This window comes from Perca fluviatilis, chromosome 4, assembly GCF_010015445.1.
Source record: "Perca fluviatilis chromosome 4, GENO_Pfluv_1.0, whole genome shotgun sequence".
In the NCBI taxonomy this organism is placed as follows: domain Eukaryota; kingdom Metazoa; phylum Chordata; class Actinopteri; order Perciformes; family Percidae; genus Perca; species Perca fluviatilis.
Window position 1 is genome coordinate 5,920,551 of NC_053115.1, and position 144,179 is coordinate 6,064,729.

The following is a 144,179-nucleotide window of genomic DNA, read 5'->3' on the forward strand; positions in this document are numbered from 1 at the left end:
GGTATGACACGCAGCAAAGGGCAGCAGGTCGGATTTGAACCTGCGCCACTGCAGGACTCTGCCAACATGTTGGGTGAGGCCGCCCCTGAAGCTGCAGTTTTATGTAGTTGAGAAAACAGGTAGCACCAAAACCAGAGGACAGTTCCAACACATGTAAACTACTGTAAATGATTCAAACTCTGAAATGGGCTTTTTCCACAGCCATTTTGACTTTTAGCAGAAAAAAGCACAGGTCTAACAATGACATTAACAACTCTGCTCTCTAACTGTCCTATTTTAGTGAGCCAGCATACAGCACCTGTTGATATATAACGCACAGAATAAACAAGATGCACTGTCAAAGAAAGACCACCACGCATAAAAATGTTAACATTTATTGCTGTTTCTGAATACCGCACTGAAAGCAAAAGCATTCAGAGTATACACAGAAATTATACAATTATATATGGTTTCACAAAGGCAGTGAACACATACTGTATTACAATCTACAAAAATCTACTTTACAGAAATTTAAAATTCTAAATATCAAAAAGTACAGCTGCAGAAACAGGTGTAGAACTGGAACCAGAAACTGCTCTGGATATCGGTCGGTAAAACAACATGGTGACATCACGATACAAAGAAAGCAGAAGTCATCTTTGTACTTACAGCTGGTTTTACAACTGGCAGACAAAACAAAAACATACTCCAAAATAACTAACTGAATTGAAATGATCATATAAATTATGGTGGTTTTATGAATCCAAAATATATAATTTTACAGAAGACACCTCAACAAGGTAGAATGTCATTGTACTGTTAGTGGGATTGGTAGTGTATCATTGCAAAAATATGGTTAAAATAATATAAGGACACAATGGAAGAAAAAAAAAGAAAAATGTCTACCATCTCATAAGGATGGAGAAATACATTTTAAAACAATGCATGTTCTCAACAGCCTGGTGGAACTTGGTGGAGTAACAATATAGTGGTGGTGGGCTGTTCCCTTCAGGTCATTGCTTGACTAATAGAATATGTTTTACATAAATGGTGGTGGTAGCTCATATCCTGAAAAACAACGTCATAAGTAAACAGGGGCTGGTATGGCTCTGTTCTGACCCTGGTGGTGTGGTACACTGGGCTTTAAGGGTACAAAACAGACTACCAATCCCGTCACAATGTCCACGAGGCTGGAGTGAGTGGTATAAGAAAAGAACCAGACCACCCCAGCATCCAACATGCCCGTTGAACACCAAAGAAGAAGAAAAATAAAAGAATCCAGCTAAGAAACTCAAGGCTGCTGAAACCAACCTCTTTCATGGGAAAATTAAAAACAAGAGGATAAGAAGCTCAATAAAATATTCCAGTTTAAAAAAGAAAAGAAGAAGAAAAAAAAAGAAATCGTCAAATGAAAATGTATAAGCCCACATCAATGCCAGGTAGCCATTTTGGAGGAGTGTCCAAAAGCGGGACGAGGGTTCGTCTTGTGTACGAGGTGCAGTTCTCTTCATTCCCAGTGACAGTCAAGCTGGATTCAAGGATAAGCTGGTTTATGGTCACACATGGCTGCAGGGGGGCCTTCAATCTAGTCCTGCTCCATGGGCTCCTCGGTGGACCCAGTGTTCAAGATGGCGCTTTCCATGTCGCCCTCTGTAGGAGGTTCGGTTGTACTGCTGGAGGGAGCGAGCGCTACGTCTTCTCTGGCCGCGTCAGCACTCTCCTCTATGCTACAGCTGCTACCGCTGCTACTGCTACTGCTGCTGACTGGGTCACTGTTGCTCTCCTCGCTGTCCCTGCTGGTCTCGGGGCTCTCCAGGACGCCTGCGGGCGCCTGCTGCTCCGATTGATCCATGTCACTGCCCTCCTCCTGGGAGCCGCAGGGCACCTCCCGCTCAGCCTGCTCGGCCTCTGGACCTGAGCCCGTGCACACCTCGGCCTGCGTGCTGCTCGTGGGTTCTGTGGTGAAAAAGAAAAAAAGAACACAAGAGTATGTTTTAGCCCTGTTCAGACTCAAATGACCCAAATCTTTCCAGACAATTGAAGACAGGTGAATGACTGCTTTCGCTTGTTTTCCTGTCAGGCAGACTTCAAGAAGGACCACTCGCACTACTTCATTTGTCATTCAGAACAGAACTTGTCACATTCACTCATAAGCTTACAAAATGGATTCAATCTTTCCTTCAATTATTGCAGAAGTTAGATTAAATTTACATTACAGACTTATTTTAAGTCAAGAAGATCACATGGATAATATAAGACTGATAAGTACTAGGCCCGTTATAAAAAAACAACAACTTGTGGCCGGGTTGACTCAACGGGTAGAGCAGGTGCACATATATTTAGGGGTTAATGCCTCGACGCAAAGGTCCAGGGTTCGACTCCGACCTGAGACGATTTCCTGCATGTCTCCCCCCTCTCCATTAAAAGGCGGAAAAGCCCAAAATAATTATTTTCAAAAAAAAAAAAAAATTCTTGTACAAGCTGATTCACAATGTCGCCTGCAACTGGTCAACCGTATTAATGGGAATGCAAATGGAGGTGCCAACCACCTCCAGCTGGCATAGATTATGAGAAAGACTTTGGGCATTATGAACAACTTTCCTGATCATCACAAAGTGGTGAACTCGCTCCATCCTTGTGAACGACTGAGCCTTTTGGGGATGATACCCAATCATGACGTTTCCAATTAACCTGTTCACCTGTGGAATGTTCCAAACAGGTGTTTTTTTTTTTAGCATTCCTCACATTTCCCCAGTCTTTTGTTGTCCCTGTCCCAGCTTTTTTTGGAACGTGTTGCAGGCGTCAAATTCAAAATGAGTAAATATTTGCAAAAAACGATAAAGTTCATTAAATATTTTGTCTTTGTAGTGTATTCAATTGAATATAGGTTGAAAAGGATTTGCAAATAATTGTATTCTGTTTTTATTTACATTTTACACGACGTCCCAACTTCATGTTATTTAGCCTACCCACATCAATAAAAATGGGGTGGACAAAATAATAGAAACAACTGTCAGTAAAACACACCTATGTCGCCAAATAAATTCTAAATTCATTTTCCCTCAGTAATGCAAAACGCATCACATACAAACCAATTAACACACACGGCACGTAAAAAAAAAAACAACAACCCTACCTTGGTCCTCAGCAGCAGCAGCACTGCTGGAGGCTTCGTTCTCCTTGCTGTACCCGACCTTCTCCTCTTCCTCTTCCTCCTGGACCATGGCTTCTGCCTCTTTTGAGAGGCAGGTGGCATGTAAAGGCCTCATAGTGTCCGCCTCCTGCTCTTCCTCTTCATCCTCCTCATCATCTTCTTCGTCCTCGTCCTTGCTGAACTTAAGTCGCTTCACTTCCTGCTGCTCGGCTTCCATGTCCTCTTCTGCGTCTTCTGGGTGTTTGTTCTTCACTGAGCTCCCCAGAGAAGCTCCCGACGCTGAAACCTCACTGTTAAAACAGAATAAATCAGAGGAGATACAAATGCGATTCCAGTGGGTTTATGTTGAACACAAAGAACAAGATCTTCTGGTGCGTTAAAAGCTTCCGACGTACCTGGAGTCCTTGTCGTCTTCTTGCTCTGTGTTGAGGTCTTTGTCGTCTGTGCTGTCTGGCAGGCCGTTGGCTGCTGGGGAGTTGGCCAGAGACACCTTCGGTCGGTTCAGCGGCCGGGGAGTACCAGGACCGTTCACTTTCCTAATGAAAAGCCATCAATAAAAAAGAGAAAAAGCACGTCTGTTATTATCTGTTGAAATTCAATGTATGTCAATTTTTAGGATCAAGGACTAAATCTGGCCCCAAAACAACCTCTCTGTAAAAGCAGATGTGTTCCCAGGAAGCATCACTCCATTCATTCTGTTGACAGCACTGCATCCATTTTTCCTGTACAAGCAAGTTAAGAAAAACAAAACTCTTAAATGTGTTGGAAAATATAATACCCAAAACTTCATATTAAAGTTGGTTTTACGTTTATTCTAAAAAAGTATTTCATTTGGAACAATACACTTACTCTGAGGTTGGGTGAACACAGCTGACCACCATTACATTCTAGAGGAAGACAAGAATTCCCAAATGAGTGACAACAGCTTGACAATAGGTTAACAACTTGAGAGAAAAAAAACAAGAAAGAAAATAAAGAAATAACCACGCTGCTTGGCACATACCTTCTCCACCCCCCGAAGAAACTTATCTGTTCCTGTGTAGTTCCTCTTGGGTTCTGTGAGCAGCTCGCACAAGCGCTGGATCGTAAATGGAATTCTAAAATTGAATGTGGGAAAAAAAGCAACAGACTCAAAATACAGATCATAGAAAACTTATCATTTAGGTGGTTTTCTATAATAATTCAGTTTAATAATTTTATTTATACAATCTGGTACTAAGGGATAGTGGGAAAAATATCAAGTATATTACTGTAGTATGATTACATGAGAGTGGTCAAATAATTGCGTTTGGGATACTTTAATCAAGACAATCGATTATCAATTTTGTTGCCGGGCAATTTTCTGTCAATTGCCTAATTGACTAATCATTTTGGCTCTATTACTTGAATACAGTACATTACTGCCAATCCAACCTTTTAAAAACTTTTCCAACATTTAGGATCCTTTACACTTCCTTTTACCAATTAGTGCATGAAGTAGAAGTTGTCACGGGTCCGCTCGGTTCCTAGTAACGGAGACGGGACCCCGGAATGGGTCTGGGTAAAGTTCTGTTCAATTGCTGTTGGTCTCTGGTCTGTGTATCAACACGTCTAATTCCGAAATGGATCAGAGCACACTCACAATCAGGTCTTATCTTGTGTTACGGCATGATCATTGCAATAGAAAAATGGGTTAGTAAATAGTTGACCGTAAGCTTAGGTACACTGAGCTTTATGTCACTTATGAATCATTATTTTGCATCATCACTGACAGGTGCAGAGTCAACACATTGCATTGTTATTAGCAGTTCCAGTGTGGGAGCTTTGGAGAAAGCTTTGTAGGGCATACATTTGTCAAATTAGGCCACATCCACACTAGAGTCCGGATCGGGCCGAATTTTTCTGTCCGAGGCCGGCCCGCGTCCGATGGAGCCGTGACCGAACCCGGCCCGAGCCCGACAGGTATTAAGAAATTTGTGTCCGAGCCCGACACGATAAAATCTCATTTTTTTTGACACATGTAGGCTACGTTTGTTTGTGTGGAAAGCCCGCTTTTGTTAAGCAACTGTAGGAAGGCATTCGGAAATGTCAACAGATGAGCACATCAGTGCACACGGGGCAACAAGCGCACGTTAATCAGCTGTTAAAATGTTCAAAAGGTTAACCTTTCCTGATCGCTTCGTTTCCGACCGTGATCAGAAAACCAGGGGAGACTGGTTACCTCCAGGGCCGACGTTATAACACGAATAACCACCAACTCTGCTCGGGTTGCATCTACAACACATCTGCTTCCTCTTTCTCTCTCTCTCTTCTGCCCACTTACCACACACACACACACACAGCTCTCTTAGGAGCCGCTGCACCATTTTACAACAAATGCCTTATCGTGCTGATGTGACCGAGCCCGACCCCGACCATAATTTCTAAATACCTGTCCGAACCCGGCCCGTTGGGACCCGTCGGCCTCGGGTCGGGTATCCATGCCTTAATCCACACTACTAGGTTTTCATTTTAAAACAAACGGATTTTCGTACAACGGGTTGTTGCACCTTTTTGGAACTAATCTCCATTCTTAGTAACACGCCTGAAGACTATTCAGGTACACGGGCACGTGTGTGCTGGTGTAAGCATGGTGTAGGGCTGATAACACTGCTAGACACTGAATTATCACAAATCGCTCAAGTAATAACTGGCCTCCTGTTGCTCAAGAGCTGCTAGCATCGACAACAAGGTCAGAAACTGCTGTAATTCATTATCCTGTTGAACAAGCACCGGTAGTCGAGGCCAGTGACGTTTGTTTTCTTTCAGAAAAGGGTCACGTGATAGGGGCATGACCAATCAGGAAAGGACATGTCATGACTGATAAGACCCAATCAGGAAGCAAACGTGGGTGTCTGTGTCATTGTTTCTAAAGGTCTCCGTCCAGACTAAAATGCCACTTGAGTTTTCAAACAAAAACGGGGTCAAATGTCTCCGTGTTTGGGACTTGGAAACCCCATTGTAGTGTGGACGCCAGGCGTAAACATAGCAAAAGACATGCGTTTGAAAACTAATACTTATAATGCATTAGTGTTAGGGATGTAGCCTAAGAATTCAGACACTTAAATAAAATGGGGTCAATAAAAGTTTGCTACATAGTAAATTGGGAGTGATTGCGGGTACATCCCTGGTCTTTATCGCACATAAAATACTAAAATGACTCTAGCAAAACTAAATATACACATATATGAAAGATGTACTCAATGGAGCCAGACCTTGACATAACATTTTGGACATAATGAAGAGCCACAGAGGGGGACTGTGCAAAAATGACAAAACGAGCAATACTAGGGCGTGTTACAGTTGTAACACAGGATGAAGAATTCCGTAAAAAAATGCGTTGTAGACTAGAGATATCTGTGTAACAAAAAGGGTGAGCTAGAACAGGGGTCCCCAGCCACCGAGCTGTGTAGCATTTGTTACCAGGCCGCAAGGCAACAATATGAGTTGGCAAAAAAAATAAAACCTGATAAACATTATTGGCTACAATATATAACGTAATAACATTAAGCTTGTCTTGGCCAGTCTGTGACGCACCTTTCCCAAACCCTATCACGTCTACAACACGCGCGAGGTCCACCCGCTCAACTACTACGTGCATGTTGCATGTAGCTAGCTTAGTGAGTATGTTTGACATGACTTCTCTGCCAGCATTCCGGATGAAAGTCAAGGATGAATATCCTCAAATAGCATAGAAAGCGTGGGGAATAACCTTGACAAAAGGAACACGCTTCAGGTGTTGCTGTCCCATTGCCCCTAGATGGAACCATCTTGTTGCAGGGAAACAAGCCCAGGGCTCCCACTGATTTTAGTCATTTTGGTAAGTTGCAATGTTTTTATATGTTCACCTGAGGAGAACATATGTTGAATATCCAAACATTACTTAAATGTGATACTATTAGGGCTGCCAATTGTTTAAAATATTTAAACCACAATTAAACGCATGATTGTCCATAGATAACTCCCCATTAATCACAAATGAATCACACGTTTGTTCAAAATGTACTTCAAAAAGGGATATTTTTCAAGTTTTGAATGCTCTGATCAACATTTGAGCAGACAAATAGGCTTGCTTTATGCAAATGTTTATTAATGCGACAATCCAAAACAATGACAAATACTGTCTAGAATATTCTCCAGAATAACCTCAAAGATACAATTATGCTAAAAAAAAAAAAAAAAAATGCTGAAAGCATAATATGGTAAACTCAAGCCCATCAAGCCACAACCATTGGCATATTGACCTGAATGTAACATTACTTGGTAATAACACAATGTAGTGTCCCACTTCACACTTTTACTTCTTATTTTTTTGTACTTCTTACATTTCTGTGGCCTGCCTTTGGCGAGGTGGGAAGAGGGCTCTCTGCGTCAGCCGTAGGCTTGGCCAGCAAGTGGGATTTTAGACTCGACGTACTCCGGTGGTAACTCAATTCACATCAACAGTACATGCAAATAACTTTAGTCTTGTCGAGAGAACCATCTGGAAGGGCTTTGAAACCGAACTCGCCATTCAAAAGACCCTTTTCTTTATCCATTTCTGCTTAAGGAGGTTTCTGCTCGCCATCCACAACGTTACTGCATCGCTTCCCAATTTCCCAAACTATGCAGCGCCCCAAAGCCCAAATCACAGAAAACGTGTTTATCACATCTCTCAAAATAAATAAATAAAGCGTGCCGTTAAAAGGAATCTGCCTAAACTCGTTATGAATGCGTTAATTGTGACAGCACATATACATATTACACATATATATACACACATATACACATATATATATATATATATATATATATATATATATATATATCCCCTTACATACTCACCTCCACTATACTCTACATACATACTCTCCTAACCTCTCACATACTATCTCTATATATACTCTATATCTTTTCTCCTCTCTAATATATATAATTATAATATATATATATACTCTCTATACTTCTTTACATATCTATTCCCTACACATATAACTCTCATACATATATATATATACTCTCTATATATATATATATCTCTCTCCTCTCTCTATATATATATACTCTATACTCTCTATATATATATATATACTTCATATAATATATTTTACCTCCTCTCTCCTCTATATAATCTCTATACTCTCCTCTATCTCCTCTCAATACATATATATATTTACTTTACCTCTCTCTTCTCTCCTTTTCCTCTCTCTCTCTCTCTCTCTCTCCTTCTCTCTCTCTCCTCTCTTCCCTCTCTTTTCCTCCCCCTCCTCTCCTCTTCTTCTCTTCTCTCTCTCTTTTTCCTCTTTTTTTTCTCTCCTCTCTATTCTCTCTTTTTCCTCTTTCTCTCTCCTCCTCTTCTCTTCTCTTTTCTCCTTCTCTCTTCTCTCTTTTTTCCTCCTCTCTCTTGTCTTTTCTCTCTCTCTCCTCTTTTTTTTTTTTTTCTTTTTTTTGTCTTTCTTTTTTCTCTTTCTTTGTTCTTTTTTTGTCTTCTTCTCTTTTTTTTTTGTGTGTTTTTTTGTCTGTCTGTGTGTGTCTGTCTGTGTTGTGTGTCTGTGTGTTGTGTGGTGGTTGGGGACCCTTAGCTAGGACACTTACCATGACTGTGTTGGTCATGGGGATGGTTATGCTCAATCAGGCTTCTCCATCCAGTCAGCCTGCCAATATTTCTGTCATACTGTCACCTACCCATTGTATCCATTCACAATCTTCAGAATTCTCTCCTTCATATCTTCAAATGGAATTGACTCCACGTTGGGATTAGCAGCACCTCTTTGCTCAGGTGCTGAGGCTCTGAAGTCATCCATCACCTTCTCCAATTTAAACAGGAAGTAGTTCTTAAACTGAGACCACTGAACCCTTGAGAAAAATGGTAAGCAGAATAAGACTCAACACATGTGGCATAACACACAAGAATAGAGGAAAAACTGGCAAAATTGGACAAAAGCATACTATGACTGGAAGTTGCCTAGGCTATGGTTACACTTTAAGAGAATTGCACAAACTAAAAAAAATGATTCTGTAAACTCTGTATAAACCTTATTCCTGGACCGACCGTCTACTGTACAAACGTTTTTAATACAGTTATAGTATAAATAATGTGTTATATAAGATTAATGTATTATTTATTTATTCATCAGACCTGCTATGTTCACTTACATGGTCTCTCCAGTCTTGGCAATATGACATAGAAACTGTTCCAGAAGAGGAGATGCCTCCGTCTTTGCTTGCTTATCAAAATCTGAGGAGAGAAAACAAACAGATGAAAAGTGTTGTGTTACTTTACTAGCCTGATCAGACATGGACAGGCTTTGATTTAACCTAGCCTAACGTTACAGTTTTGACATTCGGCTGCTATAAAGCTTGGGTGTTTTTGCAACCTGCATTTAGCCCACTAAATGAAGCTTGTTGGCTGGTCTCTGGCAACACTTTGGCTAAAGACTATCACACTGTCTAATTAACGTTAGCTATTTACATAACGTAGCGGGCTAGTGGATGCTATTTATTTATCTAGCTAGGTTGCTTGCTAGCTATAACTAGCTTAGCTAAGTGTAGCGCTATGGATAGCATGTTAAGTTAGCCGCAAAGCGTAGCCGGCAAACAGTAACGTTAACCAATAGCCGGTGACACTGGCCAGTTATCTAACGTTATCTCAGCCAAACACATCTGTCAGCAAGTTAAATCAAATTTTGAGGGCAAATACATATACGTTCGGAAGTATGTAGCTAACGTTATAAAAGAAAGCATCATATGTATTGAATTGGACAGACAGCTAACCATTTCCGTGTACTGTAGCGTTAGCTAGCTAGTCATGAGTAGCAGCTAGCTAGCGACATTAGCTTGTGAGCTACAATCCGTTTGTTTTTTAATAGTAGATCAATTGCGGAAGCCCGCGCATTACGCTTGGTCTCAATAAACACAAAACTATTGAAATAAACTGAAGTGACCTCTGAGCGCCTCTTGAAGCGAGTCAATTTCCATCACGACGTTGCCCTCTGTCAGTCTTGTGGATGTAAAAAGCAGAGTGGCGGCTACCGGCTAGCTGCTGCTACTGCTGCTAGCTACGATCTCACAGCAGGCAAAGAGGAGGGAGCATTTTAATATGGCGCCGTGAGGTCACTGCCTGTTCAGCAACAGACAAGGCACTGCACTGGGAAGAGCAACATAGCCTTTTGGAATAACTAGCCTGCCTATAAAATAATCATTGATTATAACACAAATATTTAGCAATACAGAATAATTAGCCTGCCTATAAAATAATTGATTATAACAAAATATAGCAATCCATTGATTAAGATGTATAATGAAATATGAATACAATTGGTGGTGTGTGTGTGTATGTATATATATATATATATATATATATACACACACACACACAAACACATATATATATATATATATACATATATATAATATATACACACAGTATTGTATTTCATTCTATATATCACACAGAGAGATGCATGTGAGTATTTGATCGATATACATGACAACTTCTGTATGCTCCCTCGTCCATCTGCCTACCGGATAATGTGAATTACACACACACACACACACACACACACACACACACACACACACACACACACACACACACACACACACACACACACACACACACACACACACACACACACACACACACACACACACACACACACACACACACACACACACACACACACACACACACAGCATTGTGGTTTTGTTAAACATGTTCAGACAATCAGAAATGTAATTTTTTTCCATTGAACGAAACACAATTTCCTCTTTAGAATGGGACATTTGTATAGTTATTGTCAACAGGTTTTGAAAACAATAGTTGTTTTCATAAAAAAAAACATTGTACTTATTTGATTAAAAAAATAAGTTAAAAACCTGTTGAATATTATTGAGCAACTGAACAGACGATTGTCCTTACAGAGTGACGTTACCAAGGCTCTTTATTATCTAAACAATAGTAAAGAAACAAAAGAAACAAGAGCGTGATTGTCAGATGTTGAATGGCTTTTTTTTATATTACGATCAATACACTTGTTATGTATTGTACTCTAAGTCTGCCTTAATGATTTTGCTAATTTTATTTCCTCAAACATTCAAATATCTTATAGAACTACCATGGGCCATGGGTGAAACACATACAGTGGTAAGCTCAGTTAAAGTCCAATATAAAACAACTATTGCTACCACATTAACTTTCAAAAAAAAAAATATATATATAAATGCAGATGCTTATGTCAAGACAGATCTTTTGTTTTGTAACTGAGACACAGTACATTGCATTGATTTATTTAGAAACACATGTTGACTGTACAGCCATGTTTAGTTTCCAGTTTGAATGATATATTTAGATCATTACATCACATTAAAAGTAATGCGGCTCAAACATACGATGTGTTCACAAAAGACCATACATCATATTATAAACTAAGATACCCTCTCAAAACACACACATACACACATCTATACCAATCATTTTCTTGTAACAGTAAATATGACAGACATGATTTTTTTTTTTTATGCTAGCACTTTTGGTTTTCACTCGGACAATGTAGCATCTAATGTGGACATGTTGCGTACCGACAACCATCCAGTCCTAATATCATTCTGAAAGTGCATTATAACATTCGTATATAACATATAAGTCCGTATCTCCTCTGTTGTGCTGTATTTAATACTGTCAGTGGCATTTGGCAACTGCAGAACAGACCAAGAACTTGCAACTCTTCTCATTCACACAAGCTCGCAGTTCAAGTTGTTTGCCGGGAAAACATTCACATAATTTTAGAGGAGCGGTTTAGAAATCTACTACTTCAAGTAGGAAAGCTTTCCAAAGTCCAAAGTCGGCTTTGTTTAGTTTACACCATGTTCATGAGGAAAAATAAAGAAGGTACATACACAAATATTCCAACGTTTTGCTGGAGATAAAGAGCTCATCCTTTCATAATTCTTGATTTAAAAAAAATTATTTGTGCAGTCTTTTTTTTTCACTGTAGCTTTTCAACATTGTCATACATTTCATCGCCGTACATAACTGGAATGTGAAAAGTTTAGGACGGCAATAAGGCAAACCTATTCTACAGCATCACTGGCCAGCACTGTATGCTTCTCTGTATACATAGGCTCATTACCCATACCGTGATTAGAGGATCGTAATGTTCATAAGACCCTTCCAGAAAGTGTTATGTGTAGAATACGCTGCAAACGGAGAGCCGACAGTTCAGTCTGGGACATGCCGGTATGACACATAATCCGCAGAAAGGTGGTTATTGGTGTTGTCAGATAAAACAGGGAGTCCATTTATCCATCAGTTATTTGTGCGGTCTGACATGCCGGACCACTTTGTCCTCAAACACCTTTCTCATGGTCTTTTCTATCTGCTTGAGGAAGACTTGAGGAACCCGTCCACACAGGGTGTTGACCGTGTCCAGGAACTTGGTCTGGATGGGGTAGAACAGCGACTGGAACATGTTGTCCTCAAAGGGAAACTGCAGGGACAGAGTCATTGTCCTGTGTCAGTTCTGATCCCAAAGCTATTTCAGTCCGATAGTTTTTTAATGGAACATATCAGACTAAATGGTATTTACAAATTCTGTCAGCAGGGGTGGGGTGGGGTGGGGTGGGGTGGTGTTCTGTGTTAATCATAAATTATGACCCAGCTTGTCTTTAAGAGGCTTATCTCAGTAGAGCAGGGGGTGAATGACTCTGCTGCCGGAGAAAATAAATTCTAAATTTAAAAAGTGACCCAGATTGTTTGATGCAAGCGAGAGAGAATTTATATCACAGAGTAAAGCTACTCCTTTTCGGAGCTGGAGTCATTAAAATAACAGTCCAACGTTTTGGGAAATATGCTTCTTTGCATTACAGAGTCAGATGAAAAGATGAATATTACCACCTTTTCAGCTGTTGGGAGGTGATAGAGCTAGGCTAGCAGTTTCCCCTGCTTCCAGTCTTTGTGCTAAGCTAGGCTAAACATGTAAGACTGTATTAGGAAGCACAGACTTGAAATTGATATAGACCTATTTACCCGACTCTGGTTAAATAGTAAGCAAGAGTTTATGATGCAGAGTGTATTTGCTCCTCTATATTTTGGGTGTATTCACATTGCTCATATATGGTTTGAACGAGCTTGAGAGGCTAGCTAGGACAATTAGCTGTATAGGTTAATGTTTGTAGATGATGTTTAGCTGCATCCATTAACTACATAATACTCATAATTCATCTAAATAGCTTGACCTTTGCTTTAAAGGTCCGATGACATGGTGCTTTTTGGATGCTTTTATATAGAACTTAGTGGTCCCCTAATACTGTATCTGAAGTCTCTTTTATATAGACCTTAGTGGTCCCCTAATACTGTATCTGAAGTCTCTTTTATATAGACCTTAGTGGTCCCCTAATACTGTATCTGAAGTCTCTTTTATATACGCTTGTATTTACAGTGCCTTCCCGACAAGTATTCGGCCCCTTTGAACTTTTCGACCCTTTTGCCGCCACATTTCAGGCCTCAAACATAAAGATATAAAACTGTAATTTTTTGTGAAGAATCAACAACAAGTGGGACACAATCATGAAGTGGAAAGAAATTTATTGGATATTTCAAACCTTTTAAACAAATAAAAACTGAAATATTGGGCGTGCAAAATTATTCAGCCCCCTTAAGTTAATACTTTGTAGCGCACCTTTTGCGCCGATTACAGCTGTAAGTCGCTTGGGGTATGTCTCTATCAGTTTTGCACATCGAGAGACTGACATTTTTGCCCATTCCTCCTTGCAAAACAGCTCGAGCTCAGTGAGGTTGGATGGAGAGCGTTTGTGAACAGCAGTTTTCAGTTCTTTCCACAGATTCTCGATTGGATTCAGGTCTGGACTTTGACTTGGCCATTCTAACACCTGGATATGTTTATTTGTGAACCATTCCATTGTAGATTTTGCTTTATGTTTTGGATCATTGTCTTGTTGGAAGACAAATCTCCGTCCCAGTCTCAGGTCTTTTGCAGACTCCATCAGGTTTTCTTCCAGAATGGTCCTGTATTTGGCTCCATCCATCTTCCCATCAATTTTAACCATCTTCCCTGTCCCTGCTGAAGAAAAGCAGGCCCAAACCATGATGCTGCCACCACCATGTTTGACAGTGGGGATGGTGTGTTCAGGGTGATGAGCTGTGTTGCTTTTACGCCAAACATAACGTTTTGCATTGTTGCCAAAAGTTTGATTTTGGTTTCATCTGACCACAGCACCTTCTTCCACATGTTTGGTGTGTCTCCCAGGTGGCTTTTGGCAAACTTTAAATGACACTTTTTATGGATATCTTTAAGAAATGGCTTTCTTCTTGCCACTCTTCCATAAAGGCCAGATTTGTGCAGTATACGACTGATTGTTGTCCTATGGACAGAGTCTCCCAGCTCAGCTGTAGATCTCTGCAGTTCATCCAGAGTGATCATGGGCCTCTTGGCTGCATCTCTGATCAGTCTTCTCATTGTATGAGCTGAAAGTTTAGAGGGACGGCCGGGTCTTCGAGATTTGTAGTGGTCTGATACTCCTTCCATTTCAATATTATCGCTTGCACAGTGCTCCTTGGGATGTTTAAAGCTTGGGAAATCTTTTGTATCCAATCCGGCTTTAAACTTCTCCACAACAGTATCTCGGACCTGCCTGGTGTGTTCCTTGTTCTTCATGATGCTCTCGCTTTTACACGGACCTCTGAGACTATCACAGAGCAGGTGCATTTATACGGAGACTTGATTACACACAGCTGGATTCTATTTATCATCATTAGTCATTTAGGTCAACATTGGATCATTCAGAGATCCTCACTGAACTTCTGGAGAGAGTTTGCTGCACTGAAAGTAAAGGGGCTGAATAATTTTGCACGCCCACTTTTTCAGTTTTTTATTTGTTAAAAAAGTTTGAAATAGCCAATGAATTTCGTTCCACTTCATAATTGGGACCCACTTGTTGTTGATTCTTCACAAAAAATTACAGTTTTATATCTTTATGTTTGAGGCCTGAAATGTGGCAAAAGGTCGAAACGTTCAAGGGGGCCGAATACTTTCGCAAGGCACTGTATATAGACCTTAGTGGTCCCCTAATACTGTATCTGAAGTCTCTTTTATATAGACCTTAGTGGTCCCCTAATACTGTATCTGAAGTCTCTTTCCCGAAATTCAGCCTTGGTGCAGAATTACAGCCACTAGAGCCAGTCCCACAATGAGCTTTCCTTAGTATGTGCCATTTCGGTGTCTGTAGCTATTGAGGAGGAGAGAGAGGGGGCAAGGTGGAGGGTGGGGGTGTGACCTTGACCAACTGCCACTTTGCTTGTTTGAAAGCCATGATGTCTCTCTCTCTCTCATGGGTGGGTCAAATTCTCTGGGGGGGCAAAGCAGAGAAAGGGGAGGTAACCTTGCTCCTTATGACCTTATAAGGAGAAGATTCCAGATCGGCCCATCTGAGCTTTCGATAGACTCGTTCGAGATGAGCCAGATCTGCGCAGAATCGATCACCTGCAATCGCCGCCCAATGCATGCCGGTTAGATTTGTGTCCGACTTGATCCCGACTCGCTCTGACGTCATGCACACGTGGGCAACGATAATCTCACGAGACCAAGGCGCAGGGCAGCGCAGTTGCTTTTCACCAACTGCAAGAGCCAGGCGGACGCAGGCGGACCCAGTGCATGCTGGGAAACGCCGGCCTCTCAGCTGATCGAACAGCTGATTGGTTCAGAATCGACTCAACATGATGACGTTATGTATAAACGTTTTATTGATTTTGAATCGGAGGGATTTTAACTGTGATTTGTCTGATTTAAAGGCTTATTCTGTACAGAACACATGTAGTGTGGCTGATAGTTATGTTTAGAAGTCAGAGAGACTAAATCTGTTCAGATTACGGATCATCTACAGTGTGTTGTTAATTAAAATCAGCAACAGATCGCATGTAGAGCATTTTGACAGCTACTCTGTCATAATAAAATCAACTGGAGACTGTGTAGGAGCAGATATATGGGTCTGATAACATTTTATTAAATCGGAATCGGACCACCAGTGTTTGTGTCACTTCCTGTTCAGCCTGAAGGCTGCTGGAATCAGCTGGAAAACTGTCCGACTTGAGAGCGGATTTTTGTCACCGCCCCCGGCTGCTGCCGCCTGCTCTCGTCCACTTTACAGGCGAGGCGCAGTTCATCTCGAATGAGCCTATTTTCTCAAAAGTCAGAGCAGGATACCCAGGGTTCGGTTTACACCTATCACCATTTCTAGCCACTGGGGGACCATAGGCAGGCTGGGGGAACGCATATTAATGTTAAAAAACCTCATAAAGTGACATTTTCATGCCATGGGACCTTTCATATATAGTTGTCTCGCACCCCCTCTTTATTCTGTTTAACTTAACTACTTTCTTGCAAGTATTTAAAAAACGGTTATAGTTCTAAACCATATCTAGGCACCAGTGTTTCATATGATTCTATACAGCAGATATTTTTGATGCGCCACAGCGGGAAAAGCCCAGGTGTAACTAATAACATTAATGAGGTATAATATTGAGACCCTGAAACTGACACACCTGAATGGAATGCAGCCATCATTAATGTAATTAGTTACACCTGTGTTTTTCTGCTGTAACATGCCCACTGTGAAATGCTCTATTTTAGCAGCTAGTCTTTTGGGATGATTAAATCTATTATTATCTCACTTACAGTACATTATTTTTTTTTTTTTTTTTTTTAAATACAAATAGTGTCATAAGTACACATGATTGAAAACTTCTCTACTGTTTCCCATCTAAGCTAATTATGGGTTAAGGACTTGTGGAAATGAACTGGGCATAGGGATCATCATTTTTTTTTTTTTTTTTAATAGCGCACACTAAAACTAATGAAACGGTCATAAATATTGTTACTGAGTGACCAACCGCCTTGCACTGTACGCGGTGCTTCAACAGAGGGCGCTATGCATCAATACCATTTTGTGTCAGCAAAACTTGAATATCCGACAGGGATACTTACTTCACGTATTGCATCATAGACTACTTTGAACGCAGGCTGCTTGTCATCATGATACACTCCACGGTTGCCGTGGAGGATGGACACACCCTCTTCTTCAGCCCCTTTACAGTTACTCCCGTACATACAGTGATCCGGCCTGTAGTTCCACTGGCAGGGAAAGATGAAGAGACACTCTGGAGGGGGGGGGGGGACAACACACAAGACGAGAACACATCATTGCTACGTATTACAACAAAAACGTAATACGATGCCAGGACCCAGAGAGGACAGTAACTCATGAAGGTTTCAAAGGCAGGTTTGTGACTGGTAGATTGCTGGTTTGATTTCCCTCGACAACTTAAGAAAATCTGGATGGAGAACTTGGTATAAAACGTACATATTCAGATGACTTTATTGTCCATTAGATTTGCATAACATGGAAATGTGTCTTTGGTACTGGCATAGCCTATAAGACAAAAGTAACAAACAGACAGACAGACCAGCCAGGAACTGTGGGGTCAGCACTCGCCATGCACACACCCTTCTGTCCTTCCTCTGGTTTATGCTTAAAAAAAAAATAAAAATAAAAACACATATAGCCTATATGGAAAACACCATTTTCTTCCATTTCACCTGGTTTATAAGTTGAGAGTAATCAAATATCCACATTAAATGTGACCACCATTATCACTGGACCACAGCAGACTGGTAGTATGACTGGAGGACTTTGGGAACAAATACAAATCGTATGTTTCTGGGAAAAAACAAACGAAAAAAAGTAAATATTCAAAAAGTAAATATTCATACAGACACATTTCATGTAGACACCAAACAGCCAGGAGTAGGAGTTGTGTTGTCCCACAATGGATGTATCTATCTACTGAACGTTTTTAGGTTTCTGTATTCAAAGATTGATGGGTCTTTTGGCTTCACCTGGCCAACTGGCCATACATACTTAATTAAAAAAAATTATTTGGTGATCAGACTGGAGATTTTTTTTTTTTAAATAAAAAGTATATTGCACCTAATGGTTTAAAAGGTGGATTTTTCCACAATTTTTATTTTTTTCTGGATGTCATGTAACTGACTGTGGCAAAGTCACTCTCCTCCAGAGAGCTTGTGTCCCACACACAAACAATTTAAAGAAAAAGGAATATAAAAGGATGCAAGATGAACTGATTGGGAACAGAGGTAGGGATGTGTCATCCTCCTCTGTACTGTCTGCAAGCATTATTGTTTCTTTGTTGTTTCTCTTTCCCATCTATTTATTTATTTATTTGCAACTAATCAAAGACAGCAAAACACCACAAAATCCTTTACACTGAGAGGCACGCTTGAGCAAAGCAATCAACCTCCAAATGCTCCAGTACAGCAGCTCAATGGCTGATGGTTGTAACAGCTGCAAAGAAGGAATGTGTATGCTGCAAGAATGACCATCGTACATAGGAAGTAGCACAGATGTTGATACATATTTGAACCCATTGAACCCATATCGATATATTATATACAGTTGGGTACACTGGCCTAAAGGATTATAAGGAACACCATATTTGTACCGTGTTTGACCCCCTTTCGCCTTCAGAACTGCCTTAATTCTTCGTGGCATTGATTCAACAAGGTGCTGGAAGTATTCTCTAGAAATGTTGGCCCATATTGAGAGGATAGCATCCTACAGTTGATGGAGATTTGGGGGATGCACATCCTGGGCACAAAGCTCCCGTTCCACCACATCCCAAAGATGTTCTCTTGGGTTGAGATCTGGTGACTGTGGGGGCCATTTTTAGTACAGTGAACTCATTGTCATGTTCAAGAAACCAATTTGAAATGACTCGAGCTTTGTGACATGGTGCATTATCCTGCTGGAAGTAGCCATCAGAGGATGGGTACATTGTGGTCATAAAGGGATGGACATGGTCAGAAACAATGCTCAGGTAGGCTGTGGCATTTAAACGATGCCCAATTGGTACCAAGGGGCCTAAAGTGTGCCAAGAAAACATCCCCCACACCATTACACCACCCATTCTCCTCTGACCTCTAGCATCAACAAGGTATTTTCGCCCCCCAGGACTGCAGCATACTGGATGCTTTTCCTTTTTCAGACCATTCTTTATAAACCCTAGAAATGGTTGTGCGTGAGAATCCCAGTAACTCAGCAGATTGTGAAATACTCAGACCAGCCTGTCTGGCACCAACAACCATGCCACACTCAAAGTTGCTTAGATCACCTTTCTTTCCCATTCTGACATTCAGTTTGGAGTTCAGGAGATTGTATAGACCAGGACCACACCCCTACATGCATTGATGCAGCTGCCATGTGATTGGTTGATTAGATAATTGCATTAACAAGAAATTTAACAGGAGTTCCTAATTATCCTTTAGGTCAGTGTACAGTTGTGTATATTTCATAAGCTCTGGTCTTTGTATGTGACTTATAGTACCAGGCAAAAGCTACATATACAGACAAAAAAAAAAAAACTAAATATACTAAACCAATACAAATAGATGTTTCTTCCCCATTTCTACTTAAACCACATGAATCCATACCGGAGGAGAGATCACAGTCTTTAGAAGGAAAATAAGTCACAACAATGCTTTTGGACTAATGTGAACATTCCTCTGGAGAAGGCAGAGAGCTCAAATCCGTTCCATGTTTAACAAACACTTCATTGGCTGTGTTTTCAGGCAAACACCAGCGTTGCCAGCTCTGCCTTAGCTCTGAGCACTTAATGCCCACATCTGGCTGCTGCAGCTGGAACTCTGCTGTAGCCTACAGCCTTGTGTGTTTACCGATTCAGATTCATAATCAACAGTTGAAATACGACACAAGTCATGCGAACATGTTGATCGCGTGAAACTGCTGTGTTGAAAGTGTGCAGACTAGTAATTTAAAGTGGATTTTTGATATTCTGGTTATGTCTTTTGTGGTTCTTCATTAGAGCATTTTAAAGCCTCTTTCTTGAGGGTACATAATGTGTTTTCAGTGTGATAATAATATGTTCTATGATCATTGTAGACACCACTACAAGTTAAAATTAAGACTTTTTAATACCATTTAGAATGACATTTAATATCAAATTCCTGGCCAGACTGGAAAGAGTATATAGGATATAATGGAATATCAGAAAGGATTTTAGGCTAAAACAAGAATTATCTACCAAGTACTTGAATTTAATACAATATTTTATTGTAGTACTCAATACATACATAGTTTGTGACAAAAGAATAAAGGAGTTATTTAATCTTATGAAAAGACAATACAAATGTAAGACCTTTGTGAACGAAATTTAAGACTTTCTAAATAAATGTAAGACTTTTAAGGCCTTATTTCTCAAATAATAAATTTAAGACATTTTTAAGACTTTAAGACACCGCGGGTAACCTGCACTAAAAAGGACCATACCTGGGTTGTAGTGGAAGATAATGTTTAGAAGGTCCTGGTCTCCCCAGGTGATGTGGTTCTTGTACTTCTGATAGAGTGGATGTAGGATATCCTCCCATGACAGGCCACTGGGGATCATACTGTTCTGAAATACCAAAAACAATGTTCACTCGCAAACAGCTCAAAACACATCATCAAAGGAGGAGCACATTTGCATTCCCACTTCCATTTGCAATCTGCTGGCAGCTCTAAGAGCTGGAGAGCTGCTAAATTGAGTTCTGAGGGCACAAGTGTGTGCCTCTAGCGCGATAATCAGAAAGCTTCAATTGCCGCCCACCCACAGCACTGTGACTGGAACTCAAAGAAAATAACCTTCAGAATGCAAAAGAGAAATCACAGCTCACTTAAGCTTTCTACTGATCAGAGTGCGCATGAATACGAAAATGTTTTGACCTCACTTTGAACATTGTGCTGCGGATCCTTGTGAGATTCATCAGCATGACACCAGAGTTGACCCCCGTTACTCCATAGAAAGGGTGGCGTGCAAAGCGGCTGTACCAGCCAATCTTTGGGACCTCGTGCTCTGGGGCCATTGCTGCCAGTTGAGTGCTGTTGAAGGACTTCAGGAGACTCCAGATATCATCCATGGGCCGCAGGAACAGCACATCGGTGTCTACGTAGAGTAACGAGTCCACGTCTTTCAGGATGACCTGGGAGGACACAATTGTAGTCGTCATTAGAAGATTTGAGACCACAATATTTCATCTAAAGAACTAGAAAGGGCATTATTACTAGGGGATGTCCAGGGATGTCTTCTCCTTATGATGTCATAAGGAGAAAGGTTTCCTCCCCTTTCCTCTCCTCCTCAATAGCCTCAGACACAGAAATGGCACATCCTAAGGAAAGCTCATTGTGGGACTGGCTCTAGTGGCTGTAATTCTGCACCAAGGCTGAATTTCGGGAAAGAGACTTCAGATACAGTATTAGGGGACCACTAAGACCTATATAAAAGCATCCAAAGAGCACCATGTCACGGGACCTTTAAATATTGAATATCTGCCGATACTCTGTTCTGATCCGATACTTGTAGCGCCCTGCCAAACAATTGTATTGCAGACATTGTGTGGATCTTGGACCGTTTTCACTTTCTAGTTAAAAGGACTTCCACACTGATGACATTTAGCCATATAAATGAGTATTGACGAGTTACTTGCGAGCTTAAGTTCCGCAGCAAATTATGCTCTGCTGACGTAAATGATCGGATTAAGGTGCTAGGGGTGACTGCCGATCCCCGATCAGTTAAAAAATACCCATAATGGCTCCGTTCCAATACTTGAGATCGGCACATCCCTAATTATTACACCATGTAGTACTAAATTAAGTTAAATAAATAAACCTGCTGTTGGTAAATAGTCTCAAATACGTTGCATGGAAAAATCTTACATGTCATAGTACACTGTCTACATGTTACAGTAGGTGCACCTCCTCTTTTGCACAAACAGCCGCTCACATATTAATAAAACATTATTATAAAAAAATGCAGAAAGCATCAAGAGGTTCAGCCTAGATCAGATCAACTAAATGTCTGAGTGGAAAAAAAAGTGGCATTCAACATCAAACAAACCCTGCAGTTTCAGTGTTTTAAAGGAACACGCCGACTTATTGGGACTTCAGCTTATTCACCGTATCCCCCAGAGTTCGATAAGTCCATACGTACCCTTCTCATCTGAGTGTGTGTAGTAACTCGTCGTGCACTGCAACTTCTGCTACTTGGGCGGAGTGATTTACTCGCAGCGCATGAGAAGCCCCGTGGTGAGGATGCTTTGCAGGTGTGCGCTAATCCCTCCGCCCAAGTAGCAGCGCTTCGACTTCTGAGAATATAGTTCCCAGTATGTATATGATTAAGATGGCTGTGTCTCATGTGACCTTGTTATTTGTACACGCTGTGACTCTACAAATCACAACATGTAAATAGGAAAATGTTGGCGTTATTTTGTCACTTATTGGGAGCAGTAAGCTAGTTTGGAGCCAGTTACCTCCAGGATCTGTGCTAAGCTAGGCTAGGCTAGCGGTGGGCGCGCCAGACAGAGTTACGACACGCACGGAGACGAGAACGGTATGTATGGACTTATCTAACTCTGGGGGATACGGTGAATGAGCTAAAGTCCCAATAAGTCGGCGTGTTCCTTTAACAAAACTAGATGCCAGGCTTGAACAGCTCTCTGAGACACAGAGGGCTAAATACTAACAATGACAATGCTAACATGCTGCTGTTTGGCGAGTGTAATGTGTACCATGTTTACCATCTTAGTTTAGCGTGTTAGCATGCTAACATATGCAGCATATTATCAGTTATCGTATTGCTAATGACCACAAAACACAGATACCATTGGTTATCGTCACATATTCCTTATTGGTGCATCTCTAATATTAATAAAACCAACAATAAACCAGCATCAAAAGCTTCGGCCCAGTTCTGATCAACTACACACACGCTTTGAGTGTGAAAAAGTGGGATTTAAGGGACTTTAAATATAGTTCAACATTCAACAATTCCCCCAGTTCAGAAAGAGTTGACAACATAGGATTTTGTCCACCCCTGTTGCCAGATAATAATGGTGTGATAAAAAAAAAACACATACAGTCAGTAATAAGACAGAGGTGATCTGTGAAAGAGAATCTTAGAATTCTCAGAAGAAAAATGCTGACTTCCACTGTCTGATAAGAACAATGCGACGAGTCACAGATGAGACAATTACTTCCTGTATCCACTGATGAATTGTGCTGTCAATGCATGGCAGACGGATTACAGGGCCAGTTTGGCTGAGATAAGATTTCACCAGCAGCCAGACTTCAGAGCTGAGAAACTTTGAGAGTTTAAACTATATTTCAGACAGCCAAAGTGACTTCCCAGTATATAGTAGATGGACAGAGTGAATTATGTATTACTATACTGTTTCGCACATGCTGTCAAGGAGTTTACTTGTACCTGTCGCAATATGCTATTTAGAATATGGCAGACAGAGGGTCAGAGTTTCAACAATGCTAACTGGGAGCGGAGCGAGTCGACTGGTAGTAAGAAACCACGGCGCCACGCGGTGTGTTCGACCATGGACTGGGCTGGCTCTGTCGGATTATGTTGCTGACAGCAGCGAGGAGCGAGTGCTGGTGTGAGTGACAAACCATCAATCACTACCAACAAGCCCAAACCGAGGTTTCAGCAGCCTCATTTTACATATGTATATTCACAGCTATGGAATAGAAGCCACAGTGGAGTGAGTAGGAGAACACAGATTTCTATGTCAATATGACACTTTCTTAAAAAGGCCCATGGCTTGAAAATTTCACTTTATGAGTTTTTTTTACATTAATATGAGTTCCCCCAGCCTGCCCATGGTCCCCCAGTGGCTAGAAATGGTGATAGGTGTAAACCGAGCCCTGGGTATCCTGCTCTGCCTTTGAGAAAATGAAAGCTCAGATGGGCCGATCTGTACTCTTCCCTTTATGACATCATAAGGGGAAAGGTTACCTCCCCTTTCTCTGCTTTGCCCGCCGCCCACAGCTGCCCAGAGAATTTGGCCCGCCCATGAGGAAATAGAGCTACGGTGGCCGCAAGCTGGTCAAGGCCACACCCCCACCCTCCACCTAGCCCCCCCCCCTCTCCTCCTCAATAGCATTTTAGAAATGGCACGTCCTAAGGAGAGCTCAATGTGGGACTGGCTCTAGTGGCTGTAATTCTGCACCAAGGCTGAATTTCACGAAAGAGACTTCAGATACAGTATTAGGGGACCACTAAGGTCTATATAAAAGAGACTTCAGATACAGTATTAGGGGACCACTAAGGCCTATATAAAAGAGACTTCAGATACAGTATTAGGGGACCACTAAGGTCTATATAAAAGAGACTTCAGATACAGTATTAGGGGACCACTAAGGCCTATATAAAAGAGACTTCAGATACAGTATTAGGGGACCACTAAGGTCTATATAAAAGAGACTTCAGATACAGTATTAGGGGACCACTAAGGCCTATATAAAAGAGACTTCAGATACAGTATTAGGGGACCACTAAGGTCTATATAAAAGAGACTTCAGATACAGTATTAGGGGACCACTAAGGTCTATATAAAAGAGACTTCAGATACAGTATTAGGGGACCACTAAGGTCTATATAAAAGAGACTTCAGATACAGTATTAGGGGACCACTAAGGTCTATATAAAAGAGACTTCAGATACAGTATTAGGGGACCACTAAGGTCTATATAAAAGAGACTTCAGATACAGTATTAGGGGACCACTAAGGTCTATATAAAAGAGACTTCAGATACAGTATTAGGGGGCCACTAAGGTCTATATAAAGCATCCAAAAAGCAGCATGTCATGGGACCTTTAATGGATTCTAAACCATAAAAAGAAAACGGGATGTCCGAAGTTTTCGCTTAAAGCTTGCATCCATGGTGACCTTTGAATGAATAAATCACATCAGTAAAGTTTATATTTATTTTTCAATAGAAAAAGATAGAGGAATATAAGAAACTGAAGAAAAAAAAAAGTGCATACTCAATCTTAAAGTGATGGTTCGGAGTAATTTCACCCTAGGGTCCTTTGCACCATGACCTCGAGACACCTTTTCTAGAAAAGCTTTTCATTGGGAGAGTTAAGGAGTATATAGCGTTATCCGCTGAATAGCTTAGCGCAGGGGCTAACGGACTATCGCGTTTATCCTCAGACTGAATGATACAACTTTACACCTAGTACAAATAGGTTATGTACTCATAAAACGATGGATTGGAAAGTTTGTAAGTACACCAGAAGTTTATGTAAATAACAAAAATATTTATTAATTTAGTTTATTTTTTTTAAAGTAAGTGCTGTAGTATAACTAGCAGGAGACACGTTATAATTGAGGTAAGTTTGGAGACATTACCTTATATAATCATTAAATTAATACATATTTTTGTTGCATCTCTTTTCGATGTTGTAATTTGTAGACGGCCCTAAGCACTCGTCTTACTGCAGCAGCAACAACAACAACAACAGCAGAGAGCAGAAGCCAACAGGCAAGTGTTATTTACATAAACTTCTGGTGTACTTACAAACTTTCCAATCCATCGTTTTATGAGAGCATAACCTATTTGTACTAGTGTAGAAGTTTGGTATCATTTCGGGCATTATTAGTGGGGTCATTTACGAGATACATCACTGGATCCATTAGCCTCTGCGCTAAGCTATTCAGCTGATAACGCTACTCTACGCTAACTCTCCCAATGTTCGACCCAGGTGAAAAAAGCTTCTGGGTGTATGTTTGGCTCGAGGTCATGGTGCAAAGGACCCTAGGGTGAAATTACTCCGAACCATCACTTTAATTCTATTCCTGAATACAGGCATGGCACCTGAGAACGTTAAGCCCTGCAATCAAAATTAGATGAGTTTCCCGTATCCTTCAGCCTTAGTTTCCAGTGCTGTAAATAAGATGTAGTTGTTTTACCCCTAAGAGGACCTGAGCAGAGCCGGAGTATAGTTCCAGGCAGCGTCTCTGTAGCAGGTCGAGAGCGGTGGAACCAAAGGTAGAACCCATGACAATGGCTACAACACCTAAAGTTATGGTTTGTTAAGTTCCCACAGTGGCAAAGGCCTACAGGAGAAGCCAAACTATTTTTTCACTGGGGGATCCACAACATATGTGCAGGTCTGACTCAAGTCTGAACCCTTGTGTTGTCTTCCCGTCAACCTTGAAACGAACACTTTTTTTCGACGTTTTAAATTGTTACATTTTTCTTCTACACATTTTCAGCGCTTATTTCTACATCCCATATTTTCGGATATAAAACAAAAATTTAAAACGTGTCAATGTGACCCAAAGTCAACACAAGGGTTAAGTTTACTCAAACCACCTCGAAGCCAGGCTGAGATCTTGGTGTAAAAGTGATGTGACAGGCCATTTTTTTTAACAATAAGTGGATATAGTTTTTTGCAGCAGTAACTGCCAAAGCATCCGCAGAAATATGCGATACTACAGAATCAGGACGGACCAATCCAACCCTTGCATTAGTCAAGACTATTGTAGAGGCAGAAAGACTACTCAGAAAGGTATTCCTGATAAAGTGAATAGTGAATGTTCATTGATTGCCTTGCAGCGAGTCTCACCTGCAACAGGTTCATTACATGGTAAGCAAGCTGGCTGTTATTTCAATGAACACCAGCAGAAAAAGACAATCAATAGCCTTCGCTTGATGAACGTGGTGGGTTATGTGATGCGTTAATGCTGCAGAAAAAGTGTGAACTCATCAATAATCACAAGTAATGAATTATAGCCATATTAGAGCCATATTCCGGTTATAAAATAAAAGGGTAGAGAAATGCTGTTTAAGTAGAAATTAAATGGATTAATGGCTTTTTCTTTTCTTAACAATGATTTATGACATTATCCATGGTGAGGATATGAAAGGAGATACGTGTTGCAGCCTTACGGGGAGGAAGAGTCTCTGAGCAGCACAGGGCTTGAAGAGTTTCTTCCACTCGTCAGCGTTCCCCACAGAGAAGGTGATTGGGTAGATTCTGTACTGGAACTTGGCGGAGACGGAGCGAGGCCACTGGTTCAGCTGGAAGTGAAGCAACACATCAATACATTACATTATACAGAGGGAGTGTCTAATGGACTTCGCAAAATGCTGAGTGATGAAAAGTGTGTGAGAAAACGCCCTTATAAACAAACAGTCATTCTGAAAGATGACCCCCTCTTTTTCGCAGACTTACCAGCTGTTGTTTGATTAAAAAGCTACAGTCTGAACGAGGGCAGGCACCCTGATGAACTCAACAGTGTATCGCTGAAGCTCGTGTTATCCGACCCGTTAGGGGCAGAGTCCCTCCGTAATCAGTTCAACTGTTTGGCCCTGAAAAGAGCGAGAGCGCCGCAAGCATTTTGGCAGCGTTTGCGCTGCGAGGACAAGAAATCTGAGGAGATTACGGACAACCCTTGTAAGTCCCTCAACACGCATACACCATGTCTCTTTACAGTGTGGTTGGACCTAAGCTCCTTGCTGTACATACACAGCATATGGGCTCTATTATCTAGGCCTTGGCTACCAATACTCCCTGTCTCCCACACAAGGGGATTTTCAACACATGGCAATGATCCCCCCTACACACGACGGCAAGCTCACAAGCTTAGGGTTTGGATTTAAAGCTGTTTAAGGTCCATTATTAGAAGTGATGTTTATAGACTGCAAGTTAGAATATCAGCAGAACTAATCAAAATCATGCCAGGCACCTCTGTAAAGGTGACTTTGAAGTGAAACATTGTAATGGAGAAAAGGCAGGGTGTCATGGTGATGAATGACTCCCAAGCAGAGATAAAAAGGCTTGTATGTCTGTACTATAGTGAGTCAGAGCTAAAACTGCTCTGATCTTGATATCATCTATTACAAAGAGAGGGGGAATGTTTAACATGCTCTGGATTTAATCAGAAGTCAGAGGACTCACTAAAAAAAAGTCTTATGTCATAAACGTTTATGACATGTTTACAATGTTTAGGACACGTTTATGACAGTGTCATGTCACTCTTACGTAGATACCTTCAAGTAAAGTGTAACCGAAAATGTTTCCAAACTTTTGACTGGTACTGTAGAAAAAATAAACCAAAATCAGTGTCGCTTATAGCTGAAAGTCTCTGTGGCACCACATTTGATTGTGTGCCTTTTTGTGAAAACCTGCACTGTATAGATTTGGGCATGAGGCCACTGGAGGCTTCTTACTCTTTCTTTAAACTGCGGGGCCAAAGGGTCTTCGGCAAAAATGTGAAACATGATCCTCTTGAGGCTGAACAGGAGGGCTGATTTGACCATGGCGAGGGTCTCGTCCAGACGATTCCCACAGGCCACCACAGCCAGGTGCATGACCTCCTCTGCCCGTTTGCGCCTGGTCACAGGTCTGGCCATGTTATTCCTCGGTTTGCTAAAACAGACATGCAAAAGACAGGTATGAAAAGTGTACTAAACTGCTAACAGTCTAGTACAAGATAAAAATGGGGCCCCATTCAACAAATGATGTACATGACGTGCAGTTTTTCTTCACCCAACAATGTTTTCAGATGTAAATGGGTCAAGGCCATGTGTGGGGAAAGTGGAGGAGGTTTGGATCTGCTGACAATCACTGAGTGCACAAGCCTTGCTTCCCTCACTTGTCGCCTGCAAATTTGCCTGTGTGCTGCTGAGTTGTACGGAACTTAGTCTTCCTCCACAGCGCCGCGGAGAAGGGTCTTGCTAGTCCACACAGCATTCCGGGATGGGAGAAAAACACGCTCTGGTTTATTGGCATTTCTTTAAACCAATCACAATCATCTTGGGCGGAGCTAAGCGCCGGATGGCGCAACGGTGCCTCTGCAAAATAGCCTCGGGAAGGAACTTGTTTTGGTGGAACATGTGTACGTCCAAAGGTTGTTTTAGTCGTGCAACAGAAAACTCCGACTGGACAGATAGTCTAGCTAGCTGTCTGGATTTACCCTGCAGAGATCTGAGGAGTTAACCACAGTCCTCAGAAAGTTTAAAATACCAACACAAAGACAGCGGAGGGTGACGAACATCCGGCCGAAATGAAAGACATCCGGTGGAACAATCCCGGAAATGAACCGTCGTCGATATAGACTACTGTACACTGAACTATACTTGAGTCAAAACATCCATTCAAAGTGAGAGTAAGGAAAGAAACTGTAATTTAAAATGCCCACATTAGGTTTGAACAACCCACATTTCTGATTTATTAAGGGCCAACAAATTCTGATAGTTTGTGGCAATATATAGACTACATGAACATTTTTATTCAAAAAAAAATTCCCTAAATTATATAGCAATTCAGCACTTATAATTGGAAAACCTATGAAACAGCACTTAAACACCCTTAATCCTCTCCGCTGTGTAACTAGGGCAGTTATTAACCTCTTGCTTCTTAAAATTCTCTTTTGCATCAACATTTATTTCACTGTCCATATACACTGCATTTAGCCGCTTCATTGCATACAGCTTGTATTAGAGATAACATTCAAAACGCCATTTCTTTTCTGGTTGCATGATTCCATCAAATGGAAATTGATGTGTTGTGCATTGCTTATACGCAGTTCTCTGTAATTCCGCCATGACATATTTCAATGACAACATAACAATTTTAGTTTTAGGTATTTGAACAAAGCTCAGCTGCACAACATGTGATTATAGACTCAGTGGTAGAACTAAAAAGGGTAGAAGAACAGGAGTAATTGTTATAACTATAATTCTTTCAGATCAAAATTGTGATTTAAAACCCACAATCTGCATTGTGTTTGTACATAATATTGCACAGAATAATCACAAATATATGTTGTTTTTACATAAATATAATCAAATTAAATTATGCAAAACCAACACCTTCAATCTTTAAGTAACCTTGGAGGGCTTTCTATAGACAAATTGACCAATTTAGCACACATTTACAGTAGTAAGGTAATACATTAGTAGTATACTTGACATTACAGCATTCTTAAATTCTGATGTAGCTGTATGAAGGGTTTATTATATTTAAAACTAAAGTATAAAAGTATGTGTAAACAATCTTCCCTTTTTGAAGATACATTATTTCTTTCAATACTGTAGACAAGCACATGTACATGGTATGATACCATGCAATACCATACCATACAATTTTCACACAGCCGGCCTATACTGTGAAAGCGTTTTTTCGCTGCAGCCCTACATATCACTGTTGGACAGTAATGGCATGTCACCTTATGGATCAGAAGCACAGAAATGTGTCTATTTCTTTATTTATATCTTAATGAGAATCAAGACAGAAGAAACAAGTGAAGGATTCAAGAAAAAGGTTGACGATCGCATTCATCCTCCTGTCAGCCAGACAAGATGAAGATTCAAGGATTTTTCTCAAAGACGTGTGTGCCTTCATGTATTGTTCAACGCCACCTCCACACACTCAGCAGTTTCTTTTCCTTCCGTAGCGTTGTGAGTTCCCACCGGACTTTGTTCCTCCACGCTCAAAAGCAAGGAGGTCCTTTATCTGATGGAAAAATGTGCTCTCTCTGCAGAGCTAGTGCTGCTGTGGTGTTAAAACATAATTAGCAGTGCAGAGCATCTCCCACTACGATATGGAAACATTTGTAATACTGGGGAGCCTGAAGCTAACGCCGACATCATCTAGCTTATAGGGCTGCACAATAGATTTTTTTTTTTTTTTTAAATCGCCATTGCAATATCAACTGGCGCAATAAACACATCGCGAAAGGCTGCGACAGATCGCTAAAGACACTCACGGATGTTTTGTGTTAGTTGAAAGGAAATATCAGTAGGAAACAGTTTAAAATGCAGTTTTAAAAGTAACGGCCATTCCTTTTTTTAGTGCTGCCTTTGATATTTAACTCAATGTTCAATTTGTTCAATAAAAGTCTTGAGAATGATTTCATTTTATATTTGTTTTAAATTCAACAAGCAATTGTTGCATTTTAGTAGAATACTGAAAGCAGCTGAAATGCAGAACTGCTTACACTTAAATATCTGTTTATTTATCGCAAGTAATATCGTTATGGCGATATTCAACAACGTTACCGCATATTGCATATTTTCCTCATATTGTGCAGCTCTACTAGCTTACGTGTCCTCCACATACACACGCTGCATGGGACTGGTTGTAATAACAACATGTTTAACATACTGTAGAAATGTGGCCGGGTTGGCTCAGTGGGTAGAGCAGGCGCACATATACTGAGAGGTTTATGCCTCGACGCAGTGGTCCAGGGTTTGAATCCGACCTGTGACGATTTCCTGTATGTCTTCCCCCCCCACCCCCCTCTCTCCCCCCTTTCTCACTTAGCTGTCCTATCAAATAAAGGTGGAAAAGCCCAAAAAATAATCTAGGAAAAAACAGTGGCACACAAAAAGAACAGAGAACCTTTTCTTTCAGCATGTAACGTTATTTGGGAGAACCAGTGGTTTTACGACTAAAGACTGCATTTTCCAAAAAGGCATGGATCGCCTCTGAGCCTGGGGGGGGGAGCAAAAAAAAAAGTCTGCCACAAAACGGATGTGAAGAGAGAAGAGTGAAATTTGACAGGTGGGTCGCAGAGCAGTCTCCAAGCGTGACACTTCGTTTTCTGCATGGCTGAGGGACAATGATGAACCCCAGATTAGGATGAATGAGAAGGTGCTGAGAAATCTGTCTGCCACGCTTTAAAGGCCAATGCTCTGTCAAGGTTGTTGAACACACATTCCTATTTCCCAGCAAAAAAAAAAAAACAAGCTATATCTCCTACACTGGTGTAATTACGCTGCACTTATTCATGCAAGATAAATGCCCTCGAAATGATTTCTGCATCAAATTTGATGGACAAAAGAAAAACACAAATTCCTTTGCTGCATAAAGCATGGGCTGCACACATGATGTTTCGTGTCATGGCACTGTTCCCCACATCTGGAAACAGTCTCAAAAAAAAAAAAAAAAACAGAAGAGGTACAAAACGACTGAATTCCTCACTGGCTGCAGAGTGAGCACATGAAGAGCCCTCTGCCTACAAAAGCACCAAAGCCAACCCTTTTAAAATCATGTAAGGAAAGAAAAAAGCACAGCACCTTTGAAGATAATGTCAAAGAAATGTACAGAAAGTACATGTACAGAGTGAAGCGCCAGAGTCCAAACTACACCACAGCACACCTTGAAGGCTTTTCATTAAATCAGCATAAAACGAGGTCATTTGGTGGACTCGTGCCCAACATGGTCACTTTGGTTTGAACCACTAGGTGTCAAGACCATTGAACTGATGTTCATCAGTTGTTGTTCAACATGTTCCCATCATACCTTTCCTCTAAAGGGAGAGGAAAGGGGAAAAGGGGATAGTACAGATTTCAGCTCTTCAAAACAGGCACAAAATGTAACCATGTGTCACTGAAACCTACGGATGCTTCTTCAGACCAATTAAAGGTGCTGTAGGTAGGACTGTGAAGTTCCAGGACTTAGCCAAAAAATTTGAATATCGACAACTTCTCAGTCCCTCCCCCCCTTTCCGTTAAAGCCCACAACGGGGTCCTAAGCCCCTCCCCCCCACAAGGTAGAATGAATGCATGTGCATGAGCAGTGAGACACACCCCCCCTGGTCCTGATTGGTGCATCTGAACAGGGAGCGGTGGATTTTTGCAAATCTCACTACAGGCTGTAGGTGGAGCCAGAGGAGCTGGATGTTTTTTAATGACCTGCATCATGTAGTTCTACTGGAACATAGGTTGAGTTTCAGCAAATATGACCTTTTATAAATCTTACCTACTGCACCTTTAACTGGATTCATGGCCCGCACTTTATTCAACAGGTTGCCAAGATGTGGCAAAGCAGAGAAAAATGTAGAAACTTTAGCAAATCTGTGGTGCTTGTTGTTGATGTAGCCACAGCCAGCTGATTCAAACTTTCATGGGACTCAGATTATCGGTTTTCATTCCCTTCGCCTTAAGAAATGGTTTACAGATTTCAGCTCTTCAAAACACAAAATGTGGAACCATGCCAATATCTAATTTTAAATTGTGCAGCTCTCTTTAGGTTTTTAAGAAAATGGTTTTTAATGCTATTTTTGAGGGTCACAAATGTGGTTAATTTTCTTGTTTCTTTACATTGTTTTTATTTCCTTTTCCTTTGAGGTGGGTAGATTTAAATCGATAAGAACATAGGATAGGCATATATAAGCTTTTGCTTCAGCCTAATCATTTTAGTCACTGTTTGAGTTTAAACTACGATATGTATATAATTATTGTTTTTATGATGACTGAATAAAACTACTACTACTACTACTACTACTACTACCGTGCACTGGGGCATCAGGATATGTCCGATACATATTTCCCAGTGAAAACTTGGTATTCTCTTTGGCATGATTGGTAAACTTTGACTTTCAAATTCTGCCACTTAGTACAGAAAACTACTTCGCACATCTACAACGTGAGACAGGTGGTCGGAGGGGGACAAGCAGGTTACAAGTTGCAAAGAAAACTCCCGCACGCTGTGTAACTTGCAAAAAAATAAATAATTAAAGTTTAATAGTAGGCAACATTTCAGTACTAGACCATCTTCAGGCATTTCAACTTTACATCTCTTTTGCACGTTAGACAACGTGTGGGAGTTTTCTTTGCAAATCCTTCTACTTAGAAATGGTCTATCTTTCTAGTCTCTCCTTCCACACCCTCTATGACTCATTCACTAGTACATTAAAAGTGAGTTAGCCAAACAGGCAGACTTAACTGCCCCCTGATGAGGCTCACACAAGCACCCCCCCCCCCCACCACCACCACATCGGGCTACACAGGCAAGCGGGGAGATTTCAAAACACTCCTCCGAGCAGAGAGAGTGTTCAGTCATGCAAGATGACATTTTTATAGCTGTGCATAATGCCACGGCAAGAGAGTGACTTCTTTACTGAGCGGAGCACTGCTGACCAAGATTTGAAGTGACAGGGCAAGGGATTTGTTTCAACACAAAGTATCAACACCCATCTAATCCTGTAGACGCAGGCCTTAATTCAATGGAACAAAGCAGATAGAAGGGTTACGTCTGTATTATTCTGCATTCGAACCATATACTGAAGGTAATAAAAGAGATCACAGTGAAGGAATGTGTACTTTATTTACAGGTGAACGCTCTGTTGCGACTACAATATGCCACAAGTTGGGATGTCTAGGGATGCAACCAACCCTTGTTTTTTGATCAATTAATGTGCTGATATCTTTGATCAATCGATTAATCGTTCGGTGTATTAAATGTTCATAAGTAGCGAATAAAAATCCCATCGGAATTCGAGGGGACATCTTGATGGTTTTGTCAAAGCACCAGTCAAAACACAAAGAACGTTCTATTTAAAAACCATATGAAAACCGAGAAAAGTAGCAAAATATTAATAATATTTTTTAAATCTTTAACCGGGAAATGTTTTGTGTTTTTACTTGATAAATGACAATGAATTAACTTTGTCATTTCACTAATGATTTAATCAAAAAACACACACACACACACACACACACACACACACACACACACACACACACACACACACACACACACACACACACACTCTGGGGGGACTGATGGAGCTCTGTTCTCTATTTTTGGTCACAGGAAGTAGTGTGATGTGTCAAAAGGAAATGATATGATTAGAAAAAACAGGGATGTTTGTCTATTAAGCATGCTGCACAGGAAATCTGTCCGCCTCTCACATTTACAGATGACGACAGTGTCGAGCAGCAAAAAAGTCAAAGATACACACCTATAATACAACATGTTTGTAGCTAAAGTCAATGGGAATTCTAGACAACCCTAAAATCAATGTTCTTCAGCCCTCAATGTACACTCATTATTCCTATGGTCCACATTAACATAGCCTTAGTACTGACTATTTTGTCAAGGCTTGATTGTGATACTAGAAAAATACACCCTATTGTTCAAATCCCTCTTGCTTTTATAAGCCCACCAAAACATCCATCCGATTAGCTCATGCAATTAAATAGAAGAAAGTTTTTCAGAGGCTTGAGCCAGAAGCTCAGTGTGTTGCCCCTAATCGCTGCAGCCAGTCTTAGCGCTTTCCAAACCTGGTAGTGTTTTTTTTCTTTTTTTTTTTTTTTTAACAGCCACCGGTGACCCCTTCCACCCCATCTCCCTTATCAGTGCTGAGCACACATGGAGGAGTGGGGTTTCTGGGAGGACGTAAAAAAAGGTCCTTTCTCAATGTAACACCTTGACGGCCTTTATCTACCGAACAGTGTCCCGAACCTGCAGTCTTGGCTTTGGAGTAGAATACATATTATTGCCTGCCGGTGGGGGCGGGTATCTCCACGACCACGCCGTGGCTATTATGGCATTGCTGGCATTCGGCCCAGGAGGAAACGAAGGGGATGTGTGAGGCTGAAATTAGAAAGCTGGAAGACATAATAAAATGCCTTCCCATCCTTGAACAGCAAATGACAATCTCTGCCTTTTGTCTAAATTTGAAAGGCTGCAAAAGAGATGGTGACTTAATCAGAGCATCTGTGACAGGGTGCAGCTTCTCCTGAACCATCCAGATGAGGAAATATCACCGGGCAAGCTTTTTACTCCCGCGTAAGATTGGTTTTTGGTAGACTTTGACAACAAGAGAGCGGTCAACAGGATGGGTATCCATTTTCTGTAGGCTTATTTCCAGTAATATCTCATTCACCATTGTTGCAGTGCAACAGACCACCATCCCGTGCTCATTTGTATTCCTTATTAATTGCAATGTATGTCTTTCAAGGTGACCTATACCCATTTGCAGAGGACTGAATTAAAAGGCCTAAAAAAAAAAAACAAGGGTCAAATGATCAAGATTTAGTGGTCAGGTAATTATTGGCTGATGTCCTCTCTGCAAATACTACCAATATTTCCACTTAAATCACTATTAGTCATGCTCTCTACTCACATTTCAGCCAGACATTTGGGCAGCCCCCGGATTACAACAGCGTGATTCACAGTCATATAAAAGAGGAAAGAAGTAAAGGACATCAAATGCAGCCAAGCAGCAGATTATGACCACATGCATGTTGGAAGTGTCCCATGACAGATCAAGCTATTGTGAAGCCAGCGTCCTTGAACACAACGTAGGCTGTTTGGATGGAGGGGAGCACGTCTGCTTCTAAAGCAGGATTAAACGCTGACACGCTCACTTCTTTTTGACCTTCCTAACGACAGGGAAGATGAGACTCAGCAACACCAACTAGTTCGTTACGCTTTGGCGTGTGCACAAATGGATACACGCGTGGAGGAAAACAGCTCATCAAGGCTGCAAATCGAAAGAGGAGAAAGAAGACGAACTCCCCCTCACCTCTTTGCATTCGCGCTGGCCGCCCTATTGATCGCCTTGCCCTCTTTCCGTCTCCTGAGAGGCTCCTCCGCACGCACGCCGTCTCGAGCGGACGATTTCTTGGCCAACTTCGCCGCAACATCGCGTCCGAGCTCAGGGGGCGACCGGGAAGAGTTGCTGCCCTCCTCTGCAACTTCGTTCAGCAGCGGATCGTCCGCGGCGTTGCCCCCCAAAAAGTACAAAAGTAGGAAAACTCCGAAACACACGGCGATCACAACTACTTTGCAGTGGATCCGCATGGTGAGAGCGACTCGTTGCGGGTGGGAAAGGCAGACGGTGCTCCGCTCATGTCTGCGGCTGAGGGAGAGCAGCCCGAGTTGACATTTTGTCACAGCTCCCCGCTCGCATTTTTCTGATGATGATGATGGAGAGAGCGGAGAGGAGCTTCTCAACGACCATAGGGGATTACACTGCGGAGGCGTGGCTACTCCGGCATTACCGTAAGCATGGTAGTATCACCGCACTATTCGTAATCAGGATCAGATTTTCTTTTTTTGCCAAGTACATTTTCACTTGAAAAGAATGTAGGCTAAGGGCCAAGTGACCACGTTGCTCTATGATATCTTTCTGCAGATCCTACATGAAACTGGAGGGGATAAACACTCCGCTTTGAAGGCATCATAATAGCCTCCTTTCTTGTCTTTTCAAAGGGAATTTTGGAGCTGTTTCTCCAAGTTTTTCAAAATAAAGTGTTGCCCCCTGTAGTTTGCAATTATAAATCTTTTATACTGTGACTTCACACCCCCTGACCCATTGGAGTCACAGGCCTGCGTCTGGTAGGCCTGTTCCATGAACTACATGCATTCAAAAATAAAGTAGAAGTATGCAGAGATTATCAGCAACATATGTGCTTAAAGTATCAAAAGTAAAAGTGGTCATTATGCGGCAGAATGGCCCGTGTCAGTGTGATCTGGAATATTACTGAGGCATTATTGGATAGCGTTTCAATGTTGTAATGAGTGGAGGACCTCCACTCATTACAACACTGGAGGTGGAGCACCTACTTGCACTGTTATCGTCTATAACATTACAGCTTCATATTTTATAAACTCACAGTAGGTTTTGTGTGTACATTTTAATAGGCCTATATCAATCAAATCAGAGAGTAACTATTGACTGTAGTTGTCAAATAAATGTAACAACAGTAAACACTACAATATTTGCCTCTGGAATGTAGTAGGCCTATAAAGTGGGAAAATGGAAACGCTCAACTGAAGTAAGCTACAAGCACTCAGGCTACAGTAGGCTTTTCAAGTAGACCTACATTAAACACAGTTACATTCCACTACCACTGCAATATGTGTTTTTTGTTGTTTATTTGTTTTCTTTTTCAGTATTTTATAATCATGATTTAACTCTTGATAGAAAACCTAACTGGTAGGGCGGGTTAAGCTTTTGTCCTTAATGGCATTGTTTCCCCCTTACATTAGCCTGCTTTTCCTTTTATACTTTAAGTAAAAATACTTTAAATAAAACCAGTACTTTTACACTTTTACTTGAGTCAAAAGCTTGAGTTGATACTTCAACTTCAACAGAAGGTTTTTAAACCCTAGTATCTATACTTCTACTTGAGTAATGAATGTGAATACTTTTGACACCTCTCTTCTTATCTGTCTTGTGAAAAAAAAAAATAATTGTGATTTTTGTCAGAACATTTGTATTGCCTGTTTACACTGTGTACTACGGTAAAACATGGGCGCTACATCCAAGAGCTGCCAGTGAAGCTTGTTGGGGTAACTGTTTCTGGTGAGTGTGCGTTCTTGTAACCCGTGTCTTAAAGCGACTGTCACTGAAGCGATATAAACTGTCCATTGCCACCGCATGCATTGAAATAATAAGTAATGGAAGGTAGTGGTCGCGTAATCTTATCAACTTGCACTGCTGCTATATGCTATGTTAGCCAAAACACGAGGAGACCAATCATGTGTTAGCTTAGTTTACAGGCTAGTAATGTTAGCCATACAACGGAACTTCATTTAACAAAAACAGCGAAGTCAGTGTGACATACATTTCATCAATAGATATGGTCACTTCATAGATCACCACTTTATGTCTTATGTCACTTTTGGTTGTTAGAGTATAATGTTTAATTAGGAGTGCATAACGTTAGGCCAATACAAACTCTCCAACTTTAACGTTAAAGTAAACGTTAGCTCAATAGGATTTGGCAAATATCGTTTAAACATGCCTCTAGGTAGATTATATTTATGCCGAACATAATTACTGAACATTATACTTTTTTAAATGGGTTAAGCAATGTTTTGAAAGATACACTGGTTCGTCAACAAGCAAGATCTTTTAAAATGTCTCGATTTTTCGAATACAGTTTGGTATGAAGATGTTAATAAACACAAGAGAAGACGGAAGGAAGGGGTTACTCGCCAATATAAAGTCAAAGTAAACACACACATTTTGTAACTTGCTGCGGTCGGAAACGAGTCGTTACGTTTTACACAAGCCGTGTTTACAGTGTTCACTCTCAGTGTGGCACATGTGGCTGGGCTGCTGCCTGTGGAGACGTGATCAACCACAAGGTGGCATGCTATAGTCAGCCGGGCCGTTATTCAGTCAAACGGCCCGGCAGACTGCTATGGAATGCAATCCTATACATTACACGTGTCGAACTCAAGGCCCGCGGGCCAAATGCGGCCCGTTGCAGATTTAGAACCGGCCCGTATTTGGGTTCACAATACATTTTGGCCCTCCTAGTTGTGCGCCAAACCAAAAACACAAGAAAGTGTTTTTTTAAACTGCAATTACCTGACATTCAAAGTAGGCAGATTTGCCGACTCTGAGAATCAGAAATTCCCCCAAAAGCAGAGAGAGAGAGAGAGAGAGAGAGAGAGAGAGAGAGAGAGTTTTCATATTCAGGCTGTGAAACAGGTTGTTAAAAAAAAAAAATCATTGTTTTGCTTGATTTGCTAAATTATATGAGTAAGGAACTATTTTGATGACTTTTGTAGGGCTTCGTGTCAACACAAATGCGACAAAAAGCGTACAAAAATGTCGGGAAAAGCAACAAATTTACAAAAAGGTGACAAATGTCTGAGAAAGCCACAAAAAATGAGGAAAAAAGCTACCAAAATGTAAAAAAAAAAAGAAAAAGCACGTCAATAAACTCTCCATGTCTGGCCCTTGGTGTGATTCTCTTTTTCCAGTGTGGCCCTTAGTGAAAATGAGTTTGACATGAGATTCCTCCTGTCATTGATGCTACAGGTCTGTGTGTATTACACCGGCATCCATAATGATAACTCCGGCGTTTGACCTGAGCCAAGATGCAGAGTACCTGATCCTCAGCATCCGTGTGCCCTACACCAGAACATCCGAATTTGACCTTTACATTGATGGGTCAGATTTCAAGTTCTATGCCAAGCCCTACTTTCTCAGGTGAGTTAGCATCTCTGTTGAAACCTAGCTTGGATGAAAGAGGGGGGGTGATGAAAGCAGTTAATTCACAGACTTATCAGGTACCACCATCTATCTTAGACTTGGATTTGCTGTCATTTATCTTCTGACCATGGTATTGGTCTCAATAGCAATAGAAAATTGACAGGATCTAGCAAATAGGGTGTTCCAATTCAAGTTTATTTCAAGTGCAATATCACCATAAGACATGGTCTCAAAACACTGTAAAAAGTTGGGATTAAAATACAAAAAATACATTTAAAATCATTGCATGTGTGTATATATATATATATATATATATATATATATATATATATATATATATATATATATATATATATATTTCTCTCTCACACACACACACACACACACACACACACACACACACACACACACACACACACACACAGTACAGGCCAAAAGTTTGGACACACCTCATTCAATGTGTTTCCTTTATATTTTCATGACTATTTACATTGTAGATTCTCACTGAGGGCATCAAAACTATGAATGAACACAAATGGAATTATGTGCCTAACAAAAAGTGTGAAATAACTGAGAAACCTGTCGTATATTTTAGATTCTTCAAAGTAGCCACCCTTTGCTTTTTATTAATAAGGGAAAAAATTCCACTAATTAACCCTGACAAAGCACACCTGTGAAGTGAAAACCATTTCAGGTGACTACCTCATGAAGCTCATTGAGAGAACACCAAGGGTTTGCAGAGTTATCAAAAAAGCAAAGGGTGGCTACTTTGAAGAATCTAAAATATAAGACATGTTTTCAGTTATTTCACACTTTTTTGTTAAGTACATAATTCCGTATGTGTTCATTCATAGTTTTGATGCCTTCAGTGAGAATCTACAATGTAAACAGTCATGAAAATAAAGAAACACATTGAATGAGAAGGTGTGTCCAAACTTTTGGCCTGTACTGTACATATATGCATAAAAGTGAAATAAAAAGTGGTACAAGGGTAGAAACACAAGATAGAGGAAGTCATAATAATGGTCCATAATGTTTGGAAAAAATAAATGTTTTGATTTAAAAGTGGCGATAGAGCTGCCTTTGTTATTAGTGACTGTAACCGTCTGGGTCTATGTGTTATTTTCAGATTATCTCTTCCTGGAAGAATAGTGGAGGATGGCAGAGAAAAGGCCAAATTTGACATTGATAAAGGTAGGTCACATTATTAAATAGGGCTGAACAATATAGGAATATAATCTAATTGGTTTTTTTTAGACCAATAAGGCAATTGTGATTTAGTACTCTGTTTTTAAAAGTTTCTTATCTTCCTCTATATTCTTCCTTATCTGTAGTATTATTATTATTATTGAAAATTAAATAAAAATCTCCTGTCAGTAACAGTATTGTACAGTCCTTCCAGAAAAACGCGTAGTTTTTTTGTGATTGTTGCGGGCAAAAATCCTTGATTATGCGGCACGTTTTCTTAAAAAATGCAATGGAATATGTGGGATATTTATGCAATTGCGGGAACTTGCAAAAACTGCGCTTTGATGAAAAAGTGATTCCCCCAACACCCTGCTTTTTTTTTAAACTTAATTTCCAAAATTAGTTTACAGATATTCATTCATTGCAATAAGTAAACAAATAAGATACAAAAATATATACAAATAATATAATATTAAAGTAAAAATAAAAGTAATAGTCTAAACAGAGGGAAATAAAAGATACAAAAGAGACAGACTTTCAAAAACCGTTAATAATACAGACAGAAGGAACACTTAAACAAAGAAATCTGAGTGGTTATCAGATATTAAGATTGCTTTCTTATTGGATACCAACTTAAGAGACTCAGCTGTCAGCTGTGCTTTTCCTACTATGACAAGTCAAAATGTCTGCTGTGAAAAAGGTCCATAGTTGTCTGCTCTGAGACCATCCACACTCTCTCTCTCTCTCTCTCTCTCTCTCTCTCTCTCTCTCTCTCTCTCTCTCCTACCACACACTTGCTATGCACACATTACCCTACTCTTATACCAATGTAATATGTAAACATAAGGCTTTCACTTAACCCTTGTGTTGACTTCGGGTCAAATTGACCCATTTTATATCAGAAAATATGGGACGTAGAAATAAGCGCTGAAAATGTGTAGAAGAAACATTTAACAATTTAAAACGTTGGAAAAAGCAAAAACAAACTGGAAAAAAAGGCGTCAAAAACAATATTTTTTTTTCAAGGTTGACGGGAACACAACACGCGGCCTTGGCCATTTTCACAGAAGTACTGCAAGCATCAATTCTCGAGTCAAATGTTTGCAATATTGCGTCTTCTAAGTAGAAATGTACAGTACAGGCCAACATTTCAGACACCCCTTCTCATTCAATGCGTTTTCTTTATTTTCATGACTGTTTACATTGTAGATTCTCACTGAAGGCATCAAAACTATGAATGAACACACATGGAATTATGTACTTAACAAAAAAGTGTGAAATAACTGAAAACATGTCTTATATTTTAGATTCCTCAAAGTAGCCACCCTTTGCTTTTTTGATAGCGCTGCAAACCCTTGGTGTTCTCTCAATGAGCTTCATGAGGTAGTCACCTGAAATGGTTTTCACTTCACAGGTGTGCCTTGTCAGGGTTAATTAGTGGAATTGTTTTTCGCTTATTAATGGGATTGGGACCATCAGTTGTGTTGTGCAGAAGTCAGGTTGATACACAGCCGACAGCCCTATTGGACAACTGTTAGAATTCATATTATGGCAAGAACCAATCAGCTAAGTAAAGAGAAACGAGTGGCCATCATTACTTTAACAAATGAAGGTCAGTCAGTCGGAAAATTGCGAAAACTTTGAATGTGTCCCCAAGTGCAGTCGCAAAAACCATCAAGCGCTACAACGAAACTGGCTCACATGAGGACCGCCCCAGGAAAGGAAGACCAAGAGTCACCTCTGCTGCTGAGGATAAGTTCATCCGTGTCACCAGCCTCAGAAATCGCAAGTTAACAGCAGCTCAGATTAGAGACCAGATGAATGCCACACAGAGTTCTAGCAGCAGACATCTCTAGAACAACCGTTAAGAGGAGACTGCGCGAATCAGGCCTTCATGGTCAAGTAGCTGCTAGGAAACCAATGCTAAGGAGAGGCAACAAGCAGAATAGATTTGTTTGGGCCAAGAAACACAAGGAATGGACATTAGACCAGTGGAAATCTGTGCTTTGGTCTGATGAGTCCAAATTTGAGATCTTTGGTTCCAACCGCCGTGTCAACGGATGGATTCTACATGCCTGGTTCCCACCGTGAAGCATGGAGGAGGAGGTGTGATGGTGTGGGGGTGCTTTGCTGGTGACGCTGTTGGGGATTTATTCACAATTGAAGGCATACTGAACCAGCATGGCTACCACAGCATCCTGCAGCGACATGCCATCCCATCCAGTTTGCGTTTAGTTGGACCATCATTTATTTTTCAACATGACAATGACCCCAAACACACCTCCAGGCTGTGTAAGGGCTATTTGACCAAGAAGGAGAGTGATGGAGTGCTGCGCCAGATGACCTGGCCTCCACAGTCACCGGAGCTGAACCCAGTCGAGATGGTTTGGGGTGAGCTGGACCACAGAGTGAAGGCAAAAGGGCCAACAAGTGCTAAGCATCTCTGGGAACTCCTTCAAGACTGTTGGAAAACCATTTCAGGTGACTACCTCTTGAAGCTCATCAAGAGAATGCCAAGAGTGTGCAAAGCAGTAATCAGAGCAAAGGGTGGCTTCTTTGAGGAATCTAAAATATAAGACATGTTTTCAGTTCTTTCACACTTTTTTGTTAAGTACATAATTCCACGTGCTCATTCATAGTTTTGATGCCTTCAGTGAGAATCTACAATGTAAATAGTCATGAAAATAAAGGAAACTCATTGAATGAGAAGGTGTGTCCAAACTTTTGGCCTGTACTGTAAATCTAGCATGCACACAACCTGGAGGCACAATCAGTTTCCCATACACATTTCCTATCCTCAACCTACCCTTTTTCTTATTGGATCAAATATAAAAGAATTAGTTTCTCAGGTTGCTGTAACGTTTTTGCTGTTGTCTATCTGATTGGATGTCTGTCACCCACCGCTACAGAATATCAGCACTCTGTGAGCATTGATCCAGAGAAGCGCTGGGAGGCAAGAGAAGGGGAAAACAAAACCGAAGTTCTAATTGAGGATCTGATACCTTCCATTCATTTTATTTCTTGTGTTGTTTTTTTTTGTCAACACTATGAAACAAGTCACAGCAGGATTTTCAGGATACAGTATGTTTTTAATAACTGTTGTTTTTTTCCTTCCGGTGTTTGTCAGAATGTGCTGACCTTTCCTTTCAACAAGGAAAAACAGTTAACAAATGTTATCCGAACATATGTTTCATTGTATCATCTGTATGCTGAGCACATAGCACACAGTATAACCTTTTAATGGATAGTTTCACAGTGCTCAATGGTGTTTTAAGCCCCCACCATTGACTTCAAGGCACCTAACCCTTACCCCACAGTCACATTAGCTACAAGAGACAGAAACAAAGCGACAGGCTACCATTCATTTTCAACGGGAGTGGCCATTTGCCAGCGACAAGCGACGAGCTCGCCGCTGCCACGAGCAAGGCGGGGCCAAAATAGACAAGAAGTCTATTTTATGCAAATGTGGAGCGATGCGACAAAGCGACAGCCAATCGGAGTGAAGGGGCAGCGTGACGTAGGTCAGTGGCTCGAGTCGAAGAAAATAATTCAAGAGTGCGGAAAACGCTTCAGGATATCGTATTTCTGTATATATCTGATATGTTTGGCATTTTATCTCATATTTTGTTACTTTTATCGAGAAATAAATATTTTAAATCCAAAAACATCGTCCTTGTGACTTAACAATACCTCTGAAGTAACTTTTAAGATGTGCTTGAAGGTAGCACTGGAGAATTTCTGTTTACTGTTGCCAAGCAACCAGGAGTAGGCTAGGCACGCCCGGTTCTGAAACCGTGGCGGGAGAAATCTAACCGTGGCGGACCGCCACTTGCCAATCAACATAGAGGAAACACTGAAGACCTGCATATGACTTGCAACAAAGTTCTCTGGCTGGGATTGAACCTGAAGTTGTGGTTATATGGGATGCATCCTAACCACTTTAACCACTTTGCTGCAACACAAACAAATATATTTATTCACCTCTATTCACACACAATGAGGCATATTTTCAGTTGTGATTGAACTGTATTTTTTGAGGAACTATAGGAACATCTACAACAGGTCTACACTTAGAACGGACCCACCGCGGTGACGTTTTTAAGTGGAGCTGTTCGTTTAATAGTGGACTCGGAAGAACCCAAACATTTTGACAATAAACTACATCAACACAACAGTATGTGGAGTTAAAGTGGACGGGCCCAGTAACCTCTGAATAGTTCTACTAAAAGGCAACAGTGACTACATTTTTTTGTACAGCCCTATTTCTGATACCGTGGTGGCAGAAATTTTGCCATGGTGGGCATCCACTACAAAATCAACAGAGGAAACACTTCGACCTGTGACAAATTTCCTGCATGTCTTCCCCCTCTCACTCTCCCCTTTCTCACCTAGCTGTCCTGTCAAAATAAAGGCGGAAAATCCCAAAAAAGAATCTTTAAAAAAAAATAATAATAATACATTGTGCACCAGTAACTTGGTAAAAAAAGTATATATACCTGTATCAGTATCGGATCGGTGCATTCCTGGTCTGCAACTTTGATATGTCAGGTGTGCAGTTGTGTGATATACTTGCTTACAATGCCGTGAATGATCCCCGGGGTGTCTTTAGTTAGTACTTCAGTCAATCAGCCAGGGTAAATTAACCCACCAATCATGTTATTTCATCCCATTTCAAGGGCCACTGGCCCCATCTGTCATGTCATCATGATTAAAGCACCCCGGCTGCCTGTAATATGTCTTTTCACAGTGACAGTGATGGGGACCTCACGTAGGACTTTCTTTAAATATATAACGAGCAAATGAAACGTCATAACGACTACCGGAGTGACGTTCGCTAGTGTCTATACAATACTGTCTGTCACTGTGATGTCGCTTTGATTTCGGTTGCACATAATCAGTTCTAATGAAGTTGTCTTTATGGGGACATCTGTCTTATGGACTCTGACACCTCATTGCCCGTCTGTCAGCAGGGCCCCAGTTAACTCGCTGTGTCTAAATAAGCCTGTGACATCTGCTAATAAAGCGCCGCTAATGAGTGTCCTTGTTTAGACTTCTAATGAGCAACCATTAAGATCCCTCTTTCAGGCTTTTTATTCTGAAAGGCCTACAACTCAAGCAATTAGTCAGCTCCCATCCTACAGCACATCTAAGCTTTAACACTTGGGTGCATTGAAATTTGATGAGGTCTTTAGGCGACCATCAGATTTTCTCTGTGGTGGGGCCAAATCAGTCTAATTCATCTAGTGCCTGTTTAGTTTTAGTAGCAGTTTGTAAAGAAACTACTTAATTTGGAAGTGTTGCATGCACAGTTGGCCAGATTGATTGGCTATTGTTTGTTATAAATAGACACTTTCAAATTTAAAATCTACAACTGTGCAAAAAGGGATTAATCACAGTTCCTTTTATTTATTTTTTCTGATTAAAATGAAAAGCCTGTGATTAATGACTTCCTAGTGTTGTGTTTTTCTCGTCTTCTCCTCCGAGGTTGTGAGTCATCATGTCATTGTTATTTCTGACATATTGCACGTCGGTTTATGAAGAGCATTTATTAATTTCTTTCCTATGGGAAAAAATCTGAAATATACTGCATGGTTAAAAGTAAAGCCTATATTCATTATCAATTTATCTTCTGATTATTTTCTTTTAATTGATAGCCTTGTATAAAATGTCAAAGCTAAAATGACTTGCATTACTAAAGTCTGAAGTGAATATTATTTTGAAACTTATTTTGAAAAGTCACTAGTCACAAAAATAGCAGTCAGTTCCTAATATATTTAAACAAATACTCTTTTTTTTTTTTTTTTTTTGAGACGCTGTGATTACCAAATCATTGCTACAGTAAATTCACATTTCATTAACCCTTGTGTTGTCCTTCGGGTCCCAGTGACCCGAAGGACAACACAAGGATTATGTACTTCCATTTACTTTGTTGAGAATTGCTCTCTAAACAAGGGTTAATACAGCACCTTAGTTCTTGTTTGTACAGCATTTTGGTCAGCTTAAACTGTGTTTAAATGTGTTCTAGAAATAAACTTTACTTACTTACTTTAAAAGAAACCGGTTTTAGAGAGCAATTCTCAACAAAGTAAACGGAAGTACATAATCCTTGTGTTGTCCGCCGGGTCCGGTGAGCCCGAAGGACAACTAAAAGGTTAAAGCATTGCAGCGATGGACCGGACCCTTGCACTCTGCGGCGTCGGGGTTACCGGGCGGACGCCCGCTCCTTGCGACCGGTTAGCGCGGCACTTCGCGCCCCAAATCGTCACCAATTAAAGGGAACTCCCGCCCGAGTTCAACGATACCTCACACAAGACTCACGTCATACGGTTCATTAGCTGTGAAAAGGGGCGTGGCTAAAGCATAGGGGCGGGGTCAAACCATCACCAATTAAAAGGAAGTCTCTGCTGAGTTCAATGGCACCTCACACAAGGGTCTATCTTAAAAGTTCAAATTGTATGAAAGGGGGCGGGGCTTAAGCATAGGGGCCGGGTCAAACCATAACCAATTAAAAGGAAGTCTCTGCTGAGTTCAATGACACCTCACCGAGCGTCTCTACCTTAAACGGTTCAAATGTTATGAAAGGGGCGTGGCCTGAGTAAGTGGGCGTAGTCATATTATAGGGGCGGCTCAGTATCACATGTAGACCACACATTCTAAGTTTCATGTAAATCGGATGATGTTTGTCATATAAGGCAGATTTCCTGTGGCCGGGAGCGCTATATGACCAAAAGTCAATTTTGGCCTGTACGTGTCCTCAAGCCCGGACCCTTGTCCATCGTGGAGAAATTTCGGGCAGATAACGACAACGTACACTCAAGTTACAACAACTTCTTTGGTCATCGCTAAACACTCAAAATGGCGGGCCGCCCACACCGTCTGACCAAAAGTTTTTCTTTTAATAACTTTTCATCGTTAAGGTGTTGGGATGGTACAGACCAAGTTTGAAGTCCATCGGATGAAATCTCTAGGAGGAGTTCGTTAAAGTATAGCACCTTGACTTTTAGGCCTACTTCCTGTTGCCACTAGGGGCGCTATGACTTTAAGTAAATATCGGCCTTTATTTGTCCTCAGGGTCGGACTCTTATGAATCCTGAAAAGTTTCGAGGTAATCGGACAACGCGTACACTCGAGTTACACCCACTTCCTGTTTCGCGAAACGCAAAATGGGGCCGCCCACGCCGACACCCTATAACGAAAAGTTTTTTTTTAACAACTTTTCATCTTTAACATCTTAAGATGGTACAGACCGAGTTTGAAGTTGATCGGATGAAATCTCTAGGAGGAGTTCGGTTACAAATGCGACATGTGGAAATGGCCAAAATCGCACTAATTTCGAACTTTGAGATCAAAAGCGCGGACTTCCTGTTGGGTTTAGGGTATGGCTGTAATGACGTTTTTGTACATCTTGACATGTTACATATGTGTACCAAGTTTCGTGAGTCACGTTAAACGCACTGCAGGGCTCAATTTTCTTAACTTTCTAGGGGGCTAGCGAGCCATTTTGCGCGCCTATTCCCGAAACCCTTAAAATACGTACATTTTCACCAGACTTGATGCGACCGCCAAATTTGGTGAGTTTTTGAATATATTAAGCCCCTCAAAAAGCCAATTCATTTGACGGGAAAATAATAGAAGGAAGGAAGGAAGGAAGGAAGGAAGGAAGGAAGGAAGGAAGGAAGGAAGGAAGAAAGAAAGAAAGAAAGAAAGAAAAGAATAATTCCTTCAGTTTCAATAGGGCCTTCGCCGCTGTCGGCGCTCGGGCCCTAATAAATGACAAAGGGTCAGTGGGTCGTCAAAATTCTAACTGGTTGATTTATGGGCTGTTATTTAATTGAGTCATTGTTTCAGAATTAGAAATAGACAGTGTATTAAATAATAGGCAAACCGTGTGTGAGATGTTATTTAAAAAGGAGCTCTGAATGGTTAAATAAAAAAAAAAACATCCCTTTGCTTCATCTTGCTGCAGGTCTCGTCACTCTTTGGGTCCCTAAGGAAACCGCTGGAGAGCACTTTGAAGGACTTCAGATGCTGACGAGTCTCCTCGCCCCAAAAGGCTCCCGTTCAGCAAAACCACTGATAGAGGACTTAAGCACAGGTTAGCCAAATCTATACACCAGTTTAATTAAAGTGCTCATATTATGCTCATTTTCAGGTTCATAATTGTATTTAGAGGTTGTACTAGAATAGGTTTACATGGTTTAATTTTCAACAAAACACCATGTTTTTGTTGTACTGCACATTGCTGCAGCTCCTCTTTTCACCCTGTGTTGAGCTCTCTGTTTTAGCTACAGAGTGAGGCATCCCACTTCTGTTACTATCTTTGTTGGGAGTCACACATGCGCAGTAGCTAGGTAAGGACTACTAGCCAGTCAGGAGCGGAGTATGAGGGCGTGCCACACTAGCAGCTAGGCGAGCATTATAACATGTGTTACAAAGTGATGCACCTTTGTGAATAGTGTTTTCTGTTGGAGATGGTAAGTCCCTTTGGGGTGGAATTTGGGCAACGTGCACAAAAGAATATATATATATATATATATATATATATATATATTAGGGCTGTCAATCGATAAAAAAATGTACTAATTAATCGCACAATTTGCTGTAGTTAATCGCGATTAATCGCGTTTTTAAATTGAGAAGCTTGTAGTAATGGATATTTAAATGCTAAATCACTTAACTTTACAAATATGAAGAGAAAACAAACAAGGAAAGGTTCTGCTAAGTTCAGAACAACAGCAGCAACAATTTGGCTTATTTAGTCCTGCTGAAGGCTGCTGAAACGGCTAGAAACTGTCTGACTTGAGAGCAGATTTTTTTCACCACCCCCAATATTAGCCACATACCTAATATACTATATTCTGAATAATATACCATATTCTGAATAATATATATATATATATATATATATATAAATTACAATCTAGGCAGTACTTAATATCATAAATATTATAATATACATAGTGTTTAATCTGAATGACTAAGCAAAGCACATATATCTAAACACAGAAATGCACATCAATATCAATGTTACACATTAACCCAGTAACCCAAAACCACAAAGGTGTATGTTGGTCTAAAGTGAAAACATTGAGTGTAGTTTTAGATAGCGACGCTGTGGACAGCAATCCATTACCAATGTAAAGCGATTGACTACATTTCCCTTCCAGCACCGCAACCAGGAAGTAGCTTGTGTGACAGTGAGACGCACCAATTTCAAACATTTACTGGAATATAGTCACAGATACTATCGAGTCGACAGCGTTAAACATCAGACTGCAAATAAGGTTTTATCAGCGTGACCAACGTAACAGTTATCAAGCAAACAAATAGCGCACGTACATATCGGCAGCACAGCAGTAGAGCAACAGACAAATCAAACTTAAACTGCAGCTCAATGTAGCGAAACAGCAGCTTACCGGTGGCGCATCTCTCCTGACGAGACAACATGTCGGAACTAGTACTCGGTCCCGTTTATAGCCCGTGCTCATTCATTTCTGGATTCTAACACATCATCTTTTTTCTCTTTTGGGATCTTACTGGTCCATGTTTCAACTCTTGACTGGCCCGCAGGCCTACTTCAATCAGGTAAGTCCCTCCTAGAGTAGCGCCGCCTGCTCTTATGGAGACGTATTACGTTTCTCAGCCGCCACATGAAGTAAACAAACACAGCTGCATTAATTTCGTTAATTTTTTTTAACGAGTTAAATATTAAAAAATTAACGGAAAATTAACGCGTTAATTTTGACAGCCCTAATATATATATATATATATATATATATATATATATATATATATAAAAATATATATATATATATATATATATATATATATAATAAACACAATAAAGGAAAGGGGAAAAGGCAAAAAGCATAATATGAGCCCTTTTAAAGTAATGATGGAATTAAGTTAGAACCAATCATAACTTTATAACATTTCAAAAGGATGCAGTGAAGCTGCGGGGGATGATGAAGATGACGATGAGGAAGAATTTGACTGGCAGGTCGAGCAGGAGGTGTACAAGGAGAGCTCTGAGGAGGAGCTGAGAGCCCTGCCGAAATATGGCTTTGGTAATCGGCGGTCTGGAGTGTTTGCAAGATTACAGGTGAGGTTACAGATAGTGATTATTTCTAGGACTGGATATCTTTCAAATAATGTTCGATACCGCGACTTTGATACTGGCTCCTGAACCAATTTCATAAAAAAATAAAATTTAGGCTTTTCCACCCTTTAATTTTTGACAGGACAGCTTGAGAGAGAGAGAGAGAGAGAGAGAGAGAGAGAGAGAGAGAGAGAGAGAGAGAGAGAGAGAGAGAGAGAGAGAGAGAGAGAGAGAGAGAGAGAGAGAGAGAGAGAGAGAGAGAGAGAGAGAGAGAGAGAGAGAGAGGAAAGACATGCAGGAAATCGTCACAGGTTGGATTCGAACCCTGGACCTCTGCATCGAGGCATAAACCTCTCAGTACATGTTTTTATTTATTTTTCAGCTCCTACTGCGTGAGCCCCGTCTCTGTGCATAACGTTGAGTTTTTCCTGTGTGTCTCTAAGACGTGTAACGTTAGAAATAGATCACCAGCATTATTAGATCTTGGTAGAAGCATGCTTATTGGCTCACTAGTCTCGCTTTGTCAGACCTCCCTACACAGCGCTGCGGAGGAGGGTCTGGCTAGTCCACACAGCATTCCGGGATGGGAGAAAAACGTGCTCTGGTTCATTTCTTTAAACCAATCACAATCGTCTTGGGTGGCGAAATAGTCTCGGGCAGGAACTTGTTTTGGTGGAACATGTGTACGTTCAAAGGTTGTTTTTAGTCGTGCAACATAAAACTCAGATTGGACAGATAGTCTAGCTAGCTGTCTGGATTTACCCTGCAGAGATCTGAGGAGCAGTTAACCATAGTCCTCACAAATCCACCGGAGTTTAAAACGCAAAGAAAACTGAAGGGAACGGACATCTGGCCGGAAAAAGTGACATCCGGCGTAATTTCCGCACTGGAGCTATTCCGGGAGTGGGACGTCGTGGATATAGACTATTGGCTCACTGACGCGGATTAGATTTACTCATTAGGTATTGAATGGCAAGGCCTTTTTCCATACTCCATACTAAGGGTGCAATTCGGTCGGTGCCTAAAAAGTACTGAATTCGGTACCCAGCCCTAATTATTTCCTCATTTGTGAAATCCTTGCGTCTTTTCTGATTAAACAAAGTTGCTGAATAGAATTGTACAAGTGAAGTTCAGATGACCTTGCCAGATTTTCGATGTCGGGACTGTCCCTACAGGAGGAACTGAGCGATGTGACTGATATCAAGAACCCAGAAGGAAGGCCAGCGGCCGAGAGGAGGCAGGCACGGCTGGACGCAGAGGCAGCTGCTTTTTCACCTGACCATTACCTGTGAGTTTGTCAAAGTAAAAACCCTCTGACGCCCTAAAACATGGCTTTTTCTTTCCCCACCCCTGTGCTGTCTGCTAACATCTATGTGTCATTTCAGGGCTGATTTGTTCGAGGATGAGGAGATAAAGGGGCTGCTGAAGTTCAGGCCCTGGTGGGCCAAACTGAGTCCTTCTACAGAGCAAGAGGGAGAAGCCGGTCAGTTCAAGTTATTCCTTCATAATCTTTTTTTGTATATATCCTTTAATCTAAATTATGTTGCTAGGATCAATCTTAAACAGTAACATGAATTTGCACTTTTCTTTATCTATTGATGAGCAAACAAACTATAGATGAAAAAAAAGTAGAATAAATATGCTCTATATAAAAATAAAACCAATGTTATTTGTTTTTGTAGTGGAATATATATCACATGGTAATATAAATGTGAATTATTTGAGTTTTAAATGTGAATTATTTGAGTTTTAAATGTAAATTATTTGAGTTTTAGGTAATTAAAAGTAACCGACAAAGTAGTGACTGAAGGCTACCAGAAGGTGGCATGAAGTTGCAAAAATTGAGAGGGAAATCATGAATTGTTTGATGATCATATTAGTTGACCAAATTAAACTGCTCTTGTGTATCATTCTTACAGTATCTTACTAGAACATCTGCTGAGTTAGAACTCAAACACTATCTACCTTCTACCTGCGTTTTCAATATCTTATCTATTTTTTTAAATTGAGGTTTTCTTTTTGCAATTAGCTCCCACCCATTTCAAATCAATGGCTCATTTACTCAGATTGAGACGTGATGCTCGTTGGCTGGAGCCTCCCAGGTTCATTCCTCCGCTCAGCCTCTTGCTGGAGCCTCGGCACTGCGAGAGACTTATTTAATTGTGCCATCCGGCTCCTCTAACAGTCTGCACAATTTGTGTGTGTGTGTGTGTGTGTGTGTGTGTGTGTGTGTGTGTGTGTGTGTGTGCGCGCGCGCATGCGCGCATGCGCGCGTGCTTTGCAGCCAATACACAGCAGTGCTTCTTGCACATCAGGGACTCTCCTCTCGTCATGCAGAGAGAGGAATTGCTTTCAGCTGTTTCGTAAGCTGCTGGGAGAAAGAGAAAACCGTTGAGTTACAGCATGTTCCTGCAGACATTCAGCGCGCCTTTCAATACTGAACGACGCCGATAGCTTAAATGGGATTGAAGTCTGTTTGTGTCGCCCCATTAGGCTTGCCACAGATCCCTATTAAGCAGATGTCTCTTTCAGAAGGCAACAGTTAGTGAATTTGCAGGGAAGCAGAGGTTTTGACATATTTTCATGTGATGGTAATTCAAACACATCTAAATGGGATTGGCTTTACTAATTTAATGTAGGCCTATATTTCCTTCTGCTCCTCATCAACTCATCAACTCCTGCCATGTTGTGGCTAAGCTAGGCACTTTGCCCCCAACAGCTCCAGAATAGCAGTTCATAGGCCAACGGTAGACAACTCTGTTTTGCTGGTGTGACTAAGTGAAACAGTAGCCCCATTAACACACCCTTTTCAAGGCGGGACTGTTGCGCATTTTAGTGTGTTCCATTTGTACTCTGAAACAAATTCCATTTGTGTCTCACTAAATCAGTCGTACACACAGCACTGTCCATATTCTATCTGTGGACATGTTACTGTACGCTGTTTGTATGCACAAAAAACAGCATTATGCTTTATAAACTGGCATTGCTAACAATAGCTAACCTGGCTAGAGCTCATGAAAACAATGAAAATCCGACTTGTAAATGGAACGCATTCAACTCGGGTGTGACGTCATTCCCAGCTTCGGCTTACGAGTTCCGAGGTAAATGAACGCACTATTTAAAGCTCCCATGACATGGTGCTCTTTGGATGCTTTTATATAGACCTTAGTGGTCCCCTAATACTGTAACTGAAGTCTGTTTTATATAGACCTTAGTGGTTCCCTAATACTGGATCTGAAGTCTCTTTTATATAGACCTTAGTGGTCCCCTAATACTGGATCTGAAGTCTCTTTCCCGAAATTCAGCCTTGGTGCAGAATTACAGCCAGTAAAGCCAGTCCCACAATGAGCTTTCCTTAGGATGTGCCATTTCTGTGTCTGTAGCTTTAAATGCTGTTGAGGAGGAGGGGGGGGAGGGGGCAAGGTGGAGGTTTGGGGGTGTGGCCTTAACCAACTGCCACTTTGCTCGTTTGAAAGCCATGATGTCTCTCTTTCTCATGGGTGGGCCAAATTCTCTGGGCGGGCAAAGCAGAGAAAGGGGAGGTAACATTTTAAAAGTAGCCTACATTTACGGTAGCTAGCTAACGGTAGACTACAGAGAAAGGGTGATATTTTTACGTCCGTTTCGGAGCGACGGAGGGAAAATATTTCAGTCGACACATTAAGTAGAACCGAAATGAGGAACCGAAATTTGCATTCTAATCCGGTCCGATTCCTACCGGTTGCGTAGGAACAGGTTCCATAGGGGAACCGGGTTTCGGTACCCCACCCTATGCACGAGCCGACCCACAGGAGGGTCAAAACGTTACAAGTTATTAATAACTTACAGAAACCCGTGCAATGGTCCACCTTCCTTTCCATCTGTCCTTCACGCTACTGACAATTGTGCTACTGTAATGCATAAAGTCGGCGATTTGTGGGTCAGCTCGAGTTGATTAATGGCGCGGATCAGCTCACACACTAGGCGCCGCTGTGTTACGTGTCACGCCTCTTTTGCTCCTGGGTTACTGGAAAATACATATACAACTTTAAAAAAACGTTAACCTGTGAAAACGATCCAAAGTCCACACTAGTGTCAGTGTTTCCCACACATAGACTAATTTGTGGCGGTGCGCCATACACTCAACACCGGCCGCCACATATTGCGTTTCGTGTTTTTTTTTTGTTTTTTTAACGCTATTTAAAACACGCAGCGTATTCGTTCAGCTGCATTTCCTTTCTGTGCTTTCCTCCGTCTCTCTGTCACTCACATGTCTCTCTCTCACACACACACACACACACACACACACACACACACACACCCTCCCCTCCGTTCACACAGCGTCTGTCTCCATCAAAACGAGAGAAAGACGGCTGGCGAAATTCACAAGTTCACGAAAGGTTGGTATCTCGTGAACACCTTTTCACAATCACACATTAAAAAGTGCTATAAAAATATTTTATATTCTGAATACAATGTTGTCAGTGTGTTAATGTTGGAGTCCTGACCCGACTCTTAGCAAACAAGCGATTGCGCCCGCTTTAGAAAGTTAACTAGTCGCAAGTTTGCGGTAAAATGCAGTTGGGTTGTCGAGGTCAAAACACTATATGTAGCAGCTGTGACTCAAATAAACGTATCATAAAAAATATTATGTCATTTTTTTTTTTCTTTTTTACTCTTACACTGAATGTTTGCCGCTTCAATCCAGATGAGTATTGAAAAGTATTTTCCGCGACTGAAAAAGGCACATGTTGAGGATGAGGACCAGCCTGAACCGGAGGTATCAGTCAGAAACAGAGCTGAACAGTCCGACCAGTGTAATGAGTTATGTTATTAATACGTTTACGATATTTTCAGCCTTCAACCAGTGCTGCTCAAGCAGAAAGACAGGGTCACTGGGAGAGAAAGAGAGAGATTCGTTAGGCATTGAAGAAAGAGTAGGAGAGGAGGACAGCATCCAACAGCGTGGCCTCCTCAGTTTTTGATACTTGATTGTTACGAAAATAAGTATGAGATCTTATCTCATAAAAATTACTTACTATCATAATTACAAGAGTAGATTTCATTATTACGAGATGTGGATCTCATAATTATGAGAAATGGTCTCATTTTACGAGATAACAGGTGTTCCATTGTTTCTGGGACCCATCAGATTCTTGCCACACAGCTGGACTGTAAGCTGCTACTTGAGAATGAGAATGTATCCTGTTATATTATAATAATAATGGCCTTTCCAGGTCGGACTATATCGATGACATGTGCATGGTAGAGTTAATAAGATTTGGGCTAGTCTGTTTCACTGCGTATGGTACTCTTCAGTAGGGCTGCACAAAATATAGTTTTTTTTTATTGTCATCGCAATAGCAACTGGCACAATGTACACATCGCGAAAGGCTGCGGCATATCGCATTAGACACAAAACAGTTGCAGTTGTGAAAATTATCAGTAGAAAACCGCACATTAAAATGTAATGTGATTCCTTTTTTAGTGCTGCCTTTTATATTCAATTCAATGTTAAATTTGTTCAGTAAAAGAATGTTGGAAATTATTATTTTTTGTTGTGTTTTAGAAGAATACACTTTAATATCTGTTTAATTATTAAGTAATATCCTTATCGCGATATTCAACAACGTTATCGCATAAGGCATATTTTCCTCATTTCGTGCAGCCATACTCTTCATTTGGTTAACACACAGGCACTCCCAGATAGACATCAAAATCCAGGCTTCCTGCAGATTTTGACTGTGAGAATTCACAGGAAATGCCAGAATTTCAGCCCAGAGCGTTCAAGCAATGCCATTGTTTTCCAAAAGTGCAGTTTTCCCTGCTGACACTAAAACGTGAGGTTGGGGTTTTCAGAAATCACTGGCTTGTTGTGGACACAAGGCCAAAAACTGAGATAAAATTATACTTCCTGTTGAGTGTGAACGTCATGTTAAAGATGTAGGACACGAAATCCACTTAATTAAGCTGTGTGTAAATCACAGCGGGGCCACAACGATGCATTCATAATTCATTACATTTTATATAGTCCTTTATCAGACACTCAAAGCGCTTCGGTGGGGGGGACTACTCTCTAACACCACCAGTGTGTAGCACCCAGGTGGGTGATGCACGGCAGCCTCACGACGCCAGACGCTCGCCACACATCAGCTTGGTAGAGAGGGAGGGGAACAAATTTTTAGCGGTGGGGAAAACCGGAGGGGAGAGGACATGCAAACTCCACACAGAAAGGCCCGGGACGACCAGGGTTCGAACCCGGTACCTTCTTGCTGTGAGGCCACAGTGCTAACCATTGGGCCACCGTGCTGCTATAATTAAGCCTTTTATCTTGATGCACCATGGTTTGAGCGTGCTCAGATGATTGATGTTTCGGTATGTGGAGTTTGTAAAGTACACTCCCTCTGTCTTACGAAACAAGATCCACATGAATAGCATATGTGTGCAAACTGAAGCAGTGTATGCAGCCTCCCCTCCTCCTGACCACCACCACCACCAACACTGCTTCTCACACCAACTAATGGATTCCTCTGCAGTTCATGGGGCAGTCGAGTAGAGCTGGGTATTGTTAAAAAAAAATTCCGATACCAATACCGTGACTTCGATACCAATTTAATAAAACTAAAAGAAATAACAATATTACACAATACGGCACAAATCTTTAAAGGTCCTATGACATGGTGCTCTGTGGATGCTTTTATATAGACCTTAGTGGTGTAGGATTCTCGTAGGGTACAGATTTGATCATTGGCAAATTATCAAAGATGTTTTATCAATATTAATAAAGTTATGAATATGGTTTTTAATAACTTTATCAAATCGACAAACAATCAAAACGGGGCACCACCATGCTAGTCAGGGACCAATAATCAAACTGTGGAACAGTCTCATTTCTGTGGTAAATCCTTTTAAAAAGGAAATAAAGGAAGGGGTGAATCCAAGCACGGACCTGATCGACCAGCGATTATTACAACAAGTACACAAATAATCACAAGCAACTGCTAATTAAGTATAATAAGGTTTATTAACTTCACAATTATCAGCAGCTAAACAATAATCCTTCAACAATAAACTCATATACCTTTTTATAATATCACAACCAAAAACAAAGCAAAAACAAAGCAGCATGTGTCATGGACACGTCTGTGTCTGTGTGTGTGTGCGTGTGTGAGAGAGATGAGTGACAAAGGGGAGGGCGGTTGGCGGTGTAGTTCTAAACACCAAAACAACTCCAAAGATGGCTACTCCTGTGAGCTGCACAAAACTATTTAGCCTCAAGAGGGCGGTAGTGGTGCTGCGTCTGGAAGAGGGCTGAAGAAGCGGGGGTTGCTAGGCACGGCGAACGCTTAGCCGATCTGGTAGCTAGTTCCTGTTTTAGCTCTGTACGAACGTAGGGAGATCCCGATGTGAAGCTACAGCGTTAGCTTGGTAATTGCGCGGCTAGCCTGTGTGTGTGTGTGTGTCTGTGTGTGTGTGTGTGTGTCTGTGTGTGTGTGTGTGTGTGTGTGTGTGTGTGTGTGTGTGTGTGTGTTAGTAAGAAGAAAGAGGAGAAGAGTAAAGAAAAGAGGCACTATGATCTCAAGATATTGATAATGACCTAGTTCCCCTCAGCCACTGTCCTACAGACTGAGACTTTTGGTTTTGCTGAGGGAAACGTCACTATAACCACTCCAGTAGCTAGCAGCTGTTTTATCGCGATTCTATCGCAGACAGTAACTAAATTCCATGAAAGGAATGAATTAGCAGGTAGCGATTACAGTTATACCCAGCTACTTAACACAACCAGAATCAAACGATATAATGATCAGTCATATATTCACAGACAGATTAATAATCACATATGGACCAGTACATGATTAAATCAGATCACATTAATGGCAACAAGTGGTAGCGAACCCTTTTGCTCATTAGTAACAAAACAAAACGCACTAGTTCTATTATCTGCCCAGAACTGTGTAAGCCTTACTGTATATGCGTTGTTTGTCAGTTAAACCGCTTGCCAGGGTTTAACGGTCCGTTTTGTCCGGAGCAAAGGACGAACGTACTCCAGGTCGACCACACAAGAAAAAGAGCGTAGTCCTTTTCTTCACTCCAGGCTGATTAAGCCCGCTGCAGATGAAGGAATACTTCAACAAAGTATTCCCTCGGATCCCCTTTGTATATCTGGCTGATATAAAGTTTGTACCAGCTCGAAACTCGACCAGCGAGATGATGCTAGTTTTCTAGTTTACTAGTCCGGACTACAGTGCTTCCTATTGCGACGTGAGTCACGGTGGAAAAGCGAAGAAAGCACAAACGCCGAACGCTTTTATCGTTCCCCCGCCTCCTAGTGGCGGGGTGGTGCATTCAAAGACCCGACGGCCAATGGGAAAACTCCAACCTGGTCACAGGTGTGAAGCAGTTCTTTGTCTCACCACCAGTCTGCCTTGTCCCACACGTGTTAAATGCACTTTCTCCATCTTGCGAAGTGCTTCCAAGTAGCAGCCTATAGGAGTTTCGTGAAACTGGCTTTGGAATTCACATGTAGGCCAAGATCCTTTGTCCTGCCTCTTCTGTGTCTCTGTAGTCAACTCAATCTGAGCCAAATCACTGTTTAACCAGCTTCTTGGTCCCCAACAGTGGTCCCCTAATACTGTATCTGAAGTCTCTTTTATATAGACCTTAGTGGTCCCCTAATACTGTATCTGAAGTCTCTTTTATATAGACCTTAGTGGTCCCCTAATACTGTATCTGAAGTCTCTTTTATATAGGCCTTAGTGGTCCCCTAATACTGTATCTGAAGTCTCTTTTATATAGGCCTTAGTGGTCCCCTAATACTGTATCTGAAGTCTCTTTTATATAGGCCTTAGTGGTCCCCTAATACTGTATCTGAAGTCTCTTTTATATAGGCCTTAGTGGTCCCCTAATACTGTATCTGAAGTCTCTTTTATATAGGCCTTAGTGGTCCCCTAATACTGTATCTGAAGTCTCTTTTATATAGGCCTTAGTGGTCCCCTAATACTGTATCTGAAGTCTCTTTTATATAGACCTTAGTGGTCCCCTAATACTGTATCTGAAGTCTCTTTTATATAGACCTTAGTGGTCCCCTAATACTGTACCTGAAGTCTCTTTTATATAGACCTTAGTGGTCCCCTAATACTGTATCTGAAGTCTCTTTTATATAGACCTTAGTGGTCCCCTAATACTGTATCTGAAGTCTCTTTTATATAGACCTTAGTAGTCCCCTAATACTGTATCTGAAGTCTCTTTTATATAGACCTTAGTGGTCCCCTAATACTGTACCTGAAGTCTCTTTTATATAGACCTTAGTAGTCCCCTAATACTGTATCTGAAGTCTCTTTTATATAGACCTTAGTGGTCCCCTAATACTGTATCTGAAGTCTCTTTTATATAGACCTTAGTAGTCCCCTAATACTGTATCTGAAGTCTCTTTTATATAGACCTTAGTGGTCCCCTAATACTGTATCTGAAGTCTCTTTTATATAGACCTTAGTAGTCCCCTAATACTGTATCTGAAGTCTCTTTTATATAGACCTTAGTGGTCCCCTAATACTGTATCTGAAGTCTCTTTTATATAGACCTTAGTGGTCCCCTAATACTGTATCTGAAGTCTCTTTTATAGACCTTAGTAGTCCCCTAATACTGTATCTGAAGTTCTTTTATATAGACCTTAGTGGTCCCCTAATACTGTATCTGAAGTCTCTTTTATATAGACCTTAGTGGTCCCCTAATACTGTATCTGAAGTCTCTTTTATATAGACCTTAGTGGTCCCCTAATACTGTATCTGAAGTCTCTTTTATATAGACCTTAGTGGTCCCCTAATACTGTATCTGAAGTCTCTTTTATATAGACCTTAGTAGTCCCCTAATACTGTACCTGAAGTCTCTTTTATATAGACCTTAGTAGTCCCCTAATACTGTATCTGAAGTATCTTTTATATAGACCTTAGTAGTCCCCTAATACTGTATCTGAAGTCTCTTTTATATAGACCTTAGTGGTCCCCTAATACTGTACCTGAAGTCTCTTTCCCGAAATTCAGCCTTGGTGCAGAATTACAGCCAGTAAAGCCAGTCCCAAAATGAGCTTTCCTTAGGATGTGCCATTTCTGTGTCTGTAGCTATTGAGGAGGAGAGAGAGGGGGGGGGGGGCAAGGTGGAGGGTGGGGGTGTGGCCTACATTTACCCATCAGTTCCTACTACGTGAGCCCCCGTCTCTGTGCGTAGCGTAGAGTTTTTCCTGCGTGTCTCTACGACGTGTAACGCTAGACAGCCGATCAAACCAAACCAAGCCAAACATTATTACATCTTGGTAGAAGCATGCTGCATACCTTTTGGCTCACTGACGCTGATGAGATTCCTTGAGACTCCTTAGGTAATGAAATTGGATATTGAGTGACGAGGCATTTTCCGTTACTCAATGTTTTAGGGGCAATTCGATTTCGGTACACAGCCCTCCATTTGAGTGTCTCGGTCCTTTGACACACATGCCAAAGACTTTTCGTGGCATGAAATAGAACGCTTAACTTAAAATTCCTTGTTCACGTGCAGCTGTATCATTCAACGACGGTGAGAAGGAGCAGCTGAGAAAATTCACCAACCGTTCCTACCTGCTGGACAAGACGTCCCGTTACCAAGTGTGGCTCAGCCTTGTGGACATCCTGCTGGCTTATTCCTACGAAGTGCGCTCTACAGAGGGAGAGCACAATGTAAGTTTTTTTTTTTTTTTTTTTTTTGTGTGTGTGTGTGTGTGTGTGTGTGTGTGTGTGTGTGTGTGTGTGTGTGTGTGTGTGTGTGTGTGTGTGTGAGAAGAGGCAACTCTTCCTGAGCAGCACTTAGCCTTGGATGACAAAGCCCTCTATCCTCAAATCCTTTAGACCCCCTTCCGTTTCATTCAGAGCCTTAAGAGATTACCAGCCGATACAAGAGCTCAGTCCAGGCCTCTTTGTGTCACTCCTCTAAGGTAGCTGCAGAAAGGCAAGGTGAGCGCGCCTGATTTCATTGTTAAAGGCAGTTCATACCACATGTGAATGAAATACTAGTGATATTTAATACAGCACAATGTTGATTTTAAACCAGCTATGAAAACAATCTATCATATGATAGCATTTTCATTTCAGTAGGGAATATTATAATGTGAGTCGAGAACAAGTCCCCTAGTTCATTTCAAATAGTTTGTAGTAGGCCTGCACGATAAATCGTTATAAAATTGCAATCTCGATTCACCCCTGTTGGCGATTTTAAATTTTAAAATTTTTTTTTCTCCTTCAATTCATTTATTGAAAGCATTTGACATTAACCAGTCCTTCCAGAAAAATGCTGAGTTTTTTTGTGATTGTTGCAGGGAAAAATCCTTGATTATGCGGCGCGTTTTCTTAAATGCGATGGACTATGCGGGATATTTATGCAATTTTATGCGATGAAATGAACTTGCAAAAACTGCGGTTTGATGAAAAAGAGAAAAAAAAAAAAAGATTTCCCCCTACACCCTGCTTTTTTTTTTTTTTATTTCAAAAAGTAGTTTACAGATACAGATTTATTCATTGAAGCCTCTATGTTTACAGGCTTGTGGTGATGCGCAATGTGCTATAGGTACTGCCAATTTGTTTTGTCATGGTTCATGTGTGCAATAAACATTACACTTCGTGAGAAGAAAATAGTGGCAGAGAATTGTGATATCAATTCTAAGGTAAAAACAAAATTGTGATTCATATTTTTCCCCGAATCGTGCAGTCATAGTTTGTAGCCTGCTCTTTACTGTAAATGTCCTTTTTTTCTTTTTTAAATATTATTTTTGGGCTTTTCTGCCTTTATTTGATAGGACAGCTAGGGGAGAGAGAGGGGGAAGACATGCAGGAAATCGTCACAGGTCGGATTCGAACCCTGGACCTCTGCGTCGAGGCATAAACCTCCAAGTTAAAGTGCACCTGCTCTACCCACCGATCCAACCCGGCCACTAAACATCCTTTTTCTGTCCGAGCAGAATTAATCGCACTGTATATTTCCTGTCTGTCATTTTTGTGGTGATAAGTGGTCCCCTTTTCCCCTGCAGGTAGAGTCAGCGTGGACTATCAGAAAACTGAGCGGGACTCTCTGCTGGCTGGAGGTGAGTCAGTTATTGCACAAGGAAAGGTTTTACACATATCGGTTGGGGCTGGAAACTACAAGTTTGAAAATAAAAAATACGGCGGTGTGGAGATAGAAAAAAGTTAGCTTACCAGGCCTTGTAGCCCACTTTGCATTTCTGCTTGAGGCTAGCAGCTCAGAGCTACATTAGCTGCTACTGGCATAACACATCTGAACCCCTGCCTGAATTGTGGGCGGCCAAGTTGCACTGTGGGTAATGTATGCGCCAGGTTTCGACATAGATGATATCTCTGGTTCTGCTGTATCAATTTTTACCCCTTTTTTTTCTTTTTTTTTAACTGCCCATCATGAGTCTAACAGTGTTATAAGAGTGTGATGCTAAATCAGTGGAGTACTCTTTTAATTCATGCTGCACTGTGTCGATCTGCTTCTGTTTCCTCCCTTCTCAGATGTCTACTTTTGATTTTGTATGCATTTTTGCAGCCACTAAATATTTCTTTCTGTTTTATAATGCAACTGAACAAGCAGACTTAATGTCTCCTGCTTTTGAAATTGTCAGTGGGTAGCTTAGGGTGAAACCCATTAGCCGATGGAAGTGGTTCCCATCAAGTTCCAGATATGTATTCAGAGTACATGATGGCAGTTGCATGTTGGAAGGTCTGTAAGAGAGCCGGCATGTCGCTGTTCCTGACCAGGCATCCACATCGAGAGTGTCTTTATCAACCATATTTGATATTCGTGATGCCTTGCTGTTTGAGCCAATAAAATTTCAGCATGACGTAACACCCGTACATGGAAACTCAGTGTTTCGCACAGAATTAGATTCTATTTGAAATTGAAATTGAATTGAAATTGAATTGAATTTGTGGTGGCAGCTGACCCGGGGGGGGGGGGGCGCACGCACGTGCAGAAGGAGGTGCAGACTTATATTAATTGTACTTCAAATATTTTCATACAAAATTCTGCAGGTAACAAATGTAATGGTATAATGCAGTAAGGGAAGGGGGCTTTCACATCTGACAACAAAGTCCAGTTCATTTGATTACTATGAACAGGGCACAACCGTATCTTTTTCCCAAGGGGCATGTTTTGCTCCTCAGTTGAAAAATGTAGGAGTGACTTACATATGGTAACTGCTATTACTGTTGTAGCTTATTTGTACAATAATACAATAGTGTCATGAATACAAAACATGAAGTGTAAGGTTTTCTATTTTGAACTATGTATAAATAAATTGTCCGTGACGTAGAGCAGCAGACCGCCCCTACGGTTCGCAGGCACGTGAACCGCGGATTCATTGCAAATGTAACCATCATAGTGTGAAATGCAGTTTAACTGCTGCTGTTGCGTGAACGCGGCTCAGCAGAGAGGCGGCGCGAGACGCCGGTCCCCAGAGCAGCACCAGGTCACCTGGAGAGTCCGGTACAGTCTGACAGTCTGCAAACGCTGGCAGCTGAAAATCAGACGTTTTGGCGCTCGTGATATTCCTCTGGCGCTGGCTAAAACCTCTTTTAAGGGGCACCAAAACTTTCTCTATGCAGTATAACCCCTGAATAAATACCGGTAATAACTGAACTAAACTATACTAACCATTAAACTCCAGATCGACTCTAGCAGTCTTCTCTGCGGGGAAAAAGATCGATGTCGGTCGATGTCTTCTTCTGTGTGTTAATTAGCAGATCGCAAACCAAGTTGAAGGCTCATACAGCCACCTACATTACTGTATTGGAGTGTGTAGAATAGTCAATGGCATTAAATAATCTGCACGGAGGAGTAGGGTCTGTTGTGAGAGTGTGTGTGTGTGTGTGTGTGTGTTTATGTGTGTGAGAGAGAGAGAGAGAGAGAGAGAGAGAGAGAGAGACTATACGGCAGTATGTCAACATTGATTGTGTGGCAGGCCGCCACAAATATATCAATGTATGGGAAACACTGAAACTGAGCTTGTACTGTACCCAAGTGTTGCTGAAAGTTTATCAGCTGCTATTTTAGTTTAGAAATTACTCAAATTAAAAAAGGACCAAAAAAAGTTCTGTTCCAACTAGACAAATAGACACCTGCTCAATTGTCTGGAACGGGGGGAAATGTAGAGTTGTAGAGCGAGTAGTTCATGGTGGAAACAGGGCATGATTTCCATTTAATAGTGTCCTCCTCCGCGCCAGACAGAAGATTTTTGGAGAACAGAGTTCAGAGCTAACAACTGTAACTTAATGATGACATTCTTACAGAGGCAGTTCTTTTATTCTTCAACTTTTGAGTATGTTGGCAAGGAACTGCTTGTGAAACAAGGTTATTTAATAATCTAAGTATATCTTCTTTTCTAAAAGTAGAAAAGAAAAAATGTAAAAAGAAACCGAGGACAACTCTATACCTTATTCTGCCATTTTTTTTTTTATAGTTTGTATTTCAGACTTTCAGACCTTTGTCAAAACATTGTGTGTGCGTGCATGTTCACAACCTGCCACTAGACAAGCAGGGGTCAGCAACCTTAGGCACGTGTGCCACCATTGGCACGCCATAGCTTGACTAATGGCACACCAGCAACAACTGTGCAAGATAGTTTTTTTGGAAATGTTCCAGTCTGCATGCCAAATGACCTCTTTGACAGCCATTGGCAGGAGCACAGCGTGTTATTTAAGATAGTTTGACTTTTTCTCCATTTGCATATCACGAAGACCTGCTCTACTCTGCCTCTGATTGGCTACTACTTGTTGCCTTTATCACATAATAAAAGGCGAAGGCCTGAGCAGGCTCAGTAGATGATGGCAGGCGTAATGCTGATATGGTACACTGATTACCAGGAACATTTTAAAATGGCACTTTATATCAAAAAGATTGCATACAACATCTTAGCCCATGTGTACAATGGTAGGACCAATTAAAAATAATATATATATACATATATATATACACACACACACACAAGGTTCCATTAACACTGGTGCTTTCAGATATTTTTGTAGAAGTTTACACCTTTTTATTTGTTTCCATTATCACCTATTTTAGTATTTCTGTATAGTCAAACACACTGCTGGTGTCCCCATAGTTATGTTTTTCTCTTTGTTTTAACAAAATAAAATGTGTTTAAATAGTGATTTGATCTGTTAACCATTGATCCTTGATCAAATTGATTTTTTGGAAGTTAATTCAGTGTAAACATGAATACAGATTAGTTTTGACTCTTTGCGTCTGTTCCAAGAAGCAGGTTCACTCAGTAATCTGGATAATGTTGCTGAGTAAAACCTACCTCAGACCTGGTTCCACATTTGACTCAACATATGTATCTAGATTACTCAGTAAAGCGTGTTCTTGGAACAGGGCCCTGTATTGTGAGAACAATATCTAGATGTAAAAAAAAAAGATTGATCACATGCATGTTGGCGACAGAAACTTGGCTTCTTAACATTTCTGTGACGCTTGCAGGTCTAGTTTTGTAAAAGAATGAGGTTGTTTGAAATTTCACCACTCTAGGAGGCTCAGTGAGGAGCTCAAATTGTAGAGGAAACCATGCATTAGTAATGTGGGCATTGCCAGGGCTCCAGACTCACTAGGAGCACAGTGGCCCCCAACTGAAAATTTTAAGGGTGCAACCAGAAAATTTAGGGGCACATACCAACATGCTAACCAAATATTCACATTTCTACTAATTTCCACTGTATTACTAATAAATACTTTGATAATAGATGCAGAAATTACAATGTGCTGTTTCAAATTCAGTGTCACCTTTGAAGATGCAACATAGAAGGTAAACTGACAGCCCCATAGCTCTCATGACAGTTAAAAAAAAAGCTATTATTTTATTCTTGTATTTGTATATTCTTTTTTAAGCCTGTTTTATTTTCATCATGACCATTTTTAATTCTCTTTTAATGGTTCATGTAAAGCACTTTGAATTGCCTTGTTGCTGAAAGGTGCTGTAGAAATAAAGTTGCCTTGCCTTACAACCCCAGCCTGTCAGTCAGTCACCAGGGCACAGAAACCACCGTTGTGCCTTCTCGTCACCGAGGAAGTGTAACGTCAACAGCACCGCGACTGCTTTCGGCTCGCCATTAATATCATATCCCAGCAAACGCTGTCTGTGTGAAGTTTTGAAAAACTGTAACCACACTTGAAACCACTTTATTACTCACTGTGACTTCAACAAAACTGCAGAGCTGACGTACTTTGCACCGTCTGCAGCTCTGCAGTTCAGTTGCGCACACTCAAATTTTGGTTGCAAAATGCAACCATTTGGTCGCAGTCTGGAGCCCTGATTGCCTTAGGAAGCGGTAGCCCCTAATTACCACATTGGGGCAAATAAACCCATTTACATGTTTAGTTTAGCACTGGATTTCACATGTTGGTGCCACCTTCACAAGACTGGATGTGATCCTGCTGTTCTTATAACTGTGAGTTTGAGATATAGAGTGATGGTGGGCTATTCCCCTACTTGTATGGCTCTTGTACTAGCATTACATCCCGCTTACTTTTTTGAATTGTCTCATTACTGACTTAGTGACTGCTCCCCTTTTTAATGGTTTTGATACAGAGCAACGATTGTGGTGAGCAGAAGGTGTTCAGAAGAGATGGTTTTGCTACATTTCTATGGTTTTGCTAAATTTTATAAGGAGGCACTTGTCAGCTAGGCTGTAACCCCTGAACGCACAACCATAAATCAAATCTCAACTGACACTTATTAGCAGTTAATGAAGGCTATAGCACTTCTGGTAATGTAGGCCAGGCGTGGTGCTCAATACCTCTATTGTATTTTTATTCTATTATTGTTGGTGCTCAAGAGGGTTGCGGGTTGGTGTTTTTGCCAGTGGTTTCACGCTTTCAGTGACAACAGTTGTGAATGAACACATTCATCTGCCTATTTGAATAGACAATCCTTCATTAATGTTGAGCTGGACATATTTAAGCTACTACACACTACACTACAGATGTGGTAAGCAGGCTGCGATTTGTGAAGAAAGCAGAGAGGGGGGGGAGAAGTTTTTTGATCATGCACAACAAAAAAACTAAACATGCAAGAATGAAATCCCCCTTCCAATTACCATAGATAGAGCCACTTGACCAGGCATGCCGAAACACTTATTTATCAACTTCAATATTCAATGGAAAATAATCTCAAACTAAAATGGCACAACGCAGCGTAAACAAAATACTTTCACCCAGGAAAACGCTCGTTGGTTCCTCGGGAGTGTTTTAATCCGAACCACCATCCTTTTCGGAAACTATACTCGTTTTGGTACCTCGACTTAACTGTCAGCGCCGCATCACGCTCACTTGTTCTGGCTTAACTCCAACTACCATGGCCCCAGAAAGGAGCGTCGTCTGGCGGTGCCTGTAGCCGGCTCCCAGTCACCTATTGGCGGCTAAACAACTGTTGCTGGTAGTCGGCGTCCCGGAGCTCTGCAGCGGGCTAAATACAAACCAGCAGCTGCCGCTCGGATTTTATCGTTCTATGGCACTTATAGACTGTTCACTTTACAGCGCTTTACTTAGTTTAAAATAGGCTACTCATTGGGGAAGTAGATGATCACTTTGAGGGGGGGGTGATACATTTTGTAAAAATATTTCAGCAGTGGCAGGGATATGTAGACCAGAAAATTGAAATTGCGGGAACTTGCAAAAATTGCAGTTAGGTAAAAAAGTGATACCCCCAACACCCTGCTTTTCAATGATGTTCACATCGCGTAATTACGTCACTTCATAACGTTCCCATGGTAACGGGGGAAAGTGGCTGCTGAAGTAAACGCAACATTTTTCAACTTTCTGCTAAGATAAATGTGACTTTTTTTTTAGAACGAAAATGCGGGGGATTATGAAATCATGCAAGCTCCGCATATTTTGCGGGGAAATCGGCAATTTATGCGGCGTATTTGAAAAAAATGCGGCCCCCGCATAAATATGCGGACTTTGGCTGATTATGCATTGAATTATGCGATTGCATAATCGCGTTTTTCTGGAGGGACTGATTAGGTGTTAGGCTTGCACACATTGTCACTACTTGTGATAAAAACACCAAAGGTGAAACTCGTTGTATAAATCAGCCAATAAGGTTGCTTGGAGGAGTAGACCTCGACCACAGTTTGTAGTTTTCCTGCTGTGGTGACAGTGGGGTGAAGAACAGCCTCCGCCTGCCTTGCAGCCCTCTACTGCTCGTCAGCAGAGCTGTCGGCTCCCACTGACAAGCCACCTCGCTCAATCCCCCGCTCCCTCCTTCCTCCTCCCCTTCCCTTCACCTTGTGCTCTACAATAGATCCCTCTCTGTCTTTGACTGTATGAAATCAGCTCTGCTTCCTCACTCCACTCTTCCTCTCTGCTATCTCTATTCCCTGGCTTATGCCTAACATTCGCCTTCCCATCGTCTCTCCCCCCTCCTCCCTCCATCTGCTGCATGTTTACTTGTCCTCAGTCGACTGCACTGGTGTGACTGTGAGTCGTCGTCCCCCCCGCCCCCCTTCTGCAGCAGCAGACCTTATTTACACTCCTGCTAAACAAGCCCAAGGGAGAGCATGATCCCAGATGACACGCACTTGTGAGCTCACAGCATATCCTAACAAGCCACAAAGAAGAGAATGAAACATGAGATGAGAAAAAAAAAAATGTCTCTGTTTCCGTCTCCAGGCTGTGTGTCCATTGGTGCAGAGAAAATCTGAGACTGAAGGCAGTGATTAAAGAGAAGCCGCAATTAACAGGCCAGGGCTGCAGAGGTGTTTAAGAGTTGTGAGCCCCTATTTTGCCAGCTCAATAAATGAGTTGTTTGGAGTAATTAGCGCACCAGCCGCTGCAGTGCACACCAATAGGAGCCAGTCAGAAGAAAAGGAGACGATGAATATGGTATATATGGCTGAACCAAACCTTTTACTGTCCGTTGCATCACCATTTCCTTTACATTCCATTCCATTACATGTCATTTGATTGACGCTTTTATCCAAAGTGACTTACAATTGCTATATATGTCAGAGGTAGAGATGCACCGATTACAACTTTCTAGGCCGGTTTTCATTGAGTTAAGCCAGCCGATACCGATTTTAGCCGATTTCATTTCTTCTAACCACTTTACAGCACACTCAAATATTTATTTTCTATCTTTTCTTTAATAGAACATTTTGCACAGAACATAGAAAAAACTTTTGAGCAGAAAATGGATCACTGTAAAATAGAACTATATAAATTACTCCTGGTGTGGGAAATTCACACACATCTGAAGTGCAATGTTAGAACCATTTCCTTCTTTTCACATCCAATATCCAGCTAAAAAAAATGTGATTTTGGTTTTTGGTGTCGTCCCTCCACGCCTTACTTTTTCCTTGCAGGTGTTGCATATTGCAAACTTGTTATCTTCTGCACACATGCTGAAGAATTTCCAAACAGCTGACAAATAGCGCGGACATGCGCTTCACACCGCGAGCGGGTACACGCCACACACGGCGGAAAAGTTGAGAGAAAGGAAAAAAAGAGAGCGTGCTGTCACATCCGTGTGTGCGTGCGTCCTTGAGAACTGTAACTCGTATAACTTATGTTGTCAGTTAATTGTAGCGTTGACCGCCATGAAACCGGCATATGTCATACCTGCCGATCGCCGGTCACGGCCAAGCACGTGAAAACCGGCCAATTCCGGGCTTGCCGGTCTATCGGTGCATCTCTAGTGAGAGGTCGCACGCCTCTGGAGCAACTAGGGGTTAAGTGTCTTGCTCAGGGACACGTTGGTTGATGTATCGCAGTGGGAATCAAACCCAGGTCTCCCAGTCATATCCACTGTGCCATCGCCGCCCCCTTTACTTACTGAATAAAACCACGGTCTGTTTTGGTGCTGGATAGCTTTCTGACATTCCGTTTTTTTTTGTTTCGCAGACGTACAGCTCTTTGCAAGACGTCCTGGTGTCATTTGGACGGAGGGTTTTGTGCTACCCACTCTACAGACACTTTTCCATGGTCTCTGCCGTTGTTCGTGACACAACGAAGATTTTGCAGTCAGGTGAGTCGCCATGAAGCACCACACCAGATGTTCAACAAGTATGCCCCTTTCACACATGCACTGCAACCCTGAAACTATCCAGACATTAACCGGGGGAGCCGAATGTGAGAACGCAAACGCCGAAACGGCGGGACTGGACATTAAACAGACTTTACCCTGCCGGCTTCCTAGTACGAAGTCTGTGTAATGTCCGATTGAGCCCGTATGTGAGTAGGTCATTGTCCTGAGAATTCCCAGCATGCGAGTGGACGTGTTGATGATGTTTTTTGTTTTTGTTTTTTTTTTACACAAACACACCAACAGAGGTTCGGGAACTTCGTTGGTAAGGGCCGGCGTCGAAATCATCTGAAAGAATGGCAAGAGACTTGGGTCTTTATGACCAAATTACAAACGGTCTACGTGACCGTGGTGTAATCTGCCTCATGTCCTGCCTCCTTCACGCTCTACCTAGGCGCCGCGCCCCGTCTAAACCAAATGGAGCATTTCCTGCAAGTGAGAACGCGTCTGACGCAGACAATCTCCTGTTGTGTGCGACATGTGTGAAAGGTCAACCTCAGACAATGTCCCGACCTGATTCTCCCGACATTGTCCGGAGTTCATATGAGGGAAAAAAGGCTGCAATGTTTTTTTGTGACCTACTCGAATCAGCGGACTGGTCCCTTAAGCGTGATTTATGGTTCTGCGGAGGCTCGACGCAGAGCTTTTGCCGTAGCCTACGTAAGTGGCCTGAGGTTTATACTTGTGCGTTGGTGTGTGCATCGACCTCTTAAGCCCGAGACACACCAAGCCGATAATCGGCCGTTGGACAGTTTGGCGAGGTCCGTGACACGAATCTGTTCGGTGTGTCCCGTGCCGTCGTCCGTCTGGGGGGCTGCGTTCATTTTGGCCGACCTGATATGTTCGGTCGGCGGCAGGGCAGTCGGGACTCACCCGGAAATGGCGAGCGGAATGAGCGTGACTAGAGTCTCTCAAAATCTGGCAAAAATCTTTTAAACGATCTGAAATGAAGACAGATTCAGCAGCTGCACGGCCTATTTCACGCTTAAAATGTTCTCAGAAACATGTTTCAGTGAACTATTTTAGTACAATATGAGATCGTATTCTGAACGAGCCGCCACGACAGTCTGGCTTTGAATTTACGGAGAAAACAAACCCATGTGACTCGTTCGTCCAATCAGCTGCCGGTTTTCATTTTTTGGGCAACAATACAGATTAGCGCCACCTGCTGCTATGGAGACGCATTACGTTTCTCAAGTCGGTGTCGCCTCAGTGTGTCCCGAGGCAGTTTTTTGGACCTCTGGGACCCCACTGGCTTTTCTGACGACGGTCGGCCGTTTGGTTGATGTGCGTGCGTGTGTGGAGCGTGTAATATAGAGCGAGTGAGAGAGTGACAGCGATTGGCTTCAGTGCAAGTACCGACTCTAGAGGCATAGTGGGAGAAACAAAGTGTCTCCCCTGTGTTTTCAGACCACGGTGGGAAATCTGTAGCAGGAAAAGGGAACCTTCTGCTTGATTTCACGTTGTTTATGGAGAAGGAGAACCAGGAAATGAGTTGGGGGAAACGCAACGCTACCAAGCCACGGCCGAGCGACGTGTAGTTAAATTTTTCGAGAGGTGCACGTCAGGCTGCTACATAGGGTACGTGTCTCTACGTACGTAGCCACGGCGTTGATTTAACGCAGAAGCATAAATCACGCTTTAACCTGCTTGTCCCTGCAACGTTGCTGCTCTCATTCACAAGACAGCCGTACCAGCATTTGCTCTGAAATGTTACTAGGTCTTAAGGTAGGAAATTGGCGGTACAGATTTCCCTGAATATCAATCCCTGCTCCCAGTTACACATGACCCCATGCGGGAAGTGTTCCTAATCATTTAGGGGATAGACTGTTAAGTGTGAAAGGGGCTTAAGAGAGTGGCCCCACTCCCACCTCCTCTGGGAGTGAAATGTGGATTAGTTGAGAACGGACTGTTGACTTTGATATCTCAAAGCCCAGAGTAATCTTTAAATCAAAAGCCCCCGCGGACAGATGAAACTGCAGTGTAAACACACTCAGGATGTGTAAGGGCTAAGATTATCCAGCTTGTGATGATTTTAACGCTGGTAAATGACAGCAAATTAAAGGCCTTTTAAGCTCCAGATTAGCATTTCCGCGCCTCATTAAGTAGGTAGATGAGCAGATCAGGAGAGCCAGGGAAACAGCAGTTGGAGTCACTCTTTCTCCTCACCTTCTTTCCGTTGCCTCGGAAACATTATTTCTGCCATAACGAGATTACTCATGTTCACCCCAGGCCTCAAAATCGTACAACCTCATAATCTCACTCTTATTTTTCCCAAAACAGCCAAATGATGAGAGGCTTTGTTAATTTGTGTCAATGTATTAAGAATTTCTTTTTTTATTTTATTGTTTTTCACTCACAATTAATAACCTTTATAATTTGCAAGTAATAGGCCTTTTCCGTAATAAACTGTAACACTACAGTAATTCGCCCTGGCGTGTCTGATGGTGGGTTTCCTCCCAGCATTACTTTACACTCTTATTAATTTGTCAGGATAAAGCAAATGGAAATACATGCTCCACATTTGAGGCACTTCATTTTAAGTGGCCGTGAAAGCAAACATTCATAGGTATTAGCAAAGCAAACCCATTAACGGCAGCGCACAGGTTACGGCCTCCGAGGAAATGTTATCCGGAGGTAAATATTTGAACAGCCCTTAGGAAGCAGGTGGAGGAGCTCCTTAAGAATACTCCCCACGCTGCCAAAGTGGCCAAAAACTAAAGAGCTACTGGGCAGGTACAGAGGAGCGAAAGGCGCCTGCGGTTAGGAAGTGTAGAGGAGAACCTCTGGGTCACGCCGCTGTCATTATCACGCTGACAGGACGAGACAGGAAATGTCAGATGTGGCCCTCTGTTACAGATCCATCCACCACACATCTCTGCCGAAATTCATTCAGGCACATTTTGCGCGGGTCTTGGAATTCTGAGAGGGCAGGGAAAAGTTTGGGAATTTAATAAAATTCTTGGTCAAATAAGTTCTCTGACCTAGTTATGGAAAATCAAGGAACCAGAGCAGGGCTGTGAACACTGTAGGTTCAGGGCACTGATGGGATGAGATGCATGGACTGTGTGTGCATGTGTGACAGAGGAAAGAAGGAAAAGACTGAATTAAATGGAAATTATATTAGAAAGTAGCTGAGGTAGCATTCAATAATGCTACAACATGTGCATTCATTTAAGTTAGATGTACTGAGCTAGACGATTGGACTGCATTGATCTGGATTGGGCATGTTGGGCATCTCACCTAGAATATCAGTGTTGAACTGAGAGCAACCTTTCCTCTGATTTCCTACAAACTCATGAATCGTCCCTGTGAAAAAGAAGTCAAATCTTGGAAGCCGGTGTGTTTTTTGCCTTACGTGATCCAAGTCCTGAATTTGAGGGCAGAGTTTCCTGCATGCGATCCCATGCTTAAATGAGAAACAAATGTTTGTTTAAGGTTTGCCTCACTGCAAGTGCGCTGGAAGTGGATTGGGATGTCAGTCGGCAGTGGTCATGGTACGTTAGACCTGACACTGGATGAAGATGGGTCTCTCCTGTCTTTTTGAAGCACTTCAACTTTCTTTTCAACTTAACACTAAAGTTGCTTTAGATATTTATCAGTTACTTTTTGAAATCCACATGAACTACTCTTCACGTCGGCATAATTTGGATCCACCACACAGCACTTTTTAAGCTGGTTCACCAGTTACTCCTGTCGTTTCCTTTCAATGAAAAATATATTTAAATAAGTGTTTATCTAATTATCATTCCGTTACCTTTTCCTCTTTCTTTCTTTTTAAACCATTTGTCCTTCTGCATTTCCTTTCCAGCTGTCCTCCTTCCATCCATGATCTGTCTCCATATTTCTCTTATTCATCCATTCAATTCTTACACTATTACACATTAAAAGTGCTATAAAAATATTTTATATTCTGAATACAATGTTGTCAGTGTGTTAATGTTGGAGTCCTGACCCGACTCTTAGCAAACAAGCGATTGTGCCCGCTTTAGAAAGTTAACTAGTCGCAAGTTTGCGGTAAAATGCAGTTGGGTTTTCGAGGTCAAAACACTATATGTAGCAGCTGTGACTCTAATAAACTTATTATAAATAATGTCATTTTTGTACTCTTACACTGAAAAAGGCACATGTTGAAGATGAGGACCAGCCTGAACCAGAGATATCAGTCTGAAACAGAGCTGAACAGTCCGACCAGTGTAATTAGTTATGTTATTAATTTGTTTACAATATTTTCAGCCTTCAACCAGTGCTGCTCAAGCAGAAAGACAGGGTCACTAGGAGAGAAAGAGATAGATTCGTTAGGCATTGAAGAAAGAGTAGGAGAGGACAGCGTGGCCTCCTCAGTTTTTGATACTTGGTTACGAAAATAAGTGTGAGATCTTATCTCATAAAATGACTTACTATCATAATTACTAGAGTAGATTTCATTATTACGAGATGTGGATCTCATAATTATGAGAAATGGTCTCATTTTACGAGATAACAGGTGTTCCATTGTTTCTGGGACCCATCAGATTCTTGCCACACAGCTGGACTGTAAGCTACTACTTGAGAATGAAAAAGTATCCTGTTACATTACAATAATAATGGCCGGACTACATCGATGACACGTGCATGGTCGGTAGCTCGCCCACGGGACAAGTGACCCACAACCCCGCCACAAATTGCTTTCTAATCTGTGGGAAACACTGTAAATATAGCATGAAATGGGGGTAAAACAAGTTAAAGTTGTCATTTTCACTCTGATAATTCTGCAGTTTTTGGAATCTCTGCATTTTTGCCCGGAATACTCAGCAGGCATTGTTTTTTGAACACTTCCCACCCACCACTACATCTACATGCAAGCCTGCTCATTCGGCAGCCATGAAGGAATTACCATTATACATGTGGATTGCACATTCTTCCCCACTCATTGTAAACACACCTTGCTCACTTCTTTTGGGCATCTCACCTAGAATATCCGTGTTGAACTGAGAGCAACTTTTCCTCTAATTTCCTACAAACTCATGAATCGTCCCTGTGATAAAGAAGCCGGTGTGTTTTTTGCCTTTTCCAAGTCCTGAATTTGAGGGCAGAGTTTCCTGCATGCGATCCCATGCTTAAATGAGAAACAAATGTTTGTTTAAGGTTTGCCTCACTGCAAATGCGCTGTTTATTTGGATTGCGCTGGAATGTCTCTGGACAATGCCAAACGGCTCTGCGGAGGTGGAGAGGAGCATTTTCACTTGCCCTCAGTGGCTTGTCGGCCACATCATAAGTCTATTTATACGCCCGATTGGAGGGAGAAGTGCTGTGGCAGTTTGACTTGTTGTAAGCTTCAGGGAAAAGTCATTTGTCAGAATAACAAATGGAGATTCTGTGTGGTGCATTTGTGGCGTTGCAAACTGCAGCATGCTAGCTGAACTGAATATGTAATAAACATATATAATGAATATATATGTTCCCGGAACATATTTTCAGAGTCCAACTGCAGGTGGTGACCATAAATCATGCATTGTAACAAAAAGCTTCCCCCATTTGATAGATAAAGGTGGTTTTTCCGCTCACAGGCGCTAGGAGGAAGCGAGACGACCACCATTCAATAAAAAAAAAAATTCATATAACCATTCCAATGACTCTGAAGCTGTTCACTTAAGGTAAATTAAGCTAAAAAAAAGATACCACAAGGAATCCTGTACACACAAAATCCACATTAACCTAAGACGTAGTTTAAATGAAATAAAATAAACATTTTACTTGAGTTGGCGTCAAAACCTTTTTTTTTTTATAATAATAATTTATATTTCCTGTTCTTATCCATGGCCATGACATTGTTTATGTTTCTGATAGGACAGCATAGCAAACCTCTTAGAATTACCTCTGGTTCTGCACATGGTGGTGTAGATGGATGGATGGATGTGTGACTGAGCAGTGGCATCTCTTTGCAGTCCCTACAGTTACTCTGAAGCCATCAAAAGCATATGAATAGCCGGAAGAAAACATGATTTATGTGGTTTTTATTTATTTTAATTTAATTTAAATTTATTTTTTGGAGGGGGGGCTTTTGCCTTTATTTGATAGTGACAGTGGATAGACAAGAGAGATGGGGGATGACATGCAGCAAAGGGCCGCAGGTCGGACTCGAACCGGGGCCGCCGCAAAGGACTCTTTGCTCTTACTGGGTGAGCTAGAGGTCGCCCCATGTGGTTTTAATTTAATAAGGTATTTTTTAATTATCAGCATGAACATTGATAGCCTAACTCAGTATCTTAACAATACATGTATATACTGTATGCGTTAACATACTATGTAGTGTTGTGTACTTCTGGTGGGTGTAAACAAAACCATAAGCTGTATCTGTACTGTTTATCTAAGTTAAGGCATCAGTTCACGCACGTCCCTGAAGAGCACATACCGCATGTGGTATCTAACGATGCGGTTTTATGTTCAGAGATAGTCATCTTAAGTTCTAAAGCCTCCGCCACCCAATCTCATGGAGGTGAATGGAATTGTGTTTATGGTAGGGCTGGGCGATAAAACGATAACGATATGTATCGCAATAGACACGTAATCAATATCAATAGAAAATGCGTTCGATAAAACGTTCGATAACTTGTTTTTCTTCTTTGGAAGAAACCAGAAGTTGCAAAGCAAGTTTGGTTGCATGAACAAAGGCACTCACTCTCTGGTAACCTAGCAACGTAGGGAGTGACACTCTAACAGCCAATCATGTAACAGTATCAAGTTTGGTTGCGCCACATCGCTGTCTCGTGTTGGATTCTACCATTCTACAATAACGGAACCGGCGGCGTGGAGCGATAAGTGGAAAGTGAGTGCTGCAGCGAGCGAGGAAATTGTTGATAAAACAGGAAAAGTCAGTATGGAAGTTTTTGGGATTTTATAAGTCTGACCGTCGTCCCCACCAACACTACCGCAAACTTGTTTTACCACCTTAGCCGCGCTCACACAGCAAAGCCGTATTCGCCAGCAACGTCCAACAACATCTGCAGCTGCAACACGGCACAAGCAGCAGACCGCCATGGAGAGGTACTCTGCATCAGCGCCTTACTAAACGCTACAAAGAAATAACGGAGGCAGACATGCTGAGCACTGTCCAGAAGCCAGGTTACCAACCTAGCACTAAACCTGCAGAAAATAGTTCTTCTCAGGTTTCTCTATGTTTATATTTAACACTTTGCACCATTTTATTACACCTTATTAAGCAGTTCTTACTTATTCTTTCTTCACTGTGATTTTAGACTTATGTTTACATTTTAATTATTTGAGTGATTTCCATGGTTGTGTTGACATTTCTGCTTTTATAACTGAGGGGATTATAATCAGAGGAAGGTTAAGTTTAAAATAAAAATGTTTAAATTTAATATATTTTTCTCCTGGTCCTTATTTTAAATAGGTCATAAAAAATATCAATAATTATCGATATCGACCGATATGAAACACTTATATCGTGATACAGTTTTCAGCCATATCGCCCAGCCCTAGTTTATGGTGCTCCAAGCATCAAAAAAATGGATTTCATAAAACCCACAAATATATCTTCTTAAAGCTTTAGTGCGTAACTTTTTGATATTAATGAACGTCCGTTACATTCAAGCCGTTGCCAAATGAGTTGCTACAAAGCTAATTAAGACTATCAGCTCCACACAACTCTCTCTGGACTTGTCAGTATGACTATGTTCAGAAGATTGTGGCGTCCGGCGACTTTCCCTCGCAGAAACTCGAGTGAAGGTAATTACTCTTCCAGGGCTCCAGACTAACTTTTTTTACTAGGGGCACAGTGGCCCCCAACTGAAAATTTTAGGGGCACACAACGTAAATCAACATGCTAACCAAATATTCAAATTTCTACTAATTTCCACTGTATTACTAATATATACTTTGATAATAGATGCAGGAATTACAATGTGCTGTTTCAAATTCAGTGTCACTTTTTAAGATGCAACATAGAAGGTAAACTGAAAGCCCCATCACAGTAAAAAAAAAAACATATTTTGTTTATTATTGTATTTGTATATTATTTTTTAGCCTGTTTTATTTTCATCATGACCGTTTTTAATTGCTCTTTAATGTTTCATGTAAAGCACTTTGAATTGCCTTGTTGCCGAAAGGTGCTGTAGAAATAAAGTTGCCTTGCCTTACAACCTCAGCCTGTCAGTCAGTGACCAGGGCATAGAAACCACTGTTGTGCCTGGCTGCTAGTCTCCGAGGAAGTGTAACATCAACAGCACCGCGACCGCTTTCGGCTCGCCATTAAAGGTCCGATGACATGGCGCTTTTTGGATGCTTTTATATAGACCTTAGTGGTCCCCTAATACTGTATCTGAAGTCTCTTTTATATAGACCTTAGTGGTCCCCTAATACTGTATCTGAAGTCTCTTTTTATATAGACCTTAGTGGTCCCCTAATACTGTATCTGAAGTCTCTTTTATATAGACCTTAGTGGTCCCCTAATACTGTATCTGAAGTCTCTTTTATATAGACCTTAGTGGTCCCCTAATACTGTATCTGAAGTCTCTTTCCCGAAATTCAGCCTTGGTGCAGAATTACAGCCACTAGAGCCAGTCCCACAATGAGCTTTCCTCAGAACATGCCATTTCTGTGTCTGAAGCTATTGAGGAGGAGAGAGGGAGGGGCAAGGTGGAGGGTGGGGGTGTGGCCTTGACCAACTGCCACTTTTCTCGTTTGAAAGCCATGATGTCTCTCTCTCATGGGATGGCCAAATTCTCTGGGCGGGCAAAGCAGAGAAAGGGGAGGTAACCTTGCTCCTTATGACCTCATAACAAGCAAGATTCCAGAACAGCTCATCTGAGCTTTCATTTTCTCAAAGGCAGAGCAGGATACCCAGGGCTCGGTTTACACCTATCACCATTTCTAGCCACTGGGGGACCATAGGCAGGCTTGGGGAACTCATATTAATGTTAAAAAACCTCATAAAGTGAAATTTTCATGCCATGGGACCTTTTAATATCATATCACAGCAAACGCTGTCTGCGTGACGTTATAAAAAACTGTAACCACACTTGAAACCACTTTATCGGCATTTCCGTGACTCACTGTGACTTCAACAAAACTGCAGAGCTGATGTAGTTTGCACCGTCTGCAGCTCTGCGAGTGTGTGCGTCAATTTTCAGAGAGGACATATAAGCTTGCGCTTACGCGCTCCCAGGTACCGAAAAGGGGGCAAATGTACTGGTCGCACACTCTCAAATTTTGGTCGCAGTCTGGAGCCCTGTCTTCTGAAGAGTCCCATCATGTTTTTTGAATCCTCCGTGTCCTCCTTGGCTACTAGCAACTGTGTGGAGGAGGGTTGGGGGCGGTGTGCGATCACGGAAGGCTTGTATCATGTGGACGCGCCGTCTGAATGGTTTGTCATTACATAGGATTCCTCATGGGGGAGACAGAAACTTACGCTCTATAGCTTTAAGCAGAAGACCTTGACATTAACAAAGTCAAACAAACAAACAAACAAAGTCATTTTTCAAACCATTTTGTTTGAGTGTAAACCCAGTAGTATCACAGTTGTCTGGCTTCAAATAGCAGGCATTACCACAGTAGCTGTGTCCATATTTCATGCCACGTACCAATTCTAAGCAGGTTTTGAGAAGTGGCAAAATGAAATGCACTCAAATAGTTCAAACGCTTAAGCTGTGAGTCAGAGTGGGTGGCAAATTCATACTACATAATTGTCACGATGAGATTGTAACTATGTCATACGCTGTTTGCTAGACTTCCTCGGGGCTAGAAAGCTTTGACGTTAAATTTGAAGTTGATACTCTTCATGTAAGACCAAACAGGATTTAAAGAAAATATTTTTTTCGAGCGCTAGACGAAAATAAAGAGCTTTTTTTAAAGCTTCAAGTTTTATACTTAAGTGATCAACATATATTGGACTTAATAAAGGTAAAGGTACTTTATTGTCACATACACATACATGTAGCGAAATTCATTCTCTGCATTTAACCCATCCCTCAAGGGAGGAGTGCCATGCACAGTTGGGAAAACACTCAAGTTCATTACCTTGCTGCATTGAATTATTGATTTCTGTAAACGAAAAATTTAAATCGGGCCTTCAGGTTTGTCGCAAGCAAAAAATAGGCAGACTCAAATGGCTGTCAAGTGGAAAATCATCAAAAAACATTCAGTGCTGTTTTTCACAGATCAAGGCAAACACACTTTCGACAGAAAGTCTGAGCAGAGCCACCATTAAATTGACAGCTTGAATGCCAAAAATAGAGTTATCTTCACTGGCTCTTTTGTCTCAGACGAACCACTTCTTAACCAGGAACTCTTCTTAAAAACCGTATGGATCAAATTACTCTGCAGCTCGCTGGGATTTTCCTCTGATCCTGTACCTTGGCTTTTATGTATGGAACAATGACTGCAAGCCTTTAGATGCACGCTGTGTCTGCCAGCAGCTGGAGTGCATTGTCACCCTTAATACTGTGCGCGAATAACACTGTTTTTCCATTTGCCTGCCGCGGTGTGTTCCTGTGCCCAGGGAAAGCCTGTGTCCTCAAATGCCTGCTGGATATTCACAAAGTGTTCCGAGAGAACGACCCGGCCTACATACTGAATGATCTGTACATCACAGACTACTGCATCTGGATCCAGAGGGTCAAGTAAGTACGCCAACACACACAAAGCCATGCACACACACCTCTTTCATCTTCAGAGAATTACCTTCAGAGCCAAGGGGAAGTGCCACTCAGCCGCCATGATGCGTCAGTGCTTCAGAGGAGAGGATTAGACGAGTCATTTGTCACAGCAGGGCCAATTGAATGACCGAGCCAGAGCAAGAGATGCAATCTCCCTCGTCTCCCTTATCATGCGTCAACAGTACCATCAGTACCGTGAGTCTTAAGAGTCGGCCGCACTCAGCAGATTCACCCTGTGCGGGACGTTTTAAAAGTGCACACACGTGTGTGTGTGTGTGTGTGTGTGTGTGTGCTGGGGCTTCTCATATGTTCCGTAGGTGTAACCTTCCACTAGCGTTGCGAGCCAAACACGCAAAAGCTGCACTTTTGCTCCGAGTGATATAGGTTTGATGGCTCTCCCCTCCTCCGAGTACATATTTTACAATTACTTACACATTTCAAAATGTGAGCCTGCGAGCACATTACTCAGTAATGAGCTCTGTTTTACTCTTGGCCAGGGTTCAGCCAAGTGGTGTGCTCGTCTGGAAAAAGCCCAGTTGAAAAATGTGTGCCTGATGTTGTAGGCTCGGCGCCCAGATGCAGACACGATAAAAGGTCTGCAGGGATTTAGTGCCCCCTCCCCTCCCCTCCTCCTCACGTTCTCATTTTTTTGACATTATTCCAATAGAAATCTTGAATTCTGCTCCTAAAAATGCTACGGACACTTGCTCGAGAAGATACGTACACTTGTGCTTTGAAAGGCTCTCTATCGTCCTGTGCAAGCACACGGAGCTTCTGGAACGCCTTCAACTCACTTAAAAACGTAATCAGTCTCTTCTTAGCTGAGAGACACTGGAGCGCTGCCTCTCCTCCCTGCTCCTCCTCTCTGTTCCTCCGCTGTCCATTGGAACTAAATGTCAGCTTGACCTAACCTGCTTACTCCTACTACGCCCTGCATCTATCAGTAACTGGATTAGCCAGTGCTCTCGCAACAGCGACCTGTGAATTCATTTGTTTTCTCTTTTTTTTCCCCTCTCATATACACCGTGTGAAAAAGACATTTGAATGAGTAAAACCACTTCTATCTACAACCACTTGAAAGGGCAACCACTTTTTCAGTTTCAGTGCCGGTCTTATGGCTCACACTCAGTAAACAACTGTCCCATGCAATCTTCACTTGTGGTTTCTGAAACTCTGTTCCCATGTTTGGTGCATGGTATTAAAAAGGAGGCTGCTGTCAAAATGCGAGCGGCCCAGGAGAGCTGGGCCTGTTCTCTTGAGTTTTGGAACGCTGGCGGTTTCAACAGGCCAACCGCCGCTATCATACACGCGGTTTATTGTGGCAGCCCTTTTGTGTTCATGACAGATCATGTATGCATTGCATTCTTCAGTGCAAGATATTCCCCCGCGCAGGATTTGTCATCTTCCGCTAAGTGAGTCGCCTCTGGGAGCCGAGCGGTAAAATGAGATGTAATCTATACCCCCCCGGTTTGCAATCCCAATATCTTGTCACTCTGCGCAGCCAACGAGGCGAATGCGATCAGCCGCGCATGATGGACATGGCGATTAATGGATGTTTGTTGGCTGGGGGCTTGATTTATTTTATCTCCTCGTTGTCCCAGATGCATTTCTACTCTTAAAGTTCCTCTGACTGCCGGGACATTGGTCTCAAATATACAACCTCGTAAAGCCTTCACGGTGATTTAAGCCTCAGGGCAGGCGCTCCCCTCTAGGGCGCATTCAGACCAAAGTAAGCGATCTGGCGACGCGCCGCAGGGTAGTGTGGCTGTTTCACCAAATGGCCCATTTGTGTGACGTCCTGTTTCACAATTATTGTTTTCTGTCAGATTGTTTATCCATCTCAACATTTGTGATCACACTTGAAGACCATTTGCTTCATTTCACAGAGAAAGAGAGAAAGTGTTTCCTTTTTTAACCCTCAATGTTTTTTTATTTTTTATTTCTTGTGGCAGCGATAGAGGCAGCGATGTTACTGTTTACTGTACAGGACTCTCACACCGCCTCAAAACGGGCTGCCAAGTCCGATCGCTGGTTTAATCATTGGCCACCGCAGCGTACTCACACAAAACCTCAAAGCAAATCAAATTACTCTTCAAATTTTCTTAGTGATTTTTACCTTCTTTTTTTTTTGGCCACAGTGGTCACCATTCCAGAATTTAACAAACATTTCCTTCGTGGAAACGTTTTTAATTTTCCCCTCACACACCCATCCAATCCCAGTTGTTGTTGTTATTATTACTATTATTATTATTATTGTTAACGGAGAGTATTCTTCCAAATGGAGCAGCAGTCTCCAGTCCATTAGTTTCAGGGTATCCTTTTGGAGGTCCTTAGATGCCAAAGCCCCTGCAGAGCTGCTGGACTGCAAAGAAAAAGCAAGTCGCCTCCCTTTCTCTCTCTTTGTTGTCTTTCCCTTTATCAGAAAGCTTGGAGAGAGGCCAAGGTAGATTCACGGCAGCCCGCACAGACACCACTTATGAGCCTGGTGTTGTGATACAGTACCTCTGTTAAATCAAAAGAGCTACAACTCTCTCTTTTTAGCGCCAGTTCACTTAAAACCATCCACCCACCCTTATCAATTGGCTCAATTAGATTCTAGCAGAACAAAATCATGGCAGCATACAAGTGATGTGCGCCAGGGTTTGTCTGAGGGAAGTGAGGTGAGATTCATGTTTCCATATGAAATCATCTGTGGAACATAGCTGCCAACACTCCTGTTTGTCCCGGGTTTCTCCCGTTTTTTAGTCCTATCTCCCGGACCCCTCCCGGTTTGTTATTTCTCCCGGGAAACTCCCGTAATTTGCATGGCCAAAACTCCTTTATAAATAATCGGACCAATATGTTTGTCTAATGTTGCCAGATCTTGTATGAAACGCATCCTATTCACACAGTCCACACACCATATACAATTTTCGACACGTTTGTCACCTCAACCTGGCAACCTATAACCCTCAACCTGGCAACCTATAACCCTCAACCTGGCAACCTTTAACCCAGGTGCACAGTTGATCTCTGCGCAAGCTTCACGGAAATAATTTCAACAGTGTTGGGCGCAACAATTTACATGCATCTTACCCGAGTCATATCGACAACCTCCACGCTTCTTGTAAGGTGTGTCGCATTGATTTTAATGTAGCGCACGGTGGGAAAAAATGACATTACCCAGCACATTAAAAATAAATAATACACTTAACACTTACATTACACTGTACGTAAACTGTAAACACCCCCGCGCCACAATGCTCCCGCACAAATCAAAATCTCCCGGATTTTGAAAACCAAATGTGGGCCGGTATGCTGTGGAAAGGAAAAAAAAACTGGTAGTATGTATGTGGGGTTTTTTATTTTTCTTCTTTTGTGGCGTGAATCTGTGACTTGTCTATAAGATGTGGGTCACCCATTGCTCCAGAGACTGGAAAATTGACAAGAAATGGTTTCGAGGATCAACCGAGCCTCGCACCATAACAGCTGAATGGACCGACTCAAACAGTTGTGAATGGAAGGTGTGAAGTGAGCAGTCCCCAAAAAAACAATGAGTGTTGTTTTCACTAAAGAAAGGGAGTACAATGAAGAAAAGAATGTGTGCAGCACTGCATGAAAACAACAAAGGAAACTGCCAAAAATAAAGTCGTCGACATTCTTTTTTTCCTGAAACTATCCTATTATTTCTGGAGGATGAGGCAGCCCTTAGGATGTCTACATACTCTCCTCCTCCTCCTCCTCCTCCTCCTCCTCCTCCTCCTCCCTCGTCTAATTCATCCTCAGTATTGTGTGCATGACAATGGCCACTGGGGAGAGTCGACAGCTCTGACAGCAGTTTTCCCGCAGGGAATTGCATCTAGAGCTCCCAACAACTGGGAATGTCTCAGGGCAACGGGGTCAGCATGTCCGCTAAAGCCTGCAGTCAAATGCCTTGAAAATGCACTTGTGCCTAGTGGCGTGAGGTTAACCCCCCCCCCCCCGTTGAGCACGTCTGGTCAATTCACCTCAGTGAATTTACAGCCCAAGGCACTTATTTCCCGATTCTCCTATCGGCTACTTAGCGTAATAGGGTTAGTAATAGTAATAGTAATAGTTTTCATTTTACTTGTGCTCAGGGGCTTTTCTCGGACAGTCGAAATTAGGTGTTGCAAGCTACCTCTGTGGTGTGATGTTAGCCGCGTGGAAGACAGTGGGGAAGTGTGTGTGTGTGTGGGGGGGGGGGGGGGGGGGGGGGGGGGGGGGGGGGGGGTGGGGGGGGGGGGGGGGGGGGGGGGGGTGGTGGGGGTGGGGGTGGGGGGGGGGGGGAGAATGTGGGAAAAAATGTATGGGAGATTTTTTTTGATATTGTGGGGGGGGGGGGGGGGGGGGGGGGGGGGGGGGGGGGGGGGGGGGGGGGAAAAAAATAGGATTGGATTATTGGAGGAGTAATTATTTTGTATCATTATTCTTATTGTCATTGGGGGAAAAAAAAGATTGAAGTGTGATTATTATTTTTATTTTATTTTTTTTGTGCGAGGATTTGTTCCAAAGATTTTTTTTCTGTAGGATACGATTTGTAGTCCGGAATGTCTCTGCAGCACCACACTACTTTATTTTAGAATGGTTAGACACATTTTTAACAAATATTGCGCCCCCCTGCGATTTGGATATTGCACTAGTCCATATTGCGATTTCGATAAAATTGCGATTAATTGTGCAGCCCTAGTGTGTGCCCACCCAACCGCACAGCTGATGTGACAAGCAGATGTTTTGCTAGGAACCACCAGGCAGCGTCACACAGCTGTGAAACGCCCATCCTGAAAGCTTTGAAACCGATAATGGAGCTGCTCTATCAGATGTTAGCCCCAGCACTGAAGGAGGCCCCCACTGGGGAGAACAAAGATGCAAATGTCTCCAGGGTAACGGGGATAAGTAGTACAGATTTCCTCCCAGCATGATGCCACTCCAGCTTTTTTGTCTTGAGTACACAGGCTCATTTTAAACACAGAGTTGCACACCGCGTTTGCATAATTTCCTCTATCCGTGTTTGGAGTGCCCACTCTCGTTATTAAAATCGATTTATAGTGAAGGGATTTCTTTCTGTCTGAACATATGCTGATTAAACAGCTGCTCCTAACATCATCATTCCTGTCACTTTTAGAGATTTAATAGAGTTTTTAATATAAAGCAGACCCACTGAACACCTGTCAATACAATTTTAGGACTTTAGTGTCTGTGGGATTACATAAATCAAAAGGTAAGAGGAAAACAGAAATGAGCTTAACATTGTTTGTAGTAAGGGTTCCACAATCTCAACGGTAGTGTAAGGGGAAGTTTTTGCTTGCCAAGCTGCAATGTTAAAAAGACAACACTGTGAGCCCTTATTTCCACCAACTGAGGAACGTCTGCGTGGCGGCTCCGTGCTCCGCCGTCCGTCAATACCCACCAGGTCCGAATTTGTTGCGCAACGGCCGCGGCCATGACGGACAGCTGAAGTCACGAGGACCCACGAGATCTCGCCAATTCACATATGATCGCGCGATATGACAGGATGTGGGTTCTATAGACCGAACCACAAAACCAACACCCGTTTGTTTCCATCCATTAGGACGTTTTCAAGGTGCAGGGCAGGGAAACGCGATCCGCCGTGAGCGCGGCGTTATTTTATTTTGAAAATGAACCGGATGTTTAATTTAGTTTCTGTGCTCGAACTCAAAACATTGGCGTGTTGAATAAATACATTTTGTGTTTCTCATTTCTGGAATCAAAGTAGCATCCAATGCCTCAGACCCTTCCAGCATTCAGTCCCAGTGACGGATCACATCTCCCAGCGTCGGTTTCTATCCCCCTAAGCTAGTGAATGATGCATTTTTGCGAGTTCTCGCTGAGGTAATCTGGGGCTCATGTTCTACAGATTCATACATCTGAAGACGAGCTTTATCTGAGATGTTTTCAAGAGCAGAGACACGCTGAATGAGTTGCTCTTTCAATGAACACGAGCCCGATGAAAGAAATGTCAGATTGGAATTTAGCTCGGCTCTTCCGCACACACACGCACACGCACACACACACCACCCCTCCTTAGTTTAATGAAGGCAAGCCACAACAGTGGTGTAGTAATGACTGGATTGTGTACAACATTATCCCTCCCCCCTCCTGGCCAGAGCCTTTGTGTTCACCGCAGGCCGAGCTTCTCCAACCGCAGAGTGGGGAGGGGAGAGAAAACAAGCGCGCCTCCCCAATGCTAACTCAATAATGACTTCCCACGGGGGGAAAGGGAAACACAGGGCAGCCTTTGAATTGGCTGTGCCGCAGGAGGCTCTTCTGCCCCAGCCTCGCTACAGGAAGCTCTCACGTGGCCGTTCTAGAGCCCGGGACCTAGACCGGCTCCATACAGCCTGCACCTACTCCTCATCATTAGTCAGGGTTTCATTATTCTCTTGGTATGCTGTAGTCCCTGTGGGAAATGACCGTTTGGCATTGTTTAAAAAGTTGCGCAGGACTTGGGGATCTTAGCTCAACTTGTGCCTGTCTTTAGTGGCTTTCACACATGGAGACCACAGAATCGCTGGATTCAGTTCCCCCAAAGAATGCAGCGGTTTGTGTTGTTTACATCTGTAGACAGCTTATGTCTTGACTAGGGCTGGGCGATATGGCTGAAAACTGTATCACGATATAAGTGTTTCATATCGGTCGATATCGATAATTATTGATATTTTTTATGACCTATTTAAAATAAGGACCAGGAGAAAAATATATTAAATTTAAACATTTTTATTTTAAACTTAACCTTCCTCTGATTATAATCCCCTCAGTTATAAAAGCAGAAATGTCAACACAACCATGGAAACCACTCAAATAATTAAAATGTAAACATAAGTCTAAAATCACAGTGAAGAAAGAATAAGTAAGAATTGCTTAATAAGGTGTAATAAAATGGTGCAAAGTGTTAAATATAAACATAGAGAAACCTGAGAAGAACTATTTTCTGCAGGTTTAGTGCTAGGTTGGTAACCTGGCTTCTGGACAGTGCTCAGCACGTCTGCCTCCGTTATTTCTTTGTAGCGTTTAGTAAGGCGCTGATGCAGAGTACCTCTCCATGGCGGTCTGCTGCTTGTGCCGTGTTGCAGCTGCAGATGTTGTTGGACGTTGCTGGCGAATACGGCTTTGCTGTGTGAGCGCGGCTAAGGTGGTAAAACAAGTTTACGGTAGTGTTGGTGGGGACGACGGTCAGACTTATAAAATCCCAAAAACTGCCATACTGACTTTTCCTGTTTTATCAACAATTTCCTCGCTCGCTGCAGCACTCACTTTCCACTTATCGCTCCACGCCGCCGGTTCTGTTATTGTAGAATGGTAGAATCCAACACGAGACATCGATGTGGCGCAACCAAACATGATACTGTTACATGATTGGCTGTTAGAGTGTCACTCCCTACGTTGCTAGGTTACCAGAGAGTGAGTGCCTTTGTTCATGCAACCAAACTTGCTTTGCAACTTCTGGTTTCTTCCGAAGAAGAAAAAAACAATATATATAAAAACCAAGTTATCGAACGTTTTATCGAACGCATTTTCTATTGATATTGATTACGTGTCTATCGCGATACATATCGTTATCGTTTTATCGCCCAGCCCTAGTCTTGACATGATTGCGTATGGAGACTAAGCATCGCTGATGTGTGCGACAAGGTGTCTCCAGTGCTCATCTTGAATTTCTAAAGGCCAAGATTGATTTGGAAAGTCTACATGCGTGGTGCGTTAATGTGCTACTGCATAAATTGGAAAATCCTCCCACACAGATGTTCAGCGATGGGGATGGCGATGTCAGTCAGTCGGTCCACCACATAGACTTAAATTAGAAGACTAAAATATCTCAACAGCTACTGGATGGATCGCACAGCCGTTCATGTTCCCCTCAGGATGACTTTTAATAACTTTACTTTTAACTAGCGCCATCATCAGGTCAAAATTTCAAATTGTTTTCATTTATGACCAAATCCCTGGAAAACTAATGCTTCAAGTGCCAGGGAACATGAAATACAATCCAACAAGTCCAGTTTGAGGGCGGTGAATATGAAGACTTAAAGATGCTAAAACAGCAGTGTTTTATAATACGATTAGAAAGGATTTTTACAACTCTTTAAAGTTATCTCGGCAGCATCTTTCATCTTGATGATTGCTTGAGGTTTCTGCCTGTTAAAAGGAAGTTTTTTTTTCTTGCTGCTGTCGCACCAAATACTTGCCCTTGGTGGGGGGGAATTGTTGGGTGTCTGTAAATTATAGTGTGGCCTAGACATACTCTCATAAATACAATTTAAATTCCCTACCCTGTCTGTGGCACTCAGCCTTGTACTAAAGTAGTAAATCTTTAAAAAAAAAAAAAATAGGTCATATAGTGTTAAAAAAAGGCTAAATAATGTCCTTCAACAGCTGGGCACTGTGGTAATGAAAGAACATGTCGCCCAGTGCAACAGTGTGGCTCACTTCTGTCTTTGTAATAGGAGCTCTATGGCACAGAGGAATATGCTATATCAGCCTTTGGCTACATAAACAGTCCTTGTCAGTCGGATCAATAGATGGCATTAAAGGATAAATATGCTAATGTTCTGTTTTGCCCTATTTATCCTTTAATGCAGGAAGCAATCAAATCCCTCTTCACAAAGGACACATCGTTCTTCCTGTTGTGTCTTGTGGGTTTTATTTGATAGGATTTACAGATTTTATAGCTTGAGAATGTTGTGTATTTCAGTCGCACTCCCAGCTCCATGACTGAAATCACAGAGTTTTTTTTTAGGATTTTTTTTTTTGGTTACATTCTGAGCTGGAAAGTTGCCTAAGCATCTTAACAGGAAAATCGACCTCTGGCTGCTGTTTTCAAATTCTGCCACCTTGTGACAGAGAAAACTGCCAAAACATTTTTTGGGATTAAGGTGCATGTGAGAAAGGGCATCTTCCTCTTTTCCCACATCACCCGGTTGATTCCTTTCTCAGCGCACGGAGGAGAATGTGCACTATAAGATCTGTTTACATAGTCCCTCCTGACGTCTTAAATGAATACACAGCCACTACACGCTGCTTCTATAAACACTTTACTCACCAGAATAGGGAGCTCATTAGGACCGCACGGTAATGAGGGACTCACCCTGGCGCTCAGCAGTGGGTTAATTGGGCCAGAGAGGGCACCAGGAGCCGAGTGTGACAATGTGAATGACACACACACACACACACACACACACACACACACACACACACTTTTTCCCAACCTGAATGGACAAAGACTGAATTGCAGTGAGCCGCGGAGGTCAGCTTGTAATCACCATGGCAATAGGGGCAGCACACACGCCCTAAGCTCACTGGGGGACGAATAGCAACCACTTAAGTCTTTGACAGCATGGCAGGCATTCCCTGTGTGAATAATGTGCAGACGGGGGCCTCCCAACAATCTGATGGCTTTGCACAAATGGGGCCTTGTAGGATGATATTAATCGGCAATAAAACACCTTCTCTCTCTTCAAGGAGTCTGTTGGGTCTTCTGTGGTGACATAACTGTGAAGCTGGGCGACTGGGACATTGTTTAATGTACTGCTTTTATGAGGGCATTCTCTTAATCTTAATCTTTGGAGACATTCAGCTCTAGGGCTGCAGCTTGGAGCTGTTCTCTGTCCAGACTTTTACTGACTGTTCTGCAGTCCGACTTTGTGCGCAACTGCAATCTGTCGGGCCATTCTGCAGGATGTATTCCTTGGATGTGCTTGTGTTCATTCTATTAGTTCCCTCTGCAGCCTGATTGTTGGGTTCAAATCACTCTCTCTAGCATTCATCAGATTCGCAGGAGTTGTTGGCCTGCTCTTGAAAACATGAAAATAAAGAGCACAAATGCATTCTTTGAAATATTAAAATTGCATCTTGCCTCGGATTGCTACCAATCCCTCTCCTTTGCGCTGTTTGCAGCTTCTAACTGTTGGTTTAGGCTCTCAAAGTGTGTGTGTGTGTGTGTGTGTGTGTGTGTGTGTGTGTGTGTGTGTGTGTGTGTGTGTGTGTGTGTGTGTGTGTGTGTGTGTGTGTGTGTGTGTGCGTTTGCGTTTGCATGTGCGGACTGAGGAGAGGAGGAGGAGGGGCCTGCCGCTCTCTGTAATCCCTCTCAGTCTCTTATCACCCCTGGCAGGAAGAGCAGCGGTGGGGGAGGAGAAAAGCTCATGCCCTGTGTATCAGTACTGCTCATCTCCCTACATTATTAAACATCCATATTTCCATATTTCATTGAGCCCCCCCACGCCTCTGCAAATCGCAGTCTACTTAGCATTCAGATGAGAATGGGTATGGTTAATGGGTATTAGATTTGTAGATGGTTATCCTGTGGCTATGTCTTCAGTACGCAGAGCCAGTCCATCAGTCAGCCGCTGTGTCTCCCTTTCGGGTACCACTGATGAAGTCGTAGATTGATGTCTCTTTTTTTTTTTTTTTCCTCGCTTTGCGTAGTCATGCACCAGCTTTATTGAGGAAAGTGAAATTTAGTTGTTGTTGCTTTCCTAACTTGGTTTTCTTTCCCACTCTTTATCTTCACAGGTCCAAGAAGATGTCAGCCTTGGCTGCGACGTTACAAAAAGCCTCCCTGCAGAAAAAAGACTTGGAGCTGGCACTCGAGGAGCTAGAGCAGGCAGCGGCAATGGTGGCGGAGGAAGAAGAAGGAGAGCAGGGAGCCTCGGACTGCAGCAGCGCTTCCAGTGACAGCAGCAGCGACTCGTCCGATGAGAGCGAGGAATCTGAGGCTGAAGGGCAAGGCTGCACCAAATCCAACCAGGGAGGAGGAGGAGGAGGAGGAGGAGGAGGAGGAGAGATGTCTAAGGACAACCCTCTACAGCCCCAACCCAGCTCGGCTGCCTCTCCCATCCCCCAGGAGCCCACGAGCACGCTCTTTTCAGCGGAGAGGAAGGTGGACGCCCTTCCCTCAGCCTCAGAAGGCTCCAGACAGCTGATCCAGGAGCTGGGGGAACGGGTGGCGGAGGGGCTGAAAATCTCCCAAGGATGCATCTACGAAGCCGAGAGAAAGTGTTCGCAGGCGAACAACGCTGCAGCGAAAACGGAAGCGACGTCCGGGAGGAGCAGCGGTGGGACTTTGTTAGAGCCGAGTCCTCGCAGAAACCCTCTGCTCATCGTCCAATCACAGGAAGATCTCGACCAGAGTGACTTCATCTGCTGATAGACAGTGGTGTGGAAACCTGAAAGACACTTGATATATTTTGAACTGTTGACTGTAAAGTGATTTGAGATGTGTTTGACTATTTGGTTTTTAATGACTTCATTTCTATATGATCTTTAGTGCTTCAACGCTCCTCTAATGGACCATATTGTCTATAAAAAATTATATTCCCTTACTTTATGAATTTGCTAAGCCTCATTTAAATCATTACTTCAAATTGATTTGGTTGTTTAATGATCATACTGATTTTATATGAATTATTTCTGCTCCTTTTTTTTTTTTTATTATGGAAAGTAATTCAACGGTTTGTGAACTAGATTGAGTACACTGACTTCTGCTACTAGTGTAGAACTTCTACTACCCATGTATGTTTCCATACTCATATGAACAAATTCTATATATCCATGTTTGGCTCGAATAAACCAAACCGGAATGCAATTCCAGAAAGCCAACAAACATTTGTCACTGTTAACTGTTGTGTACTTCTCAGCCAAAAGTGCCTGGCCGAGCTACTTTTTAGGGAGCTTTTCTTTTCCTAATAAATGGAAGGAAAACCTCTTCCTAAAGCATTGATTGAAGCGGAAAAGAAGACTGTCGGCACTAAGCAGGGCTGCGGAGCACGCAGGAGTGATTGATTCATCCGGCACGAATGGAGGAGCGCCGTCAACACCGCTCAATATCATCGGCCGCATCTAGCAGGCGAGAGAAAACAAACAAGGAAGCACATGTCAGGCAGATAGATGAGGGCTGCGGCAGGGGAGGCGTTTGTTTGAGAGATAAGAGCAACCCCGGGACCCGAGGCAGCCGCGAGATAGAAGAGGAGAGGGCCAGCAGAGAGTTAGCGGAGACTAACTGACTCCCTGGCCAGCTCAGGCGTGGAGATGTCCACATACGTTGGCAGCAGCAGCAATATCCACCTACTCTGCAATAAAATAGATTTTAATTTGTGTCCCCTGAGTGGACTTGCATTGATTACTGTAATTGAAGGGGGAAAAAAGAGAGACCGAAATGGCCCAAATTAGCTGAATTTGTCAGGTTTGGAGATCCTAATGGGTCATAACTGGCAGAGGTTGTGTAGGATCAAGCACAGCCGCAGTGTTGCCTCAGGCTTTTTAAAAATGAATTTCATCCTGCTTCAATGAATGTAGCTCAGGAGCCACCGGTGATGATGATGATGATGATGATGGTTCCTTAGGTAGGCGCTGTCTGTAGTATTGTGTTACCGAGATGGATGGTGTTGTTAAGCACCTCCCAAGAAGAGACAACCTCCTTGCAACACCCCCCTTGGGAGCGAGCGCCATCATCGCTGTGACTGAGATGAGTTACATCGTGAGAGCCGGCCCATTTAAAACCCCTTTTCTCCTCACTGAGGACATGAGTCCAGGGACTGCGCGGCCCCCGCAGGCGCTGATTCCCTCTCCCCGCTGGGGTTTCACATTGATTAAGTGACACCGGGCTCTCTTGCCGTTTTTCATTTCAAAGTGGCCTCCGTACTGCCAACATTAGTGCAGACGTCTCGGAGCCCGGTCGGGGGATCCGCGGCCGAGGTCTGCACTTGGCTTGGTTTTATTTTCTTCCAATTAATGCTCCCTGCCGACGGACATTTTTCAAGAGACTAGGCCATGGTTTAATGAACGTAGCTGATAAATTATACAAGGCGGTAATAAATGTGATTCCTGTGCTCTGTTTTGACTTAGATTTGATAAATCAGCCCCTTACCCGTGTAGTGAGAGTGCCCTTTGACCCCCCCAAGGGTCTAAGAAAGGAATAATGTGTTCAGGACTCATGTGGGTCACTGTGGTAATTAGCCCATTAGCAACAGCACATGTCTAATAAGGTAAAGCTCTTGATATATTTTCTTTTTACCAATGTACATGCGTAGACAAACATCTGTTCACATACTTACCTGCGTACTTTGTGTACAGTTCAAGGCCAAATCCTCTCTGGCTGCCTTAGAATATCTTTCTTGAGAATATTTTGAGAATTTCTTTTTTTTCTTGACCTTGAAAATAGTAGTTTGACCAAATGATATTTTGGTAATTCAACATTTTGGTATATACACTTGTTTGCTTTCTTGCTGAGAGTTGGATAAGAAGATCACATCTACTCTCATATCTCCAAAGCTCACAAATTGAGCTCCAGGAAGTCACCCCAGTAAAACCACAATGTGTTATTTTTACACTTCAGTTTTTGTATTTTTTTTTTACTGTTGGACAGAGTCAGGCTAGCTGTTTCCCCCCTGTTTCCATTCTTTGTGCTAAGCTAAGCTATGACTGACTTCATATTTATTTGGCAGGTATGACCGTGACCTTCCATCTAAATCTCAGCAAGAAGAAAAAGCAAAGTATGCCTTTAACCCAAGGTCCACTTTCCAACCTCATGAGTTTTCAACCTCCTCTCCAATATAAACGTCCGTAGAGCATCTTGCGTACAACAGAAACGGTCAGAAGAAACCGATAACGTGGGTACCCATTCTGCACAGGAACGCATAGCCGAAAGCAACTAATATACAAAAGGCTTAAGACTCAAAATGCTTTCTGTTGTGTGTAGGGAAGAAGAATTTGAACTAATACACAGACTCATTTGAAATCATTCAGGTTTTATGTCTGTGAAGATTGAGTGAACCATTTTGCCTACTGTCCAACACGGTCTCACGGCAGTTCGTGAAATGGTCACGTTCTTTTAATCTACTGATTTGTGTTCATGTGGGATGTTTTTTTTCGTGGTGGCCAGCACGAAATGGTCTATACGGAGATTGCGGGGTTGGGTTTAGGAAAACAAAAACAACGGGGGAAGGACGCCGCACGCGGCGGGAGACGGCCGCGGGTAACGCGCGACAATAACTGGACCGCTAACGGGAAAGAAAACGCCACACGCGGGACGCGATCCCCGGCCTCTGGGGTGAAAGTCCGGAATTGTTTGACCCACCCACCACCCACCACCCACCAACCCACCACCCCAACCAACCTTCTTACGCGGATTTTCGGTATTTCACACTACGCGCTACCGTAGTCGTGCTGTGACCACGACATATGCTTCCCATTTAAATACATGAGTTTACATTTTCATGCTGGCCGCCACGAAAAGAAACGACAAAAACGTCCCCGTGAATACGAATCAATATTTTAAATAACGTGACCATTTCACGAGACTGCGATGAGGCTGGGTTGATACTGTGACCTTGCTTGCCCCCACTGTGTATAGAAATTAAAATATGATCACACTAATGTGATGATGCATTCCCTTCCCTTGTTTTTGTTTTGAATGGGAAAGGCAGCAGCAAGGACAGCGTGGTCACTGCCCCCCCCCCTCCCTCCCTGCGACACAATGCCTCCGGTTGATTGTAATAGAAAACTCAATCTCTTCTCCCGTTCCTGAGAGGCAAAGTGATTCGGGTGCTTGAAAAGATTAATAGCCCTCGAGAAGAAATGAATCGGGCGCTCTCCAGGGCCTGACCCCTCCAGTGGGCGTGCGAGTAGAAATCCTTTTGTGCACCCTCGTTCTCTCCCCCCCCGCCCCCCCCGGGCCGTGTCGCCTGGCGCGGCTCGGCTCTCCCCTTTTGTGGCCTTCGTACTGTGTCGCGTCGCTCCAGGCATGGCCGACGAGGAGCGACCCCCGGCGCTCGGCGAAAGGGAAGCAGGTGGCCGTTGTCTTCAGCCCACGCTTCGGGCTTTGTAGCCGGCCCGCTTGAAGTGACTGGCGTATGGTAATGAGGGAACAAGTGCATGGGATGTGTCAGTGTCTCTCAGGCTGACAACGCTGACAGGGAGGGATTATCTAAATGGCCTATTTTCATGCTCTTAATCACAAAAGAAACAGTGAAATACCCCCTTTTCGCAGTGTGTGGGAGCGCGTGTGTGTGTGTGTGGCTGCGTGTTGACAGCGCCGGCATCCACTTGTCGTCAGTAGCGTTGCCTGGCTGATTTACTCTAATTGCTGTGAGCAATGTCCGTTAAATCACTCCCTAACTCTCAGTGGACATGTGCTATCAGGCAGCTTAATGCTGCAAATTGCCTCTGCCGTGCTAGAGCTGTGTGTGTGTGTGTGTGTGTGTGTGTGTGTGTGTGTGTGTGTGTGTGTGTGTGTGCTGCGGGCGAGAAATCCTCTCATGGTTGTACCACCTTGTAAGTGCGTTGGAGTCGCAGGGGTGTTGGTTAAGTGTTAAGGTCGAGGAGAGTCACCTGGAAGAGCGCCCACGCGTAAAGCTTCTTCCCACTTTGACCTGCTGCTTTCTGAATGTACATTTTAAACCGTATACTCTCGCACTTAGTAGCCTGCATCACAGTGCTAACCCCCCCTCCTCCGCCCCCCCGGGGACGTGACAGCTGAGATACAGTACAGATCGTCAAACATTTCACACTGGTAGACAACAGCCCGCGTCTAATGAGGCTGCTTCCTCACTGTGCTGTATGTCTCTAGCCCGTTTCTCCTTTTGCCCGCGACAGTTCGTTTTCCGTGTCTGAGCCAGTCCACCACGCTCCAGTGTGTGCGTCTCTGCTCTTTCCAAAAAAGGCTCCGGTCTCGTGTTTGTTTTCACAGCTAAAACAGCCGTCAAACACGATTAATATTTCAGTGAGAGAATGTGCTGGAGGGAACCTCTAAGTGCTAGGGGGGGGAGTCGCAAACGACGCACCAGCACTGTTGCTTGCCGGCTGCGTCTGCTGTTATCTATTCGCCTCTTTTCCCGCTCTGCTTTCGTGGAACCGAGCGGCTCTTTGATGACTCCGGAAAACAAAGCAGCGCAGGATGAAAAGTCCAAATAACCTGGGTAAAGCTCTCCTGGTTGGCGTCAACAAGCTGTCGGCGTTTTCACTTCCTTTTCAGTTTCAGGTAGTTGTCATCGAGCCGGCTTTTTTTTTGGATCTTTCCTTTTTCAGAGGCAAACCGATCAGAGCTTCGTCAGAATAGAAATGGGGACCTCTGAGCCGAACCTCCGAGGCAGGGGGCCGGTGTTTGCTCTGCCTTGTGTCCACAGGACCGGTGCCCTTTAGCCTTCATGTCAAGTGTGTGTTTCTGCCCGTCCTCGGCTCAAACTAGAGCAGGCTGAGCCTCAGACTAATGATGCCTCGCGGATGTTGGCATGTTGCAGCCAGACGGTGAACAAAGGTTTCTCATGCTCGTACTCCCCGAGCGCTCTGCCGACGAGCTCCCCTGACGTTACCGACGTAGGATCTTGACACAGATAAAAGCTTCTGCTTGCGCGTGAACACGGAAACGCACTCCTCTCCTTTTTTGCTAGATTTGCTCGCCAGTGTCAGTGTCCGGTGCTTCCGCTGGCACGCACCAAAGCAAACAAGCGCAGCGACTTCCCACCGCGATCATCCCGCCACGTTTCATCTACGGCACCTCCGCGGCTCTCCTCCCACTTAGTCCACAGCACTTTTCGTTTAACCTGCTCTTTCTATTTCAGTGCTCTGTCTCTCACACTTATTTTTTTTTATCTCCACCCAGCTTCTCTTTGCAGATCTCTTTAACGTGGTGTCAGCCAAGCCGCGTACGTCCCACCCAGTCGTGCAACATTTCCAGCACCTCTTCTTCTCACCTCTACGCACATTACAAGAGTTGGCCTCCTACCATATTCCCGGGATGTGTTACATGAAAGCAGATACCCACACGTGTCGCTATGCTGATCCTGTCGACACGTCACGGATCGGCTGCCCCTCCGCGATTCAATCGCTCTTCTCTGGCACGGAGAGGTGTAGATTACATCTGCATGGTTCAGCGCCGTGCCTCCCAGCTGACACACGGCATCAACGGAGAGGGTAAAACATGGGGGGCTTAGGGGGGGGGAGAGAAGAATCACTGTCAGTGCGGGCACGTCTTTAAAAAAAGGCGGCTGTCTGAACACTGTCCTTCTAGTTTTTGTTGGAAAGACGTCCGCTGCTTTGACTCGGGGCTAATGAAAAGTTCCAGCCAGCGTGATAACAAGGAGTAAAAAGCAGAAATGAATTAAAGCGTGATTAAGTTTACAGAATGCGAGGCCGTCAGCTGCGCCGTCAACATCTGCCGTAACGTGACTGGCAGGCAGCTCAGTGGATTTTTTCTGACATCAGCGCAATGGCATATGCATGTTGTTAGTTAATGCTGTGTCAAGCTGTGTCTGCACGCTGGCTGTGATCTGAGTGATTGTGCTCTTTTAAAAGAGAAACAAGCTATCAGATAACCAGCTTGTACTTGGATAACTGTTGGTTGGTGGATCCATTTACTTGTACACAATGGCTGTTGACCTCTGATCCCTGGCAGAGTGGCTGCTTGAACTGACCTCGAGCAGGTCCAGATATCACAGCGTGACTGCGTGGGTGTTGAGTGGAGACTTTGAACTCTCTGAAGGTGTAGAAATAGGTTGTGTACATTTTATACATTCCCTGCTGATATGAACAGCACCACCCTCCCCACACTATTACGAAATCCGAATCGGGCGTATGCACCAACCAAGATTTGTAACTTTACGAAAGTGACAATTTGACAAGCATGGCCAGGTCTGTTTTTTCACTCTCCACACGACGACTTCGGTCACTCGTGTATAACCAAGAGCAACACCATGGATGCCCTCGTCGGAAAGTGTCTGCCATTGTACGCCATATCCCAACATGCAACAGCTGAGTCGCGGTTGGAGATTGGAACAGGGAATCAAGTCACACTCGAGTTGAACGTGTCCCCGTAACAAGTTGGAAAAATGGGGTAGCAGGGTTAGCCATTGTAACGCATTATGCGGTATTTAACACCTTGACAAGATTTCCAGAGCTAGAAGATGGACAGGACTGTGTGTTTCATTAGACATGAATATGACAGAAGCGCAAAAACAGTATATTCATACTGCCATGTAGGATTGTGATGTTGGAGGTGGTGAGGTTTGCCAGACTTTCTGAGGGGGGGGCATATCAGTTGACATTTCTGACTGGGAACACAGAAATTTCGACTTTTAACCATTTCAACTGCAACGCACCATAACCCAAAGACCCCGGGCAACAGAGTAAATTAAGCAGACAACATTAGAGCTTTAGTGCATAACTTTTTGATATTAAAGGTTCCGTGGCATGAAAATTTCACTTAATGAGATTTTTTTAACATTAATATGAGTTCCCCCAGCCTGCATATGGTCCCCCAGTGGCTAGAAATGGCGATAGGTGTAAACCGAGCCCTGGGTATCCTGCTCTGCCTTTGAGAAAATGAAAGCTCAGATGGACCGATCTGGAATCTTCTCCTTATGAGGTCATAAGGAGCAAGGTTACCTCCCCTTTCTCTGCTTTGCCCACCCAGAGAATTTGGCCCCCCCATGAGAGAGAGACATCATGGCTTTCAAGCGAGCAAAGTGGCAGTTGGTCAAGGCCACACCCCCACCCTCCACCTTGCCCCCTCTCCTCCTCAATAGCTACAGACACAGAAATGGCACATCCTAAGGAAAGCTCATTGTGGGACTGGCTCTAGTGGCTGTAATTTTGCACCAAGGCTGAATTTCGGGAAAGAGACTTCAGATACAGTATTAGGGGACCACTAAGGTCTATATAAAAGAGACTTCAGATACAGTATTAGGGGACCACTAAGGTCTATATAAAAGAGACTTCAGATACAGTATTAGGGGACCACTAAGGTCTATATAAAAGAGACTTCAGATACAGTATTAGGGGGCCACTAAGGTCTATATAAAAGAGACTTCAGATACAGTATTAGGGGGCCACTAAGGTCTATATAAAAGAGACTTCAGATACAGTATTAGGGGACCACTAAGGTCTATATAAAAGCATCCAAAGAGCACCATGTCATGGGACCTTTAATGAACGTCCGTTACATTCAAGCCGTTGCCAACTGAGTTGCTACAAAGCTAATTAAGACTATCCGCTCCACACAACTCTCTGGATTTCTCAGTATGACTATGTTCAGAAGATTGTGGCGTCAGGCGACTTTCCCGCGGGAGAAACTCAAGTGAAGATAATGACCTCTTCTGAAGAGACCATCATGTCTTTTTAATCCTCCGTGTCCTCCTTGGCTAGAAACAACTGTGTGGAGGAGGGGTGGGGGCGGTGCGCGATCACGGAAGGCTTGTATCATGTGGACGCGCCGACAGTTTTGTTGTCATTACTTAGAATTTTATGCACTATAGCTCCAGCTGTCAGTGAACACTAGACCAAAACTGGTATTTTGTTACACCGTTCCATAAGGTCGAGAATGAACTCAAATAACTCGCTTGACTTGAATTAGAAACGTGCATTTATTTCATGCCATATTTTCTCACTCGAATAACATTAACATTCTCTATTAGATCAAAGGACTTGATGCATATTTTTGGTAATGCATCTGTTTTGCAGCCTGTTCCAGCCCATCCTCTGATCTCCATGAACAGAGAGGTAGGGTGATGGGAGAGAGGGATTTGCAGTGAGGCTAAAAGTGTATGTTCCTCTTTAATATATCCCAGCCCTGAGTGCGTAACCCTAACACGCACTAATCTCTCCAACAGAAAAATCAATGAGGCGCCCACCCACACAACATTCATCTCTGCGGCTGAGTCAGGAGACTCCAGCCTTCACACATCTGTGGGATGCTAGCTATCACTCGTGGATTTACTTGTGTCCACACACCACGCACGCTTGCTCACACACCTCCCCTCAGCCCGTGGGTAACATCAGGACACACTGCATGTCCTGTTATGGATCTCTTTTCCAGGTGTACAGAAATATGAGATATGTCACGTGGAATCAAGCGGGTCAAGTGAAGCACACCACAAATGCTTATTATTCAGTCCCTCCAGAAAAACGCGATTATGCCATCAGCCAAAAGGCCACATTTTTTCAAATACGCCGCACTTTCGCCGCATAAGTTGCCGATTTCTGCGCAAAATATGCGGCGCTTGCATGATTTCATAATCCCCGCATTTTCGTTGCAAAAAAGTCCCATATATCTTAGCAGAAAGTTGAAAAATGTTGCGTTTACTTCACACAAGAGCAGCCATTTCCCACTGTTGCCATGGGAACGTTATAAAGTTACGTAATTATGCGACGTGAACATCATCGAAAAGCAGGGAGTTGGGGGGGAAATCACTTTTTTTTTTTTTTTTTTTCATCAAACTGCATTTTTTGCAAGTTCCCTCAATTTCATCGCATAAAATAGCATAAATATCCCACACATTCCATCGCATTTTTTAAGAAAACGTGCCGCATAATCAAGGATTTTTGCCCGCAACAATCACAAAAAAACTGGAAGGACTGATTTTTCACAATAAACTCACACTGCACAATCAGTCTATATCGCGATCTTTTGAATAGTTGACCTGACTTATTATTATACTATCTTCTACTGCGTACGTGTCAAGGAGCTCTAGACAAGTGCTCAGCATTCACACCGACCTCTCTCAAAAGCTGAGAAGCAGCGGTGAATAAATCACAAAGTAGAGGATCCTCAGAGGGAGAGAGAGATGGAGAACAACATATAGCAGGGAGTCTAGCCTCATTCTTGGAAATGTAGTGTACATCTTGGCAGTCTCACAACCGTCCAGCCTGTTGGAGGATACAAGCATGTGACAGAAGGTGTCGTGACAGGATCTAATAGAGAACAGACCTTGATTCTGGACACCAGTTTCGAGAGAAAACGAGCATCTTGTCGTCTTCCAAAACTGTGAGATGATGTCTATTTAGAACCTAATAGGGAAAGTATGCTGTGCTGCTGTCAACTTGTAAGCTACTGTTTTGTCTGTTTAGCATCATAATTACATATTATCCCAATGTTATAGAAGTGTTTTGTGACCTTAAATCAAGTTAAAGCGTAACTCTCGCCAAACTGCAACCTAGGGTGCTTTTGTGAATGTACTTGAGTCAAACTTTCGTTTAAAAGCATATTTAGGACGGAAACGCCACTTTTAAGATTTACCGTATTCTCGTTTTCGGTCAAATGGCCTTTTGAATGGGAGTGCTAGGGGCACTACAATGATAGCATCAAAATCGCTATTTTTAAAACACTAACAAGGCTCGACACAACATGAAACTCTGCTCCAAGTACCCACCCAATAAACACAACTGACCCGTGCAACCCACCCCAAACACCTATTATAATTTCCTTTACATAATTAAGACATGTGCACCATAAATTGATGCAGAAAAGGGAACCAACTGTTGCCGAAAGATTCACCAGAATGCAGAAAATGAAGTGTTTGACGTTCACAATTTAAATTTTGCTCAAAAGTGCGAGCCCCCCCCCCCCCCCCAATGTCGAACCCAAAGTTACACTGTTTTCTTATTTGGTCCCTACTTAGACTAGATCAGTTTACAGGACAGCCACCCTGCCGTCCAGGAAACCTGAGTGGACAGACCATAATCCTGACCCTAATGAACCCTAACCTGACCTGAACTCCAACTCCTAGATGCCTTAAGTCTAGCTGCTAGGAGGTTTCCAAGACTAAACCCTCTATTAATAAGTCTTTTTTAAATGCTCTAAAATTATCAACATATTTTTCTTGTGCTATGGCGTCTTTTAATTATGCAGTTTTCCTCCCCTTGTGACAGTCTGCCGTCAAATTTCATGTCCTCAACACAGGCGTTGTTGTGATAACACACGGTGCTGTTGCATCTGTCCTGGTTCCACTGTGTTACCATGATTACATCTCAACCACATGAGCATGTCTCCCTTGCTCACAAGGCCGAGAAGTAGAAGCACCGTGCAGTATTTTATATGTTACAGTTACATGGATGAATGCAGCACATTACCTGCCCTGGGCCTGTTTCCACTGTGCAAACACTCACACTTCAGTGGACAAGGACAAGCCGCAACCTTCTCTGACACGACAAAGCAGTGGGCTGTGTAAAAGTCTGATCTGACACAGCTGCTTAACTCTTAATGGTGTGTTTCTCCTCACATGACAGCCCATCTCACAATGTTATGACTGCGATTTGTTCATGCTATGTGGAACCATTAGAGAGATTCACATATAGGATTTATCGGGCAGTGCTTTGACCTCTCTGGTGATAAGCTATACGTGTGTGAGATATGTAGAGAAATGTGTGAATAGTTTATTGGTGTGTTTCCCCTATATTAAAGCAGTAGGAGCAGAATCAGGGGCGTAGCCATAATTTCAGAAGTGAGTGGGGACAGATTGTTCAGGAGGAGGATTTTTATTGAAAAGACACTCTCCCATTTGTCTCTCCAAACTGCGGATTCCAAGTAGCCAACATTTCATTTATGATTGATAAAAATTGATGGACATTTTCCATGAAACAGCGTTCAACCGTTTACTGCCGCACCAATGGAGGACCTGCTAACATTTTACCTGGCCACACGGAGGCGGAGCATGCCAATGTGTACTCAAAGTTCCTCAATATGCAAAAAGATAAGATATTTTTTTCACATTTGAATATATTACTCATAAATCCATAATTTGATGTTATGATTGTTGACCATCTGAGGGTCGTGGGCCAGCTGATAATCAATAAGAACCAAGAAAAACACACACACACTTTGGTTTGTGTTAAACAGCATTTGTTTGATTTGGATCCTACTTATTTTTTGAATTTTTCAAGCACTTAAAAACCAGCACTTTGTTTTATCGAAATTTTCTGCAGAGTGCGCTGCAGAATCATAGGTCCCGTTCGTTTAACGTGGTAAACGTTAGCTTAATTTGATTGTTATTGATTTGACACAAATCAAATTTTTTTAGTCATGCTCTATGGATGGTATGGCAATGTAGTCTGTCTGTCCACCAACTTGGATCCAGATGATAATATCTCAATAGCTTTTGGGTGGATTGCCATGATGTTTTATACAGATAGTTATGGCCCCCAGAGCATGACTCCTAACGACTTTGGGGTTTCCCTGACTTTTTCTCTAGTATAGAGAAACACCGTGAAGTTGACATTTTGTTCTAATGAAATGTCTTGACAACCATCAGATGGATTTCCATGAAATTTGGTACAGTCATTCATGTTGCTCAGAGAATGGATCCAAATCACTTTTGGTGAACCCATGACCTTCTCTCTAGCGCCACCATTAGGTTGACATTATAGTTTTGAGTGAAATGGGTGGAATGTCATAAAATTTGGTACAAACATTTATGTCTTTATTACAAAAATGTATTTATTCATTAATTAAGGTAACTGTTATACAGGATAACTTAGATTAACAAACCAAACCTCTAACTGTCTTCAAGAAAGTTGTGTGGTTGAGAATTAGCAGGGTCATTTTAGCATTTTAGCATTAGTTGGTTAATCCACATTGAAAAACATGGCCCTGTTTTAATGGCTATACACATTTTATATATATTATTTGCATCGCTTGACCTTTTTGTTTGGAAGAAAATACAACAACATTTTAAGAGTATTTTAAATGTAAACTTTATGAAAAAAAGATATTTGTCTAGATGAGGACAGCTTCAGACAGCGATCGACATATGACAATCCACAGTACACTCTGAATATCCCGTATTGATTTGTTTTGCCGCTTGGTTCGTTAATGATGTTGATTTTATTTACATGCTTGTTTAACTCAAGTGTAAAGTGAAAAGTATCAGCCGCCTCTTAATTAAATCAAATGCATGGTGGAAGACAGCAAAGGGCAAACTGTCACCCTGGGCAAGGAAATCAGGTGTATTAACAAGTCAATGAGAAATTCATGTGTGTATAATTTCACAGTGAGCACATCTGACCTTTGTTAATGATGCCACTCAGACCGGCAGGTGGTGCTTCTCAAATGAACTCCCGGGGGAGCGTGTGTGTGTGTGGCTGCTGCGCTAAAGCGGCTCATTCCTCCGGACTGGTAGGAAAGGAAGGAAGGAAGGACACACCGTCAATCAAAGGCAAAGAGTGAAAATGAAAGGAAACCATTGTCCAAATCACTTCACATCAAAACTCGCTTTTTAGCTGCTCCGGATCTGATGTCTTGCACCAAATTTCTGTGTGTGTTGTTCGTATGCAAACATGTTTCCATTGGTGAGCAGTCATCTGTGTATACTTTTATTTGTTCTCCCACCAGCTAGCGGAGAGAGTTGAAGGAGGGGTGTGTGTGTGTGGGGGGGATGGGGCTTTCATCTCCACCAGCTAGTAGAAAAGAGACAGAGAGCAATGCGCTTTTAGATTCACAGATGCATAAATTCACTCTGCTGCCGCTGTGATGAATCACTCTTGAGAACTTTTTTTTCTCGTGTGAAAATTACCCACATATTGTGTCTACTCTCCCTGGATTACTGTTGTTTTTTAGGGGGGGGGGAAGAGGGTGTAAAAGTCCTTGAAAAGCAATTTATCCTCTTCTATCCACAGTTGCTTTCTGCCTGCTTGCTCTTCCAGCTATTTCAAACCATCTCCTCTCCTCGTCTTCTGGAGCCCTCTTACTCCATCTTAATTTTCTGCCGCGCTTCCATCACCTGCTGACTCACTCTCTCCCCCTCCACTGTCCCTTCCCATATTGCTCTCTTTTTTTCAGCGCTGCATCCCACACTTATCACATCTAGTACTGTACGAATCAAATATGAAGGCCGGCCGCGCTCTCGCTGCTTAAATCTTCCCATAATGGAGCCCAAGGGTATCTGAAATTGAGTGTGAAGACTACATCAAGGTCATTTACTCCACCCCACAGGATAGTGATGGATGTCTTGTGTGATTGCTCCATTTGGCTGCCCTACTTGAGAAGGGGGAGCATATCCCATTGCACTTTCTGAGTGAGGGGAGAGAGTTTTGCTTTTGCACGCGGATGGCCACAAAGTCATTCCTAGCGGGAGAGAAAGGGAGGGGGAGGGGGAGGAGGTGTAATAGGAAGGCGGAGATACCGTACTATAATCGTGACTGGAGCCTGGGGAGAGAGGCGTTCTGCGTCTGGATTCTTGAGAAAACATTTGAAGGGATTAAAATAAAACATATTGATTGCTGGATGGATGGCGCACCATCTGTCAATACGCTAATCTGCCAAATTGATTACTCCCCTCGGAGCATTGTGCGTCTCCAAACAGCTGGATTCAGTCATAGAAAACCGCAAACATCAGCCGTAGTCAGCTGAGACCTTTGCCAAGTGCCTGTGATTTATAATCCCCTGGATTGTGTGCGTGTACTTCTGGGAATTACTATAGGCTGTGGTTGGACATGTAGGGCTCAGCCTATGCAATTGTATTGTAGGGGTTAAAAAAAAAAAAAATGCTGATACACTCGGAGCAGCATGATCTTAAAGTGGACTAAACTGTGGGCCTTTGCCATTTTCCTTGGGCCGTCCACTTTCTTAAAAGCAGCGTTGCGGAGCAGAAATGGGTGACCCATGACGACCCTTTTATCCAATCTCATTCGTCACGTCTCTTTATGCATGACTATTATGAAGATTAGGTTCATTATCTCATTTGATTCACTATAATGAATGTGATAAAGTATAACATCACAATGAGTTAGGGAAGCTAAACTATGTCATATTTGGGTCTAGAATCTGAGCATGGGTTTGGACGTTTTGAGCACAGAAAAAAACCGAAACTTCAAGCACATTAATAATATTTTGTTGTGAAATGATTATGTTGCAAAGAAAAAAACTTGGCTTTTCCGACCTTTATTTGACAGGACAGCTAGGTGAGAAAGGGGAGAGAGAGGGGGTGGGGGGGGGAAGACATGCAGGAAATCGTCACAGGTCGGATTCGAACCAAGGGGGTAAGCTTCGCTTCAGAACGCGTAGCTCCTACGGCGCCATTTTAATGCTACAAAGCGATCACCTCCCGTTAGCATTCCATTGACTTCCATTCATTTTGACGTCTCCATTACCTTGTACCTCACGTTATGGCTCCGTAGCAGACGTTTTTGTAAAAATAGGCTAACGATTGTGTCATAACCACACGACTTACTGTCGCACAGTAGAGGAATTACCGTATAGTACAGGAAAAGCTCGCAGGCAGTTTCGACTTACGTTAGCTGTTTAGGTTTAATTACTAATGTTAACTAGCATTTTAGTGATCAATAATTGTGCCTATGTTATCTCCTTACATATACCTACGCTCTCCGTCTCTGTAAGATTGGGAATGATTGAGATTTCTCTCGGCACAGCTACCAGAAGACTTCACACTTTCAGACAGGTTGCTCACGTCACATTTACGTGGTCTCTCTCAGTTGGAGGCTAATCAGTAACGTCAGCGCTCACCGGAAAAGTGCTTCTAATAGACTTCACTGGTCTCCGTCCAGAGACACGGGATCTGTTGGTCCATTATATATGATTCGAACCCTGGACCTCTGCGTCGAGGTATAAACCTCCAAGTATATGTGCGCCTGCTCTACCCACTGATCCAACCTGGCCACTTTGAAAGGAAATTTGAATTGAGCAAACGTGCTAAATGCCACAGAATAAATTCCCTGCTGACCGATAATCCTGCTAGCCGTTGGATCGGAGACAAATTTATTTTTGTTTGCTCTAAATAATTTATTCTCTTGATACTAATTCCTCTCCAAAACACAACTTTAGCACATGAAATACAAATCTTTTTTTCTGTGCTTAAGTGCTCCATGCTGTGCTCAGAATTGCACAAATATTATTTTGTAAAACATCCGCTTTAAGAACATGTGGCGCGCACGGTCGCCCTGCCTGAGACGACAGCGGGGGAATGTAGAATGTATGAATCCTACAGTCTGAGGTGTTAGGCTGTCAGATATTTAATCAACAGGCAGGTAATTGACAAGTGAGGCGTGATTGTCTCAGTCTTTATTCAGTGTTATGTTTGAGAGTTAACAAAGCGTGAGATTGGGCCGTGTCTCTACGCTGCACATTCTCAGCTTGCAGGCCTTTTGTTCCGCAGCCCTTTGTGGAGCCTACCCCGGATTCATTGAAACTCTCAACTGCTGAAGGAGCTGCTTTTTTTTTGGTCACACACCCTCATTCTCTACTACACACACACACACACACACACACACACACACACACACACAAACACACATTCACATACGCACACACACACACACAGACATGCACAAAGGCTGCAGCTCTGCCAGCATTTCATGGGATAATCTACCTTCCTGAAGGTTTACTAAAGCCTCCCTCCCTCCCTTCTCACCACAACCCCACTTCTTCTTCTCCTCCCTCCTCCCTCCTCTCTCCTCTTGCCTCCTCCTCCTCCTCCTCCTCCTCCTCCTCCTTATCGGCCCCAGTGTAAGCAGCATGTGGTTTCCTGCCAACTTCTGGGAGCCGTGAGCAGCCTCTCCAAACCGGAACACGCATGAAGACATTCCACTGCTGAAGGAAACAGTGTCCTCAACCGCCCTCCCCCTCTTCTCCAATCCCCCACAGACGCTTTTACACATCCCACACACAGCTCCGCCGGGGCTTGACCACTGGACAATGAGCACACATAAACTCACACAAACATGCACAGACACAGAAGAGCGGGCACAGACTGCAGCCATTCAGCACAGCCATGGACATGGAAATGAAGATAGCTGTGAGTGTGTGTGAGAAAGACCGAGACGTAGTGGGAAAAAGAGTGTGCGTATGCATGGGTATGTACGAGAAAGAGTCCCACAACAAATGAATTCTGTAAAAAAAAAAAAAAAAGAAATCCATCATCAGCCTATTCCACATCATGTATCGCAATGTGACATTTGGTTTTGGAGAGGAAGTCTGACTGATATGAAAAGCGTCTCTTTAGTGTGCTTATTCACCACATTTGTCAATGAGTTGTTAGAGAGGTTATTCTACTGTACTTTTCTTTTTTTTTTTTATTGGAAATCCATGAAAGCTCTAGCTGAAAAGCAAACATCACTGTGAAGAGTACTGAGAGAGCAGTTGGAGGGCTGTTATGTGCCTGTTAGAAGAGTAAATTTGTTTAACATTGCAGGAGGGCTCTTTGAAACCAGACGGCAGGTATGGGTAAAAGCAATACATCTACACAAAAAGAAGCAAAGCTGCTCTGATAGTTTTCATAAATGTGGTGTGACACAGAAAGACAGATCAATACATAGGTAGACTCACATGGACGTCAAGGAGGTCTAATCATGATAACATAGTGGAACCAGGACAGACATCAAGACAAAGCTGAAAGATGACTCGTCGCTTAATGACAAAGGCAGCTCTCACTGCGAGGAAAGAATCATCTGTAATTAGTAAGCATAGAAGGAAGAAACCATATAGGAGACTTATTCTGAACAAAAGTCAAACAAAAAAATGGGATTCAGAGAGGCAAAAGAAGGCCTTAAATTATTTAAAATCTTCTTCATAAGCGGCGTGTTTTCTCTCCTGGCGTGCGAGGCGTATCGATCTGGGAATTTTATTGGGGAATTCCACCAGAGATGATTAATCATAACTCACTTTTCTCCTCTGTGCGTGTGGATCAGTGTCAGATAGAGAGAGAGAGTGTCCTCAATCTACTGTCCCGCTGCCTATTTTAGCAGCCAGTTCTCCCACTTCTGCCGTGCTCTCTCCATCTTATCTCCACTCCTCAGTTTCTGAATGTTTTCGAAGAACAAGGAAACAAAGTGAAATAGCCCCAGACTGAGATTTTGAGAAACTGATTTTTTTCTCCTCCTTTCCTGGGTGGTGGTTGTGCTCACCAGGCAGATACGTGGCACAGCATCTTTTTGTGTGCCCACATAAATGATTCAGTGGCATATTGAAATTACACAGTGGGCTCTGCTGGTAAAATTGCAGAGGAGTTTTGAGATTCAGGACAAACTGAAGTACTTGAGGCAAGAGGACTTGTGTTTAAGATGTTAAACACATTTATTCTTCACAAAGTTTAATTGCTACGTACTCCAGTTTCTTGTCTTTTACTGCTCAATCTTTGAAAAGGGTCTTTTTGGAAATTTCATTTGCTTTGTGCTTCCAGAGAGTCGTCAACTATGAAAATTGGACCCTGCTTGTGAACCGTTTAATCCATCATTCATCATTAGGATTACATGAATTTGTCTCAACTTCTGATATATTATAGTTACCGTTTATTTCTGACATTTTATGTGTCTTTTTGGTTTCTGAAAACACTCTCTGTGGCCTTTGATTGGCACGGTAATCCAGATCAGTAGATTCTTTACAGCCTACATTTGTGATCTGCATGTAGTACCCCACCCCCAACCATTACACTTAACTTGACCCTAACCCTACACTTTACACATTCTGCAAATCCATGAACGGTGTCAAAAAAGTACACACAATATCTGCACATGGCAACTTTGGTATGGTTATGATAGTAGTATGCTTTAACCGAAGTGCTTGACGGATGGTCTTACAGCTTCAGAAAGTCCACCCCCTCCCCCAAACACCTTTCCCACATCAGAATTGTCAAAGAAGAAGTGTATACATTTCTCTCTCAAGCTCTTTTTTAAAACACAATTAGTTCAGTCACTTTTCGTGTATAGGTACAAATGAGTGCAACACCTCAAATATCTTTAAAGAAGGATTGTCAAAAAAGTGTTTTGTTATTATCACCACTCAAAAAGAGTATCGCATCTCCCCCCCTCTCTGCGACAGCCAACTTTTCACCTCGTCTTTGAGTCTGGCTGTACGGAACAACTGTAAACCCTTTTTTATCTTAAGGCCTGGTTGGTCGGTGCAAAATGGTTTGTTTCAGGCATACTGAAAGGGAAAAGCTGTGGTTATGGCAAAGCAACTATGGATCAAGTATGGTTAGACTTGGTTGAGGTTTGGGATAGTTTGTGGTTACGGTTGATAAAAGGCAAATGAAGCTCAGCGTAAATTCTTTCAGGAAGACTCCTAAACTTCATCCGCCTCTCTCTCTCGGCATTCACTTTTCACTCAAACCAACCAGAATTGGCCATGAATTTCACGAGCCAATCACAGCATGGCACCCCTGCTTTAATTCTGTTCTTCTCTCTGCTGCTGTCAGTTGTCATTTCAGGCAAAGCGTGCAACCCTCCTCCTCCCCTTCCACCCTTCCCTCCCGTGCACTCCGCCCCCCGCGGCTTCTCCTCCGCGGACCGCTCCCGCCGGTTCCTTGCGCGGTCTCCGGTGCTCGCTCCTTCACCACCACCGCCAGTGTCTAGGCTCCATCAGGGGGGATATGCCTTGCCTTCTCTACCCCTTTACAATTATTTTTATAACGATGGGGTCTAATCTCCAAAGACTCTGTACATTTCATATTATGCATATGTACAAATAAACCTTTGCATATTTGCAATGAAGTCTTTCCTGATTGAAATGGTAACAGCAGGTCTGCGATGAGATGCAAACTCTGATCTTTTGCATTCAACTCTGCCCAATCCCACACCCTTTAGCTGCTGGGTTGCTTCTTCGGGGTGGCTATAGCTCAGTCTGTAGGGACATGGCTTGGCTTGGACTTGGCATAACTTCAGAAGCCCCTCGCGTGCACCTTACCAACAATGGGGTGCCCAATAATTTCTGTAACTTTCGGAAACCGACAATCCAACAATCACACTTTTTCACTTGGTTGGTCAGACAACACGTGGTGCGAATTTCTTCTTTCAAGCATAACCAGACCCTTGCATACCCCCCCCCTACATAAAGGACACACTGTTTCCTGCATTGGCACTCAATGTTGGCATTGGATCTAAATCGGGAGATGCCAATACGGACATAATTGTGATGGATATTTAATGGACATATATTGGCTGCTGCAAAGATTGAACCTGTGAGTTCTCTAAACACTAGACATTACTCAGTTTTTACACATTCATGCCTAGAAGCAGTACAACCTCAATCTTCAACTGTCAGACACCGAGCAGCCCTCTGGAGTTATTGGTATTCAAGGCTGCTGTGTGCATCAAACAAAGTGCTGTTTGACACAATGGATGCAGTCAGATTCCGTCTGAACAGTTTTGTATTGTTGGTGACTAACAATCTGACAGTGACTTCCACTTTCCGTGAGTCTACTGGAATGAAATTTTGCAGTTTTGGACAAACATGATTAGCATGACTGTCACCCTCCTTCGGATCCTAGGAGATGATCCCAAGTTCTTTCAGTGTATCTTACCTCTGATTTGTTTCACCACCTTAACGTCATGCTGTTCAAACTCAGCTTCTCACCTCTCATGAATGATGAATGAGGGCTAACGGTTTGTCTTGTAAAATCGAGTAATGTAAGCGCCTTGCTCAAGGGTGTAGTTGACGAGGGAGGGAAGAAACTGCTCGATAGGGCACTTCTCTTACCTTAAGGCCAGCATTAAATGTTTGCTAATGCCTCCCGTAATATGTTCTTCATTCCTGTTGTATCAATGAATTAACCAGTCTGCACAGATATTGTGGTCTGGAGAAAACAAAATGTAACAGTAAGGACTCATCCTACCTATGAATACAAATGAACTCCGCTCGCTACACTCTATGCAAGTGAGCGCTGTATAACTTGCAAGCTAAAACCCCCCAAAAAAGCACAGTTTTCCCAGGAACTCATTACAGAACCAGTGAGGCAGGGCTTAATGTTGTTTTGACTGAATTGTAGTTATCAGTAGGCCACCGTGATGAAGCTCAATTAGAGCAGCATGCTATAAGCTAAGCAGAGGTAATCACTGGAGGCGCGGATATTCACTCTGAACAGAAAAAGGCGAGGGATTCACAATAGGACCTGGAGCCGTGGAGAGCAGCTAATGAGCATACATGATTCACTCTTGGTCTCCCCCACAGAGAGCCTTGTCCTGGGCAAAGCCGAGGCGCGCAAGTTGTGTGTGTGCTCCAACACATACCATGACGTAGCCCGTCAGAGCCAGGAGGGTAAAGGGGCAATAAAAAGTTTCTCTTGCAAATGCTAGATTAATGAAGGTCTTCTGTGTCTTATAGGGGTATGATCAATCAAGAGACTGTGGAAATGTTTATTTCAGTAAACAATATGTCCAATAAGGCTGTACTTTCCCCATTCAACCTGATGTTCTAAAGCTCTAGAGAAAGAAAGCTTGAGGTCTAATGGGTAATGTTTCTAAACATGACTATTCACAATGAAAGACAACATATATTCTGTACAGATATGCCTACTCCTCAATGCAATGACATTTCTTTTTCTTCTGACAACTTTATACAAAGCTCACAGGGCTTTCTCCCACAGTCCAAAAACATGCAGTTTTGTTGAACATGAAACTCTAAATTGCCCATATGTGTGAAATTGACTGCAAATGTGTCTGTCTGGCCATGTCTAAACTCTTTAACAGACTTTAGAACTGTCCAGAGGTTGTTCCTTTCTTTTATCCAATGCATGTGGGGAGAGGCTCAACATGCAAAGTGTGATGCATCCTGTGATACTGGTGTACAAATGTAACTCCTCACTTTTAGTCAGAAACATTTGGTCCACCACGGATACATCTGTAACACTATTATTACTAATAATAGTATTATTATTATTAAAATGTGCATAAATGCTGCCTGTGGTTATCGTTTTTCGTTGGCTTCGTTTAATTGATTTTGCTATTTGTGTATTGTTTCATTTTACCCTTTTTTTTAATTCATCTGTCTTGTGAAGCACTTTGAATGTGTTTTAAAAGTTATGTATACATTTGTTTTATTACAGGCATTATGAACGATATCGCTATTTCAAAGCTGTAGCCTACTCTGTATGTATGTGTGTGGGTTGAGGTGAGGTCTGTCAAATTTCTCTAGTAGTTATTTAAATAGCAACTAAACATTCATCCAGACTTTTAAACCGACTCGCGCTCTGATTGGCTGGGTGGCGGTCACGTGGGGTAGTGCAGTCAGTCGCTGTGCCGTGCCTCGAGCCAGCGCTGAGTGGAGCCTGTCTGCCAACAGCTTCAGCAGCGGCTCTATCTGGAACCAACTACACTCACTGACAATTAAAGGAGGCCCTTTTTTCTTCTTTTTTACGAGGACTATTCTTCACCATGGGCGACAAGAAGAGCCCTACCAGGTAATGCGACCAGCCACTGCCGATTTTCGCTCGTTTTGAGCGTTTCGGGCTCGATATTTGGATGCGTTTCTCTCACACAGGGATCGTTTCTGCCTTTTTCAGTTGGTATGCCACAGCTAGCTAGAATAGTGCAGTCACTATGGCGGCTTCTCGCTCCCTACAACCCAGTCACTTAACAGACAAAGGGAAAATTTTCAGAGGATACGCCTGGCATTCCCTAAAACGCTCTTCTGTCTCAATGAAGCCTTTTGGAGGGTCAATGTCGAAATTGACATTGTTTGATATTGGTTTTGTTAGCCGACATGCTAAGCTTCGATGCTGAAAATTTTAGCAATGCTTGCCTGCCTGCTAGCCTAGCTGGCGATACAATCGGACGGTGTGGAGCTTCGCCACTGTGAGGATTTATTAACCAACCAGCTCTACTTGCCGGGACTCGAACCCAAAATTAATGACAACCCCATGATTTGTGCTGCTGTTAGTAGCTTGCGTATTACACGACGTGTTATGTTTGTCACAATCTCCTTTGTTGTTAATTCGTGTAATATGTTAGTGGTATTTCAAAAACTAACTTGACCTTAACATTTGTCAGGCCAAAAAGACAAGCCAAACAGACTGCTGATGACGGCTACTGGGACTGTAGCGTCTGCACCTTCAGGAACACCGCCGAGGCTTTCAAGTGCAGCATCTGCGATGTGAGGAAGGGCACATCCACAAGGTAACGTAGCGCTCTCTCTCTCTCTCTCACTCTCTCTCGTCTGAGCGTCTCGTTTTCGCCTGCTTGGGCTGGCTGCAGCAGCATTGCATCGCAATTTATGGGGATGACAACTTTGATCGACAGCCTATTTGTCTCTGAGCGAATGCGGACTTGTTGATGGAAAACATCTCCTGCCGTTGTTTTGGATTATATCCGTAGTTTGTCATTTTGTGCGACTAACATTGCATTGCTTTTATGCATTCGTCTAGGTAGGCTGGCTGCTTCACTAGCCGGGGAGATGGGGTGGGGAAGAAAAGAGGGACCATACTTCATGATGGCTGTACAGCTAACGTTACAGTGCGAAAGGGCTGTGTTTTCATGGAGTGAAACAAGGGGAATTCATGTGTGTGCGTTTCCGCTACCTGTAGGAATCAGAGATTCCTTTAATGGTCTGACAAGTCAGATTGATTGTGCATGAGGTGGATGTACAGTAAGGAGATCATTATGTTTCTTAAATTAAGAAATTGTGTTCTTTGTAATCCGGATTAGAGAGAAACCCCAGATGTGCATTTTTTTTTTTTATATATATTTCTTTGCCCTTCAGACTTTTTTCACTTGTAGCCAATGCCATTTCATGCCCAACCTGGTATGGCAGTGAGTGTTAAGAGGAGGTTCAGTTGTGTTTTTTTTTTTTTTTCGATTTTACAAAAATCTAATTTTTACTTTTTAAAACGTCAGTCCACACATTTGTCAATGATTAATCATGTTCAAAACTCAATCTGCCACAAACAAGTGAATTCACTCATGTCTGCTCTCAGAAAATGTCAGCAGATTAATCATATCAGCATTTATAGCAACAGGCTTGTATGTGCCAGACATTTCCCCTGATCTTCCCTTAGAATACATTTTGTCAGCAGAAGACTGCGTTTTATCTGAAACTGAGATGAAATCACTGTATAACTGTCTATAAATGTCATGACGGGATTCCCTTTCGGTTGGATGTGTGCTGCGTGACGCCTCCTCCCCCTGTTCTGGATTTTTTATTGATGAGAAGTTGCCTTTGCCACGGTGTGAGTTTGTTTACATGTGTCATCAGTTGCATGATGAGATGAGAGAGAGATGAGTCATTTGTGGGTTTGTTGACAGGTCCCCTGCACTTTAACCTTTCCAGCTGTGGTTTTCCAATGAGTGGCTCGACTGACACCCCTAGTGCACCACAAACAGGGAGAATACACTGACGCTGGTTTACTGAAAATCCAAAAGACTGAGCTCAATCTTAATTATCTGGCACCCCTCCCCCTATGATCTTTTCCTAGCTCTGTGTAGCTTAAGATCACAGCTGATGATGCGGGCTGAGCCTGCTGCGCGAAAGCAGGAAGCGGAGACGAGCATGTCGTAGCCATCCTGCCGCTGTGCTTTGGCAACAGCCCAGTTGCCTCTATTTGATAAATGGGAGCACATGACATCAGAGGAGTGGTTGTTACACATTCCCGTTTGATGTGACTAGTTAACCTTTGATAATGCAATTGTATAGTTGTGGGGCTGCCTCTTATTCTAATGAGTACTAATTAGCTTTCTTTTCTTCAGTGTTTGATATATTTCAGCAAAGCATGGGACAAAGCAACATGCTCTTAGCTAAATGATTCACACTTAAGGCTATGTGTGGATGTTTGTCTTGCTGCTTTTGTCTCTGGGGCTCTACTTTGTGCTTTAAGCACAAGTGCACGCCTGTTCACTAATTACTGTAGAGTTCCTCACTGCTGGTAGGAGCCAAAACCCTGCTTTTCTTAAAGTTGAAGTTTAATTTGGATCATCAATTTGTGTTTACTGCAAGATAGATGAACTTGGATAAGTATGGATTTGTGCAGTCAGTGTGACATGATTGTATTTAAGCATGGGTTGAAATGGCTTGTTTTTAGTAGTGTGAATGTCTGGAAGCTACCTCTTTCCACACACTCTTTCCACAGTCCCCACATATAGCTTCGCTTCCCTGTGTGCTGGGACAAAGGTCAGTCTGTATTGACTGTATTTGAACGTAGTAAGGAGAAGATGGGTGAGGCTGAAGTATTACACAGACATCCATCCATTCCTTAAAAGCTGTTGGTACAGGTAGCACTCAGCAGACATTAGTGCAGTGATGTGGTTGATAGCTGCAGGTTGAGTCGTACAGGGTCTACCTGCCTGCCCTACGTAAATGTCAAGATCAGGTGAATATGTCCACCCCCTTGAGCTTGATACATCCATCCTTCACAGTGTGCACTGAGTCATTGAGACACCGCTTGTTTCTACTGGTGTTGATGGAGCATACGCTATTAACATTATCCACACTAAGTGACAGATAGTGGCATACACTCCGACGAGCTTGAATTGCACTTTGTCCCCTTACCTGTCCCCTGTAGGTAAGCTAGATAACTGTGAGTCATGCAGCTCTGATTTGTGCAAATGGAGGCAAGAATGTGTGTTAACGAGAGCAAAACTCTGGCTGTGGCATCAGCATGCAGGGAGAGGCCCCGTTCTCCCCAGCCTAATGAACCTGTTGACCCAGTCCAACTCAGTGATGTAACATGATACTCAAGTAGGCTATATCTAGCCTCTGCCACTCTGACTTTTAAACAAGAAAGCGCTCGGCTTTTTGCACCTGACCTCGCTGCTAATCTACAAGTCCAAGTAGCCCAAGTGTTCAGCCTTGGCAATCAGTGCCTGCTTCTTTGGTAATTGGAGAAGCAGTTGCATTAGCATCCCCTGTGAGATGCATGCTATCATATTTAAATGTTTCTGGCATCTGAACCCGATTGCTGCATGAATGTGACACCGTGTTGCTGTGCATCAGTTTGCTTTGTGGTGGTGTTTGGTATGCACCTCTGTCAGCCTCGGCGCCCAGGGAGAAACCATTAGGATCCCTCTAAAGTTGATTGATGCTGGGGATCACAGGAAGTCTTGAGGTACCTCATTCTTTGACTGCTGTGCTGTTATCTATGCGCTGTTGCTCTGTTGTCAGCCATTTCAAGTAGCTTCCATCTGTGCTTTATATAAAACAAAACAAATGGGTGTCTTTCACTGGTTAGCAAAATTCATTGTTCTGACTAGATTAAATAAACCAACTTAAATGTTCCTTAATTTATCTGACGCTCAGACCGCTGAAAGAACACAGAACCTGAACCATAGCAACCGATATATTATGTAAAGCAGTGTGATATACAGTGGTTTGATCATATTGGTGTCAGATATAGGGCAAATAGTAAAGGGTCTTGTAAAAAAGTGAATGGAAATGCTTAGGCCTATACAAACATTGTTTGAACAGAAATCAAAGCAACCTGATACTTGTTCATACAGTGCTGTAATGTTATTAACATACAGTGAATGCAGTCAGAGAGCTCAATACCCAGTGTGAAATGTATTAATGTAAAGGTGTCAATCTTAAATGACAGTAAAAGTTTTTTTTCTGATCACTCCGGCAAGCTTACACAAGTCAATCCATAAGCGGTTACTGCTTGTCCATGACTGTAGAAATGTACACATGTTAATGACTTAAGTACATGTGTTTTGCATTTAGTCTGTGGCTTTATAATCTGACCATATGGGAAACCCATAAATCCACAGATTATGAAAGTTAGAACCCGGATTGATAAACAGAATCAGAATGGATTGAATCGAAGGGATACCCAACCCTAAAGCCATGGGTTAGTAGTGGGGCTAAAAAAGTAAAAGTGCATGCCTCCCTTTTGTGTAAGTGTTGAGACTGCACAATTATTGGACAATGATTGCAGTGTGTGTCTGCGTTTGTGTGTCTCAGTGTGTGCCATTCTGTCTTTTACCATGATGGAATAGAGTCATTATAATCTGTGGATTCTACCACTGTCACATTAAGACAAATTGTCTAGGATAATGGAATTACATAAGAGGGACATGCTGGCGCTCAATTCATATCTGCACTTTCTTTCCCACCCCCCTGCCCCCACAGCAGCACCTCTCAGAGGAAACTGCTTTTTCTTATCCAGCATTATCAGCATCTGCACTAAAACCCTAAGCACGAGCGGTTTGCCCTAATCTTTACATGTTAATTGCCGGATTTAAAAGTTCTTAATTACTTCATGGGATTTGGCAGTGTGAGTGATTAAATACAGTAGCCAATTTGGCAATCTGACAAAACAGAGAAATGTTGAGAGAGCTGTTGAATCGGGGCTCCTCCCCTCACAAAAAGATGAGGCGAATGAGTGTGACGGTGAGGGAGTAAGGAGTCTCGGGAAAGTACAGAAAGAGGCATGTGAGGACAAGGAGAGAGGGAGTTAAGTGTGGAGTCGCAGCTAGCCTAGGAGTAAAGTGAAGAAGAGGACAAGAGAGGACACAGAAAGAAACGGCGCTATGAAGGGACAGAAAGTGTGTGTGTGTGTGTGTGTGTGTGTGTGTGTGTGTGTGTGTGTGTGTGTGTGTGTGTGTGTGTGTGTGTGTGTGTGTGTGTGTGTGTGTGTGTGTGTGTGTGTGTGTGTGTGTGTGTGTGTGTGTGTGTTGAAGGGAGGAGGGTATGGATGGCTGCATAGGGGGTTGTGCTCACTCAGCCAAGAGTCTCCAGGGGCTAAAGCTCATCATTATCCAGGGAGGGAGAGAGCTAGACTGGACAGCCTCTTCTGTTTCTACCAGCACCACCGTCCGTGCATGGGGAAAGAACAGCACCATTTGACATGTCATTCGCTACACATTGAGAGTGAACCAGAATTGACCACTCTCTCTTGTTGTGAAGTAATTGTTGGAGTTAACGAATGTGATCCTGTTGAGCTGTGGTGTGTCTGAGCGTTATGGTGAAGGTACAGACCAAATAGCTGAAAAGTTTGGTGGATTTAAATCGTGGCTACAATAGTGACTTTATATTCGACCTCTTGGTGTCAGGTGTCCTCACTCGATGGTTGTGTTTGCTTGCTTGATGTTGTTTCCCTTGTGTAGAACACGAGAGTCTGCTGTGAAGGTGCAGTGTCCCCTAAGGCACTTCTGCAAATTCAAACCAGACTCTGTTTATACAATAGCAAATGGGCAAGAAGATGATAGGACAGCAGCAAGATGGGGTGACCGGGTCTACTTGACAGATAACTCACGCACACCAGAGGCAAACAGCAGGAGAGAGAGAGAGTGAAGAGAGGTGAGGACGACCTACTTAGAGCCAGCAGGATTTGGGGGGGGGGGACAAGCAGGGAAGACGACAACGAGAGAATGATGGAGAGGCAGTAGAGAGGAGGAAAACAAATGAGTGATACAGAGCAATGTGACACAGTGCTGCTGATAGAAGGAGCTCACATGTGCTTAGTGCCTTTGCAATGACTCGCTGTCAATCTGCCTAATGCCAGGCAGTTTGTACCCTGAAAGGTCAGTCAGGGAAAGAAAAGAGTTGAGAGTGTGAAGATGAATTGTCTTTTACACATAAGCGGACACAAACTTAGACATTTCCTCTTTTAATTCCTCTGCCATAGACCTCCTTTTCTTCTTGCTTATGTCTGTCTCCCAAAACGCACCTAAACTCAGACGGTTCGACTGCTTTAGCCTGTTAGGAGAAGCAGAAAACCAGACAGCCAGGAGCCAGCAGGGTCCATAAGGTTTACAGTTGTTACAAAGAAAGTTGAGAGATATCTTTGATAGATTTCCTTGAATTTCTTTCCTTTCTGTCCAGTATTGTCAGTAGTCATTACCGTGGCAACTAAATGTCATTACTTTGGAGCTTTTGTTTGCTGTTCGAGGAGAAGCTGGAGGCAGCAAAAAAAAAAACACTGCTGGCTAAACTATTTAAAAACGGCGTGTTTGATCGGGACACCCCCGTCTGTCGCTAGCAATGATGACGCAGTGATTAGTGACGATTCTCTCCGACCAATCGGTAGTCTGCAGGTTTTCACGTCACCTTTTGGTATCGCCTCAGCTCGCTTGGAACCTCGACAGAGGTGATTCTAAAAAAAGTACATGTTGGCAGGTACCAGGGACTTTTTTTTGGAAAACCAAAAAAAGTCGAGTCGAGCAGGTACCATGTAATGGAAAAACGGCATAAGGTGGATGGGTTAGAGGGAGGGAAGTGACGGGAACATTAAGCCCTGAAAGTCCTGACTGGAAGGGATGAATGCCTAATGCCTCTGGTGGCCAGTGGGAATGAATCGAGAAGCGCTATAGCCCCAGGCTGCTCTTCAGGTGCTATCCTCATTCAACCTCCACAACACACTGACTCGCACAGATTACTTCACCCATGGATGGCTGGAGGTGACAATACTGCTCCAGTCACCTCAGGCTCAGACTGATCAAGAACTTCCTCACAGGGAACACAAGTCCCACAGACCGGTGCTGTTTGTCATTTTTCAATTTAAAGGTCCTGTACTCCACATTCAGAACATTATTATACCAGTAAACAAGCATTCCTGTGTAAAGACATAGTGGAGTAATAGCGTTCTGAGCAGACAACAAAGTCACACTTCCTCCGTGTGTGTTGTCATCCAAGCTTCTCTGTTATTTGTTTTGGTCGCCGTTCCGGCTACACGTGCATGTGAGTCCCTCCCTTTGAAACTGTTGGACCGCCCCGCTCTGCACTGCGTGCTGCCTAGGCCGGGCTTCTGCGGGACCGTGGTGCTCATACAGCGGTCACCCTCTGATAATGCTTGTGTCCCGGTCGCAAATTTGTGTTTCCTAGGATGCCGAAGGAATGTCCCGCCCTACTCTGCCTTACTCTGCCTCACTCTGCCTCTGATTGGCTTACCCTAGTATTCTTACCCTAACCAATCTCACCCCTCATGCCAAAACCTAACCAATCCCGGTTGGGGCGGTTAAAGTTACTCAAACTGATCAGCACTAACCTCCGTATGTGCACCGATCTCCCATGGAAGTCTGGCCCGGGAATTGCACAGTGCAGAGTGGCAGCAATTAGCTAGCCAGTTAGGATCACTGTTGCCGACTCAGCCACCTCCTATGTTTGCTTGGCATGTCGGAGGCGAAAGCCGCGTGCAGCCCAGACTCTTAATGTCACTCAAACTCTTGTTAGAGCCATGTGAAGGCAATCCCAGGCCAGACTGAGTTTTGTTCTGTATTTCAAGTGCAGCACTTTTAACATCCCAATAAATAAATGAATAGGTTTGTTTGTATATGTTCACTGACTAGGATGGATGCATTTATGAAAACATTCTGTTTAAGATTGATGTCTCAATCTTTTGACTGTCATCTGAAGCTAATTTCCCTAGACATCTCGAGATTCAGGTCTAAAATACAAATAATACTGTTAGTGCTGAAACAATGAATGTATTAGTTGTTGGGATAAAATGAATTGTCAATAACAAGTCATTTATCAAGGAAAGATTTTAATATTTGCTGCTTTCAACTTCAAAAAGTGGGAAGATTTGCTGTTCTATTTTTAACCGCGAATTGAATGTCTTGGTTGGACAAAACATTTGAAGACTGGGCTCTAGTAAGTTGGGATTGACATATTTCACGATATTCTGACATTGTTTTTCTGTCGATGGCTAATCAATTAATGGAGACAATAATTATTGATAATGCCAACTCCAAGTGGACATATTTAAATTGCTTTTGTCCGTTCAACAGTCCAAAACCCTATTATTATTATTATTATTATTATTATTATTATTATTATTATTATTATTATTATTATAGGGGACCAAGAAAGCCAGCAAATATTCACATTTGTGAAACCAGAAGCAGTGGATTTTTGGCAATTTTATTTAAACAATGACTTTCTCTTGTCTCAAGTCATCTAACACATGCATACGGCTTCTTTTTGTTTCAAGAAAAATGTTGCCAGGCAGCAGCCATGCAGTGCTCTTCTCAGACATACCTCAAGTCTCTATGGAAAGATTGTCCAACATTCAACAATAGAGTGTGTGTATGTATGTACACACTATATATATATATATATATATGTATGTATGTATGTATGTATGTATGTATGTATGTATGTATGTATGTATGTATGTATTATATATGTGTATATATATATGTGTGTATATATATATGTGTGTATATATATATATGTATGCATATGCATATATATATGTATATATATATATATATATATATATATATATATATATATATATATATATATATATATATATATATATATATATATATATATAATTTGAAGCAGCACAGACAGCTCTGTGCTCTGCTCCATCACCCTCCATACTGATAGAGGAAAGGGGAGAGCATCACAGGTTCCTACATTATGATCATGGTTGCCAGCACGTCATAGGGAGGTGCTCTGATCAAAATAAAGCCCTGTGGCATTGTCGCGTGCTGGATCTGAGAGATCTGCTCCAGGCTGAGGCTGTGATGGTCTCTTCATTCCTATGTGGGGGGGAAACCAGGTCACTGCTGAATGCATATGAATAGACGATGTTTGAACAACTTTGTACATCAAGGACAAGGAGCCCACGTTGGTACTGTGTAGCTGCTGTTATTTACTAAAGTCTGAATGAGAGAGTGGGTGATGTTAATTTGCTGGGCTCTTTAGTGGGCTGTTCATGGTCGAAGAATGCCGTCGTCTGTTGGCTGTCTCTCTCTCTCTCTCTCTCTCTCCCCTCTTCGCTCAGCTGTCTGCCACTGCATTCACTCAGCCTGGCAGAAAATAATTGCTTGTCCTCCACACAGCACTTCAAATAAAAGAGCTGTGTTAATGAGGGCTTTCCTGCGCGTCTCTCTCTCTCTATCACACTCTCCATCGCTTGCTCACTCTCTTCATTACTCGGTCTCTCCATGAAGTGCTCTGGCACATTGTTTTTTTGGTTTCTCTAGAAAGAGTTCCCTCCGAAACGGCAGCTTCAGTTTTTGCCCTTGGCTTGCAGTATCGGCTGCTCCTGGCCAGCGAGAGCACCAGCTGAGCAGAGGTGTGTATGTGTCTGTCTCTGGGATGGTTCAGGCTGAGAGGAGCAGTCTAACTATGGGTGTCAGTCTGACTGAATTAGGAGCTTTTAAGCATGATGATAGTTATTTCGGGGCATCCCGTGGTGGGAGTCTCCCCACTCCTCTCTCCCACAGATGGTGGAATTTAGGGCCAAGCATAGGAGGAGCTGTCAATCATGGCCTATTGTTGTGCGAAGGGGGAGGTAATAAGCTGTAAGCCCTCACAGTGGGAAATGATTCGACAGCAGGCTTTACACACTTGACACTCTCACTCACACTGAATCCCCAGGAATATATTGGCAGCAGTGGGAGGTTGAAGCTATCTCTGCAATTGGACCCTGGCGTTCACTCCTGGTCCTGCTCCCAGGATCATTTCCAGTATCTCTTGTGAAAAACCGATCTGTCATATTTTATTTGGATGTTTGCAAAATAAGATGGTTCAGTTGCAGAGTAATGTTCAGCAATGTTGTAATTTAATTGGTACATTCTATGCTCAACAATGTGGACAGTTTATGTAAATATGAACTGTAATTAATTTTAAATATGAAAATGTGATGTTACTAGGTAAGCTGCGTCTCTCCTCACACAAGACTGCCCAGGTATATTAACTGCCGCCAAAGTATATTTGGCGACCCATTTAAGCTTTTTTATCTTTATTTCCATCCATCCGAGAGAACAACGCCATCCACGATCGATTAACTAGCAAGATCAGGGGCGGTTTCTAGTATTACTAATAATAATAATAATAATAATAATAATAATAATAATGATGATGACGATGATGATGATGATGATGATGATGATGATGATGATAAAAAAAATTATAAAGCACTTTAAAAACATAACATTATACTGTAGCTGTGAACGTAGCAGTGCAGTATGTGTACAGTTTAGGCTATTTGTGGGTGAATAAATGCTATAACTCCTCAAGACCAAAGCCAGTTTCCCGTGTCTTGCTCGCCACCTGCTTATTAAAGTGAAGGGGTTTAGCCCCAAAGTTAGCACAACCTCGGCCCAGGCTCACTAACTTTAAGGTGGACTAAACTTTAACGTGGACCAGCTATTCTCATTCAAGTGACAAGCCGCTTCGTTTTGCTTTTCTCAGAAAGAAAGAGAATAAGCAATTTCTCCAAATGTTGAACTATTAAATTTATACCGAAGCTTATTTAAAGTTGTACGGATTGAATCATACTTTTAAAGTTCTTTTTAGATTCTGGATGTGTGAGAGACCAGAAGGGGAAGCAACTGCGTACGATGAGTATGACAATAAACATTACACTTTAAACACTAAACTAATTTTTTAAATTTATTTTTAAAGCATTTTTTTTTAGGCCTTTATTAGACGACAGCTTTAGATAGGAAATGGGAAATGACATGCAGCAAAGGGCCATAGGTTGGACTCGAACCCACGGCTGCTGCGACAAGGATTGAGCCTATGTATATGGGGCGCATGCTTAACCATGTGAGCTACCCAGGTGCCCCCTCATTTTATTTTTTGTCATTTATATGACATTTGATTTACTTGATACTGGTAGATGATTTTGAAGCTTTCTGTACTCAACACGAGAAATGACAGATTTCTGGTTTTAATTTTCAGATACATTTTCAACATGCATGAATACAGCCATAATTATAACCATATAACATCAAACACAAGTTTAACATTACAATTTGTCAAAAAACACACATTTTTATTGGGGACCCCACTCAAATGACCATATTTGGGTCCCGGGGACTCACTCACGACAAACTATAAACCTCACTGAAGTATAATTTTAAGCAGAGGGAGACTTTTTCCAGCTGTTCAGGGCCACCACTAGGCTATTTAATAAATACAAGTAACACACGTACACATGGTGTCATGCAGCCACAGAGCATTGCTGTGCAAAGCCATGATGTGTGGTCAGTAAATAAATAATAGGGCAAAGAGCGCTGTGGCTCTATCATGCCAGCAGCAATTCATGGCTGACTTACAGCTGGCACTGAATCACTGCTTAACTACCGGGGCTGCTTCTGCCACCACTGCTGCTGCTGACACAAATCTCAGGCTCTGAACGGGGATTTAATTCCGCAACAGGCAAAAGAGGCGTGGAGCTTATCAGTCAATCAATCACCACCTCCTTGGCTAACAGCTCTCACTGCCAAACAAAATGATTTATAGACCTGTTGGATGCTGTCTGCATTCACAATCTGTTTACTCATGACTCTGGGTCAGGGACAAATATTTCTTCATAAGGCATATATGTCTGTGAGAGCATTTCTACATTGTAGCTTTGCTCGCGGCATTTTTGTCATGTAGCTCAAGCTGCTCATTGGCATCTATCTAATAAATTGGGAAGCGTGTCTGTCTGTCTGTCTGTCTGATATATCTCATGAACCGTTCAATCTACTTCACACTTGGTTTCCTGGGTACCCAATGAACTTGGGGTTTGGAATTTTGAGCTGTTTTCACAGCATTGGATTTTGGATATTAAAAAAATTGAATAAAACCAAATGGCCAAACAAGGTTGTGGAAAAAATTTACACCAAAAAAACCCAACCTGCAGCGCAAAAGACGTCGCACGCAGACGCAGCAGTCTGTTGACATGCTCTGACCGCAGTTCACTTTTTGCTGCTCCGACGTTATGTGATTGCTGGATATACCAACCAAACTTTTCTTGACTTTCCTGGAGCACGAGCAGATAGCTTACAGGAACATCGCAACTGTTACGTTGAAAAAGGTTGAGGAAAAATCCGCTGTGCAGATAGGTCTCGCATTGCCAGACCTATCTCAGAGGTGACCGGGCAGAGATAGCAGCCTTTCTCTGTCTTCCCTAGACTCACCCTGTGTACTGTGAATCCGTCTCTGTACTCGGTCCAGTTCTGGTGGTTGAGGAACGCGGCTTCTTGCTGATTGGCTCTCATCCATGAGGCAATGTCTGATTCCTCCAGATTTTAATTGATATTTTGCGATTAAATTCTGAATCTGCAATGCTCTCTGTCAGGTAAATGTAGCAGTAGGCTACAATTCCTTCCTGTGAAGTAGAAGTACACTGTAAGTCAGTAGCAGGCTGGTTGCATATTTTGTGCTTTGGGGTCCTTCTGTAAGTAATTTTGGGATACAATTTGGTTCTGGAGAATCCCTGCAAGAAGCAATGCCACAGGCCAAGCAATCGGCCCGTTCCAAACAAGGCACATTTTGAACGGGCACTGTACTAGTGTTGATGATTTCCCACCAGAAGTTGACATCGTATCAGGAATCGGAAGGTACTTGAATGACCCACAAGATTCCCATGGGGTAGGGTGCATTGTGTCATTGAAAAAGGAATAGGAATGGGACAAGGAAAACCAAGGCTCAGAAGTTGACAGGATTTTATAATTGCAAATTTGTGTCAGCACAGGTGAGGAGGTGAGCTGTAAACTCAACATGATCACTGCCCAACTTAATCACATAAGCATCTAAAACATTGCTGAGCGTAGTTACTTATTTAGTACTATGAATTGGAGCTCTGATAATCACATTGGTAGGTCAGAGTTTTCCCTCTATCTATTTATTTATTTATTTTTTAAACAAAGGTAGCGAAGGCTGGAAAATGTGCATGGCATACACAGTTTGTGTGCATACCTTTTTTAGAGTGGTTGCTTTACAATACAACATGATGTGAGGGATTGTGTTTTCTCACCAAATCCAATCAGGCGTGTTCATGAGGGCCATGCTGGGTCAAAGCCACTTGCTCTGTGCTTCCTGTTAAATATGAAAAAGAACAAAAACAGAATTAAGTTCATTTTCACTTATTAGGCTGTTCCTAACGACTCTTTGTACTTCCGTTCTAACTTACAACTTCCAGGCTTTTTGTAGCTGGATATATCATTTGTTGCGTCTTGCATTTCCAGTGATGAATCGGAATAAAAAGGATTATGGATCATTTTGTTTGTAGCTGACTTTACAAGATGACTTCGCTATTGGCTGTTGAAACAGATGACCTGTCCCTTGCGTTCTAAAACCAGCCTCTGCGACTTGACTAGCTGAGTTGCAGGCGCCACCATAAGCTTTCCCATACTGAGTTACTGTCCTAAAATAGCATATTATAGTCTGTCACCTCTCTCTTTCCTCCTCTGTCCTAGGCCTTTTATTAAAGAATGCCGTTCTCTTTGCCATTTTTCAAGTTATTATATTATTTAAGTCATCAGTGACAAACAACTGTGTTTATTTCTAGGACTGGTTATCATTTGAAAGTTTTCGATACTACTAGTTTGGGCTGTGCAATTAATCAAATTTTGGATGATTTTGGCTCCTAAAGATCACAAAAACGATTATTTTGCGCAATACGTTTTGCAAGTAAAGTCTTTTTTTTTTTTTTTTGTGTTCTGAATGAAAAAGAAAAGTTCAAACGGGAAAAGTATTATGGGAAATGTCTCAGTTCAGGGTGTTTTCACTGTTGATTTGAGAGTTTTTTTTAGAGTCAATAATTGTGGTTTTAATATTGACATTACACAGTCACCCATTGTCTCCACACTTGAGTGCCGCGCATACTAGGGCAGCACGATATTAGGAAAATATCTAATTGCGATTATTTTCGACTGATATTGCGATTGCGATATGATTCACAATATTGGAGGGAATGATCATTTTTGTATCATTATTCTCATTTTTTTGCGAGGATCTGTACCAAACAAAGATTTTTTTCCTGCAGTCTGTAGGATACGATTTGTAGGCCAGGATGTCTGTGCAGCACCACAATACTTTATTTTAGAATGGTTTGGCACATATTTTGCCTTTAAACAAATATTGCGCCCCCCTTGCGATTTGGATATTGCACTAGTCCATATTGCGATTTCGATAAAATTGCGATTAATTGTGCAGCCTTAGCGCATACCGTGCACATATATGGTATAAACGCATCAAAGCAGTTGTTGATTGAAGGCACAATAGATTTGGCGTTAAAATAAATAAATAAATGTGTTTTTGGCAGAATTTACAACCACTGGGGTGGCCAGAGTTAAATTGGCAGGTAAAATCTTGGAAGTAACTAATCTAGATTGAAATGGAATTGGGATCAATTTGATGGGAACAGGACAGGGTTGGCAGTTATGAAGCTAGAATGGGATGGGGGAAAAATGCACTCCTGTGTTACCCTTTTAATTCTCACCTACAGGCTTCAGAGAACCAAGGCAGCTAATGGATACTGCATCAACGGCCCATGGCTCCTCAGCATCCATCACGTGCTGTATTGATGGAGTGTAGTGCAAACATAATGACATGATGCTCTATTATGCCCCGATTGATTGCCTTCTGATCGGCTGCAGGCCCCCACCCCCTCCTCAAGGAAATGCCCCCCTCTATAATAGATCGCAAGAGGCGGACACTAAATGAGCTTGATGGAGCTGTAGAGAAAAAAAAGTTGCATACGATTTGTTAGTTTGTAAGTTCTTGGCTACTAAGACACAGAGGGACTGAGTACAGTGTCAACTGTGACACGGAAGTGCAGAAAAAAAGTGTAACTGGACTGGCAAAATGTGTATATATATATATATATATATATATATATATAAATAAATAATAATAATGTTGCCAAATTGAAACGGAGGCTAACCACTTAAACAGCTGTCTAAAAACCACCCTCCACAGCAAGCCACTGAAATCAGCGTCCTCAGTCTGACACACTACCGTGGTTACCACAGAATTAGAGTCAATTTGTGGTGGTTTAATATGTTGAGCATTGGGGGGTGTTCTGATTGTTTTTCTTTATGACACTCTTTTTTTACAGTTTTAAATAAAATTTCTGTCACTTTTGAGGGGAGGGCGCAAGGCGAGCGTGATTTACATGTAATCTAGAGGATACGTCAGTCTTTTGGACCCACGTCCGGCTGCTCCGAAGCCTGACTTCACCACGCCGCTGCAGTAATGTCTTCTGTGAGCTCATCTAGAAATCCCAAACAGTAAGTAGGTTGAGTCAAGTCTGTTTCTCTCTGCCATGGCCAGTTTTGAAATAAAACTGGGCTGGTTAAAGTTAACTTAGCTGACGTTTTTAGAGGTCCGCTGTAACAAGCGCTACTGTGAGGCTCTATGTGAAAAACGATAGCAGATAAACAGACTTAGTTGCAGTTTGGGAGGTCCAGGTGAGCTTGTTGATATACGCTAAAGCCAGCGGCTTACTGGGGTCAAGCAGTCGTGCACAAAGAGGAGGCTGCCGCGGGGGCTATTCACAGACGGGTCCACAAACAAAGTGAGAGACAAAGGGACAAGGAGGGAATCAATGTACTGTTCGTAGCTATACAATGAAATAAGATTTTACAAATTTTTATATATTTAAAAAAAACAATATGTGGAGGTCCACTTTGATAATATGGCAGCCGCCACAAATAAATCAATTTACGGGAACACTGCACTATTGAACTTCTTCTGTTTTTGCCACATGCATTTGCCCTTAGACCTTTCCTAAATCAAAGCTGAAAACGTGTTTACACTGTGAGAGCTTCATTTTCCAGCAGTAACACTTGTTTATCCGGCCTGATGCTTAGACTGACAGTTTCTACAACTTCCAAGATTCCCCTACTTGACCACAGATCTTCTAAAGCAGTCCGAAGGTTTAAGGGACCTCCTCTCCCCTGCTGGGATACAAAAACTCTTCCTGCCAAGACTAGAATTGTGTTTGGAAGGGTTGGGTATACACAGCGAGCTAGTATAACTTGATGCTGTGTTCCTGTTGAAAGGCCTCCTAAGCAGCCATCGGGCTGTGCCAGGCTGTTTGTTTGCACGCTAAGCTTTGTGTGTGTGTTTGCCTGTGTGAGCGTACTTGTGGTTTACTCCTCACTTTGCTTGCCCAGTGCTGGCCTGTGATTATCCATGTTGCTGGCTGCAGTTTGGTCTCGGCTGAGTCGAAGGCTCTGGAAGGCTGCAGTCATCCTTCCCTATCCCCTCAGGTCCTCTTCTCCCTCCTTCCCCCCCCCAGATGTAGCCAGCTGGTGTCCATTATGCTGCAGGTGTGTCTGTGTCGGCTCAGGCAGTCTGACTGTGGGTTAGCAGTTTGCCTCACAATTTCAGGCCCTGTTCATCTGCACAGCTGATGGGGCAAGACGCTGCTCTTGCTGCATGCATGTTTGTAACAGTTCAGTGGTGATGCACCACAGTGGAAAAGATGTTTTCAGAATAGGATGGTTTTATGTGAACCGCCTCTTTTAGGAACTCATTGGGATACTTTAAAAGTTGCATGTGACATTTATCTTCCTGGCTTTTATTGTTTTTGCTAAATGAGAACGATTAAAACAAGAAGAGATTGTTAAGGCTTGTGTTTATGTATGTGTTTGAAAATGAGTCCAAAAGGTGACAGAGCAACTCTGTGGTTGCTGGTGAGCTCAGCGAGCGGAGCAGCTACACCATGTCCAACTGAATCTCAGTCTGTGACAAATGGGGCCAACCCCGCAGTAATCAGATTAGAGGACTTAAGTGACGTGCTGCAAATGTCCCACCTTGTGATCCTGTGCATTCGTTTTATTACAGCCGTAAACTAATGAGATTATCCCTCAAAACAAAGCTGCTCCACCAGGAAGCAGCTGCGTGAACCTACCGCTGCAGCAACCCCTTTCCCTCGCCGGCCTGTAGGTTCAGTCGGCTCTCTTTGTCAGCCAGAGTGCGACTGTGTTGGTGCGTCGCCAGAGTCAACTCGCAGCTCCACTACGAGGCTAATCCATCTTTGTGCCTTGGATCTCCTCCACAGGAAACCCAGGATCAACTCCCAGCTGGTTGCCCAGCAGGTGGCTCAGCAGTACCCGATGCCTCCCCCGCCTAAGAAGGAGCGAAGGGAGAGGAGCGAGCGCACAGACAAGGAGCGCCCGGACGGCGAAGGAGAGCGCGCCAACGGCGAGGGACGCCCAGAGGTTGAGCGTCCGGAGATAGCGAGCCCAGAGGGAGAACCTCCTGAGAAGGAAAAGAGCGACAATGAACAGCAGCCAGTCAAAGACAAACCCGACGGAAACGTCCCCCCCGCAGCACAGACCCCCCCCCCCCCCCCCCCCCAGGTCAGTGTGACGCATCGAACGGCATGTGTGACTTGGCGGATGATTTGTTGTGCTGGCATTGTCCTCACTGGTGGTGTACATCTGTTTTCCTCTAGACCCAAATCAGACACCCATCAGAGCCCACCCAGTGACACAAACACATACAGTCTGGCAAATCGGCAACCAAGACCAACAAGAACTCTCACATTTCCAGGTGAGTAGCACTCTCTCATCCTCTGCGTCTCTTGGCAGAACACATGGTTTCACATCTACGACTACACAGCACTTCTTTTTAGAGAAAGTCATGCAGCACAAGGCTAGTGGGAAACCTCAAATGATTCACAAATGATCTTTTACACTAAACACCCACTCTCACTTTATATACACTTGTTCTGACTGTTCATGTGTCACCCGATGAATTGAGCAATTTAGTGTAACCGCCCCCACAGTGCTGGCAGCCTCCCCCTTGTTGTTGCTGAGACACGCATATTGTGGTTGCCACTTCTGGTTATTTACGTCTAGTTTCTTTCTGTCTGTGCCCCCATAAGGCCCAAACTGAAGAACATTGACCGGAGCACCGCCCAGCAGTTGGCCATCACTGTAGGGAACGTGACCGTGATCATAACAGACTTTAAGGAGAAGACCCGCTCCTCCTCCACGTCCTCGTCCACCATCACGTCCAGCGCGGGCTCCGAACAACAGCACCAGAGCTCCGGCTCCGAGAGCATGGACAAGGGCTCGTCGCGGGCCTCCACACCTAAAGGGGATCTCTCAGTGGGGCACGACGAGTCGTTCTGAGGTCCTGTCCCTTTCCTCCTGTCCTCACCCCGCTTCATCTTCCCCTCCTCCCCCCTCCTTTTTTTTCTCCACCCCCCCCACCCCCCCACGTTTCTGGACACTATGGATCCCATAGGGGGAGAGATTTCACCTTTCCCATCGCCGCCCTTCCTCCATTCCACGACCACCCCTGAATGCTGAGAGGAGCTGGATGCCTGAGAGGAACAATGTGGTGCGCCTGCCAGAAAACAAAAGCCCTTCTGGGGGGGGGGGAACTCCCCTCGTGGTTGCACCCGTGGCACAGGCGAGGAGAGCTGGGCTGCAAGGAATAACCCCCACAACCTCCCCCTGCGGTAGCATCCAGACACTTGTATGTATTGTTTTATATTTGTATGTGGATGTGAGGCCAAGTCGACATTTGTTTTGTTTTTTGTAAAGAAGAATTTTCCGCTGGGCACAATAACCATCATTTCAATAACTTTAAACTATTATTACCCTTATTTATTACCTGTTGCACCTGTATACTTTGATATTCTACTTTTTATGTTGAAGCTTTTGCTGTGTAGCCCTGCCGATCAATCATTCCTTCAGTGTTTTTATTACAGTTTAAAGATGATAGGACAAGACTCGAGACGCGCGCACACACACACACACACACACACACACACACACACACACACACACACACACTGGTGCTAGATACACTGTGAAGCGGTTTTGCAGATCTGGGATTTCCCATTCATTCAATGTGACAGATTGCTGATAAATCAAATTCTCATTCACAATAACACTGTCTTACTCTGAACACTGTCAGGACCTCCATCAGGTCCATCTTGTTCTGTACAGGTCAATGTGCATCAGAAGAAGGGTCACCTGAGGTTCAGACACCTGACTTTTTCAACTAGACTGTCTATGATTTAGTATGCTATAGCAGATCTCTTATACAGTATCTTATGTCCTTAACTGTACAGTGTAGGCTGTTGTGTAAAACACTAAAAGCTGTTGATATTTTCTGCATTCCGTACTTGGATATTGAGTTTTCTGGCTGAAGCTAGAGCTGTTCTCTCAGCTCCTCAGCCAGAGTTTGTTCTGTGGTGACTGAAGGATGGTTACATGCAGTTCCACTTGGTAAAACCATATCGAACTGTAAAATAGACCTGTTGTGTCAAGCTGTTGTAAATCGATTTCCTTTTTCTTTCGTTGTGGTTCTGAAGACAACATTGAATCTTCTTTCTCTCAGCCTGATATCCCAGAAAACAAGTGCAAAGACATGAGGAATTCACAAAGATTGACAATTCAGTTAAAGCTTAGTTTTTTTTAAATGAATTTAAGACTCCTGTCATTGAAGGCAAAATAATATTGCAGTAGTTAATATAACACAATTGCTCTTTCAATTTTTAGAACAGCAAGGCTTATTTAATGGTTTTAATTCACTTTCACCTTAGCTGATACTAGACCAACATAATTTTCTTTAACTGTATGAAATTGTAAAAAGAATAAATGTGTATATGATATCTTAGTTTTATTTATTGAAGGACCAAAGGAATTTCATAATGACATGATACATAGACAGATACATAACAATTTGAAATGCAATTATCTAATGTGTGAGATGAATAACAGTTTAAATAAAGACTAATATAATCCATGTAAATGGTGTTCTTATTGTCCACTTGTCTCTGTGCACGGCTAAATTGGGGCAGAGAACTGTCAATGCTGTGAGCCGAGTCGAAGAACGCTACCGGCTCTACACCCACTGGTGGATCTTGCCTCGTTGTGCAGGCGATGAGAAGCGGGCTGGGTGTGGGTGGTTGCTGAAAAGAGCTCTAGGTCTGCTGGGTCGAAGCCTTTGGCCTTAGTAAGCCCCCCCCCCCCCTTCTTCACTCTGCTGGACTACCACAGTACATGTAGCTCCTCTAACAAAGGCCCCAACTCACCAAGTGAGCTGCTTCCAGAGCAACTAAAACCAGGTTAGGTGAGGTTAACAAGTCCCAAAAAACTAAATCTGTCCTACTAGGATCGGAGGGTCAGGATTTGATCCGTGTTGAGTTAAAGCTTTGCAGATTCACACGTAGGGATGATAATCATGTGCCGTAAGCAATGTGTGAAGTCCAAGGGATATCCGTTTATGAGATTTTTCTGCTCTTAAGCTGTGGTTAATATGTAATTATGTACTTTATTGCATACAGATATGGAATCAGTGTTCAAAGGGAGGAATAGCAATGTGAATAGAACTAAAAAATGGGACCGTTGGATCAGAGGGGAATATTGTTTGTCTAATTTTTACTGAGAAAAAAAACCCTGCTTTGTAATGCGAACTATTAGAAATGGGCCTAAAAAGCCATCATTTTACATGCCTTATCTGCAACCACGTTCACTTGATGGAGTACTCCAACAGAAAGGATTCATTGTTAAATTATTGACAAATGGCCATTTGCTGAGTATATGAATTATTGCTTGTATATAGAATTTTAAAAAGGTGCAAAAGCAAACACTATGAATGATGGCATTGGAGCTGAAGTCCTTTGTTTCCTGTTTCCTTTCCGCGCAAGCAGTTCTGTTCTTGTGTGCGACCAGTAACCTTAATTTACTGTGTAAAGATGGTTACATTTTTTAGCTTTGTTTGTCAGAGACCCAAATATAGAAGGCTTGTTTACTGACTGTATAACCTTAATCGTGAATTTCCAATTAAGTGTATTATACAAACTCATTTCTTCCTATAACAATGTCTTGTACAATGCTTTTGAAGTTATTGCTCGGTTTAAAAAAAGAAAAAAGTAAAAAAAAAAAAAAAGAAATGTTAGGGACATTACAATAATCCATTTTCTGTTTAATCCATTTTTTTAATTTTATTTTTTATTTTATTTTAACTTATAGCTGATGTGTCATTGTTTCCCCTTGTGAAATGGTCACATTATGTTTCTGGTGTGGAAATGTACGCAGCATTTTCAGCGGATCACAGCTTCTTGTCTAGCTTATAATGTTAAAATAATACATGTTTCTGGCATGTGCACGACTTTGCGCTTATAGGCTAACCTGATCATTTTTCCTCCGCTTCAAATAGAAACGTCTATTTATGAATTTTGCTTGTAGTTTTTCACAAATAAAATTGTTAAAGTTATCTTATGTTCTGGCTGCTCTGTTTCCTTTATTAATGCTATTCATCAACATATAAACGGTACACATGTATTTACAGACACATGCAAGATTCAGATCTTCAGTTGCTTTCTACACTGCCAAATAACAGGAAGTGTGTATGGATCTGAGACGGCAGACTATTGATTGAGATGTCCAGAGGAGTGTGTGTTCATAGTAGAGGAAGCATCCACAGTGCAGTGACACATGACATGAGGGAGCCCTTATATTGACAACAGCTTTCAATCATGTCATCCTCCAGAGGCTGGTTAGCAGGCCACTAATGCGCCATCTACTGTATAAGTTTTAAGCAATGGCTGCTTTCCTCTGTCATCACTGATCATTTATACATATTACCAACAACAACAAAAAAGGTAGATACTGGCAAATTTAGGGCCAATTTTATTCTCTTTGTACATGCTCCCATTGGGCTTTATTCTTAACAAACATATGTTATCATTGTTATGCTGATGACACACAGCTGTACCTGGCTCTAAAAACAGGTGATACCAACCCTTTAAAGTCCCCTTTTCACTGCCTGAAAGACATTAAGTGCTGGATGGGTGATGCGTTTAGCGCGGAAATGGATGCTGAGGAGGTGAAACGGAGGCTGGTATAGCCTACGTTAGTCATGAATAAATGATATATAATGTATACATGACTAATTCTTGACAAAAGGCAAAAGAGCTGTGTGCGTGCACGCATTTGAATAATGTCGGGCTGTAAGCGGGTTCGGGCTTTTAAAAAGCTGTCAATCAAAATGTACTTCTCGGGCTCGGGCCGACTTCTGTCGGGCTCGTGCCTTGTCGGGCTGAACTTTTAAGGCCCGATTACAGCTGTAAGTAGCAGTGGGGGTGGCAGTGTGTATTTGAGGCCTGTGTGTAGTGTGTTCAAACAAACAATGTGTAACATTGTTATTTCATCAATCAATAAAAAGTATAAATTGAGTTGAGAGTAGGCCTACAGAAGCCTCCCTCATATAAGGAAAAAGAAGTAACATTAGCATATATGAAATTCCTGCTATTGAGCACAGCTTCTTCATTCAGGATATTAACAACATCATTGGCATGTCGGAACTTCCTGGTCCCTAAAAAAAGGTGATTCTTTCTTTCTCACCAGTTTCTGTGTAAAATGATTCACCACCTTATTATAATTCAGGGCTTAAGGAGCTATTTGTTGCTTATACTCAACTTTTACAATGACAGTAAATTGAGTAAAATACCATTAAAGTAGGATATTTTGGTATGCTTTCCACCTCTGGCTCTTTGTCCCAAGGTATCCTTGAGCCCTGATCCTTAGACTGTACCTGCTCCAGGGCTGCTGAGGACAGAGCACAGAGAATCTTCCCCTTGAGGCATTAAATGAAGTATATCATAACAACAAAATTGCTTTCAGGTCACTTCCCAAGTGGCAAGGACAAAAACCTAACATACAAGGTGGCTTTCAAGCCAAAAATAATGTGATGGAGTAAAAACAAAATGGCATTTGCTTTGAAGGTGCCATTATGGTGTTTGTTCATAATGTTGCTCAAAGTCTGTCCTCAAATATTGTGAAAGTGTACCCAAACAGAGCAGGCAGGATATAAGTAATCCATTGGTGCATTCTTTGGAATGCTATATAAGAATAAGGAGCAGGCTGTAATGTAGGCGTCAATCTTGGTGGCTCTCACCAAAACTGAACCTCACTTCCTTTCTTTCTCGGCCTCGAATCAAAGAGAGCAGCAGACAAAAGCTTCTCTGCGAGCGTTTCCATTCGGGTCAAGGTCCAACCAGATGGGTGTCTTCCGTTAGAGTCGAGCCCTCTGCCAGGCCAAACCCCCACACCATGACCAGATCCATATGTTGTGGAAGGGTTGAACATCTGCAGATAAGAAAACCACAACTTTAGTGCAAAGAGGAAATCAAAATGCAGAACACTGGCAATGTGTGAAGCAGAAGGTGAAGTGAGCCATATTTCCTTACAAACCACTGACTCTGTGATGTTAACAGCCGAGCACTGAGGAAGATAGGCGGTTTAAATAGTACTGTGTCATCGTTACTAACTTCAGATCACGGAAGTTTATTTCTTTTTCACCAGTGGGCCACAGTCATCAAAGGCAAATTCAAGTGAGTCATTAAATCCAGTTCTTATTCACTACACTCCTCCATCTGTACAGTATCAGGCTGATCTTGTAGAAAATAGAAGAAAAAGAAGAAAAAAAACATGTTTTGCAAGTCTCCATTTGTGCTTTACAGAGGAAAATCTAACTAACTAAAATGAAGTAAAAGATGCATAAATGTGTGAAACCCCAAATCACACAGATTAAACTTCATTTCCAGAAGCATGATGTTGGGCTACGTGAAAGAAAAAGTTATCTGTAGTTTCATAACCAATTGACTTATGAAAATGTTTTATTTTCAACTTTGGTCTTTCGCGTTGTCATTTTAATTCTCTTTTTAACTTCCTTGGCGACTCCGTTACATGTCCTCGAGAATAGGCGTGATCCTCCATCTTCAACAGGCATTAAAATCTGCCGGCAGTCGGGAGTAATCTCCCCCTCCCTGGCATTCTTTGGCTAATGTATTTTAAAGATGGAGGCCAACATGGCTGCCGCAATTCGAGCGACTCGCTCGTATGTATTCTGAATGATTCTGAATAATTCTAAATGGCAGATTCTACGCTTATGAGCAGGGTGCGAACTACGGGGGAGCTAGGGGGACCTCGGCTCCCCTTAATAAGACATGGGCTCCCCTGAAAACGTGATTTTTGAAATTTTGGGGGTCTCTAAAAATAGTGACAATGTGTCATTTTGACGTGCAATTTCAGTTTTGTGTAATGTGATCATCGTGGATTATTATGTGTAAAATTTCAAAAAATATCATTCATTCATGCATGACGGCGATTTAAACCTAATTCAATTCAATAAAGATACCTAAACATGCTATTCTTGTCATGAGCATCAAGTCGTGGCGGCGCTGCGGTGCAAATTCAACTCATGTTTAGTACATGTTAACTCATAGATTTGTAGAGAATATATAAACGTTGGAGGCCATTAATCGGCGTGCAAAGTCCTTGAAATCCATTCTGCAGTAAGCATCATAGAGCTATGGCAAAAAGAAAACAAGGCAGTTCAATACATTTTGGTTTTACCAAAAAAATGTGTAGCGATGACGTTAATGGCACGACCAATTTACCTGCTGCAAGCCCTGTTAGTTAACACACCTCCTGCCGGGGTGACAACGCAAGAAGAAGCTGGAGAAATAATGTCTTCTCTGGCCGAAGATGGTGGTGCTAACAGCTCGTCAGAGGCCGGTCACCAGCCTTACCCCTCTCGCTCCTCTCTCCCGTTAAACTGGAACAGCCCGCAGTGGAGAGACTAGAAGAGCCCGTATGGCTGTTTGTTAAGGATGGAGGCTTGGGGTGCATCGCTTAGGTCTAATTGAACGGAGGAATTCTGGTATTCTTCGGTAGCCTGAGCAACTTTAACCGTTGTTCATGTGAAATCTCAAAGACTCAGAGACTATTTGTGGCTGGCTGTTTGCTGTTTGACCTATCTATTCCTGTCGATACAGCATAATAGGGTAAATCCTGTATAGTGCATACACTTGTAGCTGTTATGTATCTTTGTAAGTCATTGTAAGTCACAAACACACAGAAATCGTATGTATCGTGATTTTTTAACGATTTTAGAATTGATTCTTTTCCCTAGAATCGTGAGTTTAATTTTTTTAAACCAATGATTGACCTTAATATTATAGTGTTTATACAGTACCACCCACAGCGACTACATCATGTCCGTTTCCAGCAAAACAGAGCGAAAGCAGAAAATGCCACGTTATGTTCTTCTTTACAAATGAAATACTTGTCAGACTGACTGACTGACATGCGATGTGCATTCATCTTCTCAGAAAACATCATGATATATTGTCTCTAGAAGTGTATTATTCAACTTTTGTTTTGTTAAAGAAGGAAATCGCAATCCTCAATACTATCGAATCGCAATACTTCTAGAAATCGCGATACAAATCGAATCGGCAGCCATGTATCGTGAAAAAATCGGGGCAAAAGCATATCGTCCCAGCCCTAATAAATGCAGTAGGCCCTCCAACAAGTATTACAATAGCGAGGAGGCTGTCTCAAAAGATTGTTATTTGATATTCGTTGGCTCAAACTGTACAAACTGTGCTGAAAAACCAATTGCAAGAGTTTTTTAAAGCATACTGTGAAACATAAACCTCAGCAGTCAGTCCTTATTTAACGTTTTACAGCTGTAAACAATGGAGTGAACCACTTATTTGGTGCCTATCAATCAATATGACATCGACCTCCACTCCGAGGGACTGAATTTCTCTTTGCCAACAGTGCTGTGTAGTTGTGGCTATAGTGATAATGATGGCTCATTTCAGAGTCGTGTATTTTCTGGCCAGACATCTGACTGAAAGAGCACTGCGCCGCATTCCTATTGACGTGATTATGACAGAGCCGTTGGAGATGTCTAAATCCGACTCCATGTCCCACCCCAACCCACTGGAGCTCAGGCACGAGCTGTGGGAGCTCACAAATCTACGGGGAAGCGCCACGATTACTCACCACATGAGCGAGCGTCGTCACACAGACAGGATCAATGGAGGTTTCCGCAGCGAAGTCAGACGGAATTTCAACGCTGACCCCCATCTGTCTGCTCAGATCAAATCTCCCAATAAAAGTACAATGATAAAGGGTTTATTGAGCAGCAGCCTCAGTGCTCATAAAGTCGAACAGTAAATCTCTGTTGAAGAACTTTACCTCTTTTCTTCCAGCCTGTCTGTAGGAGGACTTTTTATTTTTCCGTTTACAGCTGCTGCATATTTTCTTTTTCCATTTTGTGCCAAGAGCTATACAGAATTTAGACAATCCAATGCCGTCTCGGAATATTTAACTTTAAATCCCCTTCATTTTGAATGGGCCATATAGAGAGGCGAAGTCCTTCCCCTTCCAGTGTCCCCAATGGGACCTTATTTGGAGGACAAAATATGTATGGTAGTCAACGGCGAGAGAAAAATAGATTTTTGATCCCGCTTGAATTTAAATTTGAAAGATAATTTCAATTAATCTCAATGTTTTGAAGAAACAATTCACACATCAAGCAATTCTTATGTGCAGGTGCGTTGGAAAATAACACACACTTGGAACAAAGGAAAAATCCCGCACTCTGCTCTTGCTGTAGCATCACCATTTATTAAAGAAAATTAACTTTTCGGTCCCTCTGGACCTTCTTCAAGACTCTTGACTCTTGATGAAGGTCCAAGAGCAGAGTGCAGGATTTTTTCTTTGTTCCAAATTCATTTCAATTCAAGAAAGTCTCAGTATGATGTAGGTTTGTCATTTAGTTTTATGTCAAACCGCTTAGTGAACTAAGCTAACGTTACATCTCTTGTTTCGCACAATACACGTCCTTACCTTGCTTGCTAGCTAGCCAGGTAACTTAGCCATGTTCCAGGCACAAATGTAACGTTAAATCTTACCTGATGTGTTTTATCCAGCGACTCCTGGTCTTTTTTTATCAGCTGGGAAGCACAAGAACTAGCAAGACCTGTTGCTCATGTCACTACAAAACACAACCGGTATCGTAGCTTCAGCTCGAGAGAAAGTTTTACGTAAAGGTACTTTATTGTCACATAGACATACATGTAGCAAAATTCATTCTCTGGATTTAACCCAACCCTCAAGGGAGCAGTCGGAAGCCATTTACAGCACCCAGGGACCATCTCTCAAGGTCACTGGCTGGATAACCACGCAAACATGGGGAGAACATACAAACTCCACACAGAAAGGCCCAGAACCACCTGGATTCGAACTCAGAACCTTCTTGCTGTGAGGCCACAGTGCTAACCATTGGGACACCGTGCTGCCATGTCAGTGACTGTTGGCTGTGTAGTCTATACAGTCGTATACTATTGTAAGTATACAACTACATATTTTCACAGTCGTATACTTACAATAGTTTCACGACAAACTCCACCTTTCTTGACTTGCAAAATTATCTTTTAAATTGGCAAACATCATGTGTGTAATTCATGGCACAATTCTAACAAATGTCTGAGTCTGAGCATACGTGTTGAATGTGTGTGTGTGTGTGTGTGTACGTGTGTGTGCGCACTTTAGAGGTACATAATGAGCCCACTTAAGGACAGTGTTAACATGACTGGCGGTGCATTCAATTATTGATGAACCTCAGAGCCTTGAGAGGCTTGTAAAGCAGCTTCACGCGGAGGTCAGAAACTCAGCCTCTGATATCTGTCACAGCTCGCCCTCAGGGCCCGCTCTCGCTGCTTTCTGACACCATTTAGGAGTGACATGGCTGCCGCAGGTTCTATTTGGTTTTGAGTGTAGTTCCTTTATCAGATCAATTGCGTTGCTTTTCAGCCTCAAGAGTAACAAACCGAATAATAATATAGTATAATGTGAATAAATCCTTGATCTGCGCTGCTGCCTGTGTTGTTGTGGCTAATCTGCAGTTAGTCTCCTCCTGAATGCGCTGTCTTCTCTCCCTTAATGGGGAAGCATTACTTTATCATTTAGGCTAATTACCGCTGAACAAATGGTTTCTCGCTGCCTGTCAGCCTGCAGTGTGTAATCATTCTTGACCTACTCACTGAACTCCATGTTTTCAGTATGTGAACTGTATAATATTCTCCCTGCTTAATTATTAATAGGACCAAACTGCGTGGGATGCGCCATCCATTTAATCTGTGCTCCTAATAACTGCGGTCGCGGGGGGGGGGAATGAAGTGGAGCCAGAATAAAGGAATGGAACCTAAGTAGAATACTTATTCAAATAAAAGTGTGGATAAAGCAGATAATAGTTGGTGGAACACCAACTATGACTATGTTTACATGCAGCCAATAACCCGTTCATAACCGGAATATTAGCAATAACCCGGTCGCGCACGGCCATGTAAACACCGGCAAAAACCCGAAAATTATCCCTGGGTTACCCCTTTTCTAACCCGAAATTTTGGTCATGTAAACGCGTATCGGCATATCCCCATCAAAAGGAACATATTATATATTCGCAAGGAATCTTGGTCTTTTGAGTAGAGGAACTTCTTGTATGCGCCAGAAAACCTGCGCGCAGTATACCGGAAGTAAACAAGAAGTAGAGGTAAACATGGCGAGACGCAGCACAGCACCACACTTTTGGAGCGAGGAGGAAATCGAGATACCGAGATAGTGAGATTTATAAGAAGGTGGCCGAAAAGTTACGCGAAGCAGGGTTTGTCCGTACGTCCAGACGCGAACCGTGCGTCGCCGTTTACATCGGGATATTGCCAATTGATTACAAATGGCATGTATACAGGAGTATATATAAACGGGTTATTCCGAATGTTTCAGAAACCCGAATAGTGACCTTAACCCGACCATAACCCGAAAATTGACAGCTTGTAAACGTAATATATGACACCATTTTTCTTCCTACCTAAAAGGTCATACGTAGACTCCTACCAAATTAGCATGTAGCTATCTGGTCCGAGCCCTGGAATTTTAAAAAGGTAGTGAAGTTTGGTGAGGAAAAAACGTTTGATTTAAGACAGCGGATACTGGTACTGCGTGTTTATGGCTACTTAAGGAATATTCCTTTCTAAACTCCGGTCGATTTATGATGACTATGGTTAACTGCTCCTCAGATTTCTGCAGGGATCTCTGCAAATCAAGACAGCTAGCTAGCTATCCAGTCCTTCCAGAAAAATCCTTGATTATGCGGCACGTTTTCTTAAAAAATGCGATGGAATATGCAGGATATTTATGCAATTTTATGCGATGAAATTGCGGGAACTTGCAGAAATTGCGGTTTGATGAAAAAGAGAAAAAAAAGTGATTCCCCTAACACCCTGCTTTTTGATGACGTTCACGGACAGATAGTCTAGCTAGCTGTCTGGATTTACCCTGCAGAGATCTGAGGACCAGTTAACCAGAGTCCTCAGAAATCCACCAGAGTTTAAAATTCCAACACAGAGAAAGCGTAAGGTAACAGACATCCGGCCGAAAAAGAGGGACATCCGGCAGA

At 42.5% G+C, this 144,179-nt stretch overlaps 4 protein-coding genes across 9 annotated transcripts; 2 read left to right on the plus strand and 2 right to left on the minus strand.

Moving 5' to 3' along the window:
- Window positions 1-358: 358 nt before the first annotated feature.
- ppp4r2b (protein phosphatase 4, regulatory subunit 2b) lies at window positions 359-10,226 on the minus strand. The gene is made up of 9 exons (XM_039798545.1): window positions 10,075-10,226; window positions 9,287-9,368; window positions 8,816-8,986; window positions 4,137-4,230; window positions 3,983-4,020; window positions 3,781-3,855; window positions 3,529-3,669; window positions 3,116-3,423; window positions 359-1,935 (listed from the first exon to the last, which is right to left on the minus strand). The coding sequence occupies exons 1-9, from the start codon at window positions 10,106-10,108 to the stop codon at window positions 1,565-1,567; spliced, it is 1,314 nt and encodes a 437-aa protein (XP_039654479.1). The 5' UTR covers window positions 10,109-10,226; the 3' UTR covers window positions 359-1,564.
- An 829-nt stretch (window positions 10,227-11,055) lies between these two features.
- gxylt2 (glucoside xylosyltransferase 2) lies at window positions 11,056-36,640 on the minus strand. 2 transcript variants are annotated; one of them, XM_039797506.1, is made up of 7 exons: window positions 36,334-36,640; window positions 28,244-28,442; window positions 26,960-27,091; window positions 20,947-21,198; window positions 20,510-20,633; window positions 17,131-17,303; window positions 11,056-12,618 (listed from the first exon to the last, which is right to left on the minus strand). In XM_039797506.1, exons 1-7 carry the CDS (start codon window positions 36,609-36,611, stop codon window positions 12,442-12,444), a joined length of 1,335 nt encoding a protein of 444 aa, XP_039653440.1. In that variant the 5' UTR covers window positions 36,612-36,640; the 3' UTR covers window positions 11,056-12,441. The 2 variants fall into 2 exon arrangements, with proteins under 2 accessions (XP_039653440.1, XP_039653441.1); XM_039797507.1 differs by having other exon boundaries at window positions 35,932-36,459.
- An 80-nt stretch (window positions 36,641-36,720) lies between these two features.
- On the plus strand, window positions 36,721-93,404 carry shq1 (SHQ1, H/ACA ribonucleoprotein assembly factor). 5 transcript variants are annotated; one of them, XM_039797502.1, is made up of 13 exons: window positions 36,721-36,812; window positions 39,589-39,759; window positions 40,892-40,956; window positions 48,917-49,045; window positions 50,521-50,535; window positions 50,892-51,052; window positions 52,225-52,337; window positions 52,435-52,532; window positions 61,577-61,734; window positions 63,078-63,131; window positions 70,952-71,075; window positions 81,631-81,751; window positions 92,315-93,404. In XM_039797502.1, exons 2-13 carry the CDS (start codon window positions 39,617-39,619, stop codon window positions 92,946-92,948), a joined length of 1,815 nt encoding a protein of 604 aa, XP_039653436.1. In that variant the 5' UTR covers window positions 36,721-36,812; window positions 39,589-39,616; the 3' UTR covers window positions 92,949-93,404. The 5 variants fall into 5 exon arrangements, with proteins under 5 accessions (XP_039653436.1, XP_039653435.1, XP_039653438.1 ...); XM_039797501.1 differs by lacking the exon at window positions 36,721-36,812 and adding an exon at window positions 38,042-38,118; XM_039797503.1 differs by lacking the exon at window positions 36,721-36,812 and adding an exon at window positions 38,165-38,220.
- Window positions 93,405-114,521: 21,117 nt separating this feature from the next.
- On the plus strand, window positions 114,522-134,666 carry rybpb (RING1 and YY1 binding protein b). Its single transcript, XM_039797791.1, is given in 6 exon segments — window positions 114,522-114,693; window positions 115,283-115,408; window positions 131,962-132,246; window positions 132,340-132,394; window positions 132,397-132,455; window positions 132,790-134,666. Coding segments are annotated over 6 exon segments (801 nt in total). The 5' UTR covers window positions 114,522-114,667; the 3' UTR covers window positions 133,040-134,666.
- The last annotated feature ends 9,513 nt before the right edge of the window (window positions 134,667-144,179 follow it).

Coding starts and splice junctions, on each gene's coding strand:
- ppp4r2b (XM_039798545.1), bottom strand. CDS start 10,108: ATGGAAATTGACTCGCTTCAAGAGGCGCTCAGAG. Junction 3,670..3,780: donor ACATCTGCTTTTACAGAGAG/GTTGTTTTGGGG, acceptor GCTTTTCATTAG/GAAAGTGAACGGTCCTGGTA. Junction 3,424..3,528: donor GAAGACGACAAGGACTCCAG/GTACGTCGGAAG, acceptor CTGTTTTAACAG/TGAGGTTTCAGCGTCGGGAG.
- gxylt2 (XM_039797506.1), bottom strand. CDS start 36,611: ATGCGGATCCACTGCAAAGTAGTTGTGATCGCCGTGTGTTTCGGAGTT. Junction 21,199..26,959: donor CTCAGAGACTCTTCCTCCCC/GTAAGGCTGCAA, acceptor GTGTCCTCCCAG/GTCATCCTGAAAGACGTGGA. Junction 17,304..20,509: donor TATCTTCCACTACAACCCAG/GTATGGTCCTTT, acceptor CCCCCCCTCCAG/AGTGTCTCTTCATCTTTCCC.
- shq1 (XM_039797502.1), top strand. CDS start 39,617: ATGATAACTCCGGCGTTTGACCTGAGCCAAGATGCAGAGTACCTGATC. Junction 51,053..52,224: donor GAGTGTTTGCAAGATTACAG/GTGAGGTTACAG, acceptor CTGTCCCTACAG/GAGGAACTGAGCGATGTGAC. Junction 71,076..81,630: donor AACGAAGATTTTGCAGTCAG/GTGAGTCGCCAT, acceptor TCCTGTGCCCAG/GGAAAGCCTGTGTCCTCAAA.